Raw genomic sequence first — 140,325 nt, 5'->3', positions numbered from 1 at the left:
CTGACTGGCTGGTCATTGATTTCCTTGTTGGCCGACTACTCTTGGTGTCCTGCTGAAAGAGGGCACAGCCAGTGGTCTCCACCCGCCTCCATGTCTGCTCCACCTCCTGGTCTTTGCGGAGCTGAACTGACCCAATCACACCACCATTAAATGTGATTACAGATGGCCCGGGACACTTTATGCGTACCTTCAGAATATGGCCATGGCTTTCCCCCTCTACCCCTCTCTCATTCCCCCATGTCACTGACTCATTAGAACACACAAACCGACCATTTGCAAGGATATCCTCACATCTGTGGCAGTCACTCCATTAGGGAAAAACAGTAGGATGCTGTCACAATATGGAGTATGAAAACTGATGACTAAAATGTGGTATTTGGGAAATTCAGTTTTTGTTTAGTTCTGAATGCCTGATGTTTTCCCACATCTCTCCATTCCCCAGCACCCAACCGTAAATTGTAAGGATGACTGAAAGGTGCAACGGCATGTATAGACAGTGTTGTATTCCATTTAAAGGACTCCTCATTGATGTTATTTATTATTTATAACCATAAATGACCATATGTTAGCCTGGTATTGAACATTAATCCTTTCTTTTGCAATGTGCCTGTACGTCTGGTATTGCATCAGTGCCTAATACCAAACAAGACTTTGCAAAGCACAGGCGTCATCTGGACTCATCTAGGAAGACATTTTAAGACTCAGAGCTGATTTTCATATTCCAACACCAAGTCATCAGTCTGCAGAAGTATCAGCCTGGGAATCCAATCTTCAGCCAATTAAAATCTTCAGCGACCTTTGCCGTCAAGCAGATTTAATGTGACATGGCTTACCTGTGCCCTTCGATTAATCCTGTCTCCACAAAAACAGGGCAGTGAACCACTTTTCCAAGGCCCTCCTGGTCTCTGGCCAATTCAGCTTTTAGTAACATTTGGTCAGGAATCCATCTGTCAGAGGACCACGATTCCCTTTTTTGGTACATTTCTTGTCCCCTCCCCCACCCCCACCCCCCACCCCATCTTCTTCGGGACAGTGGAATGAGTCTGCAGAGACTGAATTGATACTGATGTTAAGAAGCGGTGGCAGACAGACGTCGTCACCATGGTCGAGCAACCCAGGACCCCATTATAGGGGAAATGATTGGGTCATCCCATCTCCTCTGTGCTGGATCTAATGCTTTTTGGGAGGGGAGGGGGGGGCACCGTTTAGACTCATTACCATTAACTCTATATGGCTTTGCAGACCTCTTCCTTTTGCTTCATCACTCCACAGTCATTTACAGACTGCAGTTAAGGTCCCTCGCTGTTTTAGAAGGCTGTCACAGGGGAGACACCTGTCTGATATCAAACAGGGGCCGAGTGTGAGGGAGACTCCGGAGTGCCGGGCGCTACTGTGAAATTGATTCTATCACAGTGCGCTTGGATGTGTGTCCAGCTGCCTTCAGCTTAGAGTCAGTGTCAGAGGAGCCCTTAATAAAGTCAACCTTACCCTTATGAATCACTCAACTTAAAGGGTTTTGTGCAAGTAAAACTGTGTGCAAAATCAGTTTCATGTTTTTAATATTAACAAAACAACTGTAAATAAAGAAAGAATAGCTTGGTGAGAACCACATAAAGCAGACTACAATAATGAAGTAAGCAAGCATACAGATAACAAACAGACCCAGAGTCCTGAAAAAGCAGAAGAGTAAAGCACAGTGGGGTTAAGTCTGAGTGTGCCATTAATGACCAGAAAACACTGAGCATTTCAGTATTATCTTCTGGTAATAACAGAGAGCCAGACTAATGTCGTGCTGATGTCAAAATTAGACTGGAAAAAGCCAATCTCAAATGATTCAGCTAACATTAGTCATATTTTGTCATTGTTTATGACTCCACACGACCAACATTCCCTAATTTTATCTGAATTAGTAAAAAAATAACATCATAACATTCTATTTTAAGATTCCTAAATAAGCATTTCAGTTCAGCTCTGAGAAAACATTCAAAGAATGCCAAAATCATTTCCAGGCCTTCATTCATAATACAAAACGATGGATCTGCTCTCTGCCCTACTTAGGCATTTTATAATGTCAGCGTTTCATACTTTAATGTAAAGTTTTTTGCTTAATAATGACATTAAAACTCAGACCTGAACAAACTCAGACCAAAAAAAACAAACAAATGGCCACAATTGAAGTAATGAGAGTCTGACCACAAAGACCACACCAGTGTGACAGAGGCAGCAGCTCGGCTACTGTGAAGACAGAATGCTGAGCTGCATCTGAACGGCCCCCTTTTCAGCAGAACTGTGGTCCTCTTCTCTCTATCAACCACCCTTTACAAAACTCAGAGGAAAACAGTTGGACAGTAACTCTAGATCTCTCTGGCCCATCTTCTTAGCCCTGGTCCCTGTCTATCTGTGCTGCTTTAACTTTCAACCAATCAACTGAAAAATGCATAAAATGAGACACGCTCATCTTTTTCACGGTGCGGTTCTCAGAGCGGGTGAGTGGTAAAGGTGAGGTGTACTGCAGATCAGCGATTAGCCCAAAGGCCAGCACTGCGCGGCCTGAAGCAGGGTCCACATCAACCGCAGGGGGGAGCCGTGGGGCCCTCGAACCCGAGTCCATGTGGGCGTGAGGGGGGCGGGCTCCCGCTGTGGTCCGGTCCGGCCTTCTCGGGCCACTACACCCCGTTCTGCTGCTTCCTCTTCTCCAGGAAGAACTGGGCCGGAACACATAAAGAGGGACGCCATTAGTGATCCCCGCAGCCAATCAGCACGTTCCCTGCACCGGAGATCAAAGCAGCCAGCGCAAGGCATCCCGGTAGCTAATGCAGGCCAGTCTCGCCTTGCTCTAATGGGCACCCGCTCCCTCCCAAACACGGCCCTGAATGGAGCACTCGGCGAGCACACAGCACAGGGACACTCCATCTGCGGAGCGGCTAGCAGGCCTTTCACGTCGTCCCGGAGAGACATAATTGCCGCGCTTCAGAACGCGCCCTAAGAGGAGCACCTGAGCCGCGGCAGACAGGGAGGCTCCACTTCAGCCTCGTCCGACGCGACCCCTCTGTGCTTTTGAACCCGCCGCTTTTGTTGCTTTGGTCTAGACTCCGCGCTGCTAATGCTGGCTGAGAGGCTCTCAAGCCCAGGATTAAAGCTGGCTGGAGCTGCCAAACAAACTCCAGGCGTTTGTGAGGTTGTCGCTCTGTCTCTCTCAGGAAGCAGAGCTGAATAGAGCTGAATGCTAGACGGAAGAACAGCCATGACTTTCAGCGCATACAGAGAGACGCATCAACTGCTATAGAAACTCATACTGGAGGAGAGAAGAGGCCCGATAATCTAACTCTGGACTTTCTCCCTGTTTATGGATGGTTTTTATTGTTAGGAAGAGTGCCTACTCCTCCCTCTTGATCATAACATAACTCCTCTCAACATGATCATAATGTTGGAATAACATGTGGAAATCAGGGGAAATCATCAATACATTATCTGTACTTGTCCCAAATACTGATTTTGAGTGCTAAGTCTTCAGGAGAGAACTATTAGGGCAAGTGTTGAGTTCCCTGGTCCTCACGAGGCAGGTATACTGGTGTGTGTGTGTGTGTGTGTGTGTGTCTTCACAGTGCTGTGTGTGTGTGTGTGTGTGTGTGTCTTCACAGTGCTGTGTGTGTGTGTGTGTGTGTGTGTGTGTCTTCACAGTGCTGTGTGTGTGTTACAGGCAGAGTTATCATGCTGATGTGCTCCAGTTGGACTGTGGAAGCCCACAGACAGCATCCTCTACCTTCCTGATGTGGCTGAAAGCCGGGCCGAAGCTGGGCTGGACCTGGGTGCTGCCTCTGATCCACTCCGGAAGCTTCTGCAGCGTGGCGGGCCGGGAGTAACGCCGGTCCAGTAGCACAATGCAGGCATAGTCGCCACGGTGACGGATAGCTCTTCCTGAAAGGCAGGGAATGTCAGAAGTGGCATTACTGAACACAAATGCAATCACACACACACACACCTGAGAGTATTCCCTCCTTACCTATAGATTGATTGACGGCCTTCATGCAGAGGTTTTCAACCAGAGCGCTGCCGGGACTCCTTCCCCCAACCCGCGGCTGCACTCAAACACAGATAACAGCTTACACCCCTCTGTGAAGGACCCCCCCCCCAGCCCCGCCCCCATGATGTCACCTGTGAGTTATAAGGACTGAAGGCACATTAACAGATTAACGGCCTCCTCAGTTCTGTTCTACTTCCACTCACCATGTTCTTGTCCAGGTAGGCCATCTTCTCCTGGAGCTCGGGGGACATGATATTGGGGTACGGCATGCCTACCATCACAACACACCTGCACACACGCACACACACACACACACCTGCATTAGCAACACTAGCAGTCCTACATGGGGGACAGAGACAACATGTTCAGCTCTGTCAGTCACCAAACACCACCTGTGGATCTGATAGCACCATCTTTCCTGACACTGCCCAAGTCAAGTTTGTCTTAAAACTTCAGCATGAGTAGATTAAACTGGAGAAAGCAGGGCACTGCTTCCCAGCCTTTCAGCTGTAACCCTGCCTAACGCCCTGTTCCCATTCGACACCATGCAAATGGGGAGGAAAATTAATCCCTCGCATTCTGAGCAGTGCAATTAAGAGAGAGCTGATTAAAGGCGAGAAAAGGTGCCGCAATTAGTTTCATGTGGCCGAGTCAGAGGGAGCGGAGTACAGAGATAAGGCTGGGCCCCGAGGCTGCAGTACATTCAGACAGGCTGAGGTCTGGGAATGGCAGCTACTCTGGACACGCATACACATATGCACACACACAGGTGTACACGTGAGCATGCCGACACACGCACGCACTCACACACACAAACCACAAACATGCATGTGCACAACTCACACACAAATCCACATTCATGTGTGCACACTCGCGTGCACACACACACACACACACACACACACACACACACACTACATAAACCGACTGCTCTTTGACACTGCTTAAAGGCTGAGAGAGTGCTGTCTGTGCTTTACACAGCAGTACGGAGAAAATGGAGCCTCTCCAAACAAAGAGAACAAGGTGGGCTGAAGCAGCATCAAAGCCAGGGCTGTTCCTCGCTGGACCGGCCATCTTCAAAAGTCTCTAATTCAGAGCTGCAAAACCCTGTGAAGGTCACACTAATGCCATTACAAGCCTCTCTGCACAGCAAGTCTGCAGTCAGAAACTCAGCATTACTCATAAGGAACAGACAGGACTGCTAGAAACTTCAGACCACCCCAACACCGCAGCAGAGACTGTCTGCTATATTAATGACACACGCTCATTCATTAGCCAAATGGTGTGACAGAAATGATAAATCTTTAAGTTTATTAAATTGACACTTGTGATCTTGACACTTATGGCCAAAGGCAGCCATATTGAATAGATATTACAGAAATATGCCAGCACTTTCATTTCAGGTAATAGCTTGTTCGCCAGTGTTAGATTTGGCAAAGGAGACATGCGAGTGATACTGTAAGAACACATTCACTTCAGACGGCTCACTGCACACTAATGTCGTGTGTTAGTCTCCATTAGAGGTGTAGGCGCAGCCTGGTGGAACCCACCTGCCCAGGTCGTCCGAGAAGTTGATGCCCTCGCTCATCTTGCCCCCGACCACGGAGAGCAGCAGCGCCCCCGTCAGGGAGCCCGGGAACTGGCTGCAGCGCTGAGAGAGAGAGAGAGAGAGAGAGAGAGAGAGAGAGAGGTGAACAGGAGACCACATGCTACCAGCACAGCATAGCCTCTGTCGTACTGCAGACTCTCTCTAATACTAAAGATCAGTACCGCCTACTCACGCACTGCTGCTGTACCCTTGGGCAAGGTACTTAACCCAGAATTGCCTCAGTAAATATCCAACCGTATAAATGAATAACATTGTAAAAACATGTCATTTATGTAAGTCACCTTGGATAAGACAATCTGCTAAATGCCAATAATGTAACGCAATGGTGTGGATGTACGAGTGCTATGTGAGAGATTCTCGGCGTCTCCACACACCTGGATGCAGCGGGAGTACTCCGTCAGCACCTGCTCCACCTGGCTGGCCTTCTTGGGCTCCTGGAAGATCTGCGGGGCAGGTCAGAGGCAATGAGAACCGAGTCCACCCTCCCAGCCCTGCCACAGCAACGTCCGTGCGGCCTAAACCCACACCTCTCAAACTCATTGCTTTAATCAGCATCATTCCTCCCTCACAGATCACTGCTCTGCCCATGATCTGAACCACAGTTCATCCCTCGTGAATGAACTGAATTTATTACTTGAACCTGCGTATTATATTCTTTCTATATTAAAATGACTTGAGGGTATGTAATAAATGACAACTGAGGAAGATCTGATGAGTTCATTGAGTATGATCATTAGTTTGCTGATGGACTGATTTTGTGGCAAAAAGCATGTTATGACAGACCTAGAACTCAAGCGTAGTCTGCTCTACAGGTTGTCTGCTGTAGTTTGTGTATGCTGTATGTTAGCTGATGCTGCGGGTGCTGAGAGAAGTGTTACTCCTACCTTCTTCTTGGCGGCGAGGCGCGTCAGAACCCCGCCGCTCTCCCAGTGGGCCAGCACCCGCCGCTCGTACTCATAGGAGGGGAAGAAACACACCACGCCCCCTGGCACCACGTTGCACAGGTTCGACAGGATCCGCCCCGTCTCGTCCATCTGCGTGGGACGGGGCCAATCAGAGACAGACAGGTGTCAGATCACCAATCACAAACGTTTCCCGCCAGGCCAGACAAAAAATGAGATATTTGCTGCGTTAGCCTGACATCTGGCTTAGTTGTAACCCCCTTCTTCATTTGAGAAAGACAGCTCTGGAATCTGATGTTTATACTCCACTTTTTACTTCTTGTAAATGACTCTCAAAATATACTTTTTATGCATATTGACAAATTCATATGCACAGACAAGCAGAGAGACATAGATGTAGATACGCAAGTACATGTGTGTCACCTGCTGATGCCTGCCTACCATTTGCGGTGAATCCCGGTTCTGGAACGTGAAGTCAAGCTCCTGTCCTGAGGGTCCACTGCACAGGACTATGGGTAAGATATTCTCTGGAGGGATCACATGACCTGTGGTGGAGGGCTCGTGTTTAAACCCTTGAAAACATTTACAAAACATCTACAGAGCCTTACACCCTATGAATGTGGGCAGACTGCAGATAAGCAGAGTGATCTGAACAGGAAAGATTTGCTGAAAAATTATATAACTATAACACCATCCAGTGATACTGGTTTTTCTCTCTGTCACAACACAGTCAAACAGTCACAAAACAAATGAAACAAAGTGAAATGTGTTTATGGATTTTATGAAGTGCTCTAGTAGGGCAGCAGTGTATAGCGCTTAGTGGTTAAGGAACAGGACCTGTGACCGAAAGGTTGCTTGTTCGATTCCCTTTTGGGGCACTGCTGCTATACCCTTGGGAAAGGTACTTAACCCAGAATGGCCATAGTAAATTTCCAGCTGTATGAATGGATACCATCGTTTAAAAAACAAACACCGTAACCTATGTAAGTTGCTCCGGATAAGCGTGTCTGCTAAATGCCAGTAATGTAATGTAATGTAATGTAACGTAATGTGGCACTGAGCAGAGTCCGAAACCCTCAGCGCTCCTCGAGCTGCCCTCACCGCAGGAAAACTCAGCGATGCGATCCGCGCTCAGTCCCGCAGACAGCAGCAGCTGCTCCTTGAAGTCCGCCACCTGCCAGGAGCCCAGAGAGAATTTAGAAAGAGCAACAGCGAACAAGAGGCATGCTTTCCGCCAATCACGCGCGGGCCAGGCGAGGGCGGGGGCGTACGCGCTGCGCTTACGGGCTGCATGGTGCCGCCAGCGATGATCACCGCCCTGCAGTCCTTCAGCACCGGGGCAAAGTGCACCGCCGGGTTGAGCAGGAGGAACTTCACGCTGCCCTGGGCCAGCGTTCCTGTAGGAATGCATACAGCAATGTAGCATAGTAGCTAAGGAGGGGGTTCGATTCCGCACATGGGCACTACCCTTAGGCAAAGTACCTAACCCACAATTGCCTCGGTAAATATCCAGCTGTATAAATGATAACTCTGTAAAGAAAAAAAAAAACTGCATTTACCGATGTAAGTTGCTCTGAATAAGAGCGTCTGCTAAATGCCAATAATGTAAAGTAATGTAACAGCAGGTCTGGGGGGGTTTATGAGAGCACTACTCTCATAACATAACTACAGATTTAATTCTCATCTATATGTAACATCACAGTGTTATGAGGAAGTAATGAGACCAAAAGAAAATAATCCCCCCTTTACAACATTTAAAAACAATTACAAAAAGATGACAAAATTATCTTGTAAGGTACTCCTTTCCTACAGCTTATCCTGAACCTGTAAGACAATGACACTATTTTTCATTTCACTTTTGAGTGCGGAGGGCGAATGCTTGTTTAGGCACACCTTGCTTCTGGACCACGACTCTCCCGTCCTTGTTGGCGTTGGTGAGGGCAAAGAGGAAGCCCTCCACCTGCATCATGGGGGAGGACAGGCTGCTCCGCTTTTCCTCTTCTGCCACCTTTTGGTCTGGAGTGGGTACTGCAACAACACATCAGCCAAAACATTCCCCTATAACTTTATGGTATTTCAGAGACGGCATGTGAAGTATTTTTTGCTTAGGGGGCATGACGATGTCCATGCATAACTACATTAACTACTCCCCGTCCTAAGAAAACAATGAGATGAGACAGGGGTGCAGTCCCTCGCGGGTGCTGGGTGATGGAGGAGATCCTCCCGCCTGACCTGGCTGCAGCTGCTGGCCGCTCTGGAGAGTCTCCAGGAAGCGGCTGAGGCCCTCCGTCCTCCGGTTCTCCTTATTGGATGTGCTGGTGTTTATACTCACGCCCGTCCCCTGATACCGCTCCACAAAGCCATACAGCTGCAAGGAGAGAGAGAGAGAGAGAGAGAGTGTGTTCAGGGGGAGAGAGAAAGAGAAACACAGGAAAGAGGAGGGAGGGAGAGAGTAGAGAAAGAGAGAGAGAGAGAAAGTGGAGGGGAAGAGAAAGAAACAAAGGGGAAAGAGGAGGGAGACAAAGAGAAAGAAAGAGGGGAGAATGGGAGAGAGAGGTGAAGAAGACATCCACTGGGCAGTGATGCTTCTCTAGAGGGCTATACTCAAAACTGCTGCAAAAGGCTGTGCCATCCTGTTCATTTCCCCATCGGGGCAGCACAGGGAAGCACACCCATTCCGCACCATTCCATGCCAATGATGATGAATGACCTCACAGCGATGCCCTTATCCCTGGAGCGAGTGACCTCACATTTAAAGCCAGCCAGTTCTGCTCACACCGCCATCAGAAGCTCACTACAGGAAAGTGTTGCGGGTGCCGGCTTGACCTGAGCGTGACTCGGCACGTTCGATCGTTAACAGATCGATGAGCATCGAGCGAAGATCAGCGGGAGAAGGGCTGGATTTACAGAGCGCTGCTCAAGAGTGCTGGGCAGAACAGAGCAGGAAAAGCATTAATGGGCTTCCAATCAGACCTCTATTCAATCTAACCACAATGCGCTCTGGCTTTAACTTTTTCCCCACACAGTATTATAACAGATGCAGCAGTGTTGCACAATGGTTAAGGAGCAAGACTGCTGATGTACCCCTGGCCAAGGTACTTAACCCAGAATTGCCTCACGAAACACCCAGCTGTATAAATGGACAACATGTAAAAACTATAACCTATGTAAGTCACTCTGGATAAGAGTGTCTGCTAAATGCCAGTAATGTAATAATGTAATAATGTAGAAGATGCTCTCATCCGCTGGGCTAAGGGCCCAGCGCATTGGTCTGAGCTCCAGGGTTTTCCACTCTCTGAGCCCTTACCTTTCTGCTCAGCAGACTCTTCTCAAAGTACCTCAGCACCTGCGGTAGTCAGGGAAACAGAACTGTCAATCACCAAGGCAGCCACTCCCTCTCACCCTCTACATTTTTATCACTGTTCAATCAGGACAGCCGAACACCAATATACTGCACTGCATTGGTGGTTAAATCAGATCCATTTTGCAAGGCATTAAGTCAGAGAAAGAGGGTGCAGCGCTTTCAGACTGGATTTCCCTGTGATTGATGGACATCTGCATGCGACTATAAACACGACCATGTATTCTACTCTACTGCTGCTCTCCAACGAACATTTCAATTCAGTGAGTCATTTACACGCTGACGGGAGAGTTTAGGTCCGGGTTCCGGCTCTTGGATTACCTTGAAGAGGTTAATATTGTCTATCTTCGCACTGAAGAGGAAGTTGTTGATCGTCATCAGTTTTGTTTCTGGGGGGGGGGGCAGAAATGAGATGGTCGAATGAATGAACAGAAATTAATCTGCTTTCGTTATGATGCTATTGATGTGTCTTTTCAGAGGTCTGAGATTCACAGCAAAACAAACATAGGCAGGAGGCTGAGGTACTCTCACAATTGTGTCGGGTGGGAAAAGGCAGGGAGCTCAGACTGACAAGCCGGTCTTACTCGTCAGCTTACCTGGCTCGGTCACCTGGCTCTGTGGATTCAGCCCTGCTTTTCCTGCAGACAGGACCAACACAACATCAGCGCGAGCATCCCGATAAAGCCACAACACCGCTTAACTACAGCGTGCTGGATTTAGATCAGGGAGAGACAGTGGGACTCCTCTCTACAGGTAAACCATCAGCGGTCCATTAGCTTTTATCTTTATTTCAGTTTTTTGGTCCATTTAATAGACAGTCTTAGTCAGGGCAGCTTAGAGTACTTAGAAATGCACATCTGACACATTGTCTAAGCCAGTCGTGTCATGAATGTGTTCAGCGGTACAACAGCTGAACTCCAGCCCATCCCTCATTGCCTTCATTCTGCACACAACATTAAGTGCGTGCAAAGCTGTAAGAGTGTCAGCTGAACGAGTCCAGCAGCTGTTCTCCGCGAAGCCTCAAACCCAGCCTCACCTCCAAACATGTGAACCAATCCCTCCAGCACAAACAGGGCTTAAACCACACCCCACCTCCCGACACACAGACTAATAGCTCCAGTACATACAGGGTTCAAACCCAACCTCACCTCCCAACACATGGACCAGTCCCTCCAGCACAAACAGGATCTGCTTTATATACATCAGGTTCTTGGCTTTCAGACGCTTCCTAAAATCACATATGGAGCACATTCAACATAAAAACCTCATACTGTAACAATGTGGCCTACAAAGTCCCCCTCTTCCCCCCTTCCAATTTTTCATTGTCAAACAGTAAAAACAAATCACAGCATAATATTTATCTACACAGAAGAAAGTGGCATTCACATGGCAGTACGGTTTTGTAAAAATGAAAACACTCATTAATTCCAATTTCATTAATTCCAAATTCAACATCACTCAGCATCTGGTTACTCTCTGTAGGTTCTGTAAAATTTGTGGTGGTGATATAAGATCAGATATAAGCTCTCGCTGCGGGATTTGGCATAGACACGGCTGTCCTGTGCTTTCTGCACAGATGGGAGAGCGGCAAGGACAGGGCAATGCTGCCACCATGTGGCCCAGAGAGGGAACCTCACTCGTCACTGTGACTGCGTGGGGTGCATGCGTCTGCCACGATGAGGCGGCGGGCCCTCTCTGCGGTTGCCGTGGGCGATTACAGCGCCGCCGCTCCCATCAGAGACAGCCCGAGATCACATGTCCCCTTATCTGGCCCTGCCACCAACGGCGGGCTCAACGAGACCTCCTTCCTCCGCTGGTCTATTTACACGCGTGCTTAAACGGCCACACCTTTTCCTGTAATCCTCACCGCTAATTTATTTCGCTGACGCGATCTGGTTTCCTCGCTGCATACTGCGCTGTACTGCGCTGCACGGCAGTTAGACTAAATGCATTCCACGAGCTTCTTCGAAACGCCGTCATACCTGCCGCCCCTGGGCAAAGTCACGGTCCCTGTGAGTCACGCTGTACAGCGTTCAGGCGGGTAGGCGCTGGCAGGGGAAGAGGCCTTCTCAGTCAATTTAGCCTCCAACAAAGTCACGCAAGGTCAACGAACTGCCTTAACCTGCGGCTGGGAGACTCCCCAGCTTAGTGCTATATGGCTGTGATGGCCAACGTTGGAGAGACGGTGCAGATATGCTGGCTGGGGCAACACACATGTGCTGGCATGTGAGGGTACAGCGGAATCAGTGGCCATCTTCCAGCGCAGCATCTCAATCCCCACCCCCTAACACCTGCTAGTTGTATTGCTTGCTGTTTATTTTACGTGTAGTTTGGCGATGTGTTTTGGATTCTGTGATCTAGTGACTGATGTATGGTAGTATACTTGGCTTTGCTTGTCTAGTCATGTTGCACAAGTTAACTGGTGGTAGGGCTTGAATAGCGTTATGCTCACGCTCGCTGATTCAAGAGTGTCGTTAGCCTGGTCTGGCGCTGTTGCCCATTTAACTTGAATAGATACCCTTCTGTTCCTTTGTGCTGGACGTTGCTCTGGATAAGAAAATCTGCTAATTGCATGTAATGTGATGTAATGTACTGTGATGAAATGGCTCACCTGTAACGCTCCATATACTGAGACAGCTGGGAGTGAGCACAGCAGATCTGCAAAAGAAGAGAGAGCATCAGACAGCCAGCTTCCTCTACAAGGAACTGAGGAGGGCACCACCTCAGAGATACTCTGCTGAAACAAAGGCCAAGGGTGCAAGGGAAAAGGCCTCTCGAACAGCCAACACAAAGTTCTGCTCCTCGGCAAATTCAAAATGACAGTGCTTTTTCCCCTCACCAGGACCACTCTGCCTTTGCTGTTTCAATTACAACCACTGCAACTAAACATGTTCCGTTTACACAAATGTCTCATCTTTTCTTCAACCATTTTTATACATTAAAGCCCTTTTCATCTCGATTCATTATCTACGCAAACTCAAGGCCCGCCCCACAAGGCGCTTGTTTGATTTCCCTGACATGTGGAAATGGAATAACCCGCTCCCCCCCGTGGTCTCGGGAGTGGTCCGGCCCACCTGCGAGCCGGTGAGCTCGGAGCTGTAGATGCAGGTGATGGTGTCGGTCAGGTTGTGGGCCTCGTCGATGATGACCACCTGGTCCTTCAGCCTGATGCCCGAGGCACGGCGCGTGCCCTCGTGGAGCAGCGTCTGATAGGGCAGCACCACCAGCTGAGCAGGGCAAGAGGGGAGAGCGATGAGGGGAGTGCGAGTTTGAGAACGATGAAGGCAGGGAGAGGGAGGGAGAGTAGGAGAAAACAGCGAGGGAGAGAGAGGGAGACTAAGAGAAGAAATGATGGAGAGAGAGGGAGAGGAAGAGGAGAGAGTGATGGGGAGCGAGGGAGAGAAGGCAGTGATGGAGAGAGGATGAGGAGGAGAATGGTGAAGGGAGAGAGGGAGGGGAAGAGAACAATGGAGAGACAGAAAGCAGGGAGACGAGGGAAAACAACAAGAGAACAACCAAGAAACAAAGCAAAGGAGAGGCAGACAGATGAAGGGAGAGAGAGAGAGAACAGCAGACAGGAGAAATAATACAGAAAAAGAAAGAGAAAGAGGAGCAACAAAAATCGTGTAGAAACAGACAAGAAACGGAGACAGAGGGGGCGAGAGAGAGAGACACACACAAAGGGAAGGAGAGACGGAGGGAGGGAGAGAGGCAGAGAGGCCGAGCCACATAAACCATAAACCGCAGCACACCGGAAGGCTGGTGACACAGCCCTGAGGGCGGCAAACAGAGCACATTATTATTAATACATCTCTAAATCCAACATTTCATTAGCGCACGGGCAAACTCAAACAGAGAAGGCAAGGAAAGCGCAAGCAACCAGCAGCGCTGGGCTTTCAGAGCTCCAACGTCAAACGCTCTAATTACTGCAGGAACATCACTGCGGACACCATTAGCACTCATTCATTTGCCAGATGCTTTTACCCTTAAGTTTGCCTTGCAGAGCCATAATGGCGAACTACGCCGAGCTCAGGTCACCACGGTTTCCACCAAATGAGCTCACAGGCTTTAAAATTACCCCGCATTACCAAACTGTTCCCATTACTGACCGCAAATAAGAGGGGTTTTTAAAACAAGCCACTCGAATTCGGAAGATAAAGCTACACATCACTCTTTTCCTGCCCTTTTGGAAATTTGGACTTGTTTTTTAGTGTTACTTACTTAACATTAAAATTGAAACATTTTTTATATGATATGAATATTTCAGAATTTCTCAACGGAAAAAAAAGCAGCTCTGCAAAGTAACAGTGGATTTAATCTAAATAAACTAAACCTACTCCTACCATTCTGAAGCAGCCAAAAACAGAAAAAATGAAACCATGACAAGCAAAATTTTTAAATAACTGAAACATCAAAAATGTATAAAATATACCTTTAGAATATATATAATACGGTACTGTTGAATGCTATTGAATATAATATGGTATATTATGATGACACATATACATGGTGGTGTGTGTGGGTATGGTATATAATATAGTATTGTTAAACATTATTGTCTTTGCAAGCCTTATTTTCTTGGTTACATTATTTCATGAGCCCATATGCTGTTTCAAAGTGATATTCACCCAGTCTGTTTCCTTGCTTTAAAAAAGCAAAATGTGAAATGTGATTTTTGAGAGTTTTAGCAGGTCATTCCACCCTTGCTGCTACAGGTCCTGCAGTTGTGATGTCCGTGTGTAGTTCAGGTGCCATCTGTCCCATCTCTCTGTCTGTGAGGTGCGGGTGGCAGATGAGGGGGAGGGAGACTGCTAAAAAGGTCGCTGGTGGCAGTAGGACAGTAGCCAGCTACTTAGGACAGACTTCTAATCTTCCCCTCATTAGATCAGTGCTTAGCCTTCACAACACAGCTCTCCTTGTAATAGGAAAATTACAGTGTGTACTGCATTTCGCCGTCTGTCCAAATGACTGTTTTTTCTGTCCAAGCCTTTAAAATTCAGTAAATGACTGGCAATTGTCAGTAAAGGGAAACCATGAATCTTAGGCCAGTAAACCAGTATTTAGAGGTTACACAAGTGTCCATAAGAACATCGTTACTTATGCGCCGAACACAGGACCGCTGGGGTTCCATTTCAGGTGGGCTAGTCAGTTGTCCTAGCCTGGGTAGCTTAGCGCAAGCACAATACTTCAGAGGTGCTCATAGGGCTGGAGTCCAAAACTGCTTTCTGGACTTCAGCTCCCATGAGCACCTCAAAGACACAAACTGCCCATTATCCAGCGCGTGATCGTGTACTTGGATAGTGGACCTGGAAATACTGGATCATATACGAAGAGTCAGTGGGATCCCAGCTTGTTCTTGCTTAAATAGCTCCAATGAAAGTGTCTTTATATTATGATCCAGTGTTACTGCTGGAGAGATGTCTGAGCAGCACTGCACTGCTATCATTTAGAGCCCTAGAGGGCTGTTCATCCCTCCTCTCTGGTGGGCTGTCGTCATCTCTGACTAAAGCATAAGCATACCAGCAAACCTTGCTTCTTCCATTGCTTACACTCTCTGTCAAGCTCATTGCCCACTGAACTCAACACTTGGCAAATAATAAGACAACAGTACAATTGTACACTTCCGTGAAATCCCTAAGTCAGCTGAGGACACGCTGTGGTTAAAGAGGAAAATTAGACCCCTGAGGGATAAAGGGTCAGATCCTTCCTTTCGCCCCACTGCACCCCTCCCTCCTGTCAGCACCAGGCCGGGGGGTCCCCAGTCTCCCTCCCACTGCCTGCCTCCAGGAATAACCAGCCGCCCCACACTGGGAAAACCCACGGCCCGGAGCGAGGACCACAACAGGCTACACACTGCTGTCTCTCCCGGGCCTCTCAGCTGGAGCCCGGCGGAACTGGCTGGACGTAAAACCCTCTCTGAGTGGTGGGCAGAGCCTCAGTGTGCGTCTGCTGTGTGGAGTGGAGGAGGCGCTGGGGAAACAGCCTGCATCACGGAAACCCGCCGTGTGCATATTCTACAGGCAGGAATTCTCACGCCACCGGGTCACCCGTTCCCCGTTTCCAAATTTAGCATTTGCAACAAATTTTTATCAATGAGAATTTCAGAATATAAGCAACTGCACTGACAAAACTACATCAGGCACAACGGAGTGCCCGATCACCACTTACATGCAACGTTACCTAATGCACACTACATGCATTCAGCAGACGCTCTTATCCAGAGCAACTTCCAGCACAACAGAACATAAGTGTACCCGTTCGAGCTGAATGAGCAACAGTGTCAGACCAGGCGAAGAACACTTCCAGACCAGTGAGTGCGAGCATAACACTATTCAAGCCCTAATAACACTATTCAAGTCCTATATAATTTAACAATCAAAAATAAATGTAATGTAACATTTTATAGATGATGTTAAATCTTTACGTGGCAATGGCTTCGAATATATTCTCTACCATATATACTCTGGTTTGATCAGTGTGGGAAGACGATGGCATGCTAACAGCTACCGTCGCTCTCCTCAGGGCGGAGCCTCTGTCGCTCACCTGGGCGGCGGGGATGGCCATGCGGCCCCCGTAGTAAGGGCAGGCCTTGGTCTCCTTGCCCAGGGCCACCAGCTGCTCGATGTCCCGCACGGTGACGAGCGCCTCGTCGCGCAGCGCCAGCAGGCCCTCGTGTTTGGAGAAGGGGCACACCGCCTTGGCCGCGCCCCGCCTCCGCTTGGGCTCCTCCTCCGCCGGCTTCTCCCGCTTCTCTGAGGGGAGGGTCAGGGAGGCCCGTCAGCGTCCCTTCCAGTTCATCCACAGGGGTTTCCTAACTCTGCTCACTATATCGCCTTCCTTTAGCTTCTGTCATGCTCCTTACTTACAAGCTGAAAGCCATGGACTGTGGACCTCAGGCCGAGATGCAGCTCACCCAAACGTATTACATTTTACAGAGCTTACATGACATCAGTTTGACAGAACCCTGAAGTAAATGGCAAGGGCTGTTTATGAATCTAATAAACAGTCACTTCAATTCATTACTTACGGTTAAGAACACAGCCCAAAACACCTGGAATGTCACAGTTACCTCTTAAAGAGGACAGCAAAGCAGGCATGGTCTCCTCATTGATGACCGAGGAGCTGACGACTGAGGAAAGAGGAGGCTGAACGGCTCTAAACCTGAAAGCTTTGGCCACTTCCCAGCAGGCTCACCGTGCTTGTTCTTCTGCATCTCCGTGCAGCGGTCGTTGATGAGCTGGACGCTGCCCAGTCTGCGGACCTCCTCGTTGATGCACAGGTTCTGCGGGGGGGAACGGGGGCGGCTCTGTCAGCGTCAGGCCTAAGCAAGGCAGATTGGAACAGAACGCTCCGGACTGGATCTGACTGGCACGGAACACGCCAGCTAGAGTCCGCCCGCTCACCTGCCGGGAGCCCAGAGACACCAGGCTGACGTCCCCAGCGAAGGGGCTCTTCTGCACCTCATGCACAAACTGGGCCAGCTGGGAGTGAGTGCGACTGCAGTAATAGATCTAAGTGAAGGAGCAGAGAAGCGCAGGTCCGGTCAACAGGGTCCCCATCTTCCCCACTCAAATCACGCTAATGTTCTGTGACTTTTCAATAAAGGTTTAAGAACTTAAACCCAAACCACTGCAAACATTCTGATCAGAGACTGAGAGAAGAAGAGAGAGCCAGACAGAGAGAAAGAAAGTGTGTGAGAGTGAGAGAACACACAGGTGAAAACACCTCGGACACGCCCTCACACACCTTCATCACGTGCTCTTCCTCCAGATCATCCTCATCCTCTTCATCACAAAACCTGCGGAATGAAAGAGAGTAAGAGAAGATCCCGGCCGGGGATTCCAGAGGAAACGAGGCCTCCCTCTAACAGACTTACAGTGTTCCCTTAGCACATACAGGGCCTGTAAACAGGAAGTGACTGTCCCTCAGAGCCTGCTTTCTCCTCTGCCCTTTATTGGCATTCCAGTAACGACGGAGCACACCATAACTCCAAATGAACTGCCAGTAAAAGCCTTGCTGTATTATACCCAAGAAACAAATCCACCAGGATGGATAAACATCCTGCCTCCCAGAGAGACGTTAAAAAGAAGATCTGTCAGGTTAGTTATTTTTGATTACATGAAGAGCCAATAAAGCTGCATCAATGTGCCATCGCATCTGATGACATCACTTTGCTAGGCACATAATCGTTGGGCTCTCTGCACTCCAAATACAGCTGCAGGCCGTTTTTGTTATACGTCAATGTATGTCAGTTTGCCTAAATATCCTTCACTCTCTCCAAAGCTGCTGCCCTACCTCGTTATTACACAGCGAAGTACTTTTAGGGGCTGTGTCAAATTTTACACACTTTAGCACACCTGAGTAACACAAGGGTCCCCAGCATCAGTAGCACATTAGTCTGAGCCCTTTCCCTAGAGAGGGGCAGTGAAAGGCCAGCAGACACACAGGCATTTGGTCCAGTGGTAATTTGGAGATGGACTCATTTTTCATTCAAAACATTTAAATGCCACAGACTTCAGTACAAAGGGTGTTTAAAATCCTGGAGGTATGTGTGACATTTTGTTCAAATATGACAGATTTCCTTGGTGCATAGGACAATAATCTCGCCAATGCAAGAGCTGTGAATATCGGTTATGAATACACTCATTTTTCATCAAAGTGTAACAGACAATTACATTGACTTAAATGTTGTGGAAAGACAACGGGGGGTTTAGCTAACAGTTAATAGGCATTCATATTTGTGGGAATATTTCTGCTTTCCCTTGGCACTGGGCCAAAACATCCCCAAAATATGGAGTCCAGTGCCTTCTGTTCAATCTGTTCTTGTTGGGCGCACGTGACACTAACAGATTTCGATGGACTTCACGGCGAATTGCGCTCGTTTTGCACGCTTTCCCCAGGGAAAAAGCCTTCCTTCTCGCATGTCGAGCTGGGTGGAATGCAGCTCTGCTGGGGTGGAATGTGAGGAGTAGCCCTCGCTGAGATGGAGGTCCCCTGCATGTGCCCATCAGGCTGCCCGTGGAGATGCCTGAGCTGCTGCGTCTAAAGCCCCTGCCAGCTGTCCGCCCCGCCGCCCCCCCCCCCCCCCCCCCACCTGCTCCTGGGCTTGGCCTCGTCGTCACTCTCGTACTCGGCCAGGATAAGCTCCTCCTCCCCGACCTCCAGCTCCGCCCCCTGCCCCGCCTCCTCCAGCGAGTCCTTGCTGAGCTGTAGTAGTCGTGCCGCCTCATCGTCCTCGCCGCTCTGGAGACACATGGGAGGGTGTGGTGGAGACGGTTACACGTCAATCTCACAAACTGTCCCACTGAAAAGGACGTGTCTGTGCACTTCAGTGGACATTTTAGGTGGGTGTTGCGTCTTGCAACACAAGTACATTACATTACTTGATGCTCTTCTCCAGAGCGACTTACATTGGTTACCATTTTTACATGTTATCCATTTATACGGCTGGATATTTACTGAGGAAATTCTGGAATAAGTACTTTGCCCAATAGTACAGCAGCAGTGCCCCATTGGGGAACCGAACCAGCAACCTTTCAGTTTACAAGCCCTGCTCCTTACCATTATGATACACTGCCACGCTTGTGCTTCAGTGCATATTTCAGCTGGAAGTTGAGTATTGTGATGCAGATACCTTCAGTGTGTTTGAGTTAGGTGTTGAATAATGTGATGCAGGTACCTTCATTGCGTATTTGATTTGGGCGTTGAGTATTGTGACACAGGTACCTTGCGCTTCAGTGCGTATTTGAGCTGGACATTGCGTCTCATCATCTCCACCCGCTCCTCTCTCCTCTTCCGTTTCATCTCCTCTTCCTGGGCGAGAAAAAGACAGTCGAGAAGAAAAAAAAAACAAGCTGTCTGTCTGCGCGCTTGTGATTCACGAGGTGACATGTGCTATAATAGGCTACTACGCTGGCCTCAGCAGTGCTAATCATGCCTGGGCCTCTGCCACAGCGCCCAGGAGCCGTTACATGCCTCTCGCGCCCCCGGCCCGCCACGCTGGCGGCCCCGCCAGGACATGCGCCAAGACGGCAGCTGCTCTGGGTGTCAGAGCGGGGCCCCCAGCGCCCCGCCGGCGCCCCCCGCCTTCCTGCCGCGGCCTCCTCTTTCACCTTACCCACAGCTTGTCGGCCAGGTCCTTCTCCGCCTTCTTCTGCACGAAGTCCGTGATCCAGTCGGGCTCGGATGAGGAGGAGGAGGGGTCCACGGAGGAAGAGCTGCCCTGGCCGGCGTCCCCCTGGCCCCCCGAGCCGTTTGAGGAGGCCGCCCGGGCCTCCAGCAGCCTGGCCGCCTCCCTCCTCTTCCTCTCCTGGTGGTCGCGCAGCCAGGTGAGAGCTCCACAGATCAGGCTCAGAGACTTGCCCTGGAGCGCAAACAAACAGCTTGGTAGGATGGTACCACCGCTCCCCTCAGACAGACAGTGGTATACACCGGCTGCCTCTCAGCAAAACCAGCACACCACGCTAACACAGGTCTTCACTAAATGGATTCTGTATTGCTGTGAAAACGGGTGAAATTTCCATGAAATATACACAAAATCTTCCAAGAAATCTTTAGCAGGTTTCAAATGTCCCAAGACTTTCCTGGAACATTTTATTAAACTACTTTTTGTACTTGCTACAATTCAATTTCTTATATCCCGCACCTCTAAACTATATTAGAATCAACGGCCTACACATTGATAAAGTTATCGATTAACTTTGTAATTAGAACAATGTGTGTGGGGGTGTGGGAGAATTTTGTACCCTTCTTTCACAAGATGTCTTATCTAGACAGTGCACAGCTACACAACTCTTTTAGGATCTGCAAATTTTCTGTTTAAGTAGCTATAGTCATATACCATTACTATTCTTACATTACACGGCTATCCAATCAGATGTCTCATCAACTATCTAAACGACAGAGGATTCATTTACCGTTCCAGTAGGACTCTCGAAAATCCCAACCTTGCCCTCATCGAGGGTGCGGTACAAGGCCTCCATGAATCGCTCCTGGATGGAGTAGGGCTGGTAAGGAAACGGGAACCGACAACCTGCATTCTCCATCCTTCGTCGGACTGCCTACCTAGGGACAGAAACTAGGAATGGGACCCCACCCAGACAGCAAGCAAACTAGAGATGAGTACCTAGCCACGGTTCATTCAGACTAGAATGGCTAAAGAGTGGCTAGCAATTTAACTAGCAAGCGATCTACTGCGAACAAGGAATGCGTGAAAGGAAATATAGCCAATCAGACGTGGATATTACAGTTACAGTACATTTTAATATAGTTGACTTGTCTATTTATGATCTGACCCTAAACACACTATTACTCTAGCTAACGTTAACTAGCTAAGCCATACCGGCTTGCAAGCCAGTGACCTTTCTGTCTGTCCATTGTAATTACCTATCTGTTTGAATAAAGACTTTTTATTCCCTTCATTTATGAGACATTACTATGTTAAAGACACCATTGCCTTGGTACCTAGCTGCTTGCTTATTAAGTTACCTACCTATCTATCTAGCTAGCTAGCTCGCTCGCTAGCTAACGTTACTCAACCTTATCAATGACATGTGTCTGGTAGGTAGTGTTAGTTTAATTAGCTACTTAGCTATATTTACGTTTGCTGCCAAGAGCAAATTACCACATGTGTGACAGACCTGCTGATGGCCCGGAAAACTCTTGCGTGAAGTGATGTTTTCTAATATGTAATAATGAGATAACGTTAGCTTGTCGCTAACGAAAAATACAATCATTCGTTTTGAGTAGCAGCTACCCCTAATCCACACTCCTCTGTTTGCGGGATATTTTGACCAAAGAGCGCGCCAATTAAACGCGGAGGAGTCAACCAATGGCCACACGGCAAAGGAAACATCTGCAAGGGACTGACTTCAAATTGTATCTGCGTCATTGGGTTACAGTGCCCCGTTTTCTCCGAATATGCTGTGTCATTTGCTCAATGTATGGATTAATGTTCTTTTGTGGTCACACTGTAAACAGACAATGTGTATGCAATTTAGTACTAAAATGCCCCGCAATTGAAGCCAAACGTTCTCGTTCAAACAGGCAAGCCAAGAAATAAGATTACATGAATACTGGGCTGCAAAAAAGGATAGTTAACTATTCGCTATCAATTTTTGCGACTGGAATAAATAAGTTCTTCCACTAGCTACGCAGCTGTTCTGTTCGTTTTTATATTTTTTCATTCTGTGTTTCGCTGCATGTGCTGCAGGAAATTATTTAAGGACCTTTAAGTAGTATAGATTACTAGCAAACGATGACCAGTGTTTTTCGTTCGGTTGCGCTGCAGTGACTTGCGTGACGGTCCCTATCTGCCGAGCCCCGCTCTCTCCTCGGCGGTTCTCTGGAAAGTTCGGTGCCCTTCCTCCGGGAGAGAGAGCGGTTTAAATCGGACACCTCCGTGACAGTTTGCAGCTCGATGCTGGACTAAGAGAGGCACGGCGTCGCAAGCGTGGGGGCTCGCTACATTTCCAAGTGGACCATCTCTAGCTAGCCTACTGGTGCTCAACCGCGATTTCAGTAGCTACGAGTGCTGCATCTAGACCAGTTGGTGTATCTCGATTGAGAAAAGTGATCTGTTACTAGCGTGCTAACCAACCAGCGTTGCCGTAGCAAAATAATACAACCAAGTTGCCTAACTAACTAGCAAGCTAAGCAACAAAGAGCTGATCCTGCTATTATTTGATACGCTGGGAGCACGATAGCTAAACATTGTTATTTTGGCAGCGCCTTCAAAGTTATTTTCATTGCTGGTCGACGCAGATCGAGTCTGGGTTATTGATCATAGGCAGAGCGTTCCCGATAACGCTGTTTATTATTTTGTAGCATATTTTGCTAGCTCGCCGCCTCACGTTTTAGCTGTTCAGCTAGCGAGCCAGTTATCCCGATTGCCAAGGATTTTGCAAACGGCTACAGATCGGATATAACATGACTGCAGAAGAAGTGACCAACGGACAGCAAGCCATGGAAGGAGACGATATAACGCTGAAGAAAGATGGAGGAGTTTTAAAGGTAACGTCAACGAGCTGCTAGCTTCGCTAGCTAGCTAGACTAGCTACCAATATAAATAGTGTAAGCATTCCTTAAGGACATCTTTAATGGCCATTTATTATCAGGTTAATCCAGTCACTGTGCTTATGCACGCACAAGCTGTCTGATGCGATCTGACTGCTAACTTATCTAGTCTTGCTAAGCTAACTAACTAGTTGGTTTCAGTGCTCTGTTGTGTAGGACCGTGGCCGTGTCAAGAAAATATGCATCGAGTTGCTAGTCAGCTTATCAGATTAGCCAGATCGCTCGCCGTATCTGGTTTTGCCACCTCTTAGCACGCTATCAAATCAGCTACCATAGCGTGCTATCAATTCGAGTTTGACGAAGTGCGTCTTCTAGCCTGGCTGCTAACAGAATTGAGTGCGAGGGGGCTCGGTTGTGCGCACCAAACTCGCTGATCACCGTCAGTCTGTCTCGTCAATCACCTCCTTTGCCCGCTAGATGCGAATTTCGGGTTTTAAAAGTGAGTTTATCTGTAGTCATGGCGTTGATGGGCAGCGAGATTGCTGCGTTATGCTCCCGACGCTAGGCCGGACAGCTCAAGGTTTAGATGGCTGGCGTAGCTAACCTATGTGATTCTCCACCCCATTTTTGTGAACACGTGTTTGTAGCTAAGCTAGCTACAGATCCAGAGGATTTCGCGATGCACCGCATGCGGCGGCCAGCTGCATGCGGAGTGTTGTGTCGCATCCGTGTCGCTGGGGATCGCACATGTCAACCTGATGCAATTGCCGAAGCACTTTGCGGAATTTTGTAGTAGATGGGGGTAAATATGGTAGCTCCTGAGCTAATTGGTTAACGTCACTCAGCTCTAGATGTTATTATGATTGCAGCGGTTTTGAGGATTTAATGTTTGAAAATGAGCAATGCATTCCTTTTCATATTTCCCGTCTGTTGTTTAGTAGTAATTAACGAACGTTGCTTTTACCCTCTTTAAAACTAGATGGCATTTTTTTGTGTGTTGATACGTGGGAACAGCATAATTCCACGGACGTGTTAGACAGTAGCGTTCGACTTCCTTGCAGCTCGCTGTAAGATCGCTGTAATTTATTTGTTTTGGCTTATCTGCGTGTAAAGGGTTGGGTGACCACAGAGCAGCATGCTTTAAATGCAGCTGCCGAGGAGCTCAAACGGATGTAGGTTCGAGTTTTATAACAGTCTTTCCACTCCGTGAAACCGTATGGAAACTTTAACTGTTTAAATGATAGACCAGATCACTATATCTCACTGATAGAGTGGCCACTTACATTACAATACATTACGTTCATTTAGCAGGCGCTCTTCTCCAGAGCGACCTCCAGCACAAAAGAACAAAAGTGTATCCATTCAAATTGAATGAGCAACAGTGTCAGACCAGGTTAACAATACTCCCAGACCAGTGAGTGTGAGCATAACACTATTCAAGTCCAACCACAAGTTAACCTGTACAACCCGACTAGACAAGGGAAGCCAAGTATACTGCCGTGCATCACAGTCAGTCACTAGGTCACAGAATCCAAAACACAGCGCAATACTACACGTGAAGTAAACAGCAAGTAATACATCTAGCAGTTGTTAGGGGGTGGGAATTGAGGTGGAATTGAGATGCAGTTCGAAGAGGTGCGGTTTCAGTCTGCATCAAGAGATTACCTGTTACCATGTTATTTAGGCATTGTTTAGCTTTCTTTGTTCTGAGCGCCCCATTCTGTTGCCCAGAGCTCTCAGTTTGAACTGTGTCACCTAGTCTCGTCTATAATATGAGGAATGCTGTGGGCGTGATTGCCACAGGTTGACTCTTTGAAGCCCAGCGGTGTGCAAAACTGAGACAGCACCCCTTCGAGGCATTTCAGAGAGGAGAGTGGGTATTCTGCCATCTCAATACTGTGTGCAGGCTTTATCCGCCACAGACTTGCCCCCTAGGAACTGAATGGCCTTCCCTCTAATGCACGCTTGCATGTCTGTCTAGCATTCTAATGGAAGAGCCATTACTCTCCTGTCTTAAAATTCTGTGGTTTGCATGTACGCCCAACCGTTGTTCGATGCAGATGGAAAATTGGATGGCAACTCTGCTTCCTGCCAGGAACGTGAATAGATCAATCACTCCACTTTAATTGCATGCCTTTGACTCCTTGAATCAGTATTTTCCATTGTTGTGCTCGGGGCTACCATTTGATGTGTGGTCATGGGTTTAGAGCAGACGCCTGGCAGATCTTCATAGAGCTCATCATAGAGACGTGCATCAGATCATCATCATCTGTTGTCAGAACAATCAAGCAATCAATTTTTATTTGCTAGGGTTAGGACAGAGGTATAGTTGTTCCGCAGCAGGTTGCTGTGTCAATGTTAGTGTGAAGGTGCCACATCATACCTCCAGACTGGTCACATTAGAATAAGACAGTGGTTAGGTGAATCTGCTGTTGAACAGGAGGTGGTGAGAATCTGCAAGTCTGATTTAACTTCAGGCTTTGAAGGTGTTTTTTGGTTTGAGGATCCCGTGACCGCAGCTCCCCTCTCCCTCTCTCTCCTGGACAGCTGGTGAAGAAAGAGGGCACGGGGACGGAGCTGCCCATGACCGGAGACAAAGTCTTTGTGCACTATGTCGGCACCCTGCTGGACGGCACCAAGTTCGACTCCAGCCGCGACCGGGGGGAAAAGTTCTCCTTTGAGCTGGGGAAAGGTACGGAGAGCTCCCTTCCCAGCAGGCCGCTGTCCTCGGCTTTACTGGTGGTGTGTGGGAATGTGGGAGGGGTCGTCTGGGTGGAAATGTAGTGTAATGGGGTGGCAGTGTAGTGGTAAGGCACACGGCTGGCGACCTAAAGCTTGCTGGTTTGATCCCCCTCGGGGCACTGCTGTTGTATCCTTGGGCAACGTACTTAACCCAGAATTGCCTCAGTAAACATCCAGCTGTATAAATGGATAACATGTAAAAACTGTAACCTGTTTAAGTCACTCTGGATAAGAGCATTTGAAAAATGACAGTAATGTAATGTAGGATGTCTTGGGGGGAGGGGACTCTATGAACACAGAGATACATACTCTTCTCAAATGAACTGGGACAGATTAAGATCACAGGGCTTATCGTTGTGCAGGTCAGGTGATCAAGGCATGGGACCTGGGTGTGGCCACTATGAAGATCGGGGAGGTGAGCCAGTTCATCTGTAAGCCCGAGTATGCCTATGGGTCAGCCGGGAGCCCCCCGAAAATCCCGCCCAACGCCACCCTGGTGTTCGAGGTAAGGCCCCTGTCACCCATGGTTTCGCCAGTGACATCATGACTTCATTTAAAACAGAGCCTATGGCTGTAACAAATGAATCTTAATTAAACCGGCTCTTATAGACCAGGAAGGTTTCTTTCATGTGCATCCATCACGCAGAAACCGAGACCCTTGAGTGCAGGCTCCTTCATTGATTTGTGTAGATGGTGTTTCAGACTTAATGTGTATTGAAAGATGTGAATGAGACGGTAAACCCTGTTAGTGTAAGTGACGTGACTCTGCTCAGTGTGGTCACAGTAAGGCCCCCCAGAGATGCAGGCTGACACCTCTCTCAGCAGCCTTTAGAAACGGCCTTCACTCTGACAGCGAGTGCCTGTCTCCGACCCTTTCCCCTCCAGGTGGAGCTGTTCGAGTTCCACGGGGAGGATGTGACCGAGGACGAGGACGGCGGCATCATCCGCAGGATCATCACCAAGGGCCAGGGCTACTCCAAGCCCAACGAGGGAGCGGCGGTCGAAGGTACGCTTGTGAATCTCCGCCCCGCTTCAGTGCAGCCCCTAAACTGGCCTTGCTTTGCACAGGGAAACCGGAGGTGCTTGTTGGTATCACCATAGCAAACTGAAGAGCTGCCACTGTCATGCTCCACTCTGACAACTTCAGACTGGGTCAGCATGCCATGTGGGCCCCTGCTCCTTTCAGCTCACTGACCCAGGATCAGTGTTCAGCTGGTCAGAGCCTTGCTTTTCCACTCTGGGTGTCGAACAGAGGTCAGCATTGCTTAGGGGAGAGGTCAAGTCAAGTCGGAAATGTAGAGCTGGGATGTTGCATAATAGCAGGTGCGTTCTCTGACACGGTCGGGGTGAGCATTCAGGATGTTGCTTTGCAGCAAATGTGTGTCTCTGCACGTTCAGGCTGACATTGCTGTCATCTACCTCTGCAGTGAACGTGGAAGGCAAGTTTGAAGAGAGGGTGTTTGACCAGCGGGAGCTGAAGTTCGAGGTGGGCGACGGGGAGAGCCTGGGCCTGCCCCCGGGCGTGGAGAAGGCCATCATGGCCATGGAGCAGGGGGAGGAGTCCCTGTTCACCATCATGCCAAAGTAAGAGTCCCTCACCCGCAACCATACTGGCGCCTCAAAGGGGCTCCCATCATTCACCTATACTTTGATGCGTTCTGCTGTCACCAGTAGAATTACTTGTTGTTCTCAGTGTCTGATTTATGAAGTGAGCATTAACTAATGTCCCGGTTTGCTTTCTTTTCAAATAGTCTTTTGAAATACTTGTTACTTAGGCACGAGTCTGAGTTTATACAACTGCAATTAACAAGTGGAGTGGTATTTACCTGCATGCATTCAAAGATCGCGGGGCTTTGTGACAACTATATATGAGACCGGTTTTGCTCAATGAAACGATTCCTCAGCTCGTGGGTTGCACAGCTGGTAAGGCACTTGTCTCGTGCGCCTGGATTCAAAGCCGGCCACATCGACTCCGACTGCTGCCCGGAGCCGATGGCGGCAGAATGAATTGGCTTTCTTCATCTGGCCGCTCTCAGGCACCCTCTGAGCAGATCGGAGGGTGTCAGAGGAGTACTGTCTGTCCTCTAAATGGCACTCACCTCACTGTGGTGCGCTGAGTGGCTTGTAGAGCGAACATTCATCATTGGCTACATGTGAGCCAATCAGAGGGCTGTATCCACCTCACCTCAGCGCACCTGTGCACCATTGGAGTTTCCAAAGAGGCCTGCATGAAGGGCTGTTTCCTTTGTTCCCCCCCAGTTATGACTGAAGCCATGATACAGGGGTTAATGTATTTTATTGTTTTTTAGCTTTTTTTTTTAAATCTATTTGGCATCTTTGAAGGTTTTGTCCTCCCATTGGATAATTGCTGCGGTGCAAACTGCTCACCCACTGTCATTTTATGTTGACCTCATCCCTTCCATGTGGTTCAGAATGTCTCCACATCAAAATGCTACAGAAATGAAGCTTTACTGCCAGAGATCAAGGGGCTACAAACCCTTATTACAGTTTGCAACTTGTGTGCAACCTCTAAATTAAAAGAACTGTATTGAAATGAGTGTGTTTTGCAGGGGTAGACGGACATTGAGTCAGTTGATTCGTATTTGACTAGGGCTGACCGTCGCCTTTTCCGAAACGTGTAAAACGGACAGGCTGCCGGATGAGGTGCGATCACTCCCCACTTCCTCTGTCCCAATCTTCTCCAGGTACGGATACGGAAACGCTGGAAATGCTAAGTTCAACATTCCGCCCGGCGCGACTCTTCAGTACAAAGTGAAGCTGAGCGCCTTTGAGAAGGTGAGGTGGCAATCTGTACTTCTCTCCAGTCAGACTGTCTAGGGTCTCGCCGCAAAACAAGAGATTCCTCTCATCTGAGTACGCATGAAGGCTCTTAATGCTTGAATTGCCTGCTCACTACATAATGCCACTGACTCGTTATCTGAGTCTCAAGAACATGAGTTATTAGGGGGAATGGATGTTTTAATTCAGCAATTAAGTGAGATTCATTTATCCAAACTCGTAAAATGTTTCAAGAGCTCCTGCTTAGCATACTGTGTGTGTGTGTGTGTGTGTGTGTGTGTGTGCGTGCGTGCGCGCCTGTTTTTTATGGCACTCGATCAAACATCTGTCTGAAATGCAAAACCTCGCCATTTGTCTGAGTCAAGTGCTTTATTATATATACTGGTGACTGTTTGTTTTAGTTCCCGTCTAGCGGCCATTTATACGGGCTGCGGCAGTTGATAGGCACACACTGTATTTTTATACGCCAAAGTTTCTGTTCTGATAGGGTTTCACAAGTCAGTTGTGTCTCCTTCAGGCCAAAGAGTCCTGGGAAATGAACACAGCTGAGAAGCTGGAGCAAAGTGCCATTGTGAAGGAGAAAGGAACGCAGTACTTTAAAGTAAGTGCACTACAGTGCTCGCACTAAACGGCGGCCCCCTCCTCCGAGGACCCGGCCCAAACGAGTCGGGGCGCTCCCTGTGGTCACAGCGCGGGCGTGTTTAGTCAGAGGGCCCAAAATTAGTGTCTGTTTCCGCATGTCTTGGGTAGCCCTGAGGGATAAGCTTCTCGCGTTGGGAGGCTTCTCCACGAAACTTAGCTGTACCAGAGCAAGGAAAAGGGGGGTTTCCGCAAGGAAGGGGGAGGTGGAAAGCTTCGAGGGGAGACAGAGCTTCAGGGGGGGCTGGGAGGACGGGGGCCCTGAGGCCGGACTGATGCGGGGCGCGGGCGGTTCCTTTTTTCCGCAGGAGGGGAAGTTCAAGCAGGCGTCGGTGCAGTACAAGCGCATCGTGTCGTGGCTGGAGCACGAGTCGGGCCTGCAGCAGGAGGATGAGCAAAAGGCCCGGGCCCTGCGGCTGGCCGCCCACCTCAACCTGGCCATGTGCTACCTGAAGATGCAGGAGCACAGCCTGGCGCTGGAGAACTGCGACAAGGTAGGCCGCCCAGAGGGATGGCAGCATGCGTCAAATAATGCGTATATTGCGCCCAAATGCAGCTTTGGCGTACTGCACTCCTGAGTGGTTCATAGTCAAGTTGTCTGGTAGAATCTTTGGGACAAGCCAGTATAAAGTCAGATAAGATACCGGCACATTGGCCTAATGAGACCAGGGAGGGCACTGTAAGCATGTGGAGCCAAACCTGCAAGACTGAACCTTACATGGAGCAAAAACTGCGTGGGAGGAGTGGTCTGGTTGATTGATAGCGCTGTGACCCCCCCCCCCCCTTCCCAGGCCCTGGAGCTGGACGACAGCAACGAGAAGGCCCTGTTCCGCCGGGGGGAGGCCCTCTGCGCCATGAAGGAATTCGAGCGGGCGCGGGCCGACTTCCAGAAGGTGCTGCAGCTGTACCCTGCCAACAAGGCCGCCAAGGCACAGGTGGCCGTCTGCCAGAGGCAGATCAAGGAGCAGCACGAGAAGGACAAGCGCCTGTACGCCAACATGTTCCAGAAGTTCGCCGAGAGGGACGCCAAGGTGAGCGAGGGCGCCGACGCCAGCATTCAGTCTGCTGAGGGACAGAGTGCAGGGCGCAGGCCTGGCCACAGCCGTATATTTGGTCATGCGCTGACTCAGACCTAAGGTTTTTTGGTGGCTATTTGTGTGTGACATAATTGTTTGACAGGCAATCGTTAAACGCAGCCCTTGCCATAAAAAAGTTGGAACATGCAGTTTGTATATGCAGCACAGCCTTTGCTGCTATGTTTTGTCCACTGTCATGGTTCTTTGCATGCTGGCACAGACAACATCTTCACAATGGTGACAGGTTCACATTTTTTAATGTAACCGCTAAATATGTACATGTGGCTTACAGCAGGTGTCAGTACCACTCCTTGCCACAAGGTGGAAGTAGAGTGCCATTTTTTATGACGTAGACCCCAGCTTGCAAAAGCCAAAACGTGTAATGAGACAGTACTCACTTGTCTGAGATGTCTGAAGTGACTTTTAATGAAACAGAGACTACACTGCTGAAGAGGGTGTTTATTTCTGTCTCTCTCTTTTTCTCTCTCTCTCTCCGCCCTGTGACTGACAGAAAGAGGCTGAGAAGGTGAAGGAGGTGAAGAGCGAGAACGGCGGAGGTGTGGACATGGAGGAGAACGCAGTGCAAGAGGAAACGGCAGCATAGACGACAACCCTTTCTCCTTTTTTCTTTTTTTCGTTTGATGTTATTTTTTCGTCATTTTTTTTTTCTTTTGTTGATGTTTTTTAAGAACTTTTGTAACTTAAAGAATTCTCGTTTGTTTGTAGAGCGTGTTTTCGCGTGCGGGTGAGAGAAGAGTAGGGAGGCGTCGTTTGCTGTGCCCGCCCCCCCCCTCCCGGGAGCGGGGAAGCGGGGAAGCTCGCTCTTTGCTGGAGAGTCATTGGTCAGGTTCTAAACGACTATTACTGTACGGCTTTCCTCCCGTCTGTCTCCATTGGCTTTGCTGTGTATTGCCTTCTGTCTTTGTGCAGTTAGCGCCGGCTGTAGAGGAGCCCCCTCTGAGGGCAGCGCGGTAGCTAGTTCCCCTGCCGCATGCTTCTCGCGCACAGAAGCCCAGTGCCTACAATGGGGGTAACGCTTCTGAAGCTGACGTCAGTAAGGGTGATCCCAGGTGTCTGTAGCTGGCAGCGAAGCTGAAGCTGTTGCTGTGTAAAGGAAGACAGATTCCGAAAGGGTTTGCAGACCGTAGGGATTTTTGAGAATGAGTCCCGCTGAACCTGGGTCGAGAGGAGTGGCCAAGCTGGTTCATAAAGACAGTCATTGGTTCCTGTGATTTAGTGCGCTGGGAGGAGTCGCTAAACTGGTTCACACAGTCAGTCATTGGTTCTCGTGGTTTAATGCTGGGCTGGGGGGAGGAGCCTACGGGACCCTTTCCCTTTAAGTTTAAGACGCTTTTCAGCGGATTGTTACTCCTCATGTGTCTGTCCGGTTTGTCCTGTCCCGTGATGGCAAAATCCCGCTGAGACTCCCGAAGGGCTATTCCATCTGCGCTGGACTCCGTCACTGTTCCGCCCTCCTGCTGCCAGGCCAGGCACCCCTGTTGGTCCTGGAGATCCGCGGTCGCGATCGCGTGCGTGGGTGTCCTTGAAACATATGATTGACTGGCAATTAGCAGCCCTGGTTATGAATTTAGCACCTGGGTCTGGAACAGAGACCAGAAAGCGGTGGATCTCCTGCACATGCCGCTGTCTCCAGTGGTATCTGCTGGCAGAAAGCTAGCTAAACGTCTCAGTGCCCTGTAGCGTGATTGCAGTGCTCCTTGTGTATGTACCGTCTGTGTGGCGAGAAAGACAGCAGACATATAGATTCAAAGCTACAGCAGTGAAGGCCGAACGCAACCGCTGTTAATGAAGTTTGCAATATTGCGCCAACTGGTCTGTTCCTGTTTGTCTATAAAGCCGAAGATGCAATTATTCATTCTGCACAGCCTGGGTAACAAAGCACTGTTTGTCTGTTTTTTTTTTTTTTTTTTTTTTTTGGTTTGTATAAATTCCTTTTTTTTTTTTTTTCTTTTTTTATCAAGTGTAATTTCTGTGTAATTGTTCTTCTCTGAATTTGTATGGTCATTTGTATCATGAAGAATATTTAAACTGGAAGACCGCTGAAGGCTGACCAAAGCCAGAGTGAAGCCGGTTCCCTCGGACAAAAAAAAAAAAAAAAACGTAGCAGCTATCGCCCTTTATCGTGTAGTCGTAGCAGCGCCGGGAAGGCGGAGTCCGCGCAGGAACGACGCCGCCGGCCCCTGCGGCGGGGAGGGAGAGAGGGAGAGCGCGTCGCCCGTAGCGCCCGGCTAGCTTCAGCCACCACCCCCACCCCTCTGCTGTAGTGTGTCTGTGTTCCATGAATGTCTCAACGTAATACTACAACTCGATTCCCCGCAGCTCCAGTGACGGCAATAAATCACAGCCTCTACGTGTGCGTCGCCTCATTTTTCTCCCTCCACTTTCTCTTCCTTTCCAATATATTACATTATTGTCATTTAGCAAACACCCTTATCCAGAGCAACTGACACATATATTACATATGTTAGTTTTTATTTGTGTACACAGGTGGATGTTTACTGAGGCAGCTGTGGGTTAAGCGCCTTGCCCAAGGATACAACAGCAGTGCCTGTCCAGGGAACCAAACCAGCACCGTTTCAGTTACGAGCCCTGCTCCTTTCCGCGGTGCCACACTGCTGCCTTCCGCCTCCTTTTCGCACTACTACAAGGTGTTATATTAGCACAGTTTCACCTAGTCTCCTCACTGAAGGATCATTCTCACTCGTATTTGTCAAGTTTGTTTGTGCTTGTTCACACAAAACACATCACTGTAAATGAACACAAGTGCCCAACTGGATGAAAAAGGTTGCCAGTTGCTAATGATTATTTGATGAGCTTGAACAGTTTTGTTTCAGTAAGAATATGGTGAAATGTGGACTCGGCTGTTTCATATCACAGTAGTGTAACTTTTCTTGGGTAGAGGCTGATTTGGTGAAACTTGGTGACAAAAAGAAACCAACACAGAAGTGTTCTCAATCACCCAGAGTGTTGATGGGCAAGGAAGAGGATTTTTAATGCATACAGACACTCGTTGACTTGTACCCGACCTTTGACAAAAGGGCTTAAATATGCATGAATCCCAATTACAGCGTGCCAGACCTTTGGCAGACTGGCTTAACTGCACTTCCTAAATTGTTCCTCCCTTTAGACAAACTGCACTACCTGCTGCATATTACAGTGTGTTATTTTTTGACAGAACTTCGTGGAACAATGTATCCCGTCTTTTGTTCCAAGAGAACTTCTTGCAGTTATTTGCCCTATCGTTCCACGAATCATTGATCCAAGTTTACCCCTGTATAATTTCTTGTCCATTCTATAAAATGGGACACTCACATCAGCAGCGGACTAAGGCCGATGCAGCAATACAAGCAATTTTCTTGGGTGTTCTGCAGTCAGTGCAGCACAGGAAAATTGTGTGGCAATTTTACCTCTGGTACAAGCACAACACTACAGTAGAAGCAGTATGGTGTGGGAATCTTGAGAGGATGTTTTTTTTTACTATTGGCAAGGTTTGGTGGGACACGATAATGGAATAGCCTGTGAATAACATATGCAAGTAACTTTAGATATATTTCTATTAGTTGTGTAGTTATTCGTGTATTTATAGATCAGTGTGAGTAGGATTTGTGCTGAAAGTTATGGTTGGTTCTGCACTGAAGGGCATGAGGGGTAAAGAGTAGTATGCATTGTAACTTATGCTCTGACCCGCCCTGAGTGAGGTTGACCTTAGGAGACATAAAGGGAAATATTAAAGGGGATTCTTCCTGGTAGCTGTGAACTGTTTGCTGAGCACTGTGTATTCCTGCATGGTCCGGATGGCATTAGTCTCCTATGAGGTGTGTGTGGAGTTTGGCACAGACTGGCCACCCTTCGGAAACTGCGCAGCAGAATGAGTCAGACCAGACAGGAGGATGTGAAACGGCAGCATCGGGCAGTGAACAAGGCGGCTTCAGCTCAATGGGCAATTTCCTGAAGTCGTTACTTTCCTGTGTGGAGGTCAGTTTCGATAAAGAACTTAAAAGCCACCTACTTCAAGATCCTCTGCGCCCTGAAGCTGTCTGTGAATAAAAGTAGCGAGTGTGTCACAGTCCATGTCCTGTGGGCCTTGATATGTGTGTCCCTACTAACACAGGCCCTAACCCTGACACGGACATAGCTTCTACTTCCATTGCAAACAGGTTTGGAGGACTGACAGATACAGCTGCCAACTCTGCCTGCCTTAACCCCAAACAACGTGATTGTTGATGTTCAGTTCGTTAATCATGAGAATCTGATCTTGTGGCATGCTTTTGTGCATACTTGCTGAAACTGCATAGATTTGGAACAGCGCTATCACTTTGGGGTGTCAGGTTTTTTGTGCAAACAAGCACTGCTGTAATCAGTTATTGCATCCTCACTGCATCACTCATCGCCCAAGCAATGTTTCTGCAACAACACATTTACTTAACAGATCACTTATCTTTCACTATCACTATATTTGGGTGGCATATGTAAGGGCTAAGCATTTTCAGAACTAAATGTAGATGTCCTGTAAGCCTAATCATAGCATACACTCGCCTCCACAACACATACGACACTTTAAAAGCAGACCTTTAACACACAAATGGGTTCTCAGTCAGTCTTTATTATCCTGCACAGTGGAACTGGTGCATTTCTCTGAATACACTTGTTGGCATTTCAACCCAAGGTTTCTAGTGATGCTTCTGCAAACATATCCTGTAATGTGGAGAGAGGGAAGCGTGAAAATGCCGATGCAAACTCTTTGAGAACCACAGCAGAGGTTTTGTTTACTTCATAGGTAACTAGGTGTGAAAGCTAAGTCACAGGGACAGAGCTGTGTGTCTCGGGCAGTTCAGCTCCTGTGCGGCTCCTCAGTGAACACCAGTCCACAGCTGTGTCTCCCCGATGTGTTACATAACGCAACACCGCTGCAATGCAATCACATACACAGGAAATGACCGGCAGTCACCCGTTCCCTGCCTCGCTCCTCAGCTTAGCCCAGGCAATACACACACACACACACACACACACACACACACACACACACACACCTGGTGTGCGGACAGCGAGGTCGCAAAAGCAGGGGCTTGCTGTGAGGAGTGAGAATTATGGGTACTTTCTGGATGGCGGGGGGCAGAAATTACACACAAACGAGAGCCATGCTGAAACTGCTGAAAGAACTGGGAAAAGTGCTGAAATGGAAGAAAAAAAAAGATGAAGCAGCTCTAGTTTGTTCTGTTAGGAGAGGTAAAATTGCAAAAAGAAACAGACCCTAAAAGTCTAATCTGAATAAGAAAGCACCTGTGGTGGTATGGGCACTAATTCAGCCCCAGTGCTTACTCCAAAAGCCTGCCAAGAATGCACTCTAACAAAATGCACCTTGCTTTGATTTAGAAATAGTTACTGAGGTGGGGTGGGAGTGTTTATTATCCATATATTTACAAGAAATTTGAAACACAGTTGTGTTCTCTGGGTTGAGTTTTGACGTAAGGGCAGTTCTGCCTCAATGCAGAGGTCAAAATGTGAATTCTGGGAGCATTAACCAAGGTAATGGACGACAGGTACCTGTCCAAGGAGCGGGCGAGAGTAGCAAGATAGTTTAAACCAATTAAAATCGGAACATTTTCCATGAGACTATGACTGCCGCTCAGTGTTATGTCATGCATAAAATTATCCATAATGCATAGAGTTCATTTAAAAATTCTGTCCACCTTGTACAAATGCACTTATAAAACGATACAATTTAAAATCCATTTAAAATATGTTCATTCGCCGTCTTGAGATGTCTAATGATTTTTTTTCCTTTGGTGAAAGAATAATTTGACTATTCTGACTGCTTTGGACTTTTTAAATGGAATGAATAATTAAAACAACGTTTTAAATCCTAAAAACGACTCATGACAGATACCTTGACGTCTGATCGTATTGTATAGGTAGCACTATTAGCCTACGCCTAAGGCGTTTAATTATCATGATTATTGTTATTATAATCATGTTTTTCAGTTAGATCCTGGGCGACTCCTAATGAGTTGCAGACGTGATGTTCATAGCGAACTGTTGTAGCAGTGCAGATAAGTTTCATTCATAAGTTGCGTCCTTTACTGTTACTGTATATTCACATATTATTTAAAATACCAATAAAATAGGATGGATAGTTTGTTAGGTAAATAATCGCATAATCATTCCACCTGTTTCAGAGTTCATCATATGTTTTGTCCAACAATGGCCGTTACTGTGACTTTCATTTATGGGCACGAAACTCTGTGTGGTACAAATGAAAAAGTCAATTTTTGGCTAAGCTTCACTGCTATCACTTTACTGTTGTCTCTCTTGGAAGGCTCCATCTACCTGTATGCGCTTGATTTCTGCTTACGAATCAGCTGTGGGCGTTGCCGTTGTAGTTAGATCCCTCCTTCGAAACCCTCGTTGCCCCCACCGTGTTTAAAAATTCACTTAAACGGAGACAACGGAGTGCGGGGAAAGGACCAGTACGAAGTTATCTCTCATTCCTCGCTGTTGTTTAGAGGAGTCCAAGACGAGAAACGAAAAGTCTAAAAAACGCCGCTTTTTTGGTGAAAGAGGATCACTTGTGAATTTTAAAATGATGAAGTTTGGTCCGTGGTCAGCCGAGGTTAGGACAAGTGTTGTGGATCCTTGAAGTCAGCATGATTTGCCTCGCCGTAGCCACTTGAAATTCTCGTCCAAATTGACTGCTGGAGAGGAAAACGGGGTCGAACAGCTGGTTTGGTCGGGACGCTGAAAGATGAAGAGTGAAATGATGATGACCTCCTTTTTCCCATTGAAAAAGATAAGACGAAATGTCAAGTACCTTATTTTTGGCGCAGTGTTAATGACTGGAGTTTTGGCTGCCTATCTGGAATTTGTTGCAACGACAAATACGTGGAGCGACAGCACCCGTAAGTTGTACCCTGTCGTTGTTACGAATGCTGTGTCCTTTTCTGGTTTGCCATCACTTGTTTCATAAATGTTAGTGCCCTTAAAGTTTTGTATCAGCAAGCAAACTTACTCGTCCCTTGTTCTGTGAGATTGTTGTTGTGAATGCGGAAAGTTTCATCAGGTTGAGGTTTAAAAAGTAAACGTCAAGCAGCGACAAATATCACTGAGAAACAACACACACACACAGTGGCATCAGTAGGCTGAACTGGTTCGACTTCGATGAAACGGATAATTCATCGATGAGAGAATTAAAAGTTCATTAAAAACCAGGGATCAGAAAGCTGGCAAATATAAATTATGCAATTAACAATTTTTATAGTGTGATTTAAATAATGTTTAACGCACAAAATAATAATATTTATAAAACATGTTCAAGTCCCTACCACTGTAACCGTGCTGTAAATTGTAAAACGTAAACAAAGAGGCTGCAGGTAGCGCATCTTTTTGTGTGTTTAGATGTAAATGAGCTTTGCAGTGCCCGTACACTCACATCAAGTCTGGGTGTAAATATATTTTTTCTGTTGCGGTGTGAGCAACAGTTATTTACTGCAGCTGTCCGTGAGAAATGGAGTCCGGTCGAGGCGCAGAGTTTCAGATAGCTGAAGTATTGTTGGGTCAGGGGGCCCTTGGAGGGTGTAAGGCTATTGGGAGAGGGTCTGTTTGACCCCTAACCCCTGTGAGCTCCGATGCTCTTAGGTCCTGGGGTCTGCTGTGCTCTCAGCCAAGTACGCCACATGTCGCCCCCTCGGGCTGTTCTCAAACAACAGGTCGCAGCGACCCGATCACTTACCCCCGAATCAGTGAGCGCATTTTATGTTAAATAGTTGCGGTCAGCATTACGTGACGGCACACTGATCCTGGATTGTTGTCAGCAGAAGAAAGCACTCAGTTAGTAATGTGAGGGGCATCTGTTGTGGCGTGGAAATCCTATTGTCCCTGCAGTCAGCGAGGAGGGTAGGAGGCTGGTGGGTCACTCAACAGCAGGACCTCTCAGAAACAAAGAGGGGAAAAAACAGGGAAAAGCACTTTGAATGAGTTTGCTAATTAATGCTGGCACAGTCAAATATTACATTAAACTGCAAACAGAAACAATCACGTTCCCTAATCTTGATGCACAGTCTGACATATGACATAACCACTGTGACAATGCATTGATGCTTTGTAATGCACTGAATATCCAGTCTGAGTCCCTTTATGTAGGTGTATATGTGAATGTTATCATACACCTATCTGTCTAGAACTTTTCTTTACCTGCATCTTCCTTCCTTGGGACATACAGTTTATACAAAAGAGAAACAGTCCATTGCCAAGAGATGTGTCTGAACTCTCTTTTTTCTTTCTCACTCTTTAACGTTTATCCTCAGCCTTTGTTCGTTCATCACCAAAGGGCCATTGTCACCCTCTCGCTCTCGCCTGCTTCCTACTGCAAGGCTATCCTGCCGCGGGACACCTTACACCGGGGCAGTCTTTTGTTCCCGCTCTCGGTTGTCTGTCCCTCACGCAGCTGTGTTTTACTCTTCCTGCACTCAGTGATGCTTCCTGTGCCACCATCACACCCCCCCCCCCCCATTTCGCACCCGTAGAAAAACTTCATCCTCGCGTTGAGGTGCGACCACCCCGTGCTGGCTCCTGGCTGCTCAGAGCGGTCGCTGAATTGCTATGCACGTGCCTTTCCTTGAGTCCCGCTCAACAGCGTTGGCATTGCCTTGTTCTACCCTTGCGTGCTAGCTAGACAATGTGCTTGTGAATTTCAAGGTGTAACTTTTGTGTTTCGGCAGCAGTGTGGTGTACAGGTAAAGAACAGGACTTGTAACCAAAAGGTTGCCAGTCTGATTCCCTGCTGGTCCACTGCTGTTGTACCCATGGGCATGGTACTTAACCTAGAATTGCCTCAGTAAATATCCAGCTGTAGAAATGGATAAAACTGTAACCTGTATAAGTCGCTCTGGATAAGAGCGCCTGCTAAATGACAATAATGTAGTGTATATTACTTTGCTACGGTTGTCAGCTTGGACACTAGCAACAAAGCACGGACACTGAAGGAGGAGAAATTACTGTGCCACCACTTCTGCGTTTATTGTTTTGTACAGCCATGCTCTCATTCTAATTACATTGACAGTAGTCTTGTGTAAATATTGTTTGGGTTTAGACCGTAATAAGTTAGTTTGAAATGTGCTGCTTCGAGAAAATTAAGGCTTTATTTTTAGTTTAATTGTTGGTTACAGTAATACTTTAATGAGTGACCAGTCGCTGCTTGTGTGAGAATACACACGGTCCTTCCTCAGAATTAAACTGCATTCAGACTGAAACGTCTCCAAGTAGCACGCCCTTTGAATAGTTAAAATGGAGCTGTTGTGGAGCCCTGTGCACTCTCTGTCAGCAAAACCTCATTCATTACAATACCATTCATTGAAAGCCGCTATTTTAATGTCTGTGCTGTAGTTTTCCATTATGAGTTTGAGTGTGCTTCATAGAAATGTGATGAACCAGATTGCAGTGACATTTCTTTTCTGGACTACTTATGTATGTGAATGAAAACCCTCAGAAAAGCGAGGTTAAAAAAACAAGAATCAGAGAAAAACTGCTGGTTCAATTTGGCTTGGTTTGACCACGTTGTGTATCTGGTCAGAAGGCAAGCTGCAGGAAGTGCCAGGTGGAGCTGTGCCTGAAGGTGATGTGAATACTGTAAAAACCACAGCCACATAAAGGTAAAACTGAAGCCGTGCTAGTGTAAACAAGGGACAAGAACAGATTTCCTTACTTTTCATGGACAGACAGCTGGTGAGTTGGCTTGACCCCTTACGTCTCACACTCATTTTTCCTCCAACTGTGTATGTGTATGTGTGTGTGTGTGTGTGTGTAGATGAGTGGGTGTGGGTGTGTGTGAGAGTGTGTAGATGAGTGGGTGTGGGTGTGTGTGTTGGGGTGGGGGGTTGTTGTAATGGCTGAAGGGTCGGTGTGAAACTTCACATGTTCCAGTGAGCTCCTTGCTTTGAGGGGTGGAGATTGTGTGGGTGGTGGGGGTGGGCAGTATGAGAGGCAAGAATTTAAGGTTAACTTCAGGACAGACTTCCCGGACAGGGAAGGTGCTGTAGTTGCCCTTCTTCTCGACTGAAAGGTCATGATAGGCATAACGGACCGCACTCCGGAGGATCTTATGTAACTATTCAACTTTGCGGTTTTGTTAAATAATAAGTACTTCCTCATTTTGGTTGTGATATTGTGATATTATGGAGTCCTCTGAGGCACCCAAAGACCTGAAAAGGTAAACCATAAGGTGATTGAGAAATGCCACTTTCTACACAGTAACATTTTACCAACAGCAACACTACCCCAGAATAGATTTCATTGTTTGAATTAATTACCTAGTGCTTTTCGTCCGAGTTATTATTTTGGAGGTTGTTTACTGCTAAAAGGGCAGCATTCATCGTAAGGTAACCCTAGCAGAAAGATCAGGGGAGCGGCTACCCTCCCTCAAGATAAACACAGCATTCCTGTTGAACATGTACGCCTCTCCTCAGATGAAGCGGGTCTTTCTTTGAGGGATTTGCATTGTGGGAGTGGTTTGCTGCAGGACATGCAGAGAGGGATGGCAGAATGCCCTTTACCTTTTCAATGTGCTTCGTGTTTAAAACAAGATCCTTGGTGCTGGATAGTTGTGCCAGTGTTTTGCAGTTGGTGCATTACACTACATTACAATACATGCATTTAGCAGACGCTCTTATCCAGAGCGACTTCCAGCACAGTAGAACATAAGTGTATACATTCATTTTAAACGAGCAACAGCGTCTGACCAGGCTAACAACACTCCCAGACCAGTGAGTGTGAGCATAACACTATTCAAGCCCTACCACAAGTTAACTTGTGGTACCTTTAAAAAATGATCTAATGTACCTTGGAACAACGGGCCCAGGAGGAACTGTAGCCCGAACAGCCAGACTCTGTCACCGAGGCCCCTGTCAAACGCAGTGAATGGGAGACAGAAGCAGCGGGTATTAGATGCAGACTTGATTAGCGCCAGGACACCCAATGCGGCAGCCTTTCTGTGCTAAGTAGGACGACGGAGGTGTGGTGTCGCCGTCGACGCGGCCAGAGTGCTGACAGATGTGGCCTCACCCCCAGGTGAGCGGGTCACCTGCGTGTTACACGCTGTGAGCACCAGCACCCGCGACTGAATCTGACAAAACTCCTTTTTTGCAATGTTAAGGGCTCCCTTTTGATGTAAATGGTGGCCCAGCCTCGTTGTGGGCTTATGTGAGAGTGCATGTGAGTGTTTTAAACTTAAATATTAGGGCGATAAAGAGTCTTATTTTACAGGTAAGTCAGTCACAGGTACATCTCTCTATTCATGTCTTTTAGCTGCTCCTGCCACAGATCAGCTCCAGTGCGATCTGGGCAACGTTTCTCCATGGTTCTGTAATGTAGAGTGCCATAGAGTAGTTGGTGAGAAAAGGTGCGAAGAGAGTGGGGGAGTGGGGGGGGGGGGTCATTTGTAAGGCCCTTTAGTGCCCTGATGGTCTCTGCTAGCCTGCATTCCATAGCTGTTTATCAAGTGCCCCGAGGGGAACCGAGAGGTGAGCTGCAGAAAGAGGAGCATAGAGGAGAGGGTCCTATTAAATTAGCACAGGCCACTAACTCCTTTAATCACACCTCCCGTCCTGTGGCTGCACGTCTTGCCCCCGTGCCTCTGTGTTCCCCAAAAGTCCAGATGGTGGAGGAGATGGAGGCACTGATGTTGACCGGCGTGACAGTTAAGCCACTGATTTGTTTGCTCGAATTGTTTGTCTGCGTTTATTATGGTTTGCGCAGGAGGGCATTTAATGGCCATTACTTTCTGCCTTATCAAAGCATGCCAAATGACAGGTGCTGGTATGTGTGTGCACGAGTAGGCTGTTTTATCACCCTGTCAGAAATGAACAGCGCTGCTTCAAAGGCGTGAGGCAGAGGTGGGAGTTCCACCTTATTGTTATTTGATTTCATCGCCGCTGTTTGCCAGGCCCAGCTTTCGAAAGGAAACCGTTTCATAGGGAGCTGGAGGCAGCTTTATTAGCAGCGAGGCCTTGGGTCGCCTTCTAAGAGGCGTAAAGTCAATATTGGTTTTGGGTAATTGGTCTGAGTCATTCCTCTTTTTGTTTGCGGCCCTTAAAAACACATCTGAAGTTTCTCAATCTATCAGGTGTTGAAGTAAGGAGGTGCCTTTGTCTTTGCCTTTTGAAAGGAGTTGTGTTGCTTCCGTGCCGCACAGCACATTTTCCTTACGGAGTTCTGCAAGTTCATGATCATGAGTCATTGGCTTCATCTTGCAGTTGATGTAATTTGGTGCTCTGATGAGAGTTTTGACACCTCAGGCCTTCCCAGTGTGATGCATGCATCACTGGAAAAAGCTGTGACAGTCCAGTGAATGCACGGTAGCTATGTTTTGGATTAACAAAGAGACATATTGCGGACTGTGAGCTGCAGAGATGAAATGTATGTGGACTAGTGTCGCATCAGCTCTCTTTGGTGGTAATGGCCAAGAAGGACATGTGAGTTAACTGACAGGCAAGCATCTCCAGAGCCCTGTGCTTGAGTGGCCATGGACTAAAACGGTCTTTTCACATTATAGGGGGAGAGAAAGAAGTGGGGGGAGGAGGTTTGCTCCTTGTAAATTTCCATGGCTGTCACATGGAGGCTGCTGAAAAAAGAAAAAAAAAGTTGCACGCCTGCCACTCCTCCAGACCCAGGAGGCCCATAAGAGAGGGATGAAGGGCCGCGAAAGATGGGAAACCAGTTTGGATCCGTGCTGGTGGGCTGGGCTGGTGGGGTGTGGGGGGAGGGTGCTGTGGTCGCCATGGATCGGGGGAAGCAGAAAGGAAGAAATGCTCTTCCAGTTCACTGGGGTGTCAGATTTATCGGGCCTGATGGCTGTGGTGCACACTTAATCCCCCCCACCGGCAGCCGGGGCGCACACAAACTCAGCCAGCGCCTGACCAATTAGAACCAACTGCTATTTGTAGTGGGAGTTCCACCTAGACTAGGCTTGGAGGCTCAGAGTCAGACTTGCCGGTTCTTCGGTAGAGTAATCACAAGGTACCCTTGTAAGTGTTGTCTTTGGTACACAGACATAGTTAGGACTGAGTGTGTGAGTCATGCTTGAGCAAATGCAGTTCATTTTCCTCTGAGCTTGCTTGTTAGCTGTTGAGAACCTGGTGAAAAAACACTTAAAACTATTGAATAGAAGTTCCACTCTGAATGTCTCTAAATTCCTAACTCCTAGAAGAAAGGCACCTGTTTTATTGTTTTTAAGATTCTACCTGCTTCCTTATTAAAGCTGTATTGCGGGTTTGACCTCGAGATGCGTGGAGGTCAAATGGTGCTGAGGCAGCGTTAATAGAAAGCGCTGCATTATTGATGGAAGCTTTGGCTGCCCCACAAGAGGTAATTTGGAAAGGAATTCGTGGTTGTTATGCAGCCCTCAGATTTCACTCAGCTGTGCACCACTTGTTCCCTGCGCCTACGAATGTTCCGTTTTCGTAACCCAGGTACCGCTAGGGAGGTCAGCCCTGCCCAGGCTTCATTTAGATGTGGCGGAAAAGACTCGGCTGGTCCGCGTTCCAGTTTTCGTTGGTAGTCCCAGTGAAACTGTCCCTCTCCCGTCATGTCCGACGCGCGCTTTCCCCCATGGGGGAACTGGATACCTCTCTGCTGTCAGGAGGGACCGGGTGGCGTCTCCCTTTCCGAACGTTCAACCGTTACGCGACGGCCAGGTCTGCTGTGAGTCGGGCCTCTTGGGCCCCTCACTCGTATCCGATCGAGTGGGTGCGGGGGCTCCCGTGCGGCGTAGCCCCTGTCTGCAAGCGGAACTGTGCCAATCCTTACTGCCACAGGCTATGCCAGAACCCAGCAGGGACTTACTGAGAAGGATCGATCTGTTTCTGTTTCAACTCCAGGACTCGCATGAGTTTGAAACGATGGAGTAATGCAGTACACCCAAGCATAAGCAAAACAATGTTTACAGTTCAATGAAGAAACGCCTATTTTATAGTCATTTGGTGTATAAAATTATTTTAGTAGCCCTAAAGCAAAGTGTAAAACATTCAGTGTTTTGATGTGAAAAAAGATCATCTGTGTAGTAAGATAATTGCATTACTTCTTTATGTATATTGGAAATTGTATATAAAGGGAGAACAGATTGATGATTGCAGAGTGCTCTATAGCCAGATTCTTTCATTTCCTCACAGTGAACCAGTGTGATTCATTTATGTTTGTTTCATTAATGATTTCCTTTTGTTTATCCTCTTCAAATAGTTTTTCTTTAGCCAAAAATTGGGAAAAAATAAAAATCATATCCTCACAAACAGTCCAGCCTGTGAGAAAGAACACCTCCCAAAACCACGATTAAAAGAACGATAAAGATCACCACCTCAGCTATGCTTTACACTTCCATGCACGCACACGTGATAAAATTCACAACGTCAGCAGTTATCCAATCAACAGGACAACAGACAAAACATTTTTACATTTCGGCCAATATCCTTCACATGAGGACTGATTCTGATAACATAAGCCAGGCTGGCAGCCCAAGTTTTGGCCACAGAGAAATGTCTCTCGCTATATTCTTCCCTTGTATTGCTTGCATTGACAGGGAAAGCACCCTATAGTAAAATGGCTAAACTGAGTTATTAAGGTGTGCACCGTTAGTGTTTTGGAAGAAGAGGGGTGTGTTTTTTTTTTTTTTTTTAGCCGAACTGAAGAACACATGCGTGTCAGTGTCTCGTTTTAGCGCTCGGTGGAATAGAGTATCACAGTATCATCGTGTCAGACCCCAGTCGGCAGCTGCCGTTTCCGAGTGCCTGGCAGGAGAACAGCCAGCTGTGGAGAAGCTGGGAGAACATGTAGCCGAAGTTGCTCTGTATGAACACACAGGCTGGCTGAGTGATGTCCTGGGAGAAACTCCTCCTGCCCTGAAAGGACTTATTCCTCCAATAACTCATCTCAGCAGTACCAGGGCCCAGAGTGCCGCCATCCTGCTCAATCCAATCTTTTCTGACTAAATGAGTGCTTTGTTCCTCCATCTCCCCCCACCCTGTCTCCCCATAAACAGAGCAGCACTGAGGGATGTAGAGGAGACAGGCCAAGAGAGAGGACTTTACACTCCCAAACATTAACTCTTAGTGTCACATCTTCTTGTGCAACCAAATGCTGCTCCCGCCGAACCGGCCGAGGCTGTTCGTCGCAGTCAGTGGGTGGTCTGAGCGACAACACCTCTGCCTCCCTTTTCTGTGAACTTTTGGAAGTTAGAACTTCTTTTTTTTTCCTGTGTCCCAATATTCATTGCACACCACCCCAGACCTTTGTACCTCTTCTCCCCCTGACCCCATTAGTGGAAATGGGAAGGTGACCTTTAGCCAGCGTTACCTACTGTTGATAGAGTAATGAGATCATCAATCAGTTCCCTCTGCGAGCCTTTCAGCGCGCCGCGGAAGAGAGCGGCAACAGCACGAGATGAGTGTTGGCTCTTTCTGCGGGGGGAGACGGAAGTGTGTCCAAGCCATGAACAGCAGAGGGTGTAAGGAGATATGTGAAAGGACGACGTGATCCCCGCATAGCACGCGCTCCAAAACGACGTGACAAAAGTTTGTGTGTGTACGGGCAGGGGGGGCGGAGACAGTGGCACAAAGGTGGCCTGGTTCCCTTAGGTCGGGCGGCAGGGTGGTGGGCGAGTTTGCGGTTGTTGCCCGCCCAGACCGCACGGGGCTGTGTCCTCATTGGGAGGGCCTTTCCTCCCGGCCTCGCCCCTGCCGGGGCCCCCCGGTCCACAGGGACAATGGGGCTTTTCTCTGGGGCCGGGCGGACGGCAGCTGCTTGGGGGATAACAGGCAGGAATGCACCAGACCTCAAGGGCCGGCACGCTTGATGCCCGTGGCCTGAGCTGGCCTGAGCCTCTCTCTCTGTCTGAGGAGTGAGGGAGGAATAACAGAAGGACTGTTAATCACAGGTCTGGGAACAGTGTATGTGTAGCGGTTAGGAAACCAGGTTTGTGACCAGAGGGTTGCAGGTTCTAACGGTGATTGTTTTTCTACTTTTTTTTTACTCTTCGGCAATGACATGCTGATAAATATCCAGCAGCATATATAGATACTGTGCACAACCAAAGACATGACAGCCTCCCTGGATATCTCTGTCTCCCAGAAAGATAAACAGTAATAACACTTAACCATGAAATAATCTTTGAGCAGAAAACTGATGTGAGGCAGAAAATGAAAGCCATGTATTTTGATAATGGGGGGGTTGTACTACATTACAATGCACTGGCAGCAGGACTGCTGTTTATGGCCTGGAGTCTGTCAGGATAAAGCCACAGAGGGGACACAGGGATTTAGGAGCAGCTGTCTTTACTGGTGTGGCGTCGCGACGTCACAGCGGGACCTATGGCTCCTCTCGCGCTCGGCCAGTTGTGTCTGTCACTCTGTGCAACTTTAATGTTCCAAGTTAGGAGGAAATGACAAAGAGTAACTGAATTGTTTCTCCATCAAAGCTGAAATGTCCTTAAGACTGACCAGGAAGCCAGTTTGAATACTGGAGAAGTTGGTCAAGGTGTTGCTGTCGGAGAACGCGGGGGATTCTGGCTGCAGTTCACAGAGATATGACTTGAAAGCAATTGATTTTCATTCGATCCGATAAATTTAGAGCCTAGTAAATTTAATTGTTCCTGTCTTGTTCAGGTCTCAGGTCTCTAGTGTTGAAATAAAATGGAGCATTTAGACAAGAGATGTCAACCACGCATGTGACACTCTGACCTTTGTCGGTGTGTGTTTAAACAACAGAATTGTGTTTACATGTAAAATTTGATATGCCCATATTGGTATCAAAGTTCACTGTGTGTTTTATGTGTGTGTCCATCCAAGGAGCTCAGATAAGGCACGGAGTCAGACTCCCGGAATGGACTCCTGAGGTCCAGTGGGTTTAAGAGATGGCCTTCAGTCGATGACTGATCTAAGTGTACAATACCAGGGGTGATGATGATGATGACAGTAATGACGAGGGTGATGATGATTACTGAGCCTTTAAGAGCAGAGAGAGAGGGTGAAGGCCAGCATGCTCTGTGGCCCTCAAGGGCACGAGTGTCCCGCTCCCATCCCGCGGCAGGCCACTCCTGTGGATGTTTAGCCAGCTGTTTACATCCTCATGCTATAGCACAGCCACATGCTCCTCAGCTGTGCGCGCAGGAAGGAAGTGAGCCAGGCCTCTGTTTGCAAGCAGCCCTGGCATGAACCACATGCAAACAGTTGGTGGTTGGTGTAGCGGGGGATTCTGGGCTCATTGTCAACAGTGGCCATATTAAAGTGGTGGGTGCCTATTTGTGCCAGCAAAGTATCACTGCTGTAACCCAATGGTGGGGCTCCGTGCACCCCCCCACCGCCCGCCAACTCTATATGCCCACCGTGGTGCTCCCACTGCCAGCCACTCATCAATTCGTTAATGGGATGGTTCCAAAATTCGGGAGGAAAAAGGAAAAAAGGGAGCCTGTTTAGACAGTTGTAAGGGTAATCCAGAAGGGATTACCCTTACAACTGTCCAAACAGTTCTGACTCTCATCAGGATGATAATGGGGATGAGTGTGCTTCGCAGCAGCTGTGCAATCTGTGCTTTTTGGAGAGGAACGTGGAGGCTTTCAGGCTGACTGTCAAGCCTGTTTTTCTAAAGACCTGCTGCTGCCTGAAGAGATGGTCACTGCGTTTCAGTCAAGCCTGTGGCCGTCAAGCCCTGTCTAGCTTTGGAGCAGCCTCTCTGAGCGGTTTGTAGCCCTGGTGTAGGTCAGCAAAGATCCGGCAACAGTGGCACAGCCACTGTGGCATTTTGACGGGTATCTCTCTAATGTTCATTTACATAAACGGACTCAGCAGAAAGCTACTGTTTCCATATGGGCTTTGCTCTTATCTAAATTGACAGAATCTGTGGGTTGGAATACTGCAGTTCACAGCAGAAGAACCTGCCTGGCTGGATTTTGGAATGGTAATGGTGTTTCAGTTCCCCTCCAGTTTATCCAATTAAAAGATCTCTGTCTCCTTAAAGAGCTGCAGTGTTTGTGAGCATGCCTGGGTGTGGCTCTGTGTCAGCAGTGGTGTTGCATTGCCATTGAAGTTTACCTGACTCTCCAGGTTTCCTAACAGTAAGGGCCTGCCCCCGCAAGGCTAACCTGCTCTGAGGTAGACCTGAACACCTGAACTCAGTTCTCTAGACAGTGCTGTCCAAAGAGACTCATCTCCTATCTTCTAAGTTGAATGTTTCTGTGTACAGCATATGGCATTCTGTTCATCTTTAAAACAAACTAGGTATTGCTGGGAAGTTGGAAAATGGTGTCCATTTAGGAGAACACAGTAAACAAGAAGTAGCTTTTAGATAAATGATAAAATGCACAGGAAACTCTCAAAAAAGATTTTGAGATATGAAGATTTGAAAACATGTAGAAATGGACTTTAAGATCTGTCTTGATTTGGCCCAGGTGTTGGCGAAATGTTTCCCTGTAAATTAATATGCAGTGCATGGTTGTTCTTTTCTATCAGTAGGCATGATTCAGTAGTCTGACCCTCTGCCAAGCAGACATTGACTTGACCTAAACTGTCTGGACTGTAATCGTACCCCGCAGTGGTTAGTCTTTTCCATTTCAATGTGAGTTTGTGTACACCTCCTTAAATTTTAATGAAAGATTCAGTCTCAACATGCAGGTCAGTGCCTTTAAATATGGACCTCTTACAGCATGAGAGAACTTGGTTGGTCACCGTGGAAACTGAGATAGCCGAAACTTCTGCTAGATCATCATTGTTTATCTGATGTCCCCTCTGCTCTTCTGCAATGAAACTTGAGATTTTACTGATTGCTTTGCAATCTGGTTGAAATCTGTAATGCAGAAGAACACAGGGCCGCTGAGAAAACAGCGCAGTTGTCTATAGACTGAGTGCAGTGTCAGCGTTTGTGGAAGCATTCTGCACATGCTTCTGCTAAGAACAACAAGAGCAAAATGGTTCAGCAGTAGCATTTCCACCAATAATAAGAGAGAAGACGGTACCTGATTACTTCACGAATATAAATACCGGCCACTTTTTCCGCACTGGGCTCATCTGCTATAAATACCCTGTAGGGGGTCAGGGCAGGGTAAAGCCAACACAGGGGCAGACCCAGGGCCACAGTAAAGGCCTGCACTTGGCGCCCTGGGCCTGGAAGCCACAGCCTCCACCCTGGTGGCACTGCACTAGGGATAATGACAGGCCTGAATCCCTCCCTTGTAATTAATCTCCGCCCCCAGCTCCCTGGAGTCAGGGCGGCCATGTTCTCATTGCCTCACATTGGCCCGTGTGTGCCGGAAGCACCCTGAGGCTGGGGCTTGTGGGAAAGTTTGGGATAGCGTGTGCCTTTAAGGGAAAAGGCAAATCCCGCAGGGTGTGTGCGGCCTATTCCCATGTGCTGCTGTTTGCGGACACGCCTAAGTCTGTGTCTAAGGTGATTGGGGTGCTGCTGAGGTGTTAGTGGGTGGTCTGTTGCGCCCGTTTGACCTGGGTGACTGGGAATGAGTGTGAGACGGGCGTTTGGACCTTGGTTATGTGGCTGCTGAGGTTCTCAGTCATGACACACTGCTGTAACAGCCAGTCTTGTGTGAAGGGGTAAAACTGCATGGCAAACGCAAGCAAGTCACCCTATTTGGATGGCAAATGAAACATGATTTGACTGGTTCACAACCTTGTCAGTTGAAGTGTAAAAATGAGGCACCTATAGTCCTCTGATGATTGGCCTGACAAGAGTTTCATTTTAAGCATTAAATATTCTATTTTTGCCCTGTGAAGGAAGAACTTCTATCCTTGGAGCCATGTTCAACAATTCATATAGTGATTTGAATGCCCTCTGAACCAGGATGGAACACAATATATATGATAGCTACCATGTTATCTTCTCATTCTGGGACGGATTGATGGCCTTCATTCTATCATTTGTCCACCTTTGAAACTACTTTGTTAATAAATGACACGGTAAAAAAATGGCTGTCCCTTTTCTGTCAAATCATTAAATATGAGAGCAGACTGTTTCTATTCTGAGTTTGCAGATTCTGCAAGCTCAGACTTGCAGACGAGCAGACGTGCTCATAGCTCCCTTTTCTTTTCAAGTGAGCGCAAGCTTGATCAGAGGGAAACATGAAAGCTATGTGGTAAAGTGTTTGTGTGGTATGTCCAAACCACAAACATGTCAGAGGAGAAGCCTTGCCAAAAAAGACATGAATTAACAGACTGTTCAAGTTGAACTCATTACAAATGTAATTCTTCTGAAGTTGAAATAAAAAGGAAAATTGCAGTTATATTGTCATATTTACCGAATAGAGCCATACAGAAAAATATATAGCATGCCTAAAATAAAATAAAATGGCCACACTACAGGCTAAAGAGCAATTTACTCAAGTTGTGTGTGTGTGTGTGTGTGTGTGTGTGTGTACTCAGTGTAAACAATGTACTGTGCTTAATACAACACTGCACCACCTAAGCTGATAGGAAACCATCTGGTGCCTTTTTGATTTCAGTTGATCAAGTGAACCGTAACAGGATCGGCTGAATTTCCCCGGTCATAGCTGCAGTCCGTTATTTGATTTGCAGGGCAAGGGCTGGTTCAGGTTGATTTGCTCCTACTAAAAATTGCCTGCAGGGCAACAGGCTTGTTGAAAACATGTAAATATCTTATGTGGCAGGTGGGAAACCAAAACTAGACGTTACAGCTTGAAGGTTATTCTTCCTCTGCATTCCGCTCTTCAGTCTACATTAACTTCCTGAGAGCTGTCCAGTCTCTGCTTGTAAGTTCTGATGAGGCCTCTCACTTTAAACCAGTGTAGCTGTGAATGGCAGGGCTACTCCTTCAGACCCACAGTACTGCTCTCTTCTCTGCCTCATTGCTTATCAACAAGTCACTGGTTACATAATCTGAAATACGTTCGCGATTTGTTTCACGGGGCGGCTGATTAATAGGTTTCCCTGAGACCTACAGGAGTGAAAGTGGCCGTCTCTGTGCGATAGCTGATCTGAGCTCCTCTCCTGACTCTTAATGTGGTCTCTTCTCTCCTGGAAGCCACTCAGCGCAGGAAACCCTAAACCAGAACAGATCTGCTCACAGGGACTCGGCAAAGCAGGATGCAGTGACCTCAATATGTATGTTTTATGCCCCTGTCCTGTGTGGTAATGTGTGCTTTAATTAAAAAAAACACACTTTTCAAAGGTACCCTGTGAAAATGAAAATGCCATGTTATGTTGCCTATTTGCATAGCAGATACATACATGCTACTAGCTTAGCTTAAATTTGACATTGTACAACTGGGTACTTCCTTTGGCCATTTGAATAATGAACATTGGTCAAGTGGGATTTGAAACAGCAACCTTATGTATCCATAACCATCACTCTAAAATAATGATACTCCCCATTTGCACAGGTCTATAACTTGTCCTGACAAAAGTATTGGCAGGCAGATCTGTGGCTTCTCCTGTCATAAGAAGAATGACTAAAACAGGGCATAAATGTAGTGCATTTGGTGTCAAGTCAGGAGGCAGAATGCGGCTAATGGTTTCTTCATGACGAACAGTGCAGTCCTCCTCCTTATTGTTCACAGCTCAGTCACCACCATTTGCTCATCGTCTGCTGCTTACCGAGGCTTGTGTGCATTCAGGCTATTTGCTCTTGGCAAACAGGGATAAAACTGAACTGTTTCTGTTTTTAGTGAGCTGGTTTTCTTTCTGTCTTGAATTGCAGAATTCAGCGGTAATGAGGCGAATTCCCCAAACAGACCTGCAGCAGGCAAGGTGAGGAGCAGGAGGAGAGTGAGTGAATAACACTGAAAGCGAACACTTTCCTGAAACTGACCAGTGTGGCAACATTGCTTAATGTACTACTGTGCCTCAAGACCGTCAGGGCCATTAACAACCGCAAAGCCATAGCACTGTAAGTGGCTTCAACAGCCAAGCTGAAGCAACTGTGTGCTTAATAATAATTTACTTTAAAATAGCCAGTCAGTGTCTCCTCTCCCTCCCTCTACCTGTCTCTCTCTCTCTCTCTCTCTCTTTCTCTCCTTGTCTCATTCTCTCTCTTCTGTGTGCTCTGTTTTCCCCTCCCTCTTTCACCTTTGATCCTTGTCTCTTTCTTTGTCTCCCCCTCCTCTCCTACCTCTTGCATTCTCTTCTCTGTCCCTCTCTCTCTGTCTCTAATTCCCCTCTCTGTCTCTGTCTCTCTCCCATTCTCCTTTTCCCCCTCCTACTCTCTCCCTCTTTCAGCTGCTGTTCCTCCTTTGGCTCTCTCATGCCTCTTTGTTTGAATAGTCTGATGTGTAAAGTGTTTGGATACGTTTAACCCCCCCCTCTGCCTGCCTGTGTGTTTGTGACTGCAGTCTCCCAGCGCGGATGGAGAGAGTGGATCGTGGCGGGCCCGGTTCACTCAGCAGCCCTGGAGGCCAGAGGTAGGGTGCCCCCCATCCCCCCCCCCCCCCCCCCCAAAGTGCGGCTCCGCTCCCCTCACCTCACAGGAACCTGCGTGCCCCCGGGGTGCTCGCAAATCACGCCGCATCTGTCCCGCGTGGGCCGGCAGGACCCGCGTTGTCCGCTCCCTCTCCGCGGCAGGCCGCCCCGCCGCCGTTTGCAGCCGGGGGGGCGAAACTCCCGGGAGCCCCCCGCCCTCTCCAACACGGGGCCTCGGCTGGAATTCGCATCAGCTGGTGGAGGTCCTGCTTCCTCTTTGGGACGGAGCACCGGAATGGACAGGGTCAAGGTTTTCGGCCCTGTGCAGGGGTTTGCTGGATCCCCCCCGGATTTGTTTGCACTGCCACAGTGCATTCTCTTGTGTTCCTGTATTACGTTTACTCCCACCTGTCACCCACCAGACTCTGATTGTTGTCACCATTGTATAGCTAGTATGGGCAGAAGCCTGATTCCCCCCTGAAGCTGGTATAAACAGTAGGTCTATTTCAGGACTTCAAATGAGGAACAGCAGGGAGATCACATGGTGATATGAGGAGGAAATGTGCCATGTATTAGTCATAGCATGCACTGTCTGGTGTGTTTGCTTCACCTATGCGTTGTCTTCTGGGCATCTCTCTGAGAGCATTTGATTGGCCTATTCTACCTGTAAGCGGGGCTCTGTGCTGAGGGAGCTGAGGTGCCCCTCCCCACAGCCCAGCTAACCAGAGGTGGGGTTAACAGCAGGAGCACGTGAGAATTACTGCAGGGCCTCTCCACGGTAACGGACACTACGTGCTCTGTGGAGGCTATGCTAAAGAGGAAGTACGGAGGGTGAAGTGGAAAATCACAGCGCCTCCTACAGGTGGAAGCTGGTGGTGCAGTTTGGATTGAGGAGACCAGATGATGACCCTCAGCCTATTTGCCTGATGTGCTCAGATCGGTTCGCAGCTCCAAAGTCCTGGCTCTGACAGGCAGATGATGAGACCCACACCTAGGAAGGCTAGCCCCTCTCTATTCCCTCTTTCTTACACCAGAGTGGGACTGTTAGTATAGGCAATTTACCATGGTTGTGCACCTGGGGATGAAGACATACCTTTATACTCGAATCAGAGGGCTCAAAGCAGACATACCCCTAATCTAGACAAGTTGAAAAAAACAACATGAACGATTAAGGCCACCTTCTTCAGTCTGATGGGGGAGGGGCTTCCTCTCTTGAGTTTTCAGACCCCTTTGGTGTGGTTAAGGCGATGACCTTTAAACCTTCTCATTTGGGGTCACCAAACCACACACGTCTGTAGCATACCAGAGCCTTTTCCTGTTGCGTGTAAGAAGACAAACAACTTAATGCTCTTTCCATTTCGTTATGAGCAGGCAACAGTACGGCTATGCAGTCCTCCTCGGTCCCACAATGCATTGTTTCTGTTGGCCTCTCCTTCCCTGGCATTGACTTGATGTGGTTGTACCCTGTGGCCAGCAGTGCCAGGAAGTATAACGATGAGCCACTGTATTTGCTGTGTGTATGTGTGGGCTGACTCTTCATAGCTCCTCATTCCACTAACACTGACATATTAAAAAGAAATGGGGTCAACCAATCCACCGGTGCTCGCTCAGTGAGGATGCTACTGCTAAACCGCTTCGCATGCAGAGCTGTAGTGAAAGCCGGTCTCAAAGCCAGTTGAGGGTGAATTGCCGATTTGACTGAGATGCTCATGTGAAAAGCTAATCAGATGTTGTCTCTCTCTCTGCAGTATAAAGGTCAGGCTAATTTGCACATTTTTGAAGACTGGTGTGGAAGCTCCACTCTGCACCTGCGCAAGAATCTCCACTATCCCCTCTATCCTCACGTGAGTGAATCTGCCGTCCTGTCTAATGCCAGCCCTTGTGGGGAACTGAACGCTCGCGCACACACACATACAGTATGCATACACACTCACGCAAATGCTCACTGATGCTCTTGCATGTGCACACGATACACAGACATGTTCACAGACGCTTGTACACAAAGACCCACAAACACATATACACTCACATGTGCACCCATCCATACAAACACACACACAAACACACATATGCAAACACTCTCACTCTGTTACACTGTGGCAGTCTCTCTCACTCTGTTATGCCATAGCAGTCTCTCTTTCACTCTGCAATGCTACGGCAGTCTCTCTCTGTCTCTTGTATACAGTAGCAGCCTGTCACTGTGGTGTGAGAGGATGTGGGAGATTGCCGTTACCATTGTCTGCACAGGAAGAGATGAAAGCGCCTGCAGATGTTGCTGTTTACAAAGAGAGAGAGAAAGATAGAAAGAGAGCTTTCTGCTTCGACCACTTCATCACCTCTTGCTGTGCCCTCTTCCACCTGTCAAACGGAAACCTTCCGACCACAAAGCGGTAGACTGATAGACTACATGACTCATCTTGAGAGAGTGTCTCTGCAGATTTTATCCCTTGTGTGCGCAGATATGTATATATAATCTGGATATCTGCAAAAGATATAGAATGTGGGTGTGCATATCATGGGAACTGCCTGAGATTTCTGGCCCTTGATTGGAGAGTTTATGCCAATCCTGTAATCAGTGTTTTGTAGGTTCTGAGCAGACAATAGTGTGTCCAGTCAAAAACGGTCTGAAGTGGTTGGAGTCATTTCTTTAACAGGGAAGAGGAGCTCGATTTAGATAGAAGCAGGCCGTTGAGGCTAGCTGACGTGACAGAGGGGTTGCCTGTTCCTGTAAGATTTGCGCGTCGTCAGCAGCGCAGGCGACTGCACCATCGATGACACCACACTGGCGTGACATCACGCAGTCTACATGAGCCGTATAGCAGCGGTTGTGGTCACACTCCAGCAGAGATGCAGCGTTTGTGTGCGGTTACCGTAAACGAATTTCCAGTGAATGTCATCTATCATATGTGTAACAAGTACGTATGTAGTGTATAATGGTTTTATTAGAACACAAATGATCCAGAAGCTGGTTCATTTTTCTAAATTATTCTGATTGCTGTGAATATCTCTTGGTTTCGAAGCATTGTATTTTAGGGTCTCTTAAATCTTTTTTTGAAGGGCTATGCAATGCAAACTTTATAAGTCAACTGGTACGAGTTATTTCTGTGCTAACTCACTCAATCTTTGCATGTGCCGAAGGTCACAGCTTTGGTTTCTATAAGAACCTGAATGAGGTTTTGTTGATACAGAACTACATATTAAAACAAACAAATCCACAAATTAGATTTTCTTATTCAGTTATTTTTAGATTCCCTCCTCACGTATATCAGTAACCCCTCACAGGGCATTGAACTGTGAAACGCATAATCCTGAGTATATTTGACTTGTCTCCAACATCGAGCGACACTAAATCCTAAAATCAGTCTGGGTTGAACTGTTGCTTTGAAGGTGGATAGAAGTTGACCTCACAGGTCTAAAACTATTACCATGATATGACAATATCAGTTCACATTGAGGTGTTGAGTATCCTCTAAAGGCCTTATGAAGACAGAATAACATACCAAATGAGAAAAGCCCCAGTATGCGCTAATGCTGCTTCCTTTCTGTTCTAGTCACGAACAACGGTGAAAAAACTGGCTGTGGCGCCCAGGTGGACCAACTATGGCCTGAGGATCTTCGGCTACCTCCACCCCTACATGGACGGTGAGTTTCCACTCTGCTTGGGTGCCGCCGTAAAGGGAAGGGTGGCAGAAATTCATCCTGTGTAGCTTCCATTGTCTGGCGGCTCCGATTGTTAGCGTTCCTGTCTGACCACTAAACCACGGGCAGCTCCGCTCTCATTACATTACAGTACTTTACCTTTATTTAGATGCTCTTATCCAGAGCAGCCTCCAGCACAACAGAGCATAAATGTGTCCATTCATCTTGAATGGGCAACAGTGTCAGACCAGGCTCTCACTGTGGGAGCTTCAGCACAGGGGAGGTGTATGCTATCATGCTAACCATTCGGATTATAGAAATCCACACCTGAATGAGACCCTGACCTGTGATGTTAGTCAGCGAGCAGGGCTCCCGCTTTCAATAATATGCCAAGGGCGTGTAATCACTCTTGGGATTTGAATTCTCAGATGGTTGGGACATTGGGAGAGCACTGGAGCAGCACTGATTCTCTGTTGTGGGAGGTGTGGGAGGAACCATACTTGTTATGTGATAATTCAGAATGAATTTGTGGACCCAGCATGACAGTAAATATCAGAGGCTTTGTTAGCATCCACTTGGATTGAACAGACGCCTAAAATAAGATGCAACAAATGATGCCTAATTCAACTGACAACAGAAATGAGGAAGGCAGTCTTCTTCCACCAGCTTGGTTCTGTTTGCAGGGTTTCTAACCAAAAAATCTGCAGGTTCAAATCCAAACTAGGAGATCACTGTTGTACCCTTGACCCTCTAAATTGCTCACTGGATAATATTGTAAGAATGTGAGGTATGTTAGTCACCCTGGTTACGAGTATCTGATAAACAAAAGATCATGTCACATAGATGAAGCAGTGTCGCAGATTGTAACTGCAGGTCAGGAGGGTGTTGTGGTATAGCTTAGTCCTTAACAAAGCAAACCCACATAAAAAAGTAGAACAGTGTTGATTCCTACACATTCATAACTCAAAGTTAGAAACGGTGTGTGCTAGTGGTTTGATTGAGAGTCCCCCCACCACCCCCCTCCCCACTGTTGCAATACTGTGATAGGGTATGTGTTGGTTCATGGACTCGCCTGACCCCGGGAGACTCATTCTGTACCTGCCAATCATGCTTGCACACTGACCGCGCACAACCCTAGCTGACCACACGTGAACAGAGCTGACTGCACACAGGCGCCTCTGAAATGTGGCTCTTCTTTGTTCGCTGTATGTATGAGCGACCGCCAGTCCCTGGAAATGCATATGCCACAAGGCTCTGGCCTTGTGCCACAGTGCTTCCAGTGAGCATTGATCATATGATCATATGGCGTTAATTCACTGAAACCTTTTAGCGTGACATGAGATTTAAAGGTTATGCTGGTGTCACATTAACTATATAGTATTTAACAGGCTCTGAATAGTGACAGCGAGATGTTTTTTGTTCGAAAATGACACCCTGGGTACGTACTGTATAGATGAACTTGATCTTTTTCACAAATGTCAGGAATGTCAGGTTTTTTTTGTAAATTAATTATTTGGAGCCTTTTATATTTTACACATTTGAGGGGTTGACTTCATAAGGATGTTTTTTTTGCAACTATGATCTCATCTCCCCATTTCAACAGACATTAAAATGGACCTTCAGGTTGATGGGTGTTAGCCATATGACCATGTGACTGCCTGCTGAGATTCTGGTTCTTGGTATGACCTTTTGTACCAGGAAATGTGATATGGAGAATCTGTGTTGCAAGGGAAAGCTTTAAAAAAGGTCCTTGTTCTGGGGCTTTCAGAGCAGAATGAGCCCTGTCTAAATTTAAAGGTGAAAATGAAGAGAGCCAGCATGCATGAGACCTAAATACTCTGTGACCAATGCTGCTCCATGCTTCTGTGGCCCAGGGGAGTACCTGTTCGCTGTGGCCTCAGATGACAACTCCGAGTTCTGGCTGAGTCTGGATGACAGTCCCCTCAACCTGCGACTGCTGGCACTGCTGGGAAAGGTGGGTACTGGGGGTGGGGGGTGGGGGGGCAGACTACACCTACACTTACTCTTCTGTAGAGCCCAACTTTGCTGCTTTCCGTTAGAAAGCTTTGAAATAGTTTGTTCCAAATGTATGCCCTGATAATCTCACTGCACCATCCAACGATTAGGAGCTATGAAGTGCATTGTGAAACGTTTTTCTGGAATGCATGTGCAATAGGTATAAAGGTATAAAGGCATAATGCCACGTGTAAGTGTGTATGTAAGTGTATGTGTGAGAGTGTGTTTGAGTGTGTGTGTGTGTGTGTGTGTGTGTGTGTGTGTGTGTGTGTGTGCGCATGTGTGTCTGCATACCAAAAATAACCAGATGAAGAATCCATTCGGCATTTGTCATCTCACCTCAGTGGCTGAGCAGAGGGTGTTTCCTGGAATGCCTGTGAGAGGCCTCTCTTTAGGGTTAGTGTGAGAGAACCATTAGCCTCTCATGTGAACTGTGGTCAGAGTGAAGCTGTCAGGAATAGGAAATGGCAGGTCTTTGGTATTCTTACACAACTGGACCACAACTGTCTGGCTTGTCTTTAGTGGGAAAGAGAATGGCAGTATAGATAAGATGGAATTATGAAAGTCCGTACACTATAGACTTTTTTCTGGCATCTATCCAATGACTGCTCTTTTGATAGGCATTGTTTTCTCTTAGTGCTGGCTCTCCTCTCACCCTCCTGGTGTAATTGTGAACCTGTGCTGTCTAGAAGATTGCCTGAGTCATTGTAATGTTCCCTTTTTTAATATGTCTTTTTTTACGCTTACAGACGGGCGCAGAATGGGCAGCCCCAGGGGAATTTGGGAAATACGCCAGTCAGACATCCCAGCCAGTCCAGTAAGTTGGCATATCTGGTGCGAAAGGATTGAATAACACATCAAATATGAGCACTATAATTGGTTTGTCGTATCAGGGGGTGAACTGGCGTGGAGGTGGGGCGAGAGGACTGGATTGGGAGCATGCAGACCAGCTAAATAAATCTGTCGTTTTGGATGAGACCTTAAACAGAAGTATCATCTCAATGTGATGTCTGAAGTTCCCATGGTGCTCATCTCAACGATTAGAGAGTGGGGGGGTGTGTCTTGGCTAAATTCACAATCTCACCACCCCACATTTTAATTCGCTAAATAAATCCTTGCCTCTCCGCCAAAAATAGTTAATGGCCCGATGCAAAATGCGCACCGTGCACCGGCCTGATGGACGGCACACATACCCCCTCCAGACAAATTTCTGTAAAGTAATTTGATATCCCCCAGAAGACACCATATAAAATGGGTTCATTCATGAATTCATAAAGCTAGAATAAACCGATGTTCACGCCATGGGTCACTGAGGTTGTTCAGAGGCTGGTTTTGTGCCAGATTTGGTGTGTTGCCACATGTAAGTGCAGGGGATGAGGAGCTGCAGAGTGAGTAGGGTATTTTTAGATCCCGTTCCTTTTTATCTGATACGTCTGGCTACTGTGGGAGTGTAACCAAAGCATGGTGCCAGGTAAAGGAAAACCATACCTCAAAGACTGAGCAATAGAAAGATGTTTGAGTTTTTTTGATGTGCTTAAAGTTTGTCTTGTCATGCAAAATATCCCAGCTGATGGGGAAGTAAGCAGGCACCTGCTTGTCTTTGTCTGAATGGGATGGGCTGGAAAAAAATAACTGTTGGTTTGAGGAAGACAAAGGAAGCTGTCTTCAGTAACAAAATTACACTGGCGCTTGAGGCTATTCTCTTGTATATTTACACGTGTTTCTGGATGTTAACCAGGGGTAAATGAGGTGACAGGTGGTTGAAATGAGGTGGCAGAAACAACTGATCAGCCAGTTCTACAGCTTTAAGGTATAGATTTAAAATGCCCTCTAGTGGTTGGAAGGGTCCATTGCAGGATGAAGGGTAGCTAAACCACAGTACCCTCACTGTGAAACACATGTGGCAAAACATCTGGCACTTCCATGTGTCGAAGTGAACAATACTGGCAAAGCTGGCAGGGTCCGTCAGTGCTGAGAGAGATGCATTGTGGGACAGCATGTGGAAGTCAGTGAGAGGTGGCTGCATCCTGTAATCCTGCTGTTGTTTGGTCGTTTGTCCTTCCCTCTCAGGCTAAGCTCAAAAAAGCGCTATTACTTCGAGGTCATCCACAAGCAGAACGACAGAGGCACGGACCACGTGGAAGTGGCGGTGAGCGCTTTATCTCCACCTCATGCAGTGAACAGCAGAATTGACAGACTCCACTCACTGATTGCTACACAATGCCAAAGCGCCTGGTTTCCTGTAGCACAATTCAGTTGGTGGGCTTTCTGGTCTGTTGCCCATGGCTGGTTAGTCATTGTACACCCAGACCTCTGCCCTGTAATCCCCATCTCAATATGCTTCCCTTTCATTGAAGAAGGGGCTTTGCTGCCTCCTCTAACACCCCTGTAAAATATTCAAGTGGCCCTTTGGATTGCTGACACAGGGTTTCTGTAAAATATTTATTTGTGACATTATGAGGGAGAACTTCAAGGACTGCAAGAGTGTTTTAGATATATTAATAAATAATTAATAATAATAATAAATAAAAATAAAAAAGGTGATAACTTTATGTGAGAACATAAGGAGTATAATTGCATAACATAAGCATGAAGATTGTTTAAAAATGTAATTCTTCTTTGTAATTAATAAAAACATATTTCCACATACACAATGAATACTCACTGTACGCACACAAGTAATTAAAAGGGGTGTACTGTATGTCACGTTTAAGTTCCAGAGAAATATTTTTGACTACTGTCTGTGATAATGATTGACGTCTGTGACTGACTTCTGAAAAACCTTAAATGTCAGTTGTGGTGACAGTGGTCCATTGCAGTGATGCTTCTATGAAAAGCGGGTCGAGGGTTGAGAAGAACCTCTGAAACCCACACTGCATGGCTGGCATTCCTCGGTTTTAAATCAAGCCCTGGGTGTTGAGATCTTTCCAGAAGTGGCTCATGGCAGAGCATCTAAAATGGTCACATTCCTGGAAGCAGTATTCATACTGAGAGAACACTTGTAGACATTGTCACAGACTGTTGAGTGTAATTCTCTCAGTATGATTATGCTGAATCTTCTGGAACATAGCAGACTCACAAAAGCGAGAGGTAGGTTAACCACATTTTTGTCTCTGCAGTGGCGGCTTGTCCATGACAGTCATCGGTTCACGGTCGTCGGTTCCAAATACATCTCCCTCTACACGAGTAAGTTGCAGAAGCAGTGGGTGTGTGCTTACTTTATCTGCACCTCAGAAAAATCAGCTTGGAATTCTGGGAAACTGTAATCTGTATGATACAATGAACAGTTGCCTCAGGCGGAGGTCACAAATCCACACCAGCCTAAGGTGAAGTGATGAAGCATAATTAGGCGTTCACATCAGTCCTTTCCCCTCTTTTACAGGTTAGGAGCTTGTTTACAGAGTTTTTTATGATTATTTTTGGAATGTGTCATTAAAGGCGTGATTTCATAAAAGAGCAGTCGTAACTTGTCTTCAGTATCAGTCTTAGATTCCCATGCAAAGTTGTCTGTGGAGTGTGTAATTCATTTTAAACATAACGTACCAGCGCACCAAGCCTACAAGTCAATGGCCCTTATTAAGCTGATTATTTCAGCTCAGCATGTCTAGCCCAACACTACCTTCATTTTCCCATAGAACAACACTTGGTGCCTTTTAATATATTTCCCCGAAGAAGCTTTTTACCTGGTATACACCATGCCCCAGAACATCAGCCTGAAAAACAAGCTTTCAGACCTCTCTGTCTTTGGAGATAAAAACACTAATTGAACCCTCGTTTAGCAATTGAATGCAAGGTATTTTTTGACCTGAGTTGTGTTTATATGTTTGACAAAGAATCAGTTCTTTTTTTTTTCGAAATGACATGTTTTTAATCGTAATGACAGTGATGAAGTGACTGAGAGACAGAAATAAAGAGTGGCCTTCATGCAGAGCCATGGGTGCCTCGGCCTGGCATAAAAACATGGCTCTCAGAATGGCCTTAATTACAGTATAATTTTCCCATTTAACGGGGCTTCGTGGCTAACCCAAATAACTGCAACCATTGCCTTTAAGTAGTATTTTTAGCCCTTTCTCCAGTTTGAAGAGAGCCCTCCTCCTCCTTTAGGCCCAGAAATGTCCACGAGGACCGTTCCACAGTTTCTTATGTTTAATTATCATAAACCTGATCCAAACATGACTGGTTTTATGACTTAATGGTTAATGTTAAACTGTAATATAATATGCTTCATGGGATAAGCTCTGGCCCTATGAGCCACATTGCCTCCAACATGGCTCAGTGGTGCTGACACACAGCGCCCCAGCCCGAAACAGTCAGTGCTGCGATGTAATGCACCATTTACATGCAAAACATCTCAGCGAAGCATGACGTTCAGATATAACAGATTGCAGAGGCTTTGATTGAAGGCATGCCTCAGGCTGGTGTATGTATAGTGAACTGAGGATAGTGGTGGCAATTGATCAGGGTATATTACTCCTGAACTTGGCCTACCGCGCGCATCGATGACATCGCGATTTTGTTGCGTTTTCAGACGAGTCGGCCCTGACGATGAGTGAGGTCTCTCACATCCCTCAGACAGCTGCCAGTCATGCAGAACCCCTCAGAGAGAGCCCCGGGACCCCTCCTCATGGGGCGGACATGCTGAAGGCAGACCCCCGGGACACGTCCTACCGCAGTGAGTGACTGCACCTTCAGGCCAGTTCTACTTTCCTCTCTCCTGCTCTCTACGGCAGAAGGGAGTTGTGAAGCATGGGGCGTTTTTGTCCGTCCCAACTTCCTCTCGAGCCATTTTCGCTTCCCCCTTTTTCCCGAGGTTGTTGGCTTCCGGTGCCGTCTAGACGCCCTGACCCTCATTGCTCTTCTCTCTGCAGTTCCGCTTGTGGACGAGGCGACTTTGCGCAACGTCCTGCCCGACTGCGCCTACAAGCCCAGCTACACCATTAAGGGCGTCCCGCTGCTGCGCTACCAGGGCCTGCAGTTTGTGAGTGTGACCCGCCCGCCTGACCCAGCCATTCAGAACAGACCAGACTCCGTGCAAACTCCAGGGCAGCATCACAAGGCATTTAACACAGGCTCACCAGGGTGTTGAGAGAGTCTGTGTTAAAGCTGCAGCTGACTGTTGCACACAGATAATTAATAATCCTGAGGACGCCTGTGCAGTCCTTAACATGTGGAGTGTGTCTGAGTACCTGTGATGGCTTTAGTGCGACTCAGCCTTATCTGACTTCCTTTAGCCCTTCCTCTTTCAAGTGAAGACTTTACTGACTGTATCTAGTGCATACTCGGTCTATTGAGAACCCAAACCATTTACCACTGTCTTAGTGCTCAATTTCTCTCTGGAGGGATGTTTTAAGTCATACCCTGTTCTTTCTCATGGTTTACTGCAGTGTGTTGCCCTCAGGACATGTTTACATCAGATATGTCTGTACAGAGTGACCTGGTGATTGACTTTTTTTTGTTTCCTCCTTGATTGACAGGTCCACATGTCCTACATCTACCCTAATGACTACACACGGTTAACCCACATGGAGAATGACAACAAGTGCTTCTACCAAGAGAATCAGCTTTACATAGACAGGTAAAGAGCCCTGTGATCAACCCCACTCAGTGCTGTATCTACCAAACAAAACAGTAAAAACTGGGCATAGAATAAACAGAATTCAGTTCAGAGGTTCAGTTAGTTGCAGCTGGTGCCCCACAGGCTGATCAGTGAAAGTCAACACAGTAATGTCAATAGTTAGAGGTCCATCACAAAGTATTTTTGGAAATTCTTTGCATATTGGAGTATATTTAAATGATTGTAACGTTCTCATGACATTAGTCAATTGGATATAACATAACTTAAATTTACAGATTTGGCTCTAGGACCATTGTCCTGCTTGTGCCATTGCGTAGAGACCTACCTTAATGTCTGCATTGTAATATTGCATTGCTCCTCAAGATGGCAGTATTTTGTAAGAGATAAATCATTTCTGAACCATATCATCAAGAAAACACCATTATTTTAGCCAGTTCATGTTACTTTAACAACATTTATGGATTGAAATATGTAGATGTAGACATGTATGCAAATAATGTTTCAAAGTTAGAGTACACACACACAGCATACAGAATTTGACATTGATATTTGAGATGCAATAAAAGAATCATTTTTTCTACATTTGTGCATGAAATGATGCGCAGTTATTAATAAGCTGAATATACTTTGAAAAGTAACTTTGGAAAGGTAACTGGGGGCTTGGACAATAAAGTTATAATATGGTGAGTTAAAAGTATTTATCAAGCCTTTCTTATCTATTTCTTTATCATGAAACTCTTCAAAACTTTTTTGGCAGGTTTGGGTTTTTCAAATACATGAAGATGGATGCCCCAGAAAATCAAGCATTTGACAGGGACGGTAGATCCTGGAACAAGCAAGGTAGAGTCGTCCCCTCCCCACATAACCGGAGTGAGCAGGGAGTGAGGGGTTTGACAGCATATGGCCTCATGTTGCTGTAATGGTCTGTTGTCTGCTGCCCTGACAGCTGCATTGGTCTGAGCTGCCGATGGTCACTAATAAATCACACAGCTCCTACAGCTCGGGTTCAGAAATGACAGGCACATCTTCGCCTTGCCATTGCACATCTCCATTGCAGCTCTTTCCTTGGGATTCCTTAGATTGCTGTGCGCATATCCGGATGCCAGTGAACGTTCACGTCGGTGTTAATGAGGGTAGATTCCTTCCTGTTACTTCCCCACCTCCTTTCTGTGATCAGAGCGATGCACCGTGCTCTTTTAGCCTGGCCAATGCAGCTGATGAGACACTGTTCAAGTGTTTAAGAGAGGTGAATTTGATACTCCTTTAGTTTGGTTTATTGTAAGACAGGATGTTCTGTGCCATCGATAGCAGAGCAACTCAATCTTATCAGGTGCAACAACCTCATTGACCTTCATCGGAATAACTTGTGTTGTTCATGATACGTTTTCTGACTAATATGCTAAGTAACCAATCTTTCCGGAGAAGTACACATGATGTATATTTTATCACCTGTTTATACATTTGGATTATGGTGAAGTGCTTTGCTCAAGGATATGACAGCTATTTCCAAGGCGGGATTTGAACCTTTGACATTCTGACTTGAAGGCCAGTTCCATTGTCGGTGTGGTACGCAGCTGCCACAGTATCACAGTGCTTTTGAAGTGTTGTGAACGGTGCCAGGGTAGTGAAAGTAATTGTGACCTCTACACACACTGCACGAGGGACTAGGGACTACAATACTGAGTGCAAACTGCAAGAACTAAGCAGCATTCTGCCTGAGTTGGTGTACAGTATGTATTTATGAATGATATTTTTTTATTTGGATGAAGTGCATCTACTAATACTCTGAGTGGCTTTAGGCAAGTATATGATTTTTGCCAGGAAAGATCACTAATCAAATAATAATTCTCCTCTGGTTCCAGATGTGGGCTTAAAGGAGAACATGTCTTTTGATGAGATCTTCCAGTACGAGGATTCAGTGAAAGAGCCAAAACCGGTGAAGGGAGAAGGGGAGACCACAAGGAGGTCCAATGGCCTGCCCGACTACGGCGATGACTACGACGACTACACCTTCAAACGGAAGAGGAAGCTCTTTGCTGTGGACCTGACCAGCAGGACAAGGAGCAAGAGGAAGAAGGCAAAAGCCAATGAGCCAGACCATCAGGCATTGCTGGAGCAGCAGCCTGATGCGCGCCAAAAGGAAGATCCACCAATCACAGTACAGAGCAGTGAAAAACCTAGCACGGGAAAGAGAGCTGATCCAATAGCGGGGTCCAAACTTGTTGAGCCCCGCCTCCTCTATCAGGAGAGGAATTCATCTGGACCTGTGGGGGCCATGAAGTCAAAGGGAGCGCCTGGAAGGAACACTAGTCGGTCAGAGCGCCCCCTGGTGGCTGTTGCAGAAGAGGCAACTTTGGAAAAGCCAAATGGCTTCCAAAACGCAACGTTGCATTCCATTGCGACCCCAGCTCCAATGCCCCTCCGAAAGTTAAAAGTCCCAGTCCTGCAGGGGGATCGCTTGAAGCTGCACTCGGGGGCAAAGATAACTACCCCTCAGGTGGGCAAAAAGGCCACCACTGCCAAGCGCAGCCATTGGACAGCTAAGTGGGAGCAGGGTCTCCAGGGAAACAAGGTCAAGGTGAGAGTGGCCCCAAAGGCAGACGTCACTCCCACAGCTCGGAGCATGGGGGGAGTAGAGGAGCCCTGGGGGGCGGACGCACTGCCCACCATTGCGCCCGAGGCCGGCGGTGACGCTTTGTGGCCTCTGGAGGAGAATTCGGAGGACGACGAGGACAGCCAGGGGGCGGACGAGGTCACCAACCCACCTGTCTTCGACCAGGCCGTGAACTGGGAGCAGACGTTCGACGTGGAGCCGCTGGACTTCCACGCGCTGCGCTCGGACTGGATCGACCTCAACTGCAACGTGTCGGGCAACCTGCAGCTGAGCCCCGCCGACGCAGTGGCCGTGGTGGAGGGCTTCGTGAGGAAACTGCACCAGAAGCACCCGGGGTAATGCACTTTACATTACATTTCACTATATTACAATATTGGCATTTAGCAGACGCTCTTATCCAGAGCAGCAGTGCCCAAGTGGGCAATCGAACTGGTAACCCTTCAGTCACGAGTCCTGCATCTTAACCACTATGCTACACTGCCACCCCACAGTTTTCTGGTGCAACTCTAGTGTGCACGTAGGTGTGTACGTGCGCATGTCTGCATGCATGCCTGCATGTGTATGAGCTTGCAGGAAGTCCCTTGACACCTCAATTTCCCGTGTACTCTGTCACTGAGTGGCTGAGATGAGACAGTGGATTAATTGCGTGCTACTTAGATGAAACGTGGTGATATAATGAAGCTATGATTGCATCAGGCCAGTTGGGCATGGTATTGATTTTTCTCATTCTGTTATGCTGTCTGGCTGATGAAATGATGGTGTACATTACCCACCTCCATGCAGATAAACGCTCTGAGCTTAACGGCTTGTTTGTCCCGCACCCTCTGCTCTCCCCAGGCGTTTCTCCCTGCTGCGGGTGCTGAACGTGGAGAAGCGGCTGGACGGGTCCCAGGGCAGCCGCTACCTGCTGGAGCTGGAGCTGCGGGAGCTGGGCGGGGCCGGGGGCCGGGTCCGCCTGTCCCACTACATCTATGCGCTCCAGCGCCACGGTTCCTCCCGACCCGTGGGCCTGCAGGTGCACCGAAAGGCTCCCTGGGAGCAGGCCGTCCCGCAGGAGCCTCTGCTTTGCAACCCGCTGGGCTTCTCCTGGAACCCCTCCGCCACCGTCCACTTCATCGTGCCAGGTCAGGGGCTTACGGGTCACGAGCAGGACTACTACCCACAATGCTTTTCACGTGGGCTATAGTGACCTAGAGGAGGGTTGATCCCGTTGGCTGAGATTACATTACATTACATTACATTACATTATTGGCATTTAGCAGACACTCAAATCCAGAGTGACTTACACAGGTTGCAATTTTTTATGTTACCCATACATACAGCTGGATGTTTACTGAGGCAATTCTGAGCTAAGTACCTTGCCTAAGGGTACAACAGCAGTGCCCCGGTGGGGAATCGAACTGGCAAGCTTTCGCTTACAAGTCCTGCTCCTTACTTCTTTGCCGCACTGCTGCCCACTACACTGTAGTGACATAGTTTACACCCCAGCCTCAGTAGTGCAGTGAAGGATTAGGAAGGAAAACATGCAAAAAGAAAGAGTTTCATGCGTCATGAGATATAAAGGATGTTATTGGAGCTGGTTTGTCCCTGCTCTGTCTCCACAGTGAAGAACCAGGCCCGATGGGTCAAGCAGTTCATTGTGGACATGGAGCAGCTGTACAAAGACACTGGTGACAGGAACTTCAACATCATCATCACTGACTACAGCAGCACAGACATGGATGTGGAGCAGGCGCTCAGGACCTCGGCTTTGCCCAGGTAAGGCACTGTCAGCGCTAGCCTAGCTTCACTCAGGTAGCCTCTGTGAGCCTTGTTCAGTTCTGACCAGGTTGGCTATAGATAAAGTATTTCTTAGAGTTTAACCAAAAAGTATCTCCGGTCTGTATGCTGGTTTACTGGTTTGTTTAGCGCAGGTTGTCAGGTTTTAGCTTACCCTCTTACCAGCCAGCCCTTGTCAGCAAGCATAAAGTATTACCTAGAGTTTTCCCATCTCCAGATAGCCTCTGTGAGCGTGGATGCAATGCTGATGGAGTGTTTTGCCTGGTATCTGTCAGCTCTGCACATTGTAGACTTCACCCTGCGGTCAGACAGTCCCATCAGCTGGAATGGAATGCTCGTGCGCGGCGTTACGCGGTCAGAGTTTGGCCCTTCAGAGGAGAGTCCTGTCTGCAAGGCTGTCATCTGTCTGAGGGGCACGGGGTCGCCCCCGCGCAGTGCTGACAGAGGAGAGAAAGTAGCAGGGCTGCTGGCTTGCTTCAGCAGAGGGAATTAAACAGGGGATATAAATACAGAGGACTTTCAGAGCGCTGTCAGCTCGCGGCACGTCTCGCGCTCCTGTCGTGACACCCACGCACACGGCCCCGTCCTTCAAAGGCACCCCCTTCCCTTTCGCGGCTCGTCTCGGTCCCCCGACCCCTCCACCCACTCACGCACGCCGTCGGCCGAATGATACCGCCAGCTAAAGTTGAACCGCTGTTGCCTCTCTCTCCCCGCCCACGTTTCGGCCCTCAGGTACCAGTACGTGAAACTGAGTGGGAACTTCGAGCGGTCAGCGGGCCTCCAAGCTGGGATCGACCGCATCGCTGTAAGTGCGACCGCTGAGTGTCGTTTTCGGGGCGTAGCATGACAGTTTCCCTCAGAAACTCACAGCCTGCTCACGTAAACCCATTCATATATCACTCAGCCTAACTCTGCTTTTGCATTTGTTTAAATTCAAATAAAATTTTCAGATATTTTGTTTGAAAATGTAGGAGATCCTAAATGCTTTGTGTAAAGATGTAATATAAGGGGAGGGAAACTATGATGAGGCGGTCACTTCCTATTTACAGTGTTTTAGCTGTTCATATACAGGACAATATCACGTGGAAGTCACATACAGACATGACTGACCTATCTCTACATATAGTAAATCTGCACAACACAGGTGGGAAAGACACCTATGGCAGTGTTTCTCAACCCTCTCCTGGAGGACCCCCTGCCCTGCATGTTTTAGATCTCTCCCTGCTCCAACACAGCTGATTCAAATGATCAACTCGTTATGAACTCCTGAAGCTGCTTAATAACAAACTGATCATTTGAAACATGCAGGGCAGGGGGTCCTCCAGGAGAGGGTTGAGAAACACTGACTTATGGTATAGAAATCTGGGTCATACTCTTGTAAACAGGAACAATGATATCATTACACGCATAAAGAATTAAAGAGGAATCCTGACGTTGGCATTTTGCTGGATGGGCGCCAATATTGGTATGTGCACAAAGGTTATGATAGTGCTGTGAAGCATATATAAGGCGTTCGTAAGGACTGTGGTTAACAGTGACTTAGCTCTGACCCGCTCTGTGTGTGCGCGTGTTTCCCAGGACGACCACAGCATCGTGTTTCTGTGCGACCTGCACATCCACTTCCCCATGTCCATCATAGACAGCATCCGCAAGCACTGTGTGGAAGGCAAGATGGCCTTTGCCCCCATCGTTATGAGACTGAACTGCGGAGCCACGCCACAGGAGCCCAACGGTACAGTTCCCTGTGCAGCGAACACAAACGCGCACACACACACACACACACACACACACACACATACACACACACACACAGGCATGCATATACACATATAAACACACACATGAGTGCACACACACATACACACAACAAACTGTCCCTTTTAGCTGTAAATATCTCTATCACACTTCTGCTTCCCTGCTGGCTGAAATGTAGGGCTTTACTGGAACCTTACCGTGTTTCGCATGGCTGGAGATGACAGCTCGACATCCACTCTGTTTGCTGCAGGTTTCTGGGAAGTCAACGGCTTCGGCCTGCTGGGGATCTACAAGTCTGACCTGGACGCTGCCGGCGGGATGAACACCAAGGATTTCAAGGACCGCTGGGGCGGGGAAGACTGGGAGCTGCTGGACAGGTCTGGTGGGAGTATTTTGCTGTATTTTGCTAGCCTTAGCTAGATATGAGGGATTTTTTTGGCTGTAGCCCTAGGAAGCTCATCTTTCTGTGGTAAGGTTTTACCAGCACGCCCATATACTGTCCATCAATCCCTAAAACACAAGTATCACCTGGGAACCTTTAATGGATAAACCGTGCTTTTGCTTTTTCCCTCTCTTCCCAGAATTCTCCAGGCCGGCCTTGAAGTGGAGCGGATTCACCTCAGGAACTTCATGCACCACTACCACTCCAAACGAGGCATGTGGAACAGGCAGTCCCTCAAATCCACATAACTCTGGAAATGGAAAGAGTCTTGTGGCACCATTGTCTCGGTCACATGGCCTCCCTCCTGGCACCGTTGACAGAGATGGGTATATGAGAGAAGGTGGGGCAGAAGGGTCTCTGAACTCTGGGAAGAGGGGAGGACCCTGCTATTCGATCTTCTGACAGTCTGGTGTGAGATTTACTGACCATAACGACACATGGGCCTTCGCATCCATCAGAAACCCACTTTCACATCAGCAACAAGTCAAGAGCTGTGGAAGATCGGTTAAATACAACAATAAGCCCACTGCTAGGGTTTTTAAGCTCACACCACAGAACTGTGGTGATTGTCATACTGACAAAAGATGTGGGAAAACCCATGACAAGCTTTTTAATTTTTTTTATTGAAGCCCCTTGTGAATTTGCACATGCTCTGACACAGTCAGGTATTTTTGTGGTTTTATTTTGAGGGGTTTCAGATCAGTGTTGAAAGTGTAGGCAAGCCACTCACTGTCAGACAACTGTTATAATGGAAGAAGCAGTGAACCTGACAGAGAACCAGGGGCTGTTTTATCCCACATGCGGTATGAAGTGGAGGATAGTGATTGGTTGAAATATTTCAAATATTGCACGTGTCTAAAATGAACTGAGTGCTGTTGCAAACTAATGTATTCATGCTGATGGAAGCTCCTGCCCTGACAGGAGATAATTATGCTAGAAGACATTTAGTAGAGTAAATGGAAAACCATTTTGTGAGCTAAATTAGTGATTGATAAGGTGCTGAGAAAACTGTATCTGGGGGAAAAACATTTTTAAAACATTTAAACATTTAAAATATTTAAATTGGGTGTGCTCAGGCAGATGCGTGTTTCTCATCAACAGAAGTACCTTTGCACATAACTTCAGTTGGGTTTGCACCTGGCCTTTAACTAGGGGGTTGGTGAAAGGGGCTTGTTATTGAAAAGGGCAAAAAGAGCATTTCTGTTTTCAGCCTGTGGCTTTTCTGCCTTTTTGTGCTGCTGCTGCTGCTGCTGCACTGGGGTGAACGGGAAGAGGGCGGGCGACCGGCATGCCTGCATTTCACGCCCTCACACAGACACACCAGGTCAAACTTAGACAAGACCAAGTCCCGTACCCTCCAGCTGTACATGGGCCTGATTTGAGCTACTTTGTGTTTAGGAGGCCTCCAAATGGCTGGTCCTGAGACAAACAGGTGTCTGCAACAAAGCAAAAAGATGTTAAAAAGTGGTTAACAGGTCCAGAAACAACTTTTATGGGGTTTTTTTTTAAATTAAATATGCCTTATGCTTCAGTGGATTTTTTTTTTTTGCCTTCGGACCAAACATACCGCTCTGTTTCTTTTAGAAAATGGGTGGTGGTGTCTCTCGAGTGGTACAGTGTCATTTCACTGTTGGTTACGTTTTGCCTGCACAAGGAATTTTGAAATAAGCAGCCCCGTTATTTATATTTTCATCCAAAAATGGATGGAAATGCCAGGGAATTTCCGTGCTCGGTCTCACATTGGACTATTTATTGCGTTCACTTGTCTTATGATGACTGGTTAATCATGTAGATATTTTTTTTAATATGTAGTTGAATAATGTAAATGAATTTTAAAAAGTAGAAATTGAATCATTTGATCCTGTGTAGTGATGATAATTCTATTTATTATTCTGTGTTTGTTTTGGGAACTCTTTGCTTGACTTGTTCATTTCTGTTTGAAATGGTCTATTTTGGGCTGCTATTGCTACCGCATGTGTGGTCAGCACAGCTTATCAGCTTGTTTCATTACTTGAGATGTTTTACAGAAACAGAAGACAGAAGAGGTTGGAGAGCCATGGCATTCTGAAAATCATTTATCACTTTCAAAGCTCTAAATCCATATCATGTTGAAGCCTCTTGAGATGATATTGAATTTTCGACTGTAAAATCTGGTTGCCTTTGCTACATTGCCTACACATGGCCCACACAGCACCATGTATGTGCAGGCATTTCAGACCAAAGAGACGTTTGCCATTGTTTCCACTTGTTGCAAATGAATAGCCTGAGCGTCAGGCACTTGAAGCTCGTGCCTTCTCAACCTTCATATGCTCTCTGCAGCCTATTACAGCCAGCCCTGCTATACCATCTCATTATGCTGGCAGAGACTCATTTGCTCTGCTGGGTGCCTATCGTGAGTCTTGTTCATCAGATTGCTGTCTTTGAAGTCTTTGCTCTTGAGAAGTATAACTGGTGTATGTGAATGCATAAGCTTTCTCCGTCATGCCTCCTGTTGAATTGCACGGGGCGCTGTTCCGGCACATTCCACCCTACCGTGTCCTGTGTGCAGTCACGCACGCCCGCCGAGGGCTTCGCAGGTGAGGGGCGAGGGTTCTGTGGATCAAACACGAGAGGCCTTCACAACCTTGATGTGTATGTGACAAAATGCTGCAGTCACGCCACTGCGTCACTGCAGTGTCAAGCAGGCTATAAAGGTCGGGCGTGGGCCTGAATGTGCATTTGAATCTGTCAGCATTTTCATATCTTTATACTGTAGCAGTCAAAGGTTTGGATACTTTTTCTTTATTTGTACTGTTTTCCACATTTTAGAATAATAGTAAAGATGTCAAAACTATGAAATAACACAAATGGAATTATGCACTGACCAAAAATGTGTTAAACAAATCAAAACTATCTTATATTTTACATTCTTCAAAGTAGCCAAAAATATATATTTTTTAAATTACATTTTTTTTTTTAATTCATATGTAGGCATTAACTTCACTATTTATATTTCATGCATTTAAACATGAGTCTTTAGATCAAAATGTCATTGAAAGCATGTTTCCCATTATCCTAATCAGGTGTATCCAAACTTTTGACTAGCACTACACTTAACTGGAAACAGTGTTTGAGAGGAACACTGATTTATGGAAAGAGATGTGTGTATAATATCATTTCAAGTAGCTACCTGTTGGATGGCATTTTGAAGAGCACACATACCAAAGTGTGAACACGACAACCACATTCCACATACGTAATGTTTTGGCATGTGTGCACTTGGTACTCTCTTTCATGTTTTTGTTTTTTGTGTTCTGTGGTCTGTCTACTTGTCTCAAGAGGGAAATATAATATCTAGACTGGTACCTTAAATCAAATGTGTGTGACAGCTGCATATACATGAAGGATCTTATCAAGCCCCTATATTCTGAGTTGTTATTTTGCTACCCATTTCAGAGGTTGCCAATATTCTGTGTCACTTTGCTAATCCATTCAGGATGATCCATTTAGTATGGGGATAGTGCAATCCAAACCATTTGAAAGCTTTTACCATTGAGACACAGTAGTCATTTTATATCTGTGAAACTCACTTTTGTGGGTTTCAGCTTATTGTGAAAGAGCTGCTATCTTGCTCCTGTTCAGGGAAGGTAACTGCTAGAATTGCCTTAGATGTTGTTATAGCATTTGATTTCTGTGAAATTGATGCATTCTTGTGCAGCTAAAGTTTTATCTAAATGGTTCTGTTCCAATAAAACATGTAAAAAGTAATCTTTGTGTATTGCTTTGTTTTCATTATTGCTTGACAATTGACACTAGATCAATGCTACTGTACTACAGAGTGCGTTACAGTGATCAATGGTCACAAAAGCTTTATTGTAAGTTTTATTATTCTATCACAATTATTTACAAGATACTGAAAAGGTATCTAAGTAGTAGAAAAGGATAAAGGTTGTTAGGCTGGTCTATTTATTGTGTCCAAACTTAAACTGTAGTTTAGAATTAGAGTCTAACCATTTGATGAACAAAACCCAGCCCCAATGTCCCAACAGTCATATCCATTTCCACAAGTGACAAGACGTCCTAGTTGCTGGGTCTACTGATCAGTGTCACTGATTAGGGGACACAGGTCAGCCACGTCCAGGGCCACACGCCTCAGGACCACAGATTCGTCTGCTGTCTGCAGCATGGCCTTCAGGCTGGCCCAGAAGACCTGCTTCTTGCGTTCTTCCTTGGGCCACTGCAGGTAGGTCTGCTGCCTGAGCAGGGTCCTTAGCTTCAGGAACTTCCTTGGGAGCGAGTCAGCGGGGATGGGTTCAAGGAGAACGAAGACCAGGGAGTCTTGCCGGACGCTGAGGGCGCGGTGCTGGGCAAAAAAGAGCTCGTAGTTGCACCACTCACTCTGAACAAAGTTCTGGGACAGCACAAACAGCGTCTTGTAGCTCCCCTCCACGCAGTTGATGATGTTGTCAATGATCCAGTCCCCAGGGACAAAGTCCCGCTCGTGGATGCACAGACTGAAGTTGGCCCCCTCCAGCTGGGGCACCAGCTGGGCCTCCACCCAATGGCAGTCCCTCTGACTGTAGGAGATGAAAGCATGGTACTTGAAGCTGGCGTGACCCAGCCTTTCGGCTCCCTGGTGGCCCCTCCGTTTCACCCTCAGCCACACCCACAGCATCTGGAGGTACCAGGCCCCATCACAGGCATAGAACGTAAACCCTAACACCCCAGCAACAGTTAGCAAGATCATTGAGGATATAGCTGCCTGAATCCCCGGGCTGCACTGCACCCTGCCTGGCCGGTACTTTTCTAGAGGCGTTCCAGCCAGTTCAGGTGGGGAAAAGCAGGTGTAGTCGGACGGCCAATCAGGGAGCAGAGTTTTGTCAAAGCTGGTGACAAACCAGTACAAATCACAGTTGCAGGCAAACGGGTTGTTGCCCGCTTTCAGTTTCCTCAGTCCCAACAGTCCCTTGAAAGAGCGGGGATCTAAAGTGTTGATGCTGTTCCCGTCCACATGCAGCTCCTCCAGCCTTGGCATGAAGAGATTGGGGGGGATCCTCTTGATCCCATTGGAGCTCAGGAAGAGGCGCCTCAGGCCAGTTAGCCGGGAGAGAGCCCTCTGCGTTAATGCCGTGATCCCCGTCTGTGAGAGGTTGAGGCTTCGGAAGTGTGGCGAGAGGTGGTCAAAGACAGTGTCCCCCAGGGAATTTTCACTAAGAGAGAGACTGGTGAGGTGTGAGGGCCAGGAGCTCTGTCCCTTCAGCACGATGGCATTGGCACTTAGATCTAACATGCTCAGGGTCTTCATTTGGTGGGTGTGGTTGGCAATGAAATAGAGATCTTCGAACTTGTTGTTTCTCAGGTAGAGGTGCTGCAAACCCGGGAACTTGTGGGTGAAGGAGCAGGCGGGCCACCACAGCCCCAGATCCCGCAGGAGGTTGTCCGACAGGTCCAGGATTTGAAGGGAGGGCGGGACCGAGATGATGTCACAGGGAACAATGCTCATGCCAGTGCCAGAGAATTTCAGGTAGGTCACATGAGAGAAGAAGGTTGTGTTAATGCTGATCAGAGGGAAATTATACTGGTAGTGGTGAATGGTATTGAAGGTTATGGCAGTGATGCTTGCTGTTCTGCTGAATCCTGGAATGCTGTTTATCTGAACCCCTGCGGCCGTGTCTTGGGCAAAGGTTATGTTGAGGAAAGCCAGGGCCTGAATGGGAGACTGGATGATGTTGCAGACCACATTAGTCAAAACAGAACTGTTGAACCAGGTATCCTGGAATGTCAGGTTGGTTAGATATCTCATGTCTTTCAGCCCCTCAGAAAGGTCGCTGGAGACGTTGCAGAGATCGGGAAGAAATTTAATCAGCTTCAGACTCCTGGTTTTGGTGATGTTGAGGTCCATGAGGATGGTATGAAAAGTCTCTGGGTTTTGACAGAAGGTCATTTTGAGCGTCAGCTCTCGCAGCATGGAAAGCTGAGAAAGAGAACCCATCTCATATCCTTCCATCTCAACTCCAGCACCCAGCCACAGAGTCTTTAGGGGCGTTGTGCGGAGAGGGGCAAAATCTGATGCATTCACAGTGCTCGCCTGTGGACTCCCAAGGCCCAAGAGCCTGAGGGCACATAGGTTCTCAAAAGATTTACCCAGCCTGTAAGTCCTGTAGAGGTTCTCGGACACGTCGAGAACCCTGAGGTCGGGCAAAGCCAGGTCAGGGATAGTTGTCAGGGCGTTGAAGGAGATGTTAAGGACTTGCACCTTGGAGCTACCTGTGAAGGCCAAAGGTGAGATGAAACGGAGGCCGTTGTGCGTGGCCTTGAGGACACACAGGTCAGGAAGGGAGGCCAGGTCTCCGCTGCGTAACTCTGAGATGTTGTTGTGAGAGAGGTCGAGGTACTGGGTGCCGATGGGCAGGTTGGAGGGCACCTGGGTGAGATGGTGGTTGGAGAGATCCACTTGAGCGTCTGTGGGAGGCATGCACATCATAGATTCCCCAGCTGTCTCCTCCGCGCACGCTCCTACTGCCATCAGCAGGAGCAAGTGGAAGACAGGAATAGGGCGAACGGATTGCGTCAGGCCCATCCTGAAACAAATAAGAGGGCGAGCCTTAAAGCAATGCTTTCCCAACCCTGGCACTGTGGCAGTAAATGCACGCTGCTCTTCATTCCAGCTGAGCTGTCTGTTAATCGTCTGATCTGTGGATGCCCTGAACATGCTGCTGTTTCCCCAATGACAGGAAACAATGTCACTGTGTTATATTAAAATCACTTTCCTCTTTCCCCTCTGTCCTCACCTCCATGCAGAGCTTGTCTTACTGCAGCAAGTTATCAGTGTCAGTGATGAGGTGAATACTGAACATATTTAAATACTTTTGTTCATCTCACCTACATGTGCAGCTGTTAAAATTGAATTAATATTCTTATGGTTGGTTACTACATCTACTGGAAATACCCTGCTGACGTTGCTTGACAGAGCATGGAAGATGCAAATTGAGAATACTTCCCCAATTACATAAACAAGACAACTACCCTTGGGACAGAGAGACTGAAAGTTCACTGTCAAATAGTAAATGAATTTTGCTTTCTTTTTGGATACTTGTATGACAGCTTGCTCTCCTGTAAACAATGTGGCAACACCGAGTCAGCCTTACTTGTAATTTGGTTGTGATTTATAATAAAAATCACCACATTCCACTCTAACAAAACCTATTTTTAAGGGCAAAAGTCTAGCATAGTGGTGAGGAGCAGGGCTTGTAACCGAAAGTTGCTGGTTCAGATCCCTGCTGGAGCAATGCTGCTGCATCCTCAGTGAATATCCAACTGTATAATTACATAACGTAAAAAAAAAACTGTAACCTGTGTAAGTCACTCTGGATAAGAGTTTCTGCTAAATGACAGTAATGCAATATAACAAACAGACATTATCAAAACCTCAGAAGACCCTCTTTGGGTAAAATTTCAGAAGCACTTCATGTAATGGGTGTAGCATTTGCCCTACCTGATCGAATGCTTGTGATTGCAGCTTGACCGGTGCATTCTCCTGATGCTTGTGTCTTAGCTACGTGCCTTGGGGTGTGTGATGAATGCTCGGTACACATTGTGTCAGCCTTTATGCTTCTCTTTGATTTACACCCACATTTAGTTCCTCAATTAGTACAGCTTATAACACCCACTATATTGTGCGGGGGGAGAGGAATGATGCACAGAGGGTCAAAGAGCACTCCTCTCAATCCTGGGTGTTTAAGAGAAGCGAAACAGACAGTCTTTCTGACCTCTGGTGGGCATGCGCACGCTAACTGTTACATGTTTCAGTTCCACTAATCAAAACACCTGGGAATGTCCACCGCGTGGCATGTGTGAAACGGCAGGGATGCACTCATGCTTTCTGTCCCCTTTATAATGCCACTGTGCGGGTCAGCTGGAGTCATGCTCTAACACAATGACATAACGTCATGATGGACATATGGGCATATTTTAAAACCTGTCCACCAGGGCTTGACATCGAACACCACTGCAGCCAGAGGGAGAGGGTGGGGGGAGGGGCTGGGGACAGACATGTGGCACCACTTGACAGGCATGAACCTGCCGGTGTCCCAACTGCACAATCTCTCACCAGTGGTCCCATCTGCTATTGTTGGCCCCCTGCACTTGGCCAACTCCTGACGGTGCGTCCGCAGTGAAAGCCCGCTCGACCTTCACAGTCCTCAAAGGAAATTTACGGCCACAGTCGGACTGATCGTGTCGAGGTTTGAATTCACTACCATGTAAAAACGGAACTAAAAATACTGCACGGTCCCGGGGGGGGGGCGGTCCTCGTTAATGTTTATTTTTCATTACTATCAGTTGATACTGGAAACAGCCGCTCTGCTCCAGGTTCCTGTTATGCCGGGCTGAAACAGAGGTGACAGTGTTTTGGGTCTGGAGTCACCTTAGATGCGGAATCGCGGAATTTGACCACTCACTATATTTCCTCAAACATTGTAATGAAATTTGAAGTGAAGAGAGAAGAGTGAGCAAGAGCAGCTCTTAGGGAACATTTGTCTCATGATGAATGTTTCTGTTTCGATAAACGCAAAGAGGGAATATTGGCATGCATGCAAGGAATGTTATTCTTTAAACCTTGTCTGACTGCTTGTATTTCAAGTGTATGATGGGGGAGTGAGGTATTTTCTGTACCCCTCGGCTTTTTGTCAATGACATACTGTCATATATCGTCTACATTCAGATCTGTTTATAGCTATGATGGTTTTGCTGGCCAGCTTATTTTGGTCAACATCTTTCAGTACAACACCATGAGATTCTAAAATGAAATAAAGACTAAATAAATGGTCTAAGTATATTTATTAGCACATGAGAACAATTTTTGGCTATTTATTACTCCACATTGCTAAAAGTTCAAAAGAATTAAAAAAATACACAAAGAAATGATCTAACAATAAATAGTGCTCATATGAAAAAAAGATATAACTGCATTAAGATGACTTACTCCACATATGCACTCTACAGTTATATAAAGAAGTGGCTCATGCTTAAAGATGGCAGGTGATTCAATTGTGCAGTGACACTTTTGAGCTCAGTGCCCAATAGATGGGAATGAGCAATTAGGGCAAGGTGTCAAACATAACTAAGTCTGGAAAGCAGCTCAAGGTTTCTATTCAATCTTTCTACAGCAGGCTTTGCCCATAACTCTGGGTTGCAAATTGTTACAAGTAGGAACAACCTTTAGTGTCTTACACAAGCTAATAAGCTCAGCAATGGTTCACAGTAACAAAGTACGTAAAAATCCAAAAAAGGAACAAAACTTTTTATTAAATCTGGTTCTCAAAGTTAAGAATAATTACCATTGCTGTCAGATTGAATAGAGGTCCGAATCACATACTGGAATCTAGTACCAGCCACAGGGCAGTATAGGCCACTACTGTCTTTTAAGACTATCAGGCACTTCATAAGGTACTGTGTGAGCTGTCTGTACTGTTCATATGCTGTTCCACAGACTAACAGGCTGATACCCAATGTAACTCATACCTTTAGTTACCTCCCAGCCACACCTTGCTCCAGCACAGCTTGGTGATACTTTATGTCATCAGCACTGAGCTCTGCACAACTGAGAAGGCACCCAGGGCTGTGCTATGAGAATAAAACCCAGGGAAAGTGGTTGGTTGGACATAAGAAGCATTTTAAGGGATTCTTTATCTGAAACAGTTCAGAAGCACCACTCTGATACATGTGTCTAGTAATAACTGTAAGGGAAGCTGCTGGTAATTTCTCAGAGAACAGGCCAGGGTGCCCTCCAGGACCTGCTGCGTCATGCAACGGTTCTGTGTGTTTCCTCCTGGAGCGTTCGCTCCCAGACAGTCGCCCTCTCTCCGCCCCTTCATCGTTCACGCTCCTCCTCCTCGGTCGTCATGGGAGCCCTGCTGTCCCAGCTCTCACTGGGTGCCGCCGGCCGCGTCGAACATCTTCTTCCTGCCCTCCATGCCAGACATGGCCTCCACGTTCTTACGCCAGTCGCCGACCTCGGTGGTGAGCACCTGGAAGAGAGGTGGGGCGGGGAGGGGAGGGGAGGGGAAGGGAGGGCACCCCGAGGGGGACAGTGAGTCATGGCTTCACAAAATACATACCTGCGTCACTTATCCCCCCCCTGCACAAACAGCAGGTGGGCTGTTATTACTGGCCAGCTATTTTGAGAGGGTACCAGGATCTAGTTTGTCTTTGATTCACTGGTTATACAATGCAGTGTTATTCAATGACACGGCGCAACATATAACTGTAGTCCTTTTTTAGTAAAGTTCTATTTTCAGCTTCTGTCACTTGGCTATCAAATCAATGGCTATCAAAAATTAAGAGCACATGTATACTGAAAGCACTTCAAATGTTGTACACAAAGTATATCCTGTGTATGAATGCACATTTTAAATGTCGTTTTTGTTTTGTGTTATCCATCATATTTACTGTATGAAAATCTCCAGGAGATGTCAAACTACAATACATACTGATGGCAAACTGTAGTATAATAACATTAACAGTGAATTTGAACAATTGTTACATAAGTCAGTGTGTGCAATGCCTGTGTGTAATGACAGATGGAGAGCTACATTAGCTATATGCCCAGAGCTGGCAGGCCTCGCACCTTCTCCTGTTTGATGTCCTCCTTTTTGACGGACTTGAGGTTGGCGCGCAGGTCCATGGAGCCCTTGTGCTTGGAGCCCAGCAGGGCGCGCATCATCTCGTCCGCGGAGACGCGCACCTTCCGCAGCGCCGGCTTCTTGAACTTCCCGCCCAGGTCCTGCACCTTCAGCTTCAGCTCGTGGATCTGCGCCGGGCCGGGGTCGGGACCGGAGAGAGAGAGGGAGCGGGCGGCGGAGGTTAAACCAAGCAAATTTTGTTGTGTTCGTGTTTGTCTCAGCTGTGCGTGTGGCCGCGGGGCAGGTCCAAAACCATAACGTCAAAGCAATGGCATGAGGTATGTTGCGTAGTGGTTGGGGCACTGGGTTGTGGTTGAGGATTCTGGATTCAGCTACTCCCACGCGCCAAACAATAAATAACAAACTCAACAGCTCTATGACATAAACTGTGTATTGATGTATTACAAAAATGCGGATAATATGAAATGTGGGTTTATCCCTTTGGGATATCAATCATACTAACCTACTTTTAGCATCATAAGCGGAGCGTTCCTTGCAAAAGTGCTATACAAAGGCATATAGCAAGTCTAAATATAGATCAGATATCATGTGTCTTCTCATTTGTCTCTCAGTTTCTATGTTTGAGCCAGTCGAGCGCGTACGCACGTCTCGATTGTTCTTGATGACTTTTGCCTCGCAGTCATATCGCTCCTCATCCACGACATCAATTTTAGTGTGAAGCTGCTTGCAGAGTTTCTGTGGGAATAAAATCACAGGTTATGGGAACAGGTTATGGTTTCGCCCGCATTAAGCAGTCTGCTGTCAGCCCCCCCCCCCCCCCCCCCCCCCTCCCCAGGATTAAGCAGAGGCTTTATGGTCCAATTATGCTTAAGAAGGGATTGTTATTAAGACAAGATAGATATGTAAGACTGTGTTGAGACTGAGAAACTCAAGGGAGTTGTTTTGAGAGAGAAGACTTTTTACTTGTTGAGGCAAAGTAAACATATGGAACTGAACGTGGAACTAAATTTTAGTACAATGACTTATTTGTGCTGCCAGCATTGCCTAATGTAAGTCGCAATGATTGCAGTAATTCGCTCTGGAGATTTAGGTCCCACAGAAGGGAACTGGTGCCATAAAATGTTGTTTTTCCATATTGAGATGTGATTGGACAAAATCTGGTATTCCAGCCTTCCTCTAGCCGCTGTATTTGAGCAGCGTGTGCCCTGAATGGCACAGCCACCTGTCTCTCACCTGCAGGTCATCCAATGAGAGTCCAGACATCTGCAGAGGGGGCATTTTCTCTCCCAGGTATCGCACCTTCTCATCATCCCGGTCCTGCTTCTCCTTCTCCAGCTCCTCCATAGCCCTGGTCAGGAGCAGGATCTGGGTAGAGGAGAGAGCAAACAGCAAACGGAACAATGCATACAGAGTAACTACAGACAGACACATTCAAATCAATCAGCACTGTTTAACTTAATGCTTCCAAGCTTTATTGGCCCGGGCTGACCGCTACCTACCTTGAGGGAGAGCTTTCGGGAGGCTGAGATTTTTGATTTTGGCTGTACAAAAGGAAGAACGTATCAATACTTGTGAAAATGTATATTTACTGCAGTCATCACCTGATATGTTTTAGAATTATCCTGCATAAATTTAACCAGATCCCGTGGTAACAAGATTTGTATTTTCCTCACATTTTGTGCCAGGAGACAGAAAACATATTTTACATGACTACGTGAATGGGAACAAATGTGAATAATTCTATTAAAAAGTTAGGACACTGAAACATGAGAGTTGACCAAATTTTCTGTCACAGTCAACTAGCAGGTACTCATATGACTTCTGTGCCATAACTTGGACAGTTATCACTGATTGTACATTTCCACTCTGTGCATGAACATACTTTTTTTTTTGCAAATGGAACAAAACCTTTTTCTTCTTTCTTTCTCAAACAAGCACAGAGTACCACCAAATGTAAATATACGGGCTGAAAGTACCTTGGCATCTTTGGGCGGCATTTTGTTAGCGTCTTTTTGTTCCTGTGGGAAATACTAACAAGAAGGCCACAAAAGATTCTGAAACAAAACAAATGTGCACCAAAAAAAAAAAATGATGGAACCAAACACCACTAACATGGCTGTCATTTGCAATAATTTCAATTTAATCAAAAAGGTTTGTCATCTTCGATGCGCTAAGATGCGCTTTCTTGGCAGTTCTATTCTTCATTACAAGAATCTATATTGTGCTGAGCTGGTGACATTTCATTACTGGTGTCAGAGGATAATTATAAGGGAGTCACTATCTGGAAAATTTGTGGCCACTTTATTGTAATGTGCTTTTTAATTACTTAATTACTCTTATAATATGATCCATGATTATAAAAGGTCATAGACTCTTCGTTATTAAGAGTATTCCTGTCTGCAAATAACATTTGGATGACAGAGACAGGGAGATAGATGGATGAGGAGATGAACAAATAGAGTGAAATGAGAATGAGTGAAATAGTCATTAAAGAATGATGACAGAAGTACAAACATGAAAGACATTTCAAAAAGTGACACTTAAATAACCTCAGCTGATTGTTTATAAAGTGACAGACACTAGATGATGTTAATGTTCTGTGAGAATGCTTATTGTGATTCATGTTTTGTGGCTCAATAACTTAATATGTGAAGTGCAGATAATGTTAAGCAGATAGATCATTTGGTGGGACATAATAGGATAATTTACAAAGAAAACAATAACACTGCATGAAAAAATTCAAATAATTCACATGCATTATTTCAAAAGGAGCACTTGTACTGAAATACCCCATCCATGCTGCACAGCAAACCCAAACACAACAAAACTACCAAGAAACTATATAGCACTTACAATTGAAAAAAGCAATTAAATACACCTAAAAACTGAAAAGCAACATTTTCTTTGAAAGCATTCTCTGAACATGTCAGTCTAAACAAACATTTTCTCATCTGCCAGTGTGACATCTCTTGAAGAAAAATAACGTTTTAACACACCCTTTATAGTTATGGATTAAAATGAATGTACATATACATTGAAAATGTTAGTATTTGTTATTATTAATTTATGATTAATCGTTCATAATGCAAACTAAAAATGCATGAATATTTTAAATCAACATCATCAGCAACACACAAATTTAAGTTGGAAATACAAAGACAATTGCTGCCAGTGAACTTTACCTGAGTGGCTTTGTGAGAAGACTACTGTACTGTTAACAGAAGGCTGTGACAATGGGGGCTTTTATGTCTGCACAGCTGCTGGGAAATAAATATAGCGCACTGTTTCTGGAATGGCATGACTCTTTGCCAGGGATGAAATATTAGCTCCTGTGACATTGTGACAGCGTCGAGCGATATAATAATAAATCATGACACCTAGCCTGTGTGATCAGCGGAAAAGTTTCGCTCGTTAACTTCGCTCCTCGTTCCCAGACCTTTTGTTTTCAGAAAGGTGAATGACAAAGCATAAATAAAATCATAAGTGCTGATAAACAGTTGAATGTGAGACAGAACCACAATTCCAGAATGTCACAATAGTGTTTGAATGATCTGAACTGTGTACTATTGTTTAGGATAAACCTTTTTTTCAGCTTGGCATGTTGTATTTGAAATTTTGCTGTGGGGTGGTGGTCCAAATGCCTCAAAAGCAAATCAGTATGTATTTTATTGCATTAATTTTCTTGAAGGATAACTGTATGCAGGGCAGCATGCACATCTGACATTTTCTCATGCCTTTACCGTAGATCTTTACTGAAGAAAATCAGGTTAAGTACCTTCCTATAGGGTGCAATGGAAGTATTTGACCTTGGAATCAAGCCTGCCACCTTCTGGTTACAAAGCCTATCCACCACTGCATACCACCACCTCTGTAAATATACCCACACGCAGAATCTGTTATGGACATTCTTGACACATTTACAGTAAACTGTCGTCTGTGCCTCTCAGGTTAAAAACCCGAGGAACTTCCCTGGCTTGAAAAAATGAACCACTGAATGAATGAATTTGGCACCATGCCTTACTGTCACCAGTACGAGTTACAGTGCAGAAATTCCTCTTCAATATGTGTCAAGGGCCTATTTTGCTGTAGAAAGGTTTGAAGGACAATCACAGATGCGAGCAGGTTGATAGAAAGTAACAGAAAACAAACCGGTGACTCTTGCATTGTGCAACTCCATATCCAAGTTACATTCTGATATTTTGAACGATAGAATTTGGGGTCCTATTGTCACCAACACATTACGGTCTCACCAGAGAGAACCGCAGTGAGGGCAACACCAACAAGTATTTGTCATCATACTTGAGGTGATCTGCAACAGATGTCCGTACTATTTATTCAATAACCTTTCCATTGTTATGTGTAACTTGCATACTATGCAGATTTCCTACCGTGTTATCTGGGCAGTACCAATGCCCAACGTGTTGCCTATTTGTCACTGGAGGTTCACTCTTTGTCATCGATCCAATCAGTGAAACTCGACCCAAATCAACAGAATGGCCACAGAGAGACTGATGCCCTAAGGGTTTGTGAGAACATACTAGGGATCGCCTGCCCTTTGTAACACTTGGGGTCAAAAGCAATTTAACATTTTGAAGTTGGCTATTTTGAAGTTCTTGCAAATATATTGGACCTCTCTGCTGCATCTATTATTGTGACATCACTTGTGAATGATGGTAACCATGCCATCTTATGAAGTGATTCAGAGCACTTAGGAATTTCAGTCACAATGTTTTTTTTTAATTGGTTGCCTGACATGCTCGCTTGGTAAAACTTTCATATATCAGCTTTACATTTGTTTTGACAGGTTATTCGTTTTTACTGCTGAATGTTAACTGAAGTAATTCAGAGAAAAGTACCACACTCAGTGATATTTACAGGCACATATTTTTCTGCTCATTACCAAATGCAGCTGCTGCGCACACAACGGATCAAATACGATTTCCAGGTAAAATATAGATGCTGAAAACCCATCCCTTGGGTGAATGCCATTCCAATTGTCAACACATGACATGGAATACCCTCACCCCCACCATGGAGTTGCCCCCTCGTCATGCTGATTGTAACAGATATCCATTGTATCATCAAGGGAGCTGAACTTATATATCTGTGGCATATTATCTGAACAAGAGCAGTTTACAGCAAATGCCATTGCCTGTGGTGAGGAAAGACAGCTGGTTTTTAGAATAAAACTGTTGTGATGGACCTTGAGAGATGAAAGGGGAAATCTGTCTTTTCTTGTCATAGTGCCTTTTCTCTCATGTATATTGGATGTGAAACAGCTGACGTGGGCTTACCCTCTGCCAGAACAGCTCAGACAGCCATGTAACATTGATACAGGCGGTTGGAGCCTGGGCTGGAAGGGTCAAACTAGGTTCCGTGGATAGCACAAATACCTGGTGTGTATAGCCCCACTTGCTAAATATATCTGCCTATATTAGCACATTTCCTCCTAAGGCAGACTAACTGTCAGATAAATCCGAGGCTTTGACATTTAATTTAAACAAATCCAGCCAGCAAAGAAGGCTCGCTTTTCACCAATCTATTTCAGGCGACCTGAACCAGCGCACCCTGGGGACGCCCCTCGTTCCACGGTCTCTGACCCAGTCTTTGCTCATAAGTTTATAAAGAGATCGGCGGCATGTCCACCACTCGTATTACCCAATATTGTCACATGCATGAGTAATTTGTTGGTAATGAGGTCGTTCCAAATACCTAATAAATTCGCTACTACCATTTAGCAGGGTCACAAAATAATGGAATGGGTAAACTTCGTTATTACAGTCCAGCCATGCAGCCAGCGTCATCCGGCAGGCTCAGAGCCTTTTATATATATAATCCATTTCGAAACAGAAGAACAAGAATAAATTACAGTGGTAACTTTAAAAGAATGTTGAATACTGAAAAATTGTCACATTTCTGTGCATATCTTTTTGTGTGCGTGCGTGCGTGCATGTGTGTGTGTTCGGCGTTGGCAGATGTCAAGGGATGTCCTTCATATTTACGTAAAGCTGTGATTGATTAGGCTTGACACACTGACTGCACAATCAAGAATAACATGCTTTACTTGTTTCTTATGGATCGGGATCTGGGCCAATTTACCGCTCTTCAATTGGCCTAAACATCATGTTGTCCCTGCTCTCTTTTCTCACATAGGGTACTTGTCCAGTAGATGGTAGAAATCTCTAACATTATTAAAAGGAAACGTCAAGAACAATTTTTAGCATTTATCCTATATGCTCGATCTTTAAAGGAGGCGTTTACAGTCCAAGTATCTTTTCCGTATATTTAAATAAATCATCATCTTAGAACTGCAAGAAGTGACCTATATGATTCGTTGCATCAGTAGCCTAATATCTCGCCTGGACAAGATAAAAAAATATCGAAACGATTGTGAAAGTTTCTTTTTTGAACGGGAAGGCACCTTTCACGCTTGGAAAAGGGGGTGTAAATCTTATCTCAGCAGCGAAGCAACTGCGCAACAGTGAGGCACTTCAGTCTCTGATAATATCTGTTTTAAATATCGCAGCGGAAGCATTACCAGTGTCCCCGGATATCATTTGTTTGATTGACTTCCAGTACTGCACTGGCTGCCTGTCTGCCAGTAAGAGCAGCCTGCGAGCTAGCTAAGCTAACGGTCCTTTATGTCCGGAGAAATACGCAGGATTACATCCAAAATTTCAACGGGGATTTATAAATATTATGTAACGTTACGTGGGTAGAAAGCGAGTGATGAATATTTGTGATGAGTCGTAGCATGTAGACGTGCTGAAAAAAGACCAAGACGTAGCTAAACCGTCTGTAAAACTGAAGATCCACCTTTTTACATTCATGTTATGGGCAAGAAGAGGAGGACGAGCGGATGGACTGTCTGTAATGTCAGATTGAAGCGAAGCTTCTCGCAGCTTTCGTGTGTCACGTAGTTTTGGGTAAAGACGTTTATATGGCGTGTCATTTACGAACTGTTTTGTGTTTATTTGTTTAGTTAATGTTAGCAAGCTAGCTAGCTAGCAGTATCTCAATCTCTTAACGTAAACGCGCCAGGCCTGTAAATAGGTAGCTGGATGGCTGGCTAGCAAGTTAGCAAAGTAAGTTAGCCAGCGCTCCGTATTCTGCTATTCTGCTAAGTTTCATCATTAGCAACATTTTACTGTTACCTCATATACATATAAATAGTGAGCGAATGTGCGTGGCTCTTGCCATTCAGCAATTCACAGTTGTCACTAAATGTCACGTTACGCGTTTAGCTAGCAGGTAGCTAGGTAGCTATGCTAATGAACTATGTTCGTAGTCTGGAGCAGTGACTTACGGTGACTGACGTTAGCTAGCTAGCTGTCAAGCGACAAAAGCTATGGCATAGATATTGCTATTCAATTTATCGTTCGTGTTGCATTTTTTTCTAACATTAACATTTTTGTAATTCTGTTAGTGCACTACAACTCTTGCTGCTTGTGCTTATTGGCCCCGAAAGCAGCCTGGTGTGCAGAAAATGTAACGCTGGCTAGCTAGCTGGCTCCTGTCAAAAACATCTGTCAGCTATCCACGTGTTCTTGTGTTGTCTAAGTGCCGCGATCTCTTAGTCCTGCCTTGAGACACAGATTCAGGATGTCGCTAGTCCTCAAAGTGAACAGTATAAAATGTTCGAACGATACAGCTTTTGTGTCTTTCAGGAGAAACCATGCCGGGAAAGCTGAAGGCCAAAATTGTGGCCGGGCGCCACTTGCCCGTCATGGATAGAGCGAGTGACCTCACGGATGCCTTCGTTGAGGTGGGTTGCTGGAAAGTTTATTAAACCATCATTTTTGACATGACGTTAGGATCTTAGCTTGTGCCTCTCCTTACAGACACGTTGCTAATGGACAACTTTGCGTTTTGCAGGTGAAATTCGGAAACACAACCTTTAAAACTGACGTCTACCCCAAATCCCTTAACCCCCAGTGGAACTCGGAGTGGTTCAAATTTGAGGTATTCATTTTGGTAACATACTGTTTTCCTCAAAGGTGTCTGAGTTGCAGGGGCAAGTCAGGAATTGCATGGCTGATAATTTGCCTCTCATAAATAGTAATGATGTCAGTGTAAAGCATTTCTACTGTGTAATGTGCAAATGAGAAAAGATGACCTTAAAAAGCGTTTGAGTTGACAAGTAATATCAAAGGAAAATGTTGCAGACTTGTGGGTGCTTTGAGTGTCTGTTTGCGTATTATCTTTCGGGCCGGTAAATTTTTTGATGAACACAAGGGCTCCAACTTTTTTGTCGTTGAAATGTTTTAATCCAGGTGGATGATGAGGACTTGCAGGATGAGCCATTGCAAATTACAGTGCTGGACCATGACACGTACAGCGCTAACGATGCCATAGGCAAGGTCTACATAGACATAGACCCGCTCTTATCAAGTGAAGCTGCTACTGTCATCTCTGGCTGGTTCCCTATTTATGACACCATACATGGTGAGTATGAAGTCATTGCTTATACCTTTGAGGAAAGTTTAAATGAAGGGGGCTTAAAATAGACAACGTCCTCTTTTCAGTGTTTGAGTTCATGAGGGGTGGCAGTGTAGCATAGCGGCAAGGAGCAGGCCTTGTAATGGAAAGGTTGCTGGCTTGATTCCCCACCGGGGCACTGCTGCTGTTCCCTCAGGCAAGGTAGTTTACCCAGAATTGCCTCAGTAAATATCGAGCTGTATAAATGAATTACATGGAAGCATTGTAACCTATATAAGTCACTCTGGATGAGAGTGCCTGCTAAATGCTAATAATGTAATGTAATCATTTAGCAGCCCGCATGCAAATGTGCATGTGCATGCTTGTGCTGCTGACCATGGTCTCATGTCATTTTTTTTCAATTACACATAGGTATTCGGGGAGAGATCAACGTTCTGGTGAAAGTGGATCTCTTCAATGACCTCAACCGCTTCAGACAATCATCTTGTGGAGTGAAATTCTTTTGCAGTAAGTTGTGAATTTTCCCTTGGATAGGCCTAAATATTGTCCTCTAATATGAAATGCCTAACTTCTCAGTCGATATTTTGCTGGTGTTCTGAAAAGCTTGGTTATGTTGTGACAGATTTGTGGAGAGCTGAAGAAATGATTGTGCGGTTAAACGGACTCCTGGACGCCATAGACTTTGTAGATAATGTTTTGCTTTCCTGGTAAAGTATGCATGACCACACAGGGAATTTTTTTTAGCTGGTGAAGAATGCTTGTTTGCTTTACAACTATCAGAAAGTATCATTTAGCAAGTAGGTCTGAATGGACTTTGAAATTAGTTAAATTTAAAAGTAAACACCTGGGAATGTTTTCAGTTGTCCATCCAAAGCGCTTGTGTCTTGTAAAACACATCATAAATTGTTAAGCCCCACCAAACCCCTTCCCCTGTTTTGTGGTCTTCTGATCCACCCATAGTGCCTGTTCTGGTGCCAGTATATGGCTGAGAAGTGACAGGCTGTGGTTGTCTTGTCAGCTACTTCCATCCCCAGGTGTTACCGGGCGGCGATGGTGCATGGCTTTGTGGAGGAGCTGGTGGTGAATGAGGACCCGGAGTACCAGTGGATCGACCGGATCCGCACCCCCAGAGCGTCCAACGAGGCCCGGCAGAGGCTCATCTCCCTGATGTCCGGTAGGGACGCCCCTCCCATAGCTGCAGAGGGACTGTGCTTTATCTTTAAGCATCCATGAGTCCATACAGGAAGCTGTCATTGAGAGTTCGATGGTGCTGGGGCTGAGAGATGGAGTGCAGTAGAGTAGTTTACTTGCAGGTCAAATAGGCATTGAATAAAATTCCAATAATAGAAATGAAAGCGATTCATTTTTGTGCACATCACTGCTGATCGCCTAGTCACTGTAATACAAGTGACATCATTTAATGGCTTAGAATATTCTCACATCCAGGGTGGCTGTCAGGCTTGCATTTTACATGTCTTGTGTGTATACACATGGGTATTTCCTAGGGCAGATAAGGTGTGTGACTGGAAGGCACAAAGGCTGAGATTGGATCCCACAGCCTCTGCACTGTGTACAAACCTGTGGAAGCCTTGGCTGTGTCCCCTCCAGGTGAGCTCCAGAGGAAGATTGGGCTGAAGGTGCTGGAGATGGGAGGCAACGCGGTGGTGGGCTACCTGCAGTGCTTCGACCTGGAGGGGGAGTCGGGCCTGGTGGTGCGGGCCATCGGGACGGCGTGCACTCTGGAAAAGCTGAGTAACTCCTCGGCGGCCGCCCCGCCCGCATGCAATTCCCCATCCAAAGACATCAAAGAGTAAGTATGAGGCGGATGGGCCAGGGTACCCGTGCATGACCGCAAAACGTAGTGTATGTGCGCATTTGAACTCCTCCCCCCCTCCCTCCCCGCCCCGCCCCTCCCACCCGGCCAGTTATGGAAAATCAAGGGCTGCCTTGTACATTTTTCCTCCTAGTTTTCTTAACGAATCTCATCAAGAGCATTCTTGATAGATTTATGTGCCCAAGTGATTGAAAAGTAATCCTGCAGTTCAAAATTTGGCACAAATAAAAGAAAAAGCAAAAACATGCAGTAAATCTATCAATGATTTATGAAGCTGTAAATATTTAATGACGGCTTGCTGACAACGAATGTGATGTTGCTCCTTAGTCTTCATATGTATTTCTCAAAATAATACATATTCCCCCAGTCTCCTGTTGCCTGCAGTGTCAGGGAGTATATGTGTAGAGCGTAGAGCATTTTTGTGCTCCACACAGACATACCTGTCCCAGATGTGACCCCCTGCTTGCACCCGGGGCTCCGGGCCTTGCACGTCCAGCCTGACCTCACGCATGACTCTGAATCCCTAACTTGCATCCGCATGTAGGGATGCGTTCGATGTGCGGGTCGATAACAAGGCTAGGAATTGTCAGAAGAGATGAGGTAATTTGTTTGTTTGCCAGTTTGGATCACACTGAAAGAAATGTTGAAGTGTTCCTTTCCTCTGCTCTCAGTCTATTTTTGGAGGATTAAAATGCAGTAGGAAAACATTTTTTGCCAAGCTTATGCCTACCCAGGCTTCCTTTATGGTCATGTCAGTTTTTATTTTTTGAAGATTGGTTTGCAGAAATTTCAGGGATTTTATGATAAGGGTATATATTTGTTTAAACGTACAGAAATTCTCAGTAAACCTCTAAGGCCACAAATGAATCACTGCATGATAAGAACTTGAACATTACAGGAAGACTGCTTGTTATGTAGATCAAAAATCACAGTATCTTGAAGGGCATCCAGGTTGACACATTTAGGCACATCTCAGTAATGATTTATGATTATTTTTATCAAACCATTTGCCTCCACATTACAGTTCAATAAGCCAATGCAAAAAATAGTCCCATTTCACATAGAATGATCCCAGACTGTATTTCACAACAAGGTTTCTGGTTGGTGAACACAGCAAAGGAACACACAGGGAACATCAGTGAGAGGAAGGCGGAGGAAACGCATAATACTGAGTGTTTCATAATGCAGGGCGCTGTTGCGCTGAACATGAGAAACGGGTCAGGGAGAAGTCAGCTGGAGGTACTTGCGTCACGGCATAAGGAATACTGATGCACTTTATTGACTTTCTGATGAATAAGCGCTTGTGGAAGGGCTCCTGGGACTCCAGTAATAGACTGACAAAAAGAGTGCTAACTGCAGCCCGTATCCTGTGTGATCCATCTTTTTGCGTCCGGCCTCCTGCGGCAGGCTGCATGCCACTTATCTCCTGCCGCCGTAAATCAGCTTTATGCAGGTGGGGGGCGGGGTTGGTGCAGGTGTGGATGCTGTGGCTCGCTGGCCCCAGTTCACAGCTTTCAGGAGGCACAGCGGTGTGCCAGAGGGAGTGGGGATGCGAGAATGGAACCTCTTCTGTTTCTTTTCCTTCGTTTTCCACTGCAACTTGTGTACACGTGTGTGTGTGTGTGTGTGCGTGCGCGTTTGTGTATATGTGTGTGTGTGCGTGCGTGCTGTTTTTTTCTTCCTTTCTTCCTCTCCGGCTGCCCACGGTTCGCAGGTCTCCACTGGCTCACCCGCCCGGCCACGGATGCCGCTCGACCCACAGCAGCCCCGTTCACACTGCCTCCGGCTCACGGCTCTCTCAGAACTTCTCTGTGTCTGTCCCCACCCTCATCTTCACGGGTATGAGACTGCATAGGCACAGGAGCTTGGGAGAGACGGGCCCTGAGCACAGGCCTCAGACTGTATTGCCAGGCAGGCAGTGTAGGCAGGTACCCCCGATTCTCCAGCCCCCGCCTGTCCCAGCACCCACCTCGCCCCCCTCCCCCTCCCTCCCCCACCCCTCTTTCGCCTCCAGGCGGGGAGGGCTATGACATCACCAGCTTCAAAACCCTTCAGCTTCCAAAGCACTCCTCTAACATACAGGTCAAATCCGGGGGCTTTTACCCTCAAAGGTTTTGGCTTCTCCAGGTGTACTATCTGAACAAAGTTTCACCTCATCAGCAAAGCTCGACCAGTCAGAAAGGTCACATCAGCACCGGTATTTCTTGCTGGTCCATTTGCAGCCATTGGTATTTTTAGTTTTTCAGTCAGCTGTGTGCTTTCTTTTTCATGGCGGCACAACAGAGTAACTGGAAAGCAGCGATTTAGATTTGCTTAATTTTATTTTTGCTTTGGTTAGCTGAAGCAAATGCTTTTCATCGCACTTTTTTGTGTTAAGCTATTTTTTTTATTGTTGTGATCGTTTGGTTTCTCCAAGGTTTCCTTGTTTGCACTTCCATCGTTTTTCAGTTTTTTGGGTTTGATTGACAAGCACCATCGGCTTACTTTTCTTTTTCCTGACCCAGCCATCATTCGTCGTTCCACCCTCACAGCAGCGGGCAGCCACACCCATCCCCGGGCACTGCACCACATCCACCCAACACGCACACACACACACACCCACACGCGCGCTCACGTTGGCTCCTGGGGGACTCCACAGCATCCTCTGTGGTCCTCCTCTGCCTCCCCTCCGGCGGGTGACCCTGTCTCGCCCGGGCCTTCTGTTCCACGGGGTGTACTGAATGTGTTTCCACCTTCTTCTGGCAGGCCTCCCTTCAGCGAAGACCCCAACCCTAATACTCATTCATCCGGACCCTCCACCCCACTGAAAACCCAAACTTATTCCTTTTCACCTTCCAAGTCCTACAGTCGCCAGTCTTCCTCCTCTGACACAGATTTGAGTTTGACACCTAAAACTGGTAAGGCATCTCCCTCAGCTTTGTGGTTTTTGTGCTGTTTTATTTGATTTGATTTTTGGGTTGGTTTTTCATTCTCTTATTTTGAGTTTTCTTTCCCTCCACTCTCCCGGCCATTCCCTCGTTTGCTTGACAGACCCATTTTCCCCCCACATGTTTAGTTCTTGCCCTCATTTTTAAGTAGTGTTAAGTATGAAACGGTCCCTCCAGCTTTAAAGTTCAAGTCTTGTACTGCATTGAGATTGGAATTGAGACCTGGAACCTTAAAGGAGTGAATAGTGAAGAAAGTTCAGCTCATATCATAATGGCACAATCAAAAATTAATCTTTACATTGCAGTACACGTATACCTTATAAGCAGTTTCAATAGAAGCTTGCATTCAACTGTAAGCATCCACTACTATTGCTTGAATACTTTAACCTGAATTTTATGTAGATTTATCTACAGTACATTTGTGATACAATTTACAAATGTAAGTAGATTCTAATTAGTACTTAATTTTTAACTGAAATAATTTGCCAACAAATGGGAATAATTTATAACCGCTTGAGCAATAGAAGAAAAGGACTTGGAGTGTTTGACTGTGTTTTGTTTTGTTTCTTTTTGTATTTGTGTTCCTGAAACTCTTAAAAGGTGGATAATTTGTAAATTTACACATGTGATTCTTGACTTTTCTTGTCATCTGGATTGTATTTTTACTCGGCCTCATAGGTCAAATCTGAAATGCTGACACTTCTGAGTGAAGTGTTCTTGGTTGTACAAAATGGAATGGAAAGTCAGGTAGAATGGAATAGTCTCATATTGGATATACTGCAGAATTGCAGAATATATGGAATGTTGATACATAACTTTTGAAAAGAAGACTGCAGATTCCACCTTTTGACAGTTTTGTGTGCATCAGTTGATAAAGACACAATCGGGCAATAGAACATTTTGTGCACTGCATTATCACGCACAGTTGAAGTGACAGCACGCTTCTCAATTCTGCCATCTTGTATTGCGTCAGTGGGTTTGTGATGGATGTGCTTTTGAGTCTTCAGTTGAGCTCATCGTGGGGTTGTTATTTATACTGCTCAGAAGCACCTGGTAACCAAGTGCAATGTCCAAACAAAGATTCAAACAGACTGACATTTCCAGAGCCAAAAACGGTGTAAAAGGAAACCTCAAGATTTGGCTGTTAACCCCTACCATCCCGTTGATGGGACGGTGCCCCTGTGCTATGAAATTGGCATAACAGCACTCTGTATTGGCCTCAGAACACGCTGCCACTCTTCTTGACCTTTCCTTTTTGCTCTTGTGTCTTTTTATAATGTATGCGAACCACCCCCCCCCCACCCCTGCCGCCTGCTCCACCCCTTTCCCCTCCCCCCAGCTACTCTTCCCCCATACTATTTGTGAGCTTTTTATTTTTCCTCTTGCCCCTGTCCTACGCCCCAGCCACCCTCTGTCCTTTCCAGTTTGTCTGTCATTCTCATGATCTTGTGGTCCTTTCATTTTCTCTTCTCTGCCCCCCTTCTTTGTTTTTTTTCGTCCCGCAGCGAGCCCCCCCGCGGGGCCCAGGATTTTCCTGTGTCCCAGCTCCCCCGCCCTGTCCACAGAGCCCCCACCCAATCACTCAAACTCTTTTCAACTCTCCCCGGGGCCCGGGACGGCCCAGAGGTTTACGCCTCTTCCTCTGCCACTCTCGGGCCATCAGTACCCCCCTGGGCTGAGAAAAAGTGTCTCTTTCAGTGAGGACCTGCTACTGGCGGCCTCCGGTAGGACACACCCACTTATGCAAATTGTGTAGCCCCACCCCCTAACAACATGCACCGCCCCCCCCCCCCCCCTTCCCCCCTCCCCCAGACATACAATAACAACTGATTGCACTTGGTTTGATGGGAAAAAGAAACGCCAAACACTCAACTTCTCATGGAATAATTTACATTGTGTTTTTACTTTTTCTTAATCATTTGAGTTCATGACTAACATTTCATATGCCATTAACCATGAGTAGTGGTTATTTTTGGGTCGGCATACCAGTGAGCGGAGCTGGGCACCACCTCCTCCTGTTCCCCAATGGCCAGTTAGACTAAAATCTACTGCATTTATCCATTTTCACATCACATTTTGTTGAAAGCATTTGTTCTGATGATGTCTGCTCATAGCTTGAAACCTTTTAGAGTTGCCTCTTGGGAGTTTGTCACCCGGCTAATCTTAATTTTAGTGAGTATTTAGTGCAAACCTCCATTGTTTTTGGTTTTTCATCAAGAAATGAAATGTGAATTTGTCAAAAGTAAGTTGAAAACCAGTAAATGCTGGAGAAAATACAAAAATCTGAAATAATCTGTATTTTGTAAAACACTAACATTCATTTCTGTTCCTTTACTGTTAGACCATTGATGCACACCTCAAATCTGAACACTAGATAATGGTGGCCATCATAACTAATGTACTAAGCTAATGATAACTGCTAACATTAATGGTGATCAAGAAATTTCTTGTGTTATTACAGGGCAGTTGTAAGTTAACTACCAAGCTATAATTATATTAAACTTGTTGACTAGGTAACTACATCAAGAAGGATTTATTCCAGTCTCTGACTATTGACTAATCTCTGATTTATTCCACTCTATCTGATTAGTTGCCATCATTATTGGCTAGAACTGTTGTCATTTTCCTGATGTTGTTTTTGAGTGTGGCCATTTTTCAGTTCTTTTCCGCCAGGCATTCCTTTATGTGCAAGCAACAGCATTCACGCTTACAGTAACATCCACTGTGTGCATGCCCTCCCAGTCTCACAAGCTGGGGAATCTGCTTACAGTATAAACACTTAGCTACTATTAGCCTGCTTACCTCTGCCATTGGTAGGGAGAGCGGAGGGTGTGTGATTTCTTGTAGTGTTTGTCTGTCTTTCTGTCTTTGTGTCTGTGGGTAGGATAACTGAAAGCGTTAAGAATGAGTTAGGATGATAATATTATGTCCGATTCCTAGTTCTCTGAAAACTGTTAAGGGGGTAGAGGTAAGCACTCCAGTTTAGGACTGCATTGGGTGATTCAACTTCAACAAGTTGTTATTTTATGAAATGCTAAAAATTTGTGATATAAAATGTTGAAAATCAAAAACAATGGGGTGTGCTGCAGAGTGAGTTCTGTGCCAGACTCTTGCTTGCTGTGTGTTTTAAAACCATAAAAGCTCCTTGTGTCTCCCCATGGTTTGTAGTTATATGGGTTCGTGTCTGATTATATAAGGCAAGACAGGTGAGACAGTGTGTGGAAAAGCAGTCACTCAGATCATTTCCAGCTCTGAGGCAGAATTGCATTTTACTGGTGTTTAACCCCCCAGCCAGACCCAGTTCAGATATGTAGCTCTGATATGAATCTCCTATTGCTGTTTGTCTCTGTCAGGGAACCTTCAGATTAGGAAGAAAGAGTTCATTTTTTTTCTGAAGTTTTTCATTACTTGTTTGTGTTTAAGTGTGTGTATTTGTGTACATGGGTGAGTATGTGTGGTTGTATTTGTATATGTCTGTGTATATGTGCTTGTATTTGTATATATAGTTGTGTATAGGTGAGTATTTGCCTGAATGTATGTATATGTATCTGTGTGTATCTGTGTATGTGTGTGTGTGTGTGTATGTATATGTGTGTGTGTGTATATATGCATGTATATAAGTGTGTCTGTGTGTGTGTGTGTACGAGTATGTGTGTGTGTATGTGTGTGTGTGTGTGTGTATGAGTGTGTGTGTGTGTGTATGAGTGTGTGTGTGTGTGTGTGTGTGTGTGTACGAGTATGTGTGTGTGTGCGTGTATGAGTGTGTATGTGTGCGTGTATGAGTGTGTGTATGTGTGTGTGTGTGTGTGTGTGTACGAGTATCTGTGTGTGTATGTGTGTGTGTGTGTGTGTGTTGGTGTGTGTGTCTGATGGGCGCGGTCTCCTGCCTTGCAGGAATGGGCAGCGGAGGGAGTGCCGGGAAGGAGGGCGGGCCTCTGAAGACCCTGCTGAGGCAGCAGACGCAGTCGGCACTGGAGCAGAGGGTACGAGCGTCCCGCCGTCGCCACGGGCAACAGCGCCGTCTCCCCGCCCCCGCCCCCGCCCCCCCGCGTGTCCCCGCATTCACATTCCACTGAGAGCCGCTCATTTTAAACACGCACCACCGAGAGCGCGCCGGCGTCAGACTGTGCTTGTGCTTTTGCTGTTGGCATTGAAAGACTGAAACCTGTTTGCAGTCCCCACAGTGTGTGTTTAATAGTGCTCTGAGAGGGTAAATAACACGTTTCTCCATCCTTCTGTTCACTCTGGGATTCAGGGAGCGTCCTCCTCTCGTATATTTGTTAGGACAAGGGTATGTTTGCGAAAGCCACCGTGTGACTCTTCTGTGTCTCAAAATGACTTCCTCATTTTCCAACTTTGATTTGTTTATTATTTTTTGTGTTCCCTCGACATCCAAAGGCGATTTGCTTTTGAAACGTTAGAATCCATGATGACTTCCCCCTCAACCAGGGAAGGAGCTGTTTGTTTTGGACGCCACAGTAAAACCAGTTTTCTCATTCTTCTTTCTCTCATCACTCCCATATCTCCTGTTCAGTGGTTAGTGGCTGCCGGTATGCCTGACTCTGCATTTATGTAGGAGTGACCTGTTAGTGTCTTTAGGTACTGCTCAGTACAGATCCATAGCTGTCATAAAGAATAATAAAGTAGCCTGAAAATGAAATTCAGCATTGTTCAGTATAATGTTTTATTGTCAGTACCTATACATTATGCATGGATATTTTGTGTTTATGTAATGTTGACAATATGGTCTATATGAAGTATGAAAGTTTCAACCTGACCATTAGCAGTCTGTTATGGTTTTTCCTGCTGAATTCAGAAATGAAATCACATATGAAACATAAAACATATGAAAACTTCTCTAAGTAACTGATAAGGCGTGGCTAGCAATGCATTTAATTTGTCACGTGCAGACAATCAAAAACCTTTTTGGCAAACCCATAGTGGACATGAGAGGACAGGCTAGGAGCAGGCATGCTGCACAGAAATGGGAGACCGTAGTAATCCCTAACCCCTTACAAAACGGGTGTAAGTTATTTATGCACTGTACATGAGTAGAGCTAAAGATATAGTTCTGCTTGATGTCTTGTTGGACACCATGTGGGTGTAAAAGCACAGTAAGCTGTCAGGAAGGAGTATAAAGTTCTGCAGGTACAGTACCAGTTCGAAGTTTAGGGCACTTTGAACTTTTATTTTTATAAAGAAATCTTCCACATTTTAGAATAGTAGTAAAGACGTCAAAACTATGACACAACACAGATGGAATTATGCAGTGACCAAAAAATTGTTAAATCTTATATTTTAGATTCTTCAAAGTAGCCAAAAAATATTTTTTAAAAAATAAAAGTTTTTGGAAAGAAGTTCACGCTCAGGCATTTATATTTGTCTAAGAAACAAATTTCAAGCATTTAAGCATAAGTCTTTAGATTTGAATGTCTTTGAATGCATGTTTCCCACTTTCTTAGTCAGGTGTGTCAAAACGTTTGACTGGTACTGTATGTTAGGATAGATTCCTGTCTGTTATTTATCCGTCGGGCCCGGGTACCTGAACAGGGTGGTCTTAATTTGTCCGCCTCATGACATCAGCCATTGCATTTGCGTGCGGGTGGAGCCTGTCAGAGAGCGACGGTTTTCAGCCCTGTGTCTGAAACCGGTCGCGGTCCCTGTCTTCCATGCCTCCATCCCCTGCTGCACAGACATGGGTGGACTAGCAGCATGAGGAATGCTGTTGTTTTTCAGTCACTCTCTCTGCATGCTGCCTGAAGGATTGCCTCCATCCTTCACTCTCACAACAGCATCTCCTCTTTCTGTGGCTGGATTTGAAAGCAGAAAATATTTCCATCTGAAAGGTTTTTTTTTTTTTTAAATGCTGCCAGTGTATGCACTGCACGCATGCCGTGATGTTTTGACACATCATACAACAATGCTGCTTTTAAAATCGCTTTATGCTGTGCTGTATGGCCTTATGAATGTATGTGTGGTGTATTGTGTGCACCGCTGTGATTGGTTGTATTGGGTCTGTTAAAACTACACGCCCCTCACGGTCCGTCCCCCCCCCCCCGTCTCACCCCCTGACCCTCTAGGAGTTCCCCTTTTTCACGCTGACGTCCTTCCCGCCCGGCTTCCTCATCCACGTCGGGGGTGTGGTCAGTGCACGGTCAGTGAAGCTCCTGGATCGTATCCACAATCCCGGTAGGTGACCCGCGACCCGCCGCTCTCTTTACTTTAGGGATGCATGAAAAGCCGCCTCCGTCCTATAGCCCCGCTGCACCGCCAGGCTTCCCACGCGGGTAAGAGCAAAAACGGCAGCTGCTCCGCTGTGGCGGAGGCTCGTAGCGCTCAGGGGTGGGGACGCGACCCGCACTGCAGGAGAGGGGTGGGGAGAGGCAGGAGACGTGTCCCGTGTGAGGGGAGATCCAGTCTGTGTTCCCATCCCATTCCAAATTCCAATTGGGGTGGGGGGGGGGGGGGGGGGGGTTGATTCACTGCATGGGCAGGACAACTATGGGGTAAAGGGGCACATCCAGCCATCATATTTCACCTATGAAACTTTCAGTGTTCTCTGCTGACCTCCAGCTTACTTTTCCCATATCCGTGCATCGCTATGAACCAGTGTAGGACAGTGTGAGCAGGTCTATGGTCTCTCAAACAGAATGTGAGAACTTTGTTTGAACACTATCACGCCGTGTCTTTTTCAGTGTTTATACGGGTAGCTATTTCAGTAATAGTGTTGGCTGTAATTCTGTATGTTACGTTATGTTACGTTACGTTATTATGTTTCTGTACATGACTCATAGTGATGGGAGGTGTAGACCATGTGACATACAGGTGATTTGGTGTATTACTGGAAGGAACCAAATGGACAGAGAGATCTAAACCGTTGCGGTGCCACTGCACCGTGGCCTGGATTTAAATTTAATGCGTGGGTTATGCAAACGTAGGCTGGATCTCCCTCTCCTTCGGGAATTCGAACCCAAGCTCTGAAGCTCATATTTGCACAAGGTGTCAGTTCAAACAAATGGTTTCCTCCATAGCACTGTTAATCTCGAACACCCCATGTAGTCAAACTGTAAGAGACAGAGTTATAGCAGTGGCGTGCTGTCATGGCCTGCATGTGTGTAGATACGGCAGCACTCCTGGCGCATTGCCTAAAGGGGTTAGGTCAAGTGACTCCAGTTGGATTGTGTGATACGCGGTGCAGGGACTGCTCACTGAGCCTGTAGGTGTACGGAGGGACGCCGAGCTCAGGGCTCAGTTATAGGAAGCTGCTGCATGCTCTTCTCTCTGCCTCTCATGCAGTCTGACCGCCATGCGCTGCTCCCCTCGCTCTCAGTGTGGGCTCAGCAGCCCCCGGAACGAGCGGGAATTAAAGTCATCACTCAAACTTTACTGACTTTACTGTGAGTTTAACAACGAATGATGCTGATCCTTACCAACGCTCTGCAAGGTCTCCATGTTGAAAATGCCCAGGTTTCTTTTTGAAGTCCTGGAGTGATCTGGTAACCTTCACGCCGAGCTCTCAGGCCGTACTGCAGCACCTTCCCTCCTCCCCGCGGCTCGCTGCTGTTAATTCTGTGTGAGCTCACCGTGGGCGTAGGCCGCGCTCTGTACACAGAGGGTCTCGCGGCGTGGAATTTGAACTCGTAGCATTTTATCATTGCGTTAGCCTTGTGCTAACAGAGGGACGGTTGCTCCACCATGCCACCGGAGGCAGGAACAAAATAAAAAGGAGGAACACATTTTTAAGTAATATCAGCACTTCAGTAAGTGAAATGGCTGCTTGGAAAATTCATGACACGGCCAGCTCGACGATCTTCAGAGGCTTATGTGGAAATAAACATTCAGTTATAAATCAAATTTCCCAATAAAGAAATTGTTATAAATCAAGTGAAGTAGAGAGGGGCGGTGTCACACGCTGATGTCAGCGCAGGGGAAAAGAGAAAGGAAGGAAATGGGAGATGTCTCTGCCGGAAAACCAGCTCCTTCACTTTCAACGTGTACACCTGCCTAGCTGTAAAGCAAGGAGCAGCACATTCACTTTGCCGTGTTTCGGCGGGGTCCCGAAGCGCGCTGCGGTGAGATTGGATAGAGGCCCCTCTCACTCCCTCGCTCTCTGCCTTCTCTTGGATAAGCCTGTGATTAACAGTGTGATTAACTGTTGTCTGTGTCTTTGCAGTTCCTGTGGAGTGTTGTTGTCCAGTGTCTGTGCTCTCGTTTGTAGTTTGTCTGTGTCTTCTTCTTTTTTCTCTTTTTTTTTTATTTTTCTCTCTTTTCTGCTCCTTTTTTTTTAACCGATCTACTAATTTGCTGTTTTGAACTCAGCCTTGGGTAACACGAGATCATACAAACTGCTAGACTGGAATAGTTTCGCTGCAGGTATTTTCCTATACTCTTTCGGTATTGCACATACCCACAGAAATTATGGCAGCTCAGTGAAGCTCCCACCTGCCCTTAGGAACCGAGAGACGCAGGGGAAAATCACTCCTTTTTTTGACCCTTGAATTGGTGATAGGCATTGCGTTGCTTGCCTGCCAGTAACGCAGCAAATGTGGCTTTGATTTCTGTCCTCTGAGACCGTGTGGAGAGCCTGTAGAATCCCTCTTGAACAGTGCGGAATAGAAGTGAGAGCTCAAGAGGAGAGAAAAAAACCCCAAACATGTAAATTTTTTTCAGTCTCTGCTCAACACGCGTCTCTCTGAGACAGAAATGATTGACTAATCTGACCATATCCTGACAACGTAAGCCGTTCCCCATGCAGGCTATGATTTGGCTTCCTCTGTAGGACAGGGAAAAACCTAAGCCCTGGACGGTGTTTGGTTAGATGTACCGGATCTGTTGAGTTCAGCTTGGTAAAGGCAATCCACTCGGTGCATGCTTGGGGTATGTCCAACCAAACGCTTTCCCTTGGTTTTGTGTTGTACACGAAATTGTTCCAGGGAGATTAAAACATCAGGGAAGGTTCAGAGGAGATTTTTTTCAGGGATTTAGCCAAGGTGTATTTTAAGACGGCCGTTCTCTAAGCTGTTTCCCGGGGCCATCTCTGAGCTTAACGAGGATTTCTGTGCGAGGGCTCCTCTTCTAAGGAGGTCAATCCCCTTCACCCTGCACTGGATAGGGAACCAATTATCTTTCAGCTCCTGTAAACAAACTCGATGAGCAGATTTGCGCAAGAAACCACTAGATTTCAACATTTAATCAGAAGCGCATAATTCAGAACGTGCAGTGGCACATCTTATCTATATTCACAAGGATGAGCTTCTGGAGAACATTTTGATTAGCGCAAAAGATGCGCTACGTGGGCAAATGTAGTTTCTCGTTTTACACATATCTTGAGCAAAGGAAAATATCCAGATTTGTGCTGAGAACCTTGTGAAAGAATTCAGGTAAAACGTTAATTTCAAAAATGATTCAAAAGCAGGAGGGACACAGTGCCCATCACCAATTGTTTAATCTGTCACCTGGCATTCACATCAGAGATACCGTCTGCCTAATGCCTTTTTGATTATCGGTTTCATTTGTGTATAACATTGATGGTGATTTCTGTCTCACAGACAGAAGCTGTTGTGCTACCTTGTACTTTAAGTATCTGAGAGGCTAAATATGATAGCATAGCCTACATTATGTATGAATTGGTATCACTGTTCATTCTATCAAAGTAGATATATATTTTTCTTGTTTGGAGTTGATTGATCAGTGATATTTAGCTTTCCTTTGAGAGGCTGGGCACCTAAGAGGCCTTAACATGGCTTCTGTTGTCCGAACCAATTCTCAAGCTTGTTCTGCCACTGTTTCTGCCCTTGTCTGTTCCACAGTATGTATCCTTTCAAACGGATTGGGAGCCTGTTAACCTCTTTGGCAACTAACAATTTGTTAGAAACAGCAAAGGAGAGGGTGTTACAGATTTCAGATAAAGCGGTCGATTCACAAAAGGGTGATGCGTGTTTAAAGGAGTGAAAGTGTTTTTTTTTTTTTTTTTTTTGTATGATCCAAAAAGTAATCATAGTTTTTCAGGGTTTAACTGAAAGTGAAAAATAAGAGGATCATTTTAATAAAAGAGAAAAATCCCTTTCCCCTTCTCCACTTTTGTTGATACCAAGCTCAAGCCTGAGTGCTGGCAGTGCTATCCTTGTATGATAGTCAGGTGTCCGTTAGCTTGCAAGCTATGATTGTAGCTGGGAAGTGGCCTGTGTGTGTGTGAGCAACCTCTGCATTAATACTGATTTCACTCAATTGGATTACTGGCCTGTCTGCAGTGCAAACTTTATTCACCATTAAGCTAATTAAAAAGTGAGTTTTGTAGGGAAATTGCCCCAAATATCCTGGCAGCTGTAACATCTTAGCTAGTTAAGAATTGACCTATTAGGGGAATTTCCATGTGGTGCTGTTTTTAAGAAGTGCTGTTGTGTAGATTTGTGTGTAGCCATATTTTCAAAGAGCTCTGTCTGGATCAGCCGAGGCAAGTGAGGCCCAGAATCCCAGGACTGGTGTTCGTAAGAATCGTGACTTGTGGCTGACGTGAAATTAATTTGCTAACCCTTGGACTGTGAAATAACGGAAAGGGTATACCTGATTTCACCAACGTAGGATGTTCGCTCAATAAAAACTTTAAATGTTTAATTTAAGTTCACCTCCTGAAAACCTTCAGCTGGGGCAAATCCATTTTTCCAGTAAGCGAAACACAATAGGGCTAGACGATAAGTGATACAGAATTAGGAACTGTGCTCCAATAACCAACCAGCAGATGAAGGTGTCCCTTGTGTTCCTCCCTTGATATACATCAAGCACAGCAGTTTGATAGGTTCATCAGCTTTTGTGAATCCACCACTAAGCCTTTTAGTGTAACTACATTTAAACCACTGAGCTTACAGACAAGCTTACAGACTTGTAATAATACATTTTCTGCAGGTGAAACTAAGAACCCTTTTCTTTTTTACCATGAAACAATCCAGTATTGGTTTTTTTTGACATTTTTGTCTTAAAAAATTCGGTAAAAACTACCCGAGGACTCTAAAAATCCCAAAACGCAGAGCCACATGACATGCTTTCTTTTGTTTCGTTTCCTTTTTTTTCCCACTCGTGCAGATTTGGGACCATAGCTTCTTCTTTACCATTTTCAGTGAGCTGCCATACTTTTCAGTCTGTGCTGTCACGTGACTCAAGCATGCGCCAAAATAACCCACCATATCCGGCCACTCTCTGCTGAATCTGCTTCGGGCATTCCTTTGCACTCGAAAGCTTAATGCTTCCTCTAAGAGCATCTTGAAGAAAGCTGCCAGGGTACTTTAATCGTAAAAATAAAGAAAGATGGCGATGAAAACGACCGGGCATGTGCATCCTTGCGTACAAAGGGCTGTATTCATAACGCCGACGGGGGAACTTGAAGCAGCAAGTTCCCCCTGGAGCTGATCCAGATACGGGTGTGGAGACGGACCACTCCCCCATTGGCCCCTCACCGGCCGCCAGACTGACACCGAACATTCTGATTCGCTCTAATTCGCCATGTGTTCAGAAGGGGGCGGGGGGGGGGAACCAATTTGTGCTTGCGGTCAGTGGACTCTTCGTAGACAATTCCAGGCTACTGTGGTCCATTCTAAATTGGTGAGAATATTGGTGAGAAAATATTTGGAACTTAAAAACCTGCAGTGCGAAACAATTTTATGAATACCAAAGCTGTCAGTTTCTCTGTGCAAAATATATGATGTGATGACTGGGATGAAGAACATTGAAGTAAGTTAATGAACTATATTTGCTCAGAATTCTTCAAAAATGCCTAATTCAGCAGCAGGCATACTGACTATGTGCGTTAAGTGTATGACATTGGTCTTGATTGGGTGCTGTTTCGGTTGAGGAGCTGCGCTCCAAGCGCAGTTTCTTTGTGGAGATGTGCATCAGGTGAGAATCTGGGGAAGTGAGGAATGAATATGGCCCTTCTGACCATCCTCCCCTCCACCCCCACCCCACCCCGCCGAGAATGTTTGGCTTCTCTGTCGGAAGACTCTGGCACTGTGGACCGGTTACACCTGGTCTTTTATTTTTGATTGTTTTTTTACTTTTTATTGTCTGAGGTTTTGCAGATTCGCCAGTGCACTCCATCCCTCTGTCCTTTTTCACGTTTCCTGTCCCCTTTTGTTTGCTTCCTGAGTCTGAGTGAGAACCCCCGTTCTTTAATCACCCACGCGGGATTCCGTCTGTGTGGGCTGTGTGTGCGTGCGGCCAGCGCACGGGCGCTTTGGAACAGAGCGCGGTCAGACAGCGAATGTTGTTCATTAAGTAGCAGGTGTGAGAGTACTTAATGAAACCAGCGGATTCAGCCCTTTCCCGTCATCTCCCTCCGAGCCGACGAATAACCTCCGGGCGATGAGCTGTCCTTGATTTGCAGACGTTAACGAGAACCAAGTCCAGTTCTACTCATCAATGTGTAGTGCCTCATCATCACCATCATCATCATCGTCGTCATCCTCGTCGTCACCATCACCCACCATTGGCCGGTTTCTGGTCGGCGCCCGCTCTGATTGAGTATTTAGTGGCTGAGTGGTGTGGGTGAGGCTGGGTCAGTGCCGCTGTCCCTCGTCCCCGTGTGGGCCGAGCCTCACGCCGCGCCGCCCCCCCCCAACTTTGTGTTTCAGACGAGCCGGAGACGCGCGACGCCTGGTGGGAGGAGATTCGGCAGGAGATCAAGTCTCACGCCCGCGCTCTGGGCTGCCACGCTGTGGTGGGGTACAGCGAGTCCACCAGCATCTGGTACGTCCCCCCCCGTCCCCGTCCCCGTGCGGGCCACCTGTCCCAGAGTGCCACCATGTCCACACTGGAAGCAGTTTACACACCCAGGGTGGTGCATCTCATAAACATTGATTTATTATGTCAGCTCAACAGAGGAATTTCTCATTTCTTTCTGTCATTCAGTAAAATGAAAAACAAGGTACAACAAACTGCAAGCAAATCCTACTTTTGAGTGGGCTTTAGTCAAATAAATATTGCATTTGAATGGTGTTTAGTACTGTGTTTGTTAAATAAATTACATACAGCTGAAATTTTGGCCCCATTGGTGTTTTAAGTGGAGTGGAGTATGGGGAGTATTAGTTGCACAGTAAGTCTCTCCCTCTCTCTTTGCCTTGCCTCCCTGTCTTTCTCTCCCTCCCTCCATTTCCCCCTCTCTCTCCCTCGATCTCTCGCAGTGAGGAGGTGTGCATCCTGTCAGCATCAGGCACGGCGGCCGTGCTCCACCCCAAGTTCATGCAGGAGGGCTGCCTGGACGGCTACAGTGACCCCAGCAGGTTGTCACGGCAGCCAGCCACCTTTTCCGCAGGGTCAGAGAAGGGCGAGTTTGATATTTTCCCTCAGAGCAAGGATAGTTCTGCCGCGCTAGGGTAGGTTACAGAGTGGCGTCGAGGGACTCGAGGGATTGAACGGGCCTTAACTCTACTAATATGGCTTTGGTGTGTCGGTCGCGCTGCGGTCTTTCCTTCCCGCCTGGATGCTCCGAGGCTGTTATGGACCTGACGTTTGTTACTAACCAAATAAATCTGTGTCGTAAGCGCTGGAATTGAATGTGCTTTTGTATGGTTTCTCTTTGGTCCCTTTAATAGGTGTGATGGGACTTCCAAATCTCATTCTCAGAATGGTGCATTTTTCAACTCCCAGAATGTTACCTGAACTGTGAACTAGCCATGAGCGTATATCGACTGTACTTTGATGTGACCTCCGTATACCCAGCATTTAATGTAGATAGCATTGATAGAATGTGCTTCACAAATATGCAAAATACAGTATGTACACTTTAACAGGTGAATGACACGCAGTGTGAAAGTTGATGGTGAAAATGTGATTATTATTGGCTGTGCACTCATGGAGCGGATGGCTGTCACAATATGCCTGTCATCTCTGTTTTCTAGGTTGGAGGAGCCGTCGCCCCCTAGCTGTGGCTTTTGTCATATCCCCTATGACGAGCTGAACATACCCTTCCCAGCACACCTGACCTACTGCTACCACTGTCGGAGGCAGAAGGTCCCGGACGTGCTCTTCACCACCATAGACATGCCAGCCGAGGCAGCCGTCACAGGGAAGGGCTGCCTCATACAGGCCAGGTGGGACATTCTTCTGCTTACACATACTCATCCAGGCCAGATACTACATCCTAGGCTTAGACATACTCATCCAGGCCAGATACTACATCCTAGGCTTAGACATACTCATCCAGGCCAGATACTACATCCTAGGCTTAGACATACTCATCCAGGCCAGGTAACACATCCTAGGCTTAGACATACTCATCCAGGCCAGGTAACACATCCTAGGCTTAGACATACTCATCCAGGCCAGGTAACACATCCTAGGCTTAGACATACTCACCCAGGCCAGGTAACACATCCTAGGCTTAGACATACTCACCCAGGTGAGATAAGACCTCCCTCTGCTTAGACACACTCATCCAGGCCAGGTAGGATATCCCTTCTGCTTAGACATGCTCCTCCAGACCAGGTAAGACATCCTTTCTGTTTAGACATGCCCGTTCAGGGTATGTAAGACACCCTAGGCTTAGATGCACTCATCAAGGCCAGGTAGGACATTCTTCTGCTTAGACTCGACTCATCACGGTTAGATTAGCACGTCCTTCTCTCACCCCTCACCCCTCCGCCCCGTCCCCCTGTCTCGGCAGGCTGTGCCGGCTGAAGAAGAAGGCCCAGGGCGAGGTGAACGCCACGGCCATCAGCAACCTGCTGCCCTTCATGGAGTACGAGCTGCACACGCAGCTGATGAACAAGCTGAAGCTCCGCGGCATGAACGCCCTCTTCGGCCTGCGCATCCAGATCAGCGTGGGGGAGAACATGCTGGTGGGACTGGCGGTGAGCAGCAGGGGGCGCCACACACTCAGGCTCAATCAGTCAAGTCACTGTCATCATTTAGGTGGTTATGGAGGTAAAGTGAATTTAGCGGCTGGATACCCTCTCCGCTGTGAGCAGTAACACAGGCATTTCTCTTGCACCTGCGCCGGGCAGGTTCAGCCCAGGAACACCAAAGCAAAATCAGTGGGTGATACTTGCTGAGCATGTTAAAAACAAGACAGACTCTGTGTTCCTTACTGGTTTAGCTTCTGATTGATGTTCATTAGTTTTTTTTTCCATTGTTGAGGAATTAAGGATTAAGGGATTCCAGTGTTATGGAGTTCCAGTTATAGAATCCTGTTTTTAGGGACAGTTTTCAAAGTGAGGTACAGTCTGCCTGGTAACTGATTAGTAGAGAGTGTTTGATACTGGTGTCGGTAGTGTCCAGGTATTGTGTGTGTGGAGCCATGGAGGGAGCCCATGAGCGCTGTGATTGATGATTGGTCTTGCGTCTCCCCAGTCTGCCACGGCGGTATACCTGACGGCGCTGCCCACTCCGGGGGGCATCCAGATCGCCGGCAAGACGCCCAGCGACATCACCTACGAGCAGCACATCTCCAACATGCAGAAGAAGATCAACGACACCATCGCCAAAAACAAGGAGCTGTACGAGGTCAACCCGCCGGTGAGTGCGATGCGGAGGCTGGCGTGTGGCACTTCGCGGCAGGCTGTGGAAGGCCTTCCTCACTGCTCTGGCACCAGCAATCCCTTACACTTTCATGAACTTCTTTATGCAGCTACAGCCAAAGGTAATCTGGTGTCACGTATCAAATGTGGGCTTGTACATTTCAGAATATTCAGCATGCCAAACATGTGCCTTTAGTGTAATCTTGGGGGTTAATTGCTTATGTGTGCTAATATTTTCTTTTTTGAATTCTTGAAGAAATTGTTTGCGCTGGACCCCGAGGCTTTCAGAGGCATTAATACGGTACATTTCAAGCACGGAAGTTCACAATAAGCATGTCACAATCTTTCACCAGTTAATCATGTTGCAATTTATTCAGGTTATACTTTGATACCATTAACTGTAGATTAGATGCCTGGCGGGTTTTTACTAATTGTCTGGCCATTATTTAATATAGAAGTGTTCAGATTCATTTTTGCTTATCAATATACCTTTCTAATAGCTCTGTGGTGGATGTTTTTAACCTTCTGGGGTGTTCACAAGTCACACTGAGCACAACTGGGGTGTATTTATTTAATGGGCTGCAGAATGTGGAGGGTTTTCACATCACACAAAATACTCTGAAGAGATGTACTAATAATATTAAAATGCTATCTATGCCATGAGATTGTATACTGCATAAGCTTAGTAGCTTCAGAATAATCAAAGGGATATTTACGTGATTGAATGATAAAAGGGATTATGGTATGACCTTATTAGATTTGTTTGTGAAGGTCCACGTTCCTGTGTTCGTATGTGATTTATTAAGCTTTACAAGCTCTTTGGCTCGACAGTGTCTGTACAGTGATTAGAATAAAACGGACATGCCTGCTTCTGACAGGCTGAGCAGATTGGCATATCCTCATGGTGTAGTGCCTGTTACTGCTTCTGCAGTGTTTTGGGCAGCAGTTCATGTTCAGGTTCTAAGATGAAATGAGAATTACACGAATCACTTCTGCTGTTGGTGAGAGGTGATTAAATCGGACCAAGGACTGTTCTCTGAAAAATGATAAATATTTCACCTGACGAGTGTCTTTTGAAAATCTTCATCCATTTCTAACTGGGAATGTAATTTAAGTTTTATGGAACAGACACGTATAAACATTGGAGGTATTAAGCACCAAAGTCAGTGTCCTTGATGTATGAATGCTTGGTATTTCTATTCAGACTCTCTCACTGGGGCCATAGGTCTGCCACTGTCTTTTGAATTGCAGTGCCTTTCACCCAAATCAGCTAAAATGGTAGTTACGTGGTGGCAGATGAAAGAGGATTCCAGCATTAGAGTCTGTATGAGCCCCACCCACGTGGCTGTCAGCTGACCCACACTGACCAATCCACGAAGGGCTGGTGGTGAACATGGCATCCTCTGTTGCCACGCACCAGGCTTACGCTTCCTGTCCGTTTCGAGAGCGTGTCGCTGACCTCCGAGTATCCACACTAATGAGGGCGCCTCAGTCCCCGTCGTCCGCCGAGGGCGCGGCGAGCTGTGAGGGGGGGCGGGCACAGCCAGCGCTGCCCTGTCAGTGCTGATGCGGCTTTTCCATTGCAGGAGGTGATTGAGGAGGTGATTGGCTCACCCATCCCGGAACCGCGCCAGCGCTCCCGGCTCTTCCGCTCGCACTCGGAGAGCTCGGACGAGGTGTCGGAGCTGGACCTGTCCCACGGGAAGAAGGACGCCTTCGTCCTCGAGGTGGGGCTTCGCCGGGGCTCGGCTCTCTGACCGCCGTGTGGGTTCTCTGCTGTCGGTTCCCTGTAAACATTAGAAACAAGGGCTGGAGAATTATATTCAGTGTGACTTGCATATCTTACTTGGTATAGTAGCACCGTTGTACCTGTAGAGTCTTTCAAGCCCACGTAGGTCCATTTGACAGTGAATTCTACCCCATATAATGTGGAAACATTTGAGGCAAATACAGATGTATTCATAGTCAGTCAATAAGAATAGGGACATTTCACTCACAATCATGTGTCTCAGCACCAACTCCAAGGCTACTGTAAAGGGTGCAGTAGGACAGGGAGAGAAATGGAGAAGGTGCAAGATGCAGAAAATAAGTAAACAGGTCATACTTATGCATAATGTAGTCATAAAATGAAAGCCATGAAAATGTTAAAACACAGTGCTTAGGGCAGTCCCCACTCTCTAGGCATGCAGGAGAGAATAGCACCCCCTTGTGGCGTTTCACTCTTCCTGCTCAAACGCCTTGAAGTTTGTGTGATGCATTCTCCTCTCTGCAGATTGACGACACGGACGCTGTGGAGGACATCCACTCTCTCCTCACAGACACGCCCGCGCCAGCAGGTATGGCCGCCTGCACGGAGCAGCTTCAATATGACGTCGCCGTTCCTTCCGCACCAGCGTAGTGCTTTCACTCCCCTCGAAAGACGTTGTTAGCTAGACACCCTGGCTCCTCTGTGTCCTTGCAAAACCTCTAGGTATTTAACGTGAGAAACCTCATTCTCAGGGGGACTGCTGCATCTGTTTCACTCTATGTCTTCTGGACCAGTTAAAAGTTTCGGTGTGAACATCGAAGAACAGTTGTTCTTGACTGAAAATTGCTTTGGGCAAGTGTGAGGTTACCAACCCATCCCCTCGCTGAGATGTTCCCAGTGTGAATCTGTCCGGCTCGTCTCATTTTCCCAGGAGCCTTTCGGTTGTTTTGCCGTGCCGTTTTTCTGCCCACGCGCTTTTCGGTCTTCAGCCCTTTCCCAACACGGAGCTCTAAAACTGGGACATGGAACGTCCCCAGCTGGAAGGGGCGGCGGTGTAGCATGGTGGTGAGGAGCAGGATTACCATTTCACTTCCCTGCTGGGGCACTTCTGCTGTACCCTTGGGCAAGGTGTTTAAGCCAGAATCGCCTCAATAAAATATCCAGCTGTATAAACTGATAACATTTTAAAAATTATTATGGACGTCAGTTGGTCTGGATAAGAGTGTCTGCTAAATGCCAATAATGTAATGTAATGTAATGAATAGTGCGGTCCCCCCACACACACCAGGCTCCCGCAACAGACTGCCTAACACACAGCATCGAGTTTACCTCCCACTCTCCCCGTTTCCAACTTCATGTGTTCTGCGATTCTCGCTAACGCCCAGGGCCTTGCTTTGCATGAGAGAAGTTCTCTTGTATTATACATCAGACGAGCGTGTAACTCTCTGCCTGACTGCTTTATCCTCCCCCCGCAGGCTTTTATAGCTGCAACACTGAAATCATGCCTGGGATTTATAACTGGACGTCAGGTTTACAGGTGAGGCCCATGAATTTTTTTACATCCCCCCGGCACTGCTGCGCTAGGTTCAGGTGGTGATGTACTCCCCCTGTTGAGTCTGGCTCCTTTTATGGGTAGAGGCGCGTGCTTTTCCCTCGTCTGTTTTAATGACGCCTCGCTGTAGCTGTGTTTCAGCTGGCTGATTTCTTCCCCCCGCGGGCGCGAGTAAAGTTAGCTCTGACCAGCAGCGGGGAGCTCGGCATTGATGCCGGAGTGTTTTTTTTTGGTGCTGTCTGAGAGCTCCGCCGGCTCCATTCCCTCACGCCTTTGTTTTTCAGATGTTTACTTCGGTCAGGGTGTTCAGGCTGAGCAACGCCAACCTCACCAACCAAGGACTCAACAAGATTTTCAACGACCTCTGCGAGAATCTGCTCAAGGTGACCCTCTGCACCCCCGCCTTAACAAACTCCTGTTCTCACCCGTCACCTGCTCTCCACAGAACTGCTGCGCTTACTGTTTCAGAAAACTGCATTAGCAGGGCTGGAAGAACAGCTGCACACACACATGCATTCAGAGATAAGCTTTCACACTGATTCTTTGAGGTTTCTCATGCCACAAGGTGCAGATGGTGACCAGCTTACAAATTCAGTAACACATTTAAAGATTGTAACAGTTGTAGTGCTTTCAAAAATCAGGCTTGAAGGTTGAAGCACAGTGTAACTGCATACACTGAGATCTTATCTTCATCTTATAATTCAGGTTATTTTTTCATTATTGGATGTTCAGGCTTCTTCTTAGCAGATCCTGCACTTTGTTGGACATTTGTAAAGCCTTAGTCCTCACTCTGAATGTGCCGTATAAAGTTGTCATACACAGTATATGATCTTTGAGTGTGATGATGGTTATAACAGTGGCAATGTTCATGTTCCAATCCGTTCATAAGGCACAGCTCTGTTTGAGATGTAGCGTGCTGACCAGGGTAAATGCAGAGGGCCCTTTGCTGTGGGGGTGAATGAGCGTCTCCTCCTCTCCTGTTCTCTCCCGGCAGAGCCTCTACTTTAAGCTGCGCTCCATGATCCCCTGCTGCCTCTGCCATTTGAACTTCACCGTGGCCGTTCCTGAGGACGAGCTCATTCAGGTGCGTTTCGCGACAGCCCGCCCCTCCCCCCGCTGTGAGGTCTCACTGAGCTGCTCTACACTGTGCGGAGCCTGCGCTCAGTCTGTGAGGTCAACACGCCGTGGTCGTCACCCATAGGACGTGTTGTTCATACCCTAATGCATTGTTGAGGAGATATGAGGTTTACTCCAGCAATAGATTACATTACATTATCGTCAATTAGCGCACGCCCTTATCCAGATTGACTTACATAGATTACAATTTTATCCATTTGTGCAGCTGGATATTTACTGAGTCTGGGTTAAATTCCTTGCCCAAGGGTACAACAGCAGTGCCCCAGCGGGGAATCAAACCAACAACCTTTCAGTTACGAGCATTTCACTCAGTTTGATGAGGTGTGTCCGCTCTTTCAGGTGGCGGTCACTGCTGTGGCCATGACATTCGACAAAGACCAGGCCCAAGAGAACTGGAAACTCGGCGCGGACAAGACACACATGAAAGGTGGGTGGACTGGCTTAACTGTAACCACGCTGGTGTCATAAGTATTTGTTGTTGAGGATTTAAGGACTCCCACTTGTGGCGGCTGTCTGATGAATTCTAATGAATGCATGTGCTCCGCCTGTTTACTGGTAAAGCTAGAGCTGATACCACACTGCGTATTCACGGTGTGAGCCTAAGAGTGGAGTGCAAATGTCATCAGGGCTTGGTCTTAGCAGTCAGGTGTCTGTTGAACAGAATGTGGTAGTGCGGTTGGTAATGTCCAGCCCCTGTCTGACCGATGTCCTGTCTCGCTTCACAGCGATAGTGGAGAACGAGGAGCAGCTCCAGTTCCCTCTGGAGCTGTGCACAGAGAGCCCGTCCACAAACCCCTTCTCCCCCTGCAGAGGCACAGGTAGGCGGAGCCTCCCTCCCTCCCTCCCCCCCCCCCCCCGCGTCAGGGGCCGCTCTCGCTGTCACCACCGCCACCCCCTGCTGCTGCCACCGCCACAGGCTGAGCAGGGCCTTCCAACCCCGGTCTCTCCAGGGCGTCAGGTTTAACGCAGGTTCACACATGGCCTGGGCTCTAGGGATCGTCCTCAGCATCTCAGTATCTCAGTGCTAACTGATATCACCGTAAATAGAAGGATTTCACTGTGAACAGTCTTGTAATTTGAGTGCACCTTCCTTTTGTTTTGTTTTTTTTTTGAGACAATGAAGAATTTGTCATCCATGTTTTAGACTTGAGGTTACTATATGGTCTGAAAAATGCCGTTTGCATATTTATTGTATGAGAGAAGCCCTCTAGATTTGGTTTTTCATAGGAACACATGTGCATTCGTTTTGTGCCTTCGTGTTTATTTTTTTTTTGTTTTTGTTTTTGTTTTTCTTTTTAGATGAGATTTTTTTTTGGAGAGGGATTTGGGAAAATCATTTTTTCATTCAAGGGCTGTCTTGGGATTTTGGGGAGGGATTCTTTCTGTACCAGAGTACTTTTGAGGGCAGCGCAGTTCTTTGTACATACAGTTGAGAGCAATGTGAAATACAACAAATGGGGTTTGTTGATGTAGCGGTCGAGGGAAAAATGTTCTGCATGCAAGATGCTGCTTCCTGTCACACTTCTCTCTGTTCTGCCAGCGGACGTCACATGTTCGCCCTGGAAGTAACTAGATGTGAGCCCCTGATAGTCCAGTGGGCTCTGATTAGCGTGCTGTAGTCAGTAGTGGCTCGGGGGACAAGAGACATCCACATGATGAGGTCTGTTTGCCTGCAGTCACGGTGACAGTGACATTGCGGTAAGGCTGCGTGACTTGTGAGGGCAGCCGGAGAGAGTCCCCTCTCTTCACCCCCCCCCCCCCCCCTTTCCCCCTGTGTCCGAATGGACCCGCAGAGGAGCTTGTGGCTTCCTCTCTCTGCGGTCCAGAGAGCTCGCCTGTCCTGCTCGTCATTGGATGTCCCTTCGGAGGCCTCCGAGCCCACAGACGGTAGCTCGTGGTTGTGTTTTGTGTCCAACAGTCTGGTTTGTGACATTGTGAAACGGGCCGTCACATAGCCAGCACTGTACCCTGGTTCTCAGGCCTGCGTGGCTGCGAGCAGGCCTGAGCCCAGCGTGGCCTTCTCCTTTGGTGTGTCGTGTCGTGCTTTGTGGCTGTGGCGGAGTCGTGGTGATGTGCCTCGTCGCCTGTAAAGTGAAGTGTTTGGTTCTGCTCCGCTGGAGCGTAGTGGGGCCTTTTGGGCCGTGCCGGCGTGGTCCCCGCGGTGTGATAATGGAGCCGTCTCTGTGTCTCGTCAGGGCTCCAGGAGAGCGCGAACGCGCACGCCACCCCCAGAGGTGAGTCCCCCCCTCCCCCTCCGCTCCCCGGCCACACCTCTGCCGACGAGGATGTTTCAGTTTTTTTAATTTCTATTCCTTTTGTCTCTCAGACAGATTAATTGCTTCGCCAGCGAAGCACTGAAGCAAAACTCAACGTCATCCATATTTTTTTGTTTTTTTCTTTCTTTCTTTCTTTCTTTTTTTGTTGTGTTGTGTGTTGTTCCTGTCCTCTTTCTTTCTGTCTGTCTGTGTGTTTCCAGCTGCCTCAGTTGATTACAGTTCCTTTGCAGACAGATGGAGCTCCTGGATAGAGCTCATTAGACTGAAAGCTCAGACCATAAGACGCGGATCAATTAAGACAAGTAGGAGGACACTGTCTCTAGCGCACTCCGGTGATAATCCCATTGGTACTCTCTGACCCCGCCCCTTCCCTCATCCACGGCGGTGGTGGGCGGAGCCTTGCTGCCCAGAAACGGCATTGCAGATCAAGCACAGCTGATTGACAGAGTGTGAAAGCTGAGGACACGCCCCTGCAGGAGGGCTCTCTCTCTCTCTCTCTCCCTCCCTCTCTCTCTGCTCAGATCCAAACCTCTGGGTTTGCATGAATCTGCAGCCAAAAGTGCTTCCGGAGAGAGCACAGCCACAGTACAAAATGCACCTCGCAGAGTTCGCCGACGTGAATCCATCGGCGTAAACGCCGCTGCGTCGAACGACGCAGGCGTGACAATTGGCTGACGCGATGGCTTCTTGGCGATCACGGCAAAAAGCAAGCGAAATGAGGTTACATTGTAGGAAATGTAACATCTTTCACACTCTCGCTCCAAAGAATCGTCCTTCAGCAGACCAGCTCCTTTGTGTTTCTTCTCTATTTTATCATCGCTTAAAGCCCCAGCCATCAAATTTGCCTCTTTGTGTCACTTCTCTGTCAAAGGCTTTCTTTTTCCTGTCTCTGTACTGGATTGCATGCAGTGCATGATTACATCTTCCTCCATGGCAGGCCATGCTTGAGGTTTATATCGCTGAAAGCTTTCAAACGATTTCTGAATGCCGTCACAAACAGCCATTCTGCTACACTGAAACACATCTCTGTACATGCGCATCAATCTCTTTTTGACTAATATTGGCTCTGGTTATCTGTGGCGCCCCCTGAAGGCCGTATCTGGTCTCTGTCTCTGTCTTCTCTCTCTCTCTCTCTCTCTCTCGACCTCCCTCACTCCTGGTTTGCAGCTTCCTCCCTGGAGAAGGCCAGTCCCCTGCCTGAGGGTCGCTCGCGGTCGCTCCGGTCCACCCGCTCCTACGCCGGCAGCACGGTCGCCGTGGTGAAGATGACGCCGCTCTCCTTCATCCCCGGCACCAGGATCATCAAGTACCTGGGCATCATCAACATGTTCTTCATCCGGGAGACCACGTCGCTCCGGGAGGTGAGAGAGTAACTGATTGATAACCACAGGTTCAACCTGTCCGCAGTTAGCTTTGTGCTTAACTGTGAGTAACTGCGGGCTCAATTGACTGCAAAGAGCTTTGTCCTTGACTGATTGATAACTGCAGGTTCAGCCTGACTGCAAAGAGCTCTGTGCGTAACATTGAGTAACTGCGGGCTCATCCTGGCTGCAGAGAGCTCTGTCCTTAACTACGAGCAACTCAGCTTTTTTGGTTGCTCATACGATTTTTTTATGCATTTCAGCAACTCCCAAACCCACAATGATGTAGCACATATTACGTAAAAATAAAAAAGCGGCAGTGTGGTGTAGTGGTAATGGGTGAAGCTCGTAACTGAAAGGTTGCCGGTTCAATTCCCTGCTGGCGCACAGCCCTTGTACCCTTGGGTAAGGTACTTAACCTAAAATTGCCTCAGTGAATATCCAGCTGTATGAATGGATAATATGTAAAAGAAAAATTGTAACCTATGTAAGTTCCTCTGGATAAGTGTGTCTATTAAAAGACAATAATATGGTGTAATGTAAAAATAACTTCTGATTTAATTTGTTGTTAAAAGTTAAAAACAAAGGCCAGTGTGGGTAGACTGTACCTTGGCTTTTAACCTGAGACTGATGCTCGTTCATCAGATGATTTAGAAGCCACACCCATGCCAAAGCGAGTCCTTTCAGTAAGTGCTGTTTAGCGTTACAAACACAGTCTTGGCCTTTTTGTCTTGAACTTTGATAGCAGTCTTAGTCTTTGCTTAGTAAATGCATTTCAAGTGATAAATGCCTCTCTGTTTATCCTTGCCACTAAATATGAAACATTGCAGCAGTGATCTGTGGGATGATGTGATTAAATCAGTGAGTCATTCTCATTGTGACCCCTCATCTAAATTCAGGCCACTTCCTGAAATTACTGTCATTGTCAGAGGATAAACAGCTTGTTTCATTATCATTTCATGTTCAGCCGTGGCTGTGTGGGAGGCTGCTGTGCACGGCGTAGGCTGGTGCTAAATAAAGGTGTGTGTGTGTCACTGTGTCCTGTGTGTGTGTGTGTGTGTGTGTGTGCGCGTGCGTGTGTCCTGCAGGAGGGCGGTGTGAGCGGGTTCCTCCATGCCTTCATCGCTGAGGTCTTCGCCATGGTCAGAGCTCATGTGGCAGCCCTGGGCGGTAACGCCGTGGTGTCCTACAGCATGAAGGAGTGTGTCTTCATGGAGAACCCCAATAAGAACCAGGTAAGTGCTCTGAAGCAGCTGCGTCTCTGTCTCCGACTGCGCCCTGACGACCCCACACTAACCCTGTGTCCCTCCCACTCCCAGGCTCAGTGCCTTATCAACGTGAGCGGGGACGCCGTCATCTTCATGCGGGAGTCGGAGCTGGAGGCCACGCCCGCCCCGCCCCAGACCTCCTGCAGCGGGGGCGAGGTCACCACATGAGGTGTCCATGCATACAAACACATACACACTCACATACACATGCACAACAACACACAAAAGAGCGCCAACACTAGCCAATCCACTTCTGAGTTGTGGCTGCCTAAAATCCACGGGATTTCCAAAGATCTGCACTCCACAATCTGAACCCATTGGAGGTAACCTGGTCCACACACCCCTGCCCAGCAGGACAGTAGAGGGACAGGACAGTTTAGCCCCAGGTCTAACTTCTCTTCTGACCTTTGGCCCAATGCGCAAGGAGTTTTTTTTTTGTTTTGTTTTGTTTGTTCCTGTCTGGGCTTCCAAAGAGTAGGTCATGTGATCAGCTGTCCTGTCCGTTTTACTGAGTCCTTGTCTTGCTGTAAGGCTTACTCCTGTGGCTCCAGTCATTCAAAGGAAATTTGCCCTTTCCTCACTTGTAGGCAGCACTGTAGACATTCCATTTTAATGGTAAATGCAAAGGCAGCTGGGTTTGGATTCGAAAATCGAACACGTCCACTGTGTATGAGGTTTTTTTTTTTTTTTTTGTGTGTTTTAACATGCAGGTAGCCACATGGTACTCAACCTTTTCCATCGCTTCGCAAACTAAGAGACAAATCTTCCAGCGATTTCCTGTCTTGGGGGAGTGGGTATAATTTGAGTGATTGCCAATGATTTCAGGTGAATTTAGTGTACACTGAAATTATACCACAGACTGAACAGAAGATAGTCAGGAAAATGTGTTGGCTACTGCTTCAAAATCTCAACATTGGCAGTATTACATTTCACAGTCCATTTGACGCGAACTGAAACCGTGTGCCGATTATCACCAAGCTTCCTATTATAACCATGGTCAACTGCTCAAAATTTTTTTGAACTGTCACAAACCTGTGTACTACTGAACTATTTTTTAAAATGATGTCCAATGCTGGAAAAAAAAAAGAAATCAAAACTGCGATGACAGTTTTTTTTTTTTAGTGTAGGTGCCACAACAAAACTTATTTGTTCAGATGTGTACTTAAATCAGATGGGTATTTTTGTAATATTAAAGTGAGAGATTAGTAAACTATACTGTACTTAATTTGCATGTGCAGTTAAAGCTAGGGTTTGATTTTTGTATCGTGTGAATGGGGTATTGTTGCATAGTGAATCTGCTCGTAAGTGAAGGCGATACAGGTGCGATCCGTGTAACACTTGAATGTACATATAGACAATGTTGCTTTGTTTGAATTAGCAGCATGCCGACCTTTTCCCATCTGTATGATTCTCCATTTACTGGCCTGAAGATTCTTTTTTTCTCTTGCACAATAAAGCTCTGTGTCAGTCGCTGTGCTCTGTAAGTCTTTCTTTAATCATCTCTCGGATGTGGCGCCATCGTTTCTATGTACATTAATGTAAGGTCTTACACTGTTTCTTTCAGGATGTCTGTGCTGACCCTATAGGAGGTCAGGGGTACGCCACATGCCAAGACGATTTCCTCGCAAATGAGTCTTGCTGTCTCTGTTTCAGAAGTGGTGCATCATGGGTAATGGCTCTGTGACAGACTCTTGTCCTGTCCAGGGAGTGTTCTAGCACACAAAGCTCCCACACACCACAGAAGCGAGGATAAGCTCTGAGTCTGTGAGGAGATGACCCTGGGAGCTGCCATGGTTTGCTACTGAAGTTCCGAAGTCTGAGCGCTCCATAGTGATAGCGCCCTCATACAGATGTATAGCTTGTATAAATACAAATGCAACACATTTGAGAGGCTCCCTGGTTCAGCATTTTGTAGCATTGTTATACTGCTGGGTTTTACTACACCAGCTGGGCTGCTTGCATAGAACCACGCGAAAGGATTGGAGTCCAGTGCCATAGTCTCTGCGACACGTTTTCGTCTGGTCTGACTCTGTTTGCCACCAAATGGGTACAGATCAGTCCATAGGCAACGTAGACATTCAGTTTTCTTCCAGTCCAGTGTTTCAGCTCATTTTTTTACTGTCATTCAGCTGAGGTGATGATTATAATAAATGAATGCCTTTCAGCAGAAAGCTCCGTGTTCTTCAGCCTTGATTGAGAGGCGTAACATGCCACTGGGCATCAATGGTGCACCCTCACTCCGTGGATGTGTAATCACCAACGCAGCGACTTTCATCAGCCTCTTCACCTCTCTCGCTTTCATGTTGCCTGTCCAATGCCCCTGGAGACCCTGTTCCCTTTGAATGTTCGCCTGCCTGGCTTTGTTAACGGCTGCGAGTCCTCGTCGCTGTGTGGGAGTGAGAGCGGCTGTTGTCGCTACCCGGCGGTAGAGCGCAGCGTCCCTGCCCTCTGGGCTCGGTGTCAGTGGGAAAACTCACTTAGCGCTCACAAACAAAGGGACTGAATGGCACCGTCCCACCCCCGTCCCCACCCACCACCTCCTCTCTCTGACCGAGGCCAGCAACGGCTCTTCATTTTCAAGCTCCGAGATGGTGAAATTTTGAATGCACTCGTTCTCGGTGCAAACACACAAACACAGATGGGAGAGCTCCAGAGGCACTCGAGATGGAGCGCTGATTGCAAAGGGGGGGAACATCTGCGAGTCAGGCTGAATAGGACTAATCCTGGAGTGCCCGCGGCATTATGGGAGGAGATTGCCGGAGAATGAGCGCGACTGTGAAGAGAGAGGCCCCGCTTTGTGCCGCCAGATGAATGACTTCCAGTTACGGGCGCGGTAAACTGCAGCGGCTCCGAATGAGCAGCCGTGCGTGGCGCGCGCGTCTCGCGGCGACGTTTCTGGAACGTTGCGGGGCCGCGCGAACACGCGAAAAGCGCGCCCATTCATGGAAGGCTGTCGATTGCGGCTGATAAGCCGAAGACGGTCGCTCGGAGCGATCCCTTTCATGTCTGGCCTCAGAGATACGCTATCGCTCTGTGTGGCACTTGGGGAGATTGCGGCGAAGGCAGGAAACGCAAGCGTCTAAAAGGTGTCAGTGTGTTGACTAAAAGCGTGCACAGTGCACTGTGTATACAGATACAAGTCAATGCTCAGGAAGCTGTCTGGCAGATAAACTGCCTGCAGATAAAGATTTGACTTCAGTTCCTTCTGTTCCACATCATTGAGGCCCTGGCCAGTGTCTTTGTGGTTGTATTAGTGACGGAAACATACGCACCATGCTCTCTCAGTAGCTCAAGGTTACCTCGCTAGGGGCTTGTACCCCGATTAGTACTGAATCTATCCTTGACCATGAGATGATCCTGTCTGCACCAAGAGCAGTATAAATGAATCTACAATTCAGGATCCAGACCAAGGCAGATCTTATGAGCACTGGAAAGAACTTTAAAAGATTTTTTTACACTAAATGATGAACATATGTCTAATTGTAGAATAACAAATTACTTGGGGAAGGGGTTGCTGGGTAAAATAAAAGACGAGACAAGATCTCTACCTTGTGAATATTGACCAGCAGTCAGAAAAATGGCGAAGTATTTCCCGTGGAAGCCCAGCTGTTGCAGAGGCAAGCGGGGTCCCAGCAAGCACCTCTCCTCACCCCTCCTTCCAGGTGCTAATCACAGGAGTCTAGCATCTGTTGCCCGGGCAAAGCCTCTCAGCTGCCAAATTAATCCCCCACCACCTTGCTGCACTGAAGAGGGCACAGGCGCACAGGAGACGGTCATTAGGACGGGACAGGAGGGAAACTCCAGCTCTGCGCTGAAGACTTGGGTGTGTCTGCCCAAATCTTAGGCCCCGGGAGGTGAGCAGTGAGTCTCATCTTTCTGGAAGAACTTTGCTGTTGCGAACTTGAAGATCTGATTTGGAGAGGAGCCCCAGCTGACCATCAGGGGATGCTGTATAAATATTCTCACGATCAGTTAAATCTGTTACCTTCCATTCATGTATTTTTTACTGGGTGTTCAAGACGGTTTGATCCCTACTGTGCCTTTATATGGGTTTCTCAGTTTTGGCTAATAAACTTTTCACATTACCTTCAAACACAGAAGAGCTTTCACGTAATTAGCTTGATTAATCTTTCCTGACACATTAATTATGCTCTACATATCCATTTTAGAAAGAATGAGAACAGTGTCCCAATTAGGTTACCGTCTACAGTCCCGGGAAACTCTGAAGTAAAAGGTCATCTTCATAATTCCACATTATTGTCTTGCCTAATAATCCAGCCTTTGCGACATTCTCTCCAGCGGGGTACTGTCCAGATATTTAGCGGAGCCATGGTCCTGCTTGTAGTTGATCTCATAAAAACCATCTGCTAAGAACTGCAGTCCAGCGCTTTGTGAAACTGTTGTTTTATACAACTAACATGGTTACGGTTTTTACCACTAGTAACATTAGTGGTTAATAACTTGCGCTAAATAGGCCCGGTTTAGTGACCTGAACTTTCCGCTTTTATGCATTAAGAGCCCTTTCAGTTCTGTAATTCTCATTTGAGTTAAGTATGACGGATTAGGACCTGCACAATGATTTGGCTACACAAAACCGTGTGTGTGTCATTCATTTCTGCGCTATAATCTGCACCACTTTGATTTCTAACTCTAATTCTTTTCTTTTAACTGCTCTATTTGGCTTATCTCTTTCTGTCACTCTCGTACTGTGGGATTAACTACATCTGAATCCCACCTCTTGTACTCTCACACTTAGGAATTTGTGTTGCAATGCCAACGATAAACGGGGAATCCATCCAGAAACGTAGGCTACTTTACCGTCGAACTGAGAGTTATGCTGGGAAGTGTTAAACTAAGTGGGAGTAGTCCTCACCCAGCCCTGATACAGGTGGCTGTGTTGTGAAATTTTTACACAGCTCACTCCAAAACAAGATCTCATGGTAATAATTCACGGTAATAAATCACAGTTGTTTGTTATTCAAAAGTATACATCCATGTAGCTTCTAGGTTGCTGATGTGAGACCAGAAAACGGTGCATTTAGTATTAACGATGAAACATTTCTAAACTGATTACAAAGCTGTTATGCATTTCTAATATCAGATACATTTTTGATGAAGCGCCTCCCTGGCTATGGTTAAATGCCGAAAGACAATGATCAATAGTCATCCGATGATAGCAATAGCTTCAACGCGGGTTTTCAGATTTAGTTATGACAAGAAACACGCTTACGGCTTTATTTTATTTTATTTTAATTTCATTCAGTCATTCGGAAACGGACAGTCCAGCTGAGGGCAGCACCCGCCCGTGGACACACCTCCAGCTTGAGTGACAGGGCTGTGCTTGCAGCGTTGAAGCCAGGCGAGAGCACAAGAAACTGCTTTGTTCTGAGAGAGTGGATTCTGCTGGATTGCGCCCAGTTTTGGCTTGCAGAGCTCCTGGACCCCCTGCGAAAAAAAAAGGAAGACGGATCGAGCGACCGACGTGGTGCTGGATTTACAGTACGAGGGGTGGGGGACGAGGCAATAAAACAAAATTGCATTCACGACCGCAATGAGGCTGCTGGGCACCGGGCGCAGATTTTTAAGACCTGGTGAGGCAGGGGAAGACTGCGGCGGATTTCGAGGGGATGCAACCGTCGTCTGGGATGCAGCGAGAAGAGCGCCGTGTCCGGCAACGCGAAATGTATCCGTTTACTCCCAAAGCGGCTGAGCTTGCGTGATAAGAGATTTTTTTCTTTCCTCCCGCTAAATCAAAAATAACGGTATCTTGATTTAAACATTAGCCCGCTGCTGAGAGGGAAAAAATAAGGAATTTGGTATGTGCTTACGAAACAAATATCTCTGTGTGGACTCCAATTCCTACTCCCATTCATACAGCAGACCAAGGAGATGCGACCAAAATGAAGTATTTTTGCATGTAGTAAACGTTAACAGAGGCAACGTTAGCTAGCTGGCTATCTGGTAACGACCCTACTGGCCGCAGCCAAATTAAAATTTGTTTGTATGGGCCGTTTATGTTTTCCACCGCAGCAGTAATAATGTTTTTAAGATCCCCCAGAAGCAAGTTGTCGGTGTGGGCTGCTCTTTGCGTTTTAGTGCTCTGCTGGCTGTACAATTACCCGGTTTATCGGCTCCCAAGCGACAAAGAGATTGTCAATGAAGTCCTGCGGCAGGGACAAGTGTGGAAGAGAAACGAGACCGGAATCCATTTGTTCAGGTATTTTATTGTTATACCACCATTGAAGCCTTGTTCATTTAACTTTTTTTTCAGTTGTTTATTTGGTAAATTGTAATGTTAACGATATTGAATTAAAAGCATTACCTAAATAGCACTGAATAGTGCTCGTTGTTGTCATAATTAGTCATATCATAATTATCCTGAACTGTTCTATTGTGTTTCATTTTGGGTCTATTAAAAATAATGATGCTGTTTTGAAAACTATTTAATATTTTGGGTTAAGTGATCCTTTTCATTCGTAAACATGGTCTCGGAAGCGTAACCTTAGCCTATTGTTAGGTAACATAATTTGTAATCACTTGGAATTGTACGAGAACTGTTACACTAAACCAATTAAGACACACCTAGGTAAACTTAAATCTCATTATTCTGAAATTGAATTTAGCTACAGGGTGATGTCATTATACAAGATTTAGTTTTATTGTAGGCCTATTTTGTAATTAGCGAAGATCGCTTGCGTGAGAGACTCACACATACTGTACAATCGTGCCGCGGAGACCGATTAAGCCAAGATGCACAAAGCCACACCTATTATGTGTAACTGTATTTCAGAATGGACGTAGTGGAATGCATGTAGAACTCGTATAGAACTCACGCACTTAAGCTCGCCGTCTCGCCGTCTTCCAGGGAAAAGGCAGAGAATTACAAATAAATCACTGCACAGCGGGGCTTTAGTCTTTCACAATGCCAGTTCCCACACTCGGCGTTGACAACGGAGCAAGTTGAAGAGAGGACACCGTAGCTTCGATTATCAGGGTCCATGCCCTGTTAGCGTGGAGGATGTGACCGCAGATGGTGTATTTATGCAAGTTAGAGCGCGCTTCTACTGTCGTAGCAACAAAGTTGTGACTACAAGTAAGATATGGATGTAAGTTAGTGCTTTAACTGTTATAGCAGTAAATGTTTAGACCTCACCCCTGTTCTTGAAGTTTGGGCAGTTATGGTAGAATACAGTACTTTATACTTTATACAGTACTCTGGAATATATTCATACATTATTATTATTTATTTATTTATTTTTACAAAATAAGTTGTCTATTAGAGAGCATTTTGATTATCTTCCCTAAGCAGATGTAACCTACATAGCGGTGACTACAGTATCTTGTGCCATAGTTCAGATAAAAATGTGTACTTGTTACTGTATTGGTAGTTATTATTACTCAAGCTGACCACAATCTGTACAGTTAAGTGTGAGATTGCCGTACACCATTAAAGTGTCCGGTTAAGTCACTTGTCTCGAGGGAACACACCAGTGGCATGTGATACTGCTGCCGCCCACTGTCCACATGCACGTAGCTGATGCTGTAGAATCTCTCTCCTGCGCTTTGAGAAATGCAACATTGGCCGCTGCACCACATGACACTGGTGCCGTCAGGGTAATCGTCAGGTGAAGCACGCTATGGTTTTCCGGCTGGCCCCAGAGGCACCGGAACATCGCCCCTTTGCCATGTCAGCTCAATCCCTGCAGGCTGTGGGGCAGACCGGTTTCAGTGGTGTCTGACCTGTGTGCCTACATTTGTTTCTTGACTTTTCAGCGTGAATGATTCTCTCTGAGGCTTGAGTATTAGCATTTTCACTGGACTGAGCTTGTCTTACCCAGACATTCCCAAACGTCACTCCCACACTGTGTAAGTCCACCTGCAGTTACTTTATCTGTGGTTTTATGGCGGAGTCTCAGTGATTATATGTCTAAGTCTCTAGCATTGGCTTACATGCACTAAACAGTATGCAACATTGCAGTCCTAACGGTTTTATAGAAGCAGTCTGAGACACACAAACTTTATAGATCTTTCCATGATAGAACCACAATATAAAATGAGATTAAGCAAATTAGATAGGCATGCCAGTCTCACAAAATGTACCTCGTTTAGTGAATTTTGTATTGTATGTTGCAGTTATGTAGTGGTTCTGTTAAAATGTAATTACTTTAATTCTGATTGTCCAGTACACTTGGAAGACATCCTTACCTGCAAGTCAGTGAAAATTGAAAAGTAACTTTTTTGGTTTGTATTACAGTATGGTGAGACTTTATCTGGGGGAAAAAATTAGAATGTTAACTCTGAATGCATACAAAGCTTTTAATCTCTCAGTGTCCTGATAGAAGTATTTGAAAAAAAAAAAACATTCAGGTAAATGTTCAGCTGAACGTATCAGTCGTACAGGTAAATGCTTGGTACATCCAACCAAACGCTTTCCCTGGGATCTCATTTGTCAGAGAGCCACACCAGGTGCCTCCCAAACTGTGCTCCAGCAGCCAATGAAAAGCCAAATGCTGAGGGGCTTCTGAAACAACTTGAGCCCATTCTCCTTCTCACAGAGCCGTTCCTGACACAGTGAGAGTGGTATGAGGCACATCCTCCACCTACCGCAGCCCTGTTAACGGTCTGAAAACACATCCAGATCAACTCTAACAGTCTAAGCACATTTGGGTGAGACATGAACTTTGTGCCATGTAATTAAGCAAGCGCTTGGTCCTGATCAGCACTTCACCCTTTTGCTTCACGTCATCACGCGCCGCTGATATTAACCGAACTATTAACCGGCGTGCTGCAGGACTGCTGCGCTGAGCGTGTCTGAAGCCACATGCATTTGCGTAAAGACCGCACAACAAAGGCGAGGGCACATAATGTGTGTGAGGATGTGCTAATGACGGCAGAGGATGGGTTTCAAATGCGTCCCCAGACAGTTCGGTGCCCTCAGCTTACTGCAGGCCACTGAGTTACTTACTGAACAGACCTGGGGCTGTTGTGATGCAGTAGGGCGGTGGTGATTTGGACCTGTGCCAAAGCAGGCTTGAGTGTTAACATTGATCGGATCTCAACACCGGCGCTAAGAAAGACACAGAACTTAATCAGAGATGCATACGCTGCTGCGAATCCCTTATTCCTCATTTCATCCACATTATGTTCAATAGGGTCAGTTTAGTGTGTCAGTCACATTTTTATAGTCTTAAAAGGCTGGCAATTTGGCTCATTTTATTGGTGAGTGGAAATGTATTTGTTGAGCATTAGGCGGTTATTGCATTAGCTGGTAATGATACTGCATTATCAGTACTGCACAGTGCAAAAGTGGTGGGAAGGAGAAAACACTGAATTTTAATGATTTTATTATTATAAATGCTACAGAATTTCATCTCTTGCATGTTGACTAAGCACAGCGTATTAATGCTCTTTAAAATCTGGCAGCGTAGTCAAATGCAGTTAAATATTTTAAAATTACTTTTAATGGTCTTTTCAGTCATTTCCCTTGAATCCAGTGTAATGTTTAAGACAGTGGGAAAAGGTAGTCTTGTGCTATTTGAACAGGCATTATTGAATTCCCTGGCTTATTTATGGGTTTTATTTACTGCATATTTTATTGGTAAGCTTTTCTTTATTTAATGGAACTGGGCATAACAAGAGGTTATTGTCTACCATTTGAACATTGCAAGTATTTAACAGGCTTTTGAAAAGAAATTTAATTTGATTTAAACAAATTATTTCAGCTTGTTTTTGGAAAACTCACTCATAGAAAATCGACTGATGCCAACCTACTCGGTATCCTGAATCTAGCAGGGCTTAGGTTTGCCATGTAGAAGTGTGTCTTTAAGTGTGAGAAACATGGTACATAAATTGAATGTAATATCTTTACACTGGTTTCACTAATGAACCTGTGAGCTGTAGACATTTAGTGCCTTTACACAGTGCCAGGATAGAGGGGCGGTTTGCAGAGGTCATTAAAGATGCTATTCGTCACAGAGCATTTCCCTTTTGTCCCTGCAGGAAGCTACTCAAAGAGTGCTGTGACCCTCGCAAAATGTTCGCAGTCACAAAGGAGAACTCTCCACTGGGCAAGGTCCTCTGGTACGATGGAGAGCTCTACCACTCCCACACGGTCAACAATGACACCTACCCGCTGTTCGTACAGGTACTTCGCCCATTGCCATCGCATGAGAGAGAGCTTTAAACGTGGTAGTGTTTTTTCTTAATTTTTAAAATAATTTTCTAATGTGTGAAAGGCTTTTCTTGTGTATCATCCCTACGAGGCAGTGACAGTGTGCTGGTGACAGATGCCTGAGTTGCACTATATAAGTGCATCTGGGATGTTGTGTCTGAGGTGCGTTTCGGTGTCCCATGGCTGCCCATGGTGTCTCAGTATTTTCCATGGCTGGAAACACAAAATTTCAGATATATCAAGTACATATTTTTGCCATGAATGTATTGCCATTAGTTAAGACGTACTATAGATGCAAAAAAAAAAAAAAATTTCATTGTACCAGTACCATATGCTTGGTGTGAAAATGCAATCGAGTGAGCATGTGTTGTTATAATATCAGTTTCCTTGTAGTAGGAATAACCAGAAGGCATTGGAGGTGTAGTATTTTGCTGGGTTGTTGTCCCTTTTGGATATGGACTGGCTTGGTCTGAAGATACTTGTAACAGCTATTCTGAGTGCAGCCATTGGACAACTTTTAAGATGTTAAAATGGGAAAAAAACAATTATTAACTAACATGTTATTTAACACATTCATGTATATTGATCACTTGAACTTACAATTACATTTGAATGTTGTCATTAAGGAGATATTCTTATCCAGAGGCATTTTGGGAATAGAAGACTCATTTGAGAAAGTTTATGGATCAAATCAGTGTGGCAGACTTATGGATTCATGTAGGCATCCACAGTGTAATTGGATGTGCAGTTTTGCAGCATTTCCTCCTGTAGTGCATGTGGTAGAATGCAGTTGTGGTTGTTGCGTGGCCTTGGGTTGATAGAGATGGAGGAGCTTCTAAAATATTGAGGTGTTGTCCATGATCCTGCACCTGGAGGGGTTGTTCCACTGTAATTATCACAAGTGATGCTTGTGGTAATTATACCATATGGGCCGTTCACTGGCACAGAACGTAACATTGCAACCCAGCTGTTTCCAAAGGTCAGAAGCGAGGCCTGTTAATCTCATTAGTTGAGCAGTTTCTTAGCATTAGTTGATTAAACCACCAGCTGACGATCTGATTAATCAGTTTTCCCTTAATGATATTTTTCAAACCAGCGGCTTTAATTGAGGCTGGCCTGCTGAACCTGCATTTTCTTTGGTCAGACTACAGTGCACTGTTTTGTAACAGAATTAAAAATATCTCAAGCGAGAGAGCACAGTGAGCTATGCCGAGTTTTCAATCGACCAAATGAAATCCTATTTTGAGAGCTCAATCAGTTGAATATGCCTTTTGAAATAAACAGAACCCAAACCGGAGCAGCGGGAGATTCATTCTCTGGATTGACTATGAGCCACAGCCTTGGAAAAAAAAGAGATTTGTTAGAATGTGACAGATTTTCCAAAAACCTGCTGATGTCACACGGGGAAATTGGACACCCCTGGAGTGAGTCGTGGTGCCTCCAGGGAGGTGATGGAGCTTAGGAAGCATGGAAGATCTCGCCTTTCCTGCCTCACATCCTGTCAGATGGCCGGGAAGATATATAGGGGCAGAGCGTGAGAGGTTGGGTGTGGAGTAGACTGTGCAATCCTCACTTGATGTGCCAATACCATCGCTCTCCATTGGGGATACAGGCACCTCTTACAGCGTGTGCTTCTGGGAAACCGGTAGCTGTTGTTATATATGACTGAGGAGACAGGTGACAGCACTTAGTCCCTGTAAGAAATGCCTCTTAAACCCTTCTAAAGTAAATTCATGATGTTGATTTGGAGTGGGGTTGAGGGGAATTTAGGTGCGTTACAGCATGGAAGCTGATTGGTTCAGGGGAGTGGTCCTAAGGAGATGTGAATCGACAGAGTGTGGAACCTGTACAACGGCTTCTTTGTTCATTGGCTGCTTTTGGTGAAAGGGTGTGTGTGGGGGGGGGGGGGGGGGGTCTCACGTTTCAACAGGAACTGTTTCCTGTATTCCCGTTATCCGGAGGAAGTGGCATTGGGGGGGGGGGGGGGGGGGTTCACAGGTATGGATCCTCTCTTCTCTGGTTGGATCAGTTTGGAGAAGCAAGCTGTGGGATTTACAGAGAAAACGGCTCGCAGCGAGCCACTCCAGACTGGAAGACCTCCAGCCTGCGATTGTGTGCCGGCAGACAGAACAGAGGCAGATCCGGGCCTGTGGAGTGGGCTCTGCCTTTCAGCATGGGGAAGCACACTGCCTTACAGTACAATTCAAAATTCCTGTTAAAATTACTGCTCTTTCTGCAAACCTCTCTTGAAACCTTGCCCTACTTAGTATCATGTATTATGCATTGTATCATATATTATATATTGCTTGTAGTATTACTTTATGTAACATCAAAACTTATGGCCGTGGGAACGTGACCCAGCCCTGTAGCGTACAGTTTTTGTCGCTGGACCCAAGCTTTGCAGAGCAGACAGTCTCACCCAGTGCGTAGCTTACATTTATAGAGCTGTGAGGGTAGGGAGGCCTCCCTTCCTGCCCTGGGGTTGGGGTTAGGAGCCGCGCCGCCGCTGCAATGGAGCAGAGGCTGTTGAGCAGGCCGCAGAGGAGGGCTCTGTTGGCTGCGGAGTGGCTGTGGATCATGTGGAGGGAGCGTCGGTAATCACAAGCTGCCAAAAATAGCCCCGTAGGGGGAGAGGGGGAGAGGCGCACAGGGTCCTGAGTGTTCCGCAGCGGGCACCCTGCCCATCTCATTCAGCAGGGCTCCGCTCCACTCCGCTGCCCGCACGATGTGAGCAGAGTGAGTGAGTGAGTGAGTGTGAGTGTGTGTGTGTGTGTCTGTGTCTGTGTGTATGAGTATGTGTGTGTGTGTGTGTGTGTGTGTGTGTGTGTGTGTGTGTGCATCTATGTATGTATGAGTGTGTCTCTGGGTGTGTGTGCATCTATGTGTATATATGTGTCTCTGGGTGTCTGTGTGTGTGTGTCCATCTATGTGTGTATAAGTGTGTCTCTGGGTGGCTGTGTGTGTCTGTGTGTGTGTGCATCTGTGTGTGTATAAGTGTGTCTCTGGGTGACTGTGTGTGTCTGTGTGTGTGTGCAACTATGCCTGTGTGTATGAGTGTGTCTTTATGTGTGTGTGCGTGTCTGTGCATAGGAACACTGGGATGTCAGGGCCTGCTGCCCTCTATACTGCATGCCCTTAAAGCCAGCTCTGACGTGCTGGTGGAAAGTACAACGGGTCCTCACCTCTGCGCACGTCTCCACCCCCTCCGTCAGTCCAGCCCCAGGCCTGTCCCTTTGTCCTTCCTCCTCCTCCTCTTCCTCCCTCTGCCCCCGCTGCCAGGACCGCCTCTGTGCCCCAGGTCATACTGATGCAGAGTCGCACCAGCCAATACAGGAGCTCCTCTCCTCAGCATGGCCATACGCACAGCGGGGAGTGGATGCTGCTCAGGGGAGGTGGACATCTGAAACGTGCCGAACGCGGACCTCCATCCGTCTCTGCACTGGGGCAGTCCTATGCGCCCGCCTACGTGCGGACTCTTTCATTTGGCACCGCATGGTGGGGGGGCGGCTCTTGGCTGCCAAATAAGGAGGAGGTTGACTGTGTCCAAATGAAAAGATTCAGACTTTTGAGTCTAATATTCTCCATAGATGCTTTAAACAGACTGTCTCTCCTCCTTTAAACAGATAGCCTCTCCTAGACTCAGACAGCTGTGTTATGCTAATAGAGACCTAAAGGAATTTGTGAGCAGACAGGCTAATTTGAAGTGTTTCGAGCATAAAGGTGACATTTAGGATTATTTAAAAAGTGCTTACAGTTCTATTCCAAATTTGAGTGGAAAACTTGAAAAGTTTAGTAGAATGTTTCACAGTATAAGGCCAGAGTAGTGAACATGTCTAACTGGCTTCCTTCAGGGCTGTGTGGTGTTCTGGATGGCTAACAGCAATAATATACAGTGCGGACAAAGCAAAACAAGTTATACTGAGCAAGATATACAATGCTGTCTTTTTTTTCCTTTTTTTTTGATTTTTCTCCTTTTTAACCCAGTATTAACATCACCAGTGGCGCAGTAGGCTGGTGTCTAAGGCTGAGGCAAGTCCAGTCCAATCCAACAGTATGCTTGCAAACAGCCAACATCCGCTTTTCACACTGCCATTCCCACAGTGTGCTACAGTGGGGTGGGGTGGGGGGGTGGGGGGGGCACACTGATTGGAGGATGAATGGGACCCCACTGACATCTCAGACTGGGTTTAACCCATTCTGGAGTGCTCAATCTGTGCTCAGGATGTGCACTTTAGCAGAATGAGCCACTCAGGAGCCCCACGCTGTGCTCTTTCAATGACACCTAGAAATGTTCCTGAGACTAAATGAATTCTTGGGAATTTATTTGGACGGATGCACCAGGCGCTGCCAGCCTGATATGTTCATGGTGTGTCCAACCAGACACTTGCCCCGAAGTTTCTTCTCATCCACCTTTCCTATAATTCTTAAAATGTTACATTTATACATAATATACATCTGATTAAAATCTTAATCTTAGGTGTACACTGTTGGTGCCTTGTGCATGTCCATTTTGGTCACACTGCATTGTGTGGGATGTGTTTGTGAGGTTTGTAGGGCTTATGATCTCTTCAGAGACCCCCTGCAGAGGCGTTTACACGGCTGGTTTAACAAATTTTTATTGCGTGTGTCTGTTGCCAGGAGACGCCATTGCAGGTGCCCCTCAAGAGGTGCGCTGTGGTCGGCAACGGAGGGGTCCTGAAGCGCAGCGGCTGCGGGAGCGCCATCGACCAGGCTGACTTCGTCATGCGGTGAGGGAGGCGTCCGCTCCGCTGCCCGTTCAGATTTTAATCGGTCACTCATTACCTTTGGTCCCCGGGAGCTAAACAAAGGCGAAGAGGTGAAGAAGCTGATGGAGGACAAAACACAGATGATTAAAGTCGTCAGAGAGCAGGCATTTCCTGTCTGTGGCATGGAAGTGGTGAGGTGTGGTGGTCAAGGGGCTGGACACCCAAACAGAAAGGTTGCAGAATCGATTCCTACCTGGAGCCATTGTACCCCTGAGCAAGGTGCCTAAACCAAGTTACTCTGGAACTGGATAATACGGAGGCAGTGCGAAAATGTGTCCATTAAGCAATTAAATAATGTAATATGCTTTAAAAAAGAACACCCAATGGGGTCGCGTGGGGTCAGGCTAATGACCAATTAGAACCCTGAGGCCTCCCTGAGATACTGGCCACTGCTGGCTTGTTGCTGAAGTAGTGTTTCTAGTTCAGGACTTTGAGCGCAGCACTTTCCTCCGGTGCCTAGAGCATTGTGGGAAGGGGGGGGGGGGGGGGGGGAGAGAGATTGATGTATTAAGTTACCGCTGCACTCGTCAGCACATTTCTCGGCTCGTTCTGAACTTCCGCTGCCATGCATTCGGTGCCCTAGTCAGGCTGTGTGCTGAGCCCTCCCTGTCCCGGACACTCACAAGTGTCTAACGCTCTCATTTTTTTTACCCCTCAGTTTACTCACAGCTGAGAACAGAACACAAGCAAGAGTACCCGACTGTCACTGCTGCCCGAAAAGAGTGCCTGCCTCTTAACATATGCGCTGAGCTCGAAACGCAACAGAGATGATCCAAAATGGAGAAATAACAGGCTTTCCTGAGAGTTTAATTATTGTTTAGAGATGGGGCTGTAAGGGGATAGGAGAGATTAAGGAACGGGAGATTTTGATGGAGGTAAATTGGCAGGGAAGTGCAGTTCACCTGGCCTGGGAAAGAAACCTGAACGTTAGAATGTCCAGTGTGTACCTTAAATACGATTCATTGATTTTTTTGTGTGCTTGTAAGTGATGTGTGTGTAAGCGTTGCATGAATTTATGCATTGTGTTTTATGTTCTGTGATGTAACGTGTAATGTGTGTCTTCAGGTGCAACCTGCCGCCGCTGTCGAAAGACTACACAGAGGACGTGGGGACCAGGACGCACCTGGTGACAGCGAATCCCAGCATCATCGAGAAGAGGTACGCCTGCCGTTAGTCACCCTGTGCACAGTTAGCATGGCACGGTCATCATTAGAGGTCTTTATGCTCGTAAAACTTTATCAGGCAGCGTTAATCGGGGTCACGGGAGGACAGCACTGTCAAAGCAGACAAACAGCAGCCGCGGCAGCAGCAGATCTCACAGCAATTTACCGTCCCATAAAATTAAATCATTTATAATTGCATTAAATCGGAGGAAAAGAAAGACCTTGCTGTGCTGGGCCTTCTGCAGTTGAAGTTTGAGCTGCGTGGGCTTTTTCAGTATAACAGGTTGAAATGGAGAGCTGCTGAAATCAGCTAACACAACAACAAGATCCCACTGAAAGCAGGCCTTGTACCCCTAGCTGAAAGCCAGCAGGGCTTAGTGCAGGTGCGCAAGGTAAGGAGATGTCTCTGTAGGCCTTCTTCAATGGTAGAAGAAGACAGATCATCAGAGGTCATTTGAGCAGCTACATTACATCAAGTTGTATTACATTCATTTAGCAGATGCTCTTATCCAGCACAAAAAAACAGAAGTGTATGCCTTCAAGTTTTATTAGCAACAGTGTCAGACCAGGCTGACACTGATAAATGACCATAGGTATTTCATTGTGTGAAGTAATTCTAGGTTCCATATTTCTGCTTGAATCCAGATGGTATGGATGGGCAAAGAGTAGCTTTGGTAGTAAGTTACCATATACAATAGTTGCTAATAAGCTTAACCAATCAGAGTGCAGTACTGAGATGAGTGTAGTCAATCGTGCCACCAGTCCCACCAATTTGTTTGTTTATTTGTTCTATGAACTCTCTCAACCTATCACTGCTGTACAAGCTGATGTGATGGCACTTATGACAAAACTGTCAAAATATGTTCCAAGGTATGTCAGCTGTTGAATCATCTGGTTATTTCTGGTTAAGTCTGTCACTTTTTTACATTTCATTCGGGAGCTTGTGTTAAAATGTCAATCATGTGTTTCTTCTCCTCGAAAAGTCAGGCATGCTGCAAGAAACCCACACTATGCTTTTTTTAAAACCTCTGGAACAAAAGTGACACGAGGTGGTGGTACTGTATTGTATTATGTGGTATTGTATTGTGTGTTTCTGACCACATAACTATGGAGGCATAAGCAGACTCCATTATCCTAATCCATTTACACATGGCACATTTTTACACATTATCCATTCAAACAGCTGGATATTTACCAAACTGCAAATGCAGTTTAAGTAGCTTTCTCAGGGGGAAGGACAGTAGCTCCATGCTGAGCACTTAATCCTAATTGTCACAAGTGTCGTTCCATAGCCATTACATCAGTGGTAAAGAGGTAATAATGGGAATATCACTTAACTGTGGTGTATCAGGTGGAATCCTGGGGATGTATTCAAAGCTTAAATGAAAGGCTTTGATCTCCTTTGGTGGTAGAGGATTAAATCTGCATTCTCTCCAGGTATTAAATATGTGAATCTCTTCTCCAAGTGGAACCGTGTTTGTACTCCCTGAAACCTTCCATATTCGTTGAGCATCGCTGGTTATCTATATAAGGAAAGAGTAAAACCTATTGAGTAAAACCCGGCAGAGTCTTGTAACTGTCAGCTATTTATATCACTGGAGTTGTCCGACTAAGCACTTTGCCTGGAGATATTCTGTCAGAGACTGATCCTAGCATCCTTATAAGGTATCATTATCCTGTCTGTTTTTCTGCAGAGAGGTTGGTGCTACATTTCCCACAGGGAACATCAAAGGTTCAAGGGTCTGCCATCTCTGTAACTTCTGTGTTGCTGTGAGGAGTTTTTACCTAGGCTGAAGTGTAGCTTGAGTGCACTGGTGTCTCATGTGCGTGCTTGCTTCCTGTTTCTGTGCCTCAGGTTCCAGAACCTTCTGTGGTCCCGGAAGGCGTTTGTGGACAGCATGAAGGCATACGGCCTCAGCTACATCTACATGCCGGCCTTCTCCATGAAGCCCGGGACGGAGCCCTCCCTGCGAGCCTACCACGCCCTGGCCGACTCGGGCTCGGGCCAGAAGGTGCTCTTCGCCAACCCGGACTTCCTGAAGAGCGTGGGGCGCTTCTGGAAGGGGCGGGGCGTCCACGCCAAGCGGCTCTCCACGGGCCTCTTCCTGGTGAGCCTGGCTCTGGGGCTGTGTGAGGACGTGGCCCTGCACGGCTTCTGGCCATTCTCCATGGACCTGGACGAGAGGCCCATCAGCCACCACTACTACGACAACGTGCTGCCCTTCTCCGGCTTCCACGCCATGCCCGAGGAGTTCCTGCAGCTCTGGCACCTGCACAAGAGCGGCATCCTCAGAATGTACATTGGCAGGTGCCCTGAGCAGTAGGGGCAAGACTCCGCCCCTTTCCCAGCAGCCCCCCCCCCCCCCTTACCCCCCCGTGACCAGCATGAGAATGTGTGACCAGTTCCCCATGCCTGGGCCTGGCCCAGGAGAGGCTGATGGGTTTTGCATGGAACTCTGGGTTCTCGTCTGCTTCGTGGTTCTAGTTGACAGCGTTGTTGCAGCTTGGGATGGAGGCTCTTTATTGGGGGGGGGGAGTAAAGAAAAGGAAAACATTGGTCTCAGCCATGGCCACTCAGTACTGGTGAAACACGAGGGCCTAAGGGAAGAAAACAGGAGAGAAAGCGAAGTGGAATCTGTGCGGTTGGGTGCCGGTGGGCTCAGACAGCCATGTCAGTCAGACACTGAAAGAAATATAGGAGAATGACACACAGTGAGGAGTATTCTCCTTTACCATCCTACACCCTCACTTGGCACATTTGTCTTACGTGAGACACTCACTCGTTAGTTAACAATAGTCTTAAATTATTTATGTGGGATTGCCCTTTAAGGGTTCAGGCTGAAGATAAATCACTCTGTTGTTTTCTGGAGATGTAAAACTATTAGATTCATGGCTCGAAGGGGAATGGCATGAGTCAGAACTTAAGCCGGCTTCAAGCGACAGGCTTACCAAACGTCGTGTTTACCAACAGGAAGGACTTGGGCAGTTGCTTTTCAGAATCATAAGCGATTACTGTATTCGGTCATACTTGATCAGATCCGCTTTGTTAGGAAGATGAGGCTTTCAGAGCTGTGTTGGGAGACATTTAGCGCCTGTGGCATTGAGCCTCAGCCTTTTATTGTGTCAATGAATTATACAAGCTGCTGTGTCCCCAGATCCCATTAGACCTTCCGGTGACAACGAGATAAGGCGAAAATAGAAAAACTCACGCTGTCTTTGAAAGATGACGTTATGTAATTGTCTTTTGCACTCCATGTTCTGTTTTTTGTTGTTGTCGCTGCACAAACGCAGATGTTAAAAGAAAGCCGGAGTCGGGGTCGTGTTAGTCAGGTGCGGGACACCTGGCGGTACAATGTGAACGCGTATCGAGCCGTGGTCCTGTCGGTTGCAAGGGGTGGGGTCTGAGGCGACAGTGTTCAACCCCTCCCTCTAGTTAAACTCTTGCGTCTGAATTGTATTTCCATATGTTATTAAAATGCTTTTTGTGGGTTTGTGAGTACAAATAAGGGATGACCTGGTGTTTGCTTTGTGTAGCTCTCAGGTCCACACAAAGTTGGACCGATGTACAGCAATGTCCAAGGGAACAGCAAAAAGCATTGAAATAGCCAGGGTCCCTAAAGCTCGTGAATCTCTTTTTGTGCTTGCAGCCATGGCTGTACTGCACTGTGCATATGTACTGTAGAAATGTCCATTCATTTCAAATGAGGCCTTTCTGGCCTGTAAGGTGATTCTGCTCCGGGCTCTGATGTGGTATGTGTGGGTTTAGTGGTTGTGTGGGTGTTAAACAGTGAAGGACGCTGGTCCTCCAGGACTGCATCTTTGGATTAAGACAGCCTTTCGGGTCAGGAATCGACCGGGACATTTTTGCGTGTGACGCCCACTCACTCGTTCTCTCTCTCTCTCTTTGTCTCGGGCTGTTGGATGAGCAGAGCTGTCATTGGCTGGTCTGGGGACCCCGGTTTTCCCTGGGAGCGGAGAGTCCATCCCCTCGGGCCGTATGAGCTGACAGGAGGTGTGTCACTGAAGGGGAAATGGAGTCTCTGTTCAGGGTGTATTTAGTGCCAGTAACGATGTGTACAGAGGTAAGAGGCAGCTGCCATCCTCTCATACGTTCACATGAGGGATGTACGACAATGGCACACTCAAGAGTCAGCACACGGTGAGTGCCAGTGCACTCATGAAGTTCCAGCTTTCTTTTTTTTTTTTTTTTGTTAGTTTTTTTTTTTTTTTTTTTTTACTTCAGTGGTCATGAGCCTGCTGTTTGATTTTACCGCATCACAGGGTTCATCAGCTGTTTAACAGGAAGGTCCCGAGTGCCTTTTTCTTGTCAAAGTAAATGCAGCACATTGTGAAGAAAAAGGGAAAAAGCACAAAATAATTATTTTGGTGATTTGGATGCAAAATTTGTCTTTTTTTGCAGCCAATGAAACATTTTTATTCTTTTTCTGTGATATGAACATGTTCATTGTATTGTATAGGTACTTTCACAGCCGTCAGCATTTCCAGGGTAATACTTCAGAAATGCGAATCATGTTGAATATTTGTATTGTTAAAGTATTTTCAGGACATTTAACCTTTGACCTTTGTCATGGTTGCCATGGTTGAAAACAGTCTTAAGTGGAATGAGCTGGTTGCTATAGGACCAAGATAAGCGTTGTTTCCAACATTTAATGGCTGTCTGAAAGTGTACAGTGTGTGCCATGCACTCAGCAAACTGTAAAATAGCAACTGAATCAAACTCAAGCCAGTGGGGTACTTTCTGACCTTTTGTGTGAGTGTGGGTTGCTGTGTGCACTGCATGACTGTGGTTTGTTCAAGTGGAATGTTCTGGCCTCGTCCTGTTCTGTTGTAGATCCCATTTCCACGCACTCGTTTCTTTTCTTCATACCATATCCCGGCGTGCTTTGCGCCAGGGTAGCAATTACATCTGAGTGCCAGTTCACTGGCGAATCTTTTTACCTTGTTACACAAAGCTGAAACTACAGAGATGTACAAGAGACCTAAAAAGGATGTCATTGTAAAGCAAAAACATTTTCAGTGGTATTTTTGGAGCAGTTCAGAGAAAAAAAAAAAAATCTGTGTTACTATTCTGAACTGCTCTTTTGGTCATGAGCCAACTGATAGTATTTTTACT

The 140,325-nt window shown here is 46.7% G+C and overlaps 7 protein-coding genes across 18 annotated transcripts; 4 read left to right on the top strand and 3 right to left on the bottom strand.

Annotated features, from left to right (window-relative positions):
* Positions 1-2,649: 2,649 nt before the first annotated feature.
* On the bottom strand, positions 2,650-20,893 carry ddx11 (DEAD/H (Asp-Glu-Ala-Asp/His) box helicase 11). 2 transcript variants are annotated; one of them, XM_036520478.1, is made up of 26 exons: positions 20,813-20,893; positions 20,014-20,259; positions 19,623-19,709; positions 18,991-19,139; positions 17,643-17,694; positions 17,300-17,407; positions 17,091-17,178; positions 16,440-16,648; positions 12,971-13,123; positions 12,508-12,554; positions 11,045-11,124; positions 10,493-10,534; positions 10,218-10,285; positions 9,843-9,881; positions 8,768-8,903; positions 8,429-8,563; positions 7,820-7,932; positions 7,637-7,709; positions 6,977-7,080; positions 6,518-6,667; positions 6,008-6,076; positions 5,575-5,675; positions 4,228-4,312; positions 4,004-4,079; positions 3,764-3,918; positions 2,650-2,705 (listed from the first exon to the last, which is right to left on the bottom strand). In XM_036520478.1, the coding sequence occupies exons 1-26, from the start codon at positions 20,876-20,878 to the stop codon at positions 2,667-2,669; spliced, it is 2,670 nt and encodes an 889-aa protein (XP_036376371.1). In that variant the 5' UTR covers positions 20,879-20,893; the 3' UTR covers positions 2,650-2,666. The 2 variants fall into 2 exon arrangements, with proteins under 2 accessions (XP_036376371.1, XP_036376372.1); XM_036520479.1 differs by having other exon boundaries at positions 8,429-8,551.
* A 1,332-nt stretch (positions 20,894-22,225) lies between these two features.
* On the top strand, positions 22,226-32,062 carry fkbp4 (FKBP prolyl isomerase 4). The gene is made up of 10 exons (XM_036520382.1): positions 22,226-22,907; positions 25,458-25,602; positions 26,015-26,157; positions 26,538-26,658; positions 27,080-27,236; positions 28,358-28,448; positions 28,969-29,052; positions 29,399-29,584; positions 29,882-30,121; positions 30,678-32,062. The coding sequence occupies exons 1-10, from the start codon at positions 22,824-22,826 to the stop codon at positions 30,768-30,770; spliced, it is 1,344 nt and encodes a 447-aa protein (XP_036376275.1). The 5' UTR covers positions 22,226-22,823; the 3' UTR covers positions 30,771-32,062.
* A 19,952-nt stretch (positions 32,063-52,014) lies between these two features.
* On the top strand, positions 52,015-71,262 carry LOC118771701 (beta-1,4-N-acetylgalactosaminyltransferase 3-like). Its single transcript, XM_036519709.1, has 19 exons — positions 52,015-52,056; positions 52,515-52,583; positions 54,330-54,425; positions 56,133-56,223; positions 58,095-58,195; positions 58,986-59,053; positions 60,307-60,385; positions 61,356-61,422; positions 62,765-62,908; positions 63,105-63,214; positions 63,711-63,811; positions 64,569-64,651; positions 65,674-66,760; positions 67,263-67,549; positions 68,030-68,183; positions 68,937-69,009; positions 69,783-69,936; positions 70,210-70,336; positions 70,541-71,262. Exons 1-19 carry the CDS (start codon positions 52,015-52,017, stop codon positions 70,647-70,649), a joined length of 3,042 nt encoding a protein of 1,013 aa, XP_036375602.1. The 3' UTR covers positions 70,650-71,262.
* Positions 71,263-74,473: 3,211 nt separating this feature from the next.
* Positions 74,474-76,861, bottom strand: LOC118771700 (toll-like receptor 6). Its single transcript, XM_036519707.1, has one exon. The coding sequence runs from the start codon at positions 76,859-76,861 to the stop codon at positions 74,474-74,476; it is 2,388 nt and encodes a 795-aa protein (XP_036375600.1).
* A 2,363-nt stretch (positions 76,862-79,224) lies between these two features.
* On the bottom strand, positions 79,225-84,281 carry LOC118771851 (troponin I, slow skeletal muscle-like). Its single transcript, XM_036519963.1, has 7 exons — positions 84,206-84,281; positions 83,000-83,041; positions 82,523-82,564; positions 82,257-82,388; positions 81,669-81,758; positions 81,008-81,190; positions 79,225-80,408 (listed from the first exon to the last, which is right to left on the bottom strand). The coding sequence occupies exons 2-7, from the start codon at positions 83,018-83,020 to the stop codon at positions 80,307-80,309; spliced, it is 570 nt and encodes a 189-aa protein (XP_036375856.1). The 5' UTR covers positions 83,021-83,041; positions 84,206-84,281; the 3' UTR covers positions 79,225-80,306.
* A 3,353-nt stretch (positions 84,282-87,634) lies between these two features.
* c2cd5 (C2 calcium dependent domain containing 5) lies at positions 87,635-120,536 on the top strand. Of its 11 annotated transcripts, XM_036520429.1 has the most exons (31): positions 87,635-87,949; positions 88,691-88,788; positions 88,899-88,985; positions 89,297-89,468; positions 89,874-89,969; positions 90,481-90,636; positions 91,071-91,272; positions 93,011-93,220; positions 94,042-94,193; positions 95,729-95,947; positions 98,118-98,206; positions 98,479-98,514; positions 100,304-100,412; positions 102,543-102,596; positions 106,847-106,961; positions 107,396-107,587; positions 108,113-108,304; positions 108,877-109,063; positions 109,563-109,727; positions 111,316-111,456; positions 112,002-112,065; positions 112,952-113,013; positions 113,313-113,411; positions 114,023-114,112; positions 114,505-114,592; positions 114,891-114,983; positions 116,361-116,399; positions 116,642-116,743; positions 117,609-117,802; positions 118,891-119,037; positions 119,122-120,536. In XM_036520429.1, exons 2-31 carry the CDS (start codon positions 88,699-88,701, stop codon positions 119,236-119,238), a joined length of 3,759 nt encoding a protein of 1,252 aa, XP_036376322.1. In that variant the 5' UTR covers positions 87,635-87,949; positions 88,691-88,698; the 3' UTR covers positions 119,239-120,536. The 11 variants fall into 11 exon arrangements, with proteins under 11 accessions (XP_036376322.1, XP_036376318.1, XP_036376313.1 ...); XM_036520425.1 differs by lacking the exons at positions 93,011-93,220; positions 95,729-95,947 and having other exon boundaries at positions 107,396-107,494; XM_036520420.1 differs by lacking the exons at positions 93,011-93,220; positions 95,729-95,947.
* Positions 120,537-124,430: 3,894 nt separating this feature from the next.
* On the top strand, positions 124,431-137,548 carry LOC118772059 (alpha-N-acetylneuraminide alpha-2,8-sialyltransferase-like). The gene is made up of 5 exons (XM_036520302.1): positions 124,431-125,287; positions 129,070-129,214; positions 133,880-133,989; positions 135,094-135,186; positions 137,047-137,548. The coding sequence occupies exons 1-5, from the start codon at positions 125,085-125,087 to the stop codon at positions 137,513-137,515; spliced, it is 1,020 nt and encodes a 339-aa protein (XP_036376195.1). The 5' UTR covers positions 124,431-125,084; the 3' UTR covers positions 137,516-137,548.
* Positions 137,549-140,325: the final 2,777 nt, after the last annotated feature.

The sequence above is a fragment of the Megalops cyprinoides genome, chromosome 25, assembly GCF_013368585.1.
Source record: "Megalops cyprinoides isolate fMegCyp1 chromosome 25, fMegCyp1.pri, whole genome shotgun sequence".
NCBI lineage: Eukaryota > Metazoa > Chordata > Actinopteri > Elopiformes > Megalopidae > Megalops > Megalops cyprinoides.
This window is presented reverse-complemented; position numbering and strand designations above follow the sequence as displayed.

What these genes read in the sequence shown, in the direction of transcription:
- ddx11 (XM_036520478.1), bottom strand. Translation starts at nt 20,878, where the DNA reads ATGGAGGCCTTGTACCGCACCCTCGATGAGGGCAAGGTTGGGATTTTC. An exon ending in AATACGCACTGAAGCGCAAG is followed by an intron (nt 19,140 to 19,622) that starts GTACCTGTGTCA and finishes ATGTGTCTCCAG; the next exon opens with AGCGGCGAGGACGATGAGGC. An exon ending in GGCCGTCAATCAATCTATAG is followed by an intron (nt 3,919 to 4,003) that starts GTAAGGAGGGAA and finishes CCTGCCTTTCAG; the next exon opens with GAAGAGCTATCCGTCACCGT.
- fkbp4 (XM_036520382.1), top strand. Translation starts at nt 22,824, where the DNA reads ATGACTGCAGAAGAAGTGACCAACGGACAGCAAGCCATGGAAGGAGAC. An exon ending in ACGCCACCCTGGTGTTCGAG is followed by an intron (nt 26,158 to 26,537) that starts GTAAGGCCCCTG and finishes TTTCCCCTCCAG; the next exon opens with GTGGAGCTGTTCGAGTTCCA. An exon ending in CGAGGGAGCGGCGGTCGAAG is followed by an intron (nt 26,659 to 27,079) that starts GTACGCTTGTGA and finishes CTACCTCTGCAG; the next exon opens with TGAACGTGGAAGGCAAGTTT.
- LOC118771701 (XM_036519709.1), top strand. Translation starts at nt 52,015, where the DNA reads ATGTACTACTGTGCCTCAAGACCGTCAGGGCCATTAACAACC. An exon ending in AGCAGCCCTGGAGGCCAGAG is followed by an intron (nt 52,584 to 54,329) that starts GTAGGGTGCCCC and finishes CTCTCTCTGCAG; the next exon opens with TATAAAGGTCAGGCTAATTT. An exon ending in CGGACCACGTGGAAGTGGCG is followed by an intron (nt 60,386 to 61,355) that starts GTGAGCGCTTTA and finishes TTGTCTCTGCAG; the next exon opens with TGGCGGCTTGTCCATGACAG.
- LOC118771700 (XM_036519707.1), bottom strand. Translation starts at nt 76,861, where the DNA reads ATGTGCATGCCTCCCACAGACGCTCAAGTGGATCTCTCCAACCACCAT.
- LOC118771851 (XM_036519963.1), bottom strand. Translation starts at nt 83,020, where the DNA reads ATGCCGCCCAAAGATGCCAAG. An exon ending in TCATCAAGAACAATCGAGAC is followed by an intron (nt 81,191 to 81,668) that starts GTGCGTACGCGC and finishes GGCCCGGCGCAG; the next exon opens with ATCCACGAGCTGAAGCTGAA. An exon ending in AGGACATCAAACAGGAGAAG is followed by an intron (nt 80,409 to 81,007) that starts GTGCGAGGCCTG and finishes CCTCTCTTCCAG; the next exon opens with GTGCTCACCACCGAGGTCGG.
- c2cd5 (XM_036520429.1), top strand. Translation starts at nt 88,699, where the DNA reads ATGCCGGGAAAGCTGAAGGCCAAAATTGTGGCCGGGCGCCACTTGCCC. An exon ending in CCATCCAAAGACATCAAAGA is followed by an intron (nt 91,273 to 93,010) that starts GTAAGTATGAGG and finishes CACGGTTCGCAG; the next exon opens with GTCTCCACTGGCTCACCCGC. An exon ending in TGTACGAGGTCAACCCGCCG is followed by an intron (nt 109,728 to 111,315) that starts GTGAGTGCGATG and finishes TTTCCATTGCAG; the next exon opens with GAGGTGATTGAGGAGGTGAT.
- LOC118772059 (XM_036520302.1), top strand. Translation starts at nt 125,085, where the DNA reads ATGTTTTCCACCGCAGCAGTAATAATGTTTTTAAGATCCCCCAGAAGC. An exon ending in ACCGGAATCCATTTGTTCAG is followed by an intron (nt 125,288 to 129,069) that starts GTATTTTATTGT and finishes TTGTCCCTGCAG; the next exon opens with GAAGCTACTCAAAGAGTGCT. An exon ending in CCTACCCGCTGTTCGTACAG is followed by an intron (nt 129,215 to 133,879) that starts GTACTTCGCCCA and finishes GTCTGTTGCCAG; the next exon opens with GAGACGCCATTGCAGGTGCC.